Here is a 121,896-nt window from a genome sequence, read left to right on the forward strand (position 1 = left end):
AGGGAGGGGCAGAGAGGGGAAGAAGGCAGGATGGAGGGGAAATGGAGAGATGGTGGTGGAGAGAAAAGGGAGAGGGAATAGGAGGAGTAGGAGGGAAGGAGATGGAAGGAAGGAAGGAAGGAAGGAAGGAAGGAAGGGAGGGAGGGAGGGAGGGAGGAAGGAAGGAAGGAAGGAAGGGGAGAAGAGAACTGGAGGAGCAATGGGGAAGAGGACAGGGAGGGAAGGAGGGGGCATGGAGAGGAGAAAAGAAAGACAGGAAGAAAGGCGGAAAGAGGGGACACAGATTAGGGAGGAAGGAGGGCTTGGTGTGGAGCAGAGACAGGGGACAGGGACATGGCCCACAGCTCACGATGGTCAGCTGTTTAACTCAAGCAAGTTTATTAACTTCTCTGCATCTCCCTTCCCAAGGGGAACCTGGGGAGCACCCAGGTGGATGTGATCCACAGCCTTGACACAGAGCTGCGGTAACTCCACCGGGCACGAAGAAAAGGCTTGCTGTTGGACCCCATGCAAGTGTTTCTTGAGGAAAAGAAAGGTGACCCAGGATGTAGAGTTTCTCCTGAGCCCCTTGATGAGCCCAGCCTCTAATGAACCCAGCGCAGAAGCCTGAATGATCTACCCATGTGTCTGTCCATTCATGCCTGCTCAGCTAAGCAGACATAGTCTGCCCACTTCCTTGTCCATGATTATTTCAAGCAATAAGCACGTAAACTCTCAGGTTGCCTTTTATAGGTCCAGGAGCAAGCACATAGCCTGGATTAGTCAATCAGAAACAGAAGAAACAGGAGGACTCTCTGTCTCTGTCTGTGTCTGTGTCTGTCTCTCTGTCTTTCTCTGTCTCTCTGTCTTTCTCTGTCTCTCTGTCTCTCTCTGTCTCTCTGTCTCTCTGTCTCTCTGTCTCTCTGTCTCTCTCTCTCTCTCTCCCTCTCTCTCTCTCTCTCTCTCTCTCTCTCTCTCTCGCTCGCTCGCTCGCTTGCTCTTTCTCTTTCTCACTGTGGGTGATCTCAGCCAGAAGGTGGCAGGCTAGAGCCCTGGTTACAAGTACCCACAGCCCACCCTGGCTCAGAACCCATGCCTGAACAGGTGTGTCAGGTGCCATGCCCAACTTGTCCTTGTTGTTCCAAGTCTCAGATTCTTCATTCATTCTCCTTGGACCATGCCTTCCACTCTTCTTAGTGCAAGGAATAAAAAGCCAAGTAAAAATCTTTGCCCTGTGGGTTGAGAGCCTCAGGAGAGGCGGCAGACAAATTAGCCAACACCCACAACTGGGGAGATCAGAGGATGAAAGGTGTCAGGCAGGGTGCTGATGAAAGAGCCCAGAAGTTCTCAGAGGAGGCGTATCTGGCTCTGTGACTAGGTTACTTCCCCATTGTCATGTGAGCAAAGGGTTCTCATGACATAATTAGAGCGCTGGAGATCCCATGTAGTGAAAGGCTCAAAAAGGCAGAGGTGCCAATTGAAGGAGGGAGCAACCTTCCTAAAATTTACTCTTATCCTTCATTGTGTCTGTAGATAGGTGTATGCATGGGATAGTTGCTCTCAGAGGCCAGGAAGGGGCATCATATCTCAAAAAGCCAGAGTCATAGACAGCTCTGAGGGCCCCGTGTGGGTGCTGGAAACTGTACCTGGGTCCTCTGCAAGAGCAGTACATGTGTTTCACTTCTTCAGCCCCCTGAGGACGGTCTTTACAACCCCCACTCACTGTCCTTCCACCGTTTCCTCTTTGGCTGTGTAATCAAGCGAGTTCAATCTAATCTTGTCTTTCATTCTGCACCGGACACGTTTTACCTCAGGCACTTGCTCCTCTCTCTGCTTTACATCCTGCTGACTTTAAACCTTCTCAGACTCACACGACCTTTCAGAACAACTTAGCTGTGAGTGATTTCCTACTCTAAGCTTCTAGTTGCGCGCGCGCATGTGTGTGTGTGTGTGTGTGTGTGTGTGTGTGTGTGTGTGTGTATGTGTGGTGTTAGCAGCCTTCAGGTGGGGAAACAGACTGGTAGACATCAGTAGGGGTCTAGTGTCTGTTCATTTGTAGCCAGACTGAAGCTGGACCCCGGCACCTTTCCAGTGTCATTTCTAACAAGAGGAACCAGGCAACCCTCAATGTCCCCAAATATAAAGTGAAAGGACAAAGGAACCCTCCGATGCGGATGGATGTCCTTGGGCCATATGTATCCACACTTAAAAACATCCAAGCCAGAGGATAAGCCACACAAAGTAAGGGAGAAAAATCATGAGACAATTAAGGTGGAGACCAAAAGTTTATGCAAAGCTTCCTAGGAACTATCACAGAATGCTCCCAAAGTTGACCCGCACATAGCCCTGGTCACCCTGGACCCACACATAGCCCTGGCCACTCGGAAGGCTTGGCACAAAGCCTCGGACGCTCTGTGGTCTGCAGCCAGCATCCAGAGAAACTGGATAGCAGTGTGGCCCGGGTACTGGCTACTTAGGAGCTGAGGAGTCTGGGCAAGAGCCAGTTGCTTCATGTGAAGGAAGGCGTGACAGTGATACCTACCTTGTCAGATCACTGGGAAGATATGACAGGTAAGGAAAACGAAGTTCTCAGCAGCCTGACTGGCAGAGTGAGTGTTCATGCCATTTTCTCAGCGATCGGGGCACGGGTGTGTCTCACCACATGCAGTTACAGAGATTGGATGTCCCCTTCCAGTGGAAACAAGGAAGCAACAATCATGGGTGTCAAGCCGTGCCAGACAGGCCACCAAGGCAGAGATTCCTCAGTGATGGCAAACAGAGGGAAGCCCCAAGGTCAGCATAGCATCAGGGAGGCGACAGAGCTCCACAGACCCCTGAGTGGAAGAGACAGAGCTGAGCATCTGGGGAGTTCAAGAGAGCTAAAAGTCTACAAGAGGGTACAGCAGAGAGGAGTCAACTGCACAGAGTACTCTTGAGGCTCTAGAGCTGTCCAGAAAGACAGCTGTCCAGCAAGGCAACAGCCAGTGCGTGTCAGAAAGAACCAAGTGTTGAGAGGGATGGTCAAAGAAATGCCCTGAGCCTTCCCTCCAGGGTGTGAGAGTATTAGTGTTCCCCCAGGGCAGCCTGAAAATTCCTGGGGCATTGCAAAGAGGCTCACCTCACCATTAAGACTGATTATTCCTGGTTGGACACTAGTTTATTCCCACCTAACTAGGCCTAAAGGCAAAATCTGACAGGATAAAATGTGTTCAAAAAATATTTAACTACATCCCAAGATAAAACTTAAGAATTGAGGGGTTTGTTGTTGCTGTTGTAACTTATCAGCAGGCAAAAATAACCCTAGCTGGAAGGCAAAATCTGATACCCAGTGACAATTTCTAGCCGTGCAAAGAAACCTGAGGGTCTGGGGAGATGGCTCTGTGGGTAAAGCACTCACCACAAAACTGTGAGGTGTGAGTTCAAATCCCTAGGACCCATGCAAAGGCCAGAGGCAGAACTTGAGTGTCTGTAATTTCAGACCTTCTGCAGAAGGAGGAGAGACAGACTCTTGGAGACTCTGAAGCCCACGAGCTTGTCACATGAGAGGAAAACAGTGGCCAGACTCTGTCTCAAACGAGGTGGGAGGCAGGTCCACCCACACTGATAGGCACCCTGAGGCAGAGGCGGGTTCTAGAGTCTTGGCGGTCAGCTGTGAGTTTGCAGGTCTCCCTAAAGCATCATCTATCTAATCCAAACATGGTGCAGCCCAAATCCAAATGTGGCAGCAAGGAGAAAGCTGTGGATAAGATGCTCTGATTCCGGCCAGCCGTGAATCAGATGAGATCTCAGGAAACTCAGAGAAAACGCAACAGACCACGTCCGGTCCGCAGACCATGCCCTGCCCTTCTCTCCTCTGCGCAGGCTTCAGCCTCCTAGCCAACCTGTTGCATTTGGGGTAAAGACCCTGTCAGTACATGAGAGTGGACCTTCTTTATCTCTTTGGATCTAAGTGTGTGTCTTCATGTTTCTCTGTGTGTATCTATGCCTCTGTGTGTGGTTGTGTCCGTGATTGTGTGTGTCCGTATCTGTATGAATGTTTTTGAGTGTGTGTGTATGTGTGTGTGTCTGTGTGTGTGTGTGTGTCTGTGTCTGTGTGTCTGTCTGTCTGTGTGCCTCTGTGTGTGTGGCTGTGAATGGGTATCTGTGATTGTGAGTACACGTGTGTGTGTGTGTGTGTGTGTGTGTGTGTGTGTGTATACAACTGAAGGCTTACTCTAGTAACCTCATGTTAACTGACAACCACTGCAAGGACGTTATTTCCAAATCATGTCTTCTTTGGTACTGGGGAATGGGCCTTTGGCTTGGGGTATGGGGACCACCACACTGCATAATTTATCTCTCCCTTTGTGTTAAGAGGTGAAAAGGCCATTTCCAGCGACAGCTGTGTGGATGTCTCCTGTGTCACAAGGTGGGAAGAGACCTCACTGGCCAAATCTGGGCTACTGGGGTCCTACACCCCCTCACATATCCTTGTGTGCACCCCTGAAAGTGAGTCCTTTCTGGCTTTTAGGCTAGAGAAGGTGAAGCAGAGAAGAAGCACAGAGCCACAGTGACTGTCCTGTGTCCGTGGAGGGTGTTCAGTCACACCACAATGAGACTTTGTTGCCAATGCACCACCTGGCAGACATCACCCACCCCCACCCAACCTCCACACTAGCCGCCAGAGGAATGGGGCAACAGTGAGCTCCCAAATTGTCATAGTTTTCATAAGAAAGCCACTCACCTGTTTGTTGGCAGATGCCTCGCTCACTGCGAGTCTCTGATAACCTCCCCACCTTACCAGTTACTACCTTGACCGAAGATGACCTGCAGCTGGGCCCAAGTATGACCCAGTGGGCACATCAGTGGAGCTAAAGATGGACTTCCTCTGAGTCCCAGCTGGGGCAAGCAGCAGCTTTCACGGTGTTGGTAGGTACTTGTAAGCTGCCACGTGAAATATTTATCCACGTATGCCAGCTTAAGTCATTTAAGTTTGGTGGAAATCAGCATCATGCTTTCATTTTTAATGAGCCTCTGCGTACAGCAGCCACTTCTGTCCCAGGCAGGTGCTGGGGGCAGGAGCATTCACAGACAGATGCAATTTTAATCTCCTCCACAAACAGTGCTGGATAATGTGTCGAGTTTGTGAAAACTGCCCGGGGCTGTGGGGCAAGGGGGAGCCCCTCGGCCCAGACAAGTCTTTCCTTTGCTGCAGTTCCTGACTCTTCATGTACTTCTGAATGCTGACAGATACCCCTTAAACAGAGCTCCCAAGGCTGTGTCAGATTTATTGGCCCCTTTCCCCAAACATGTTCCTGTTTCAGTCACTAGAATCTGTGGCAAGGGGGACCTGGTAGATACGGTAAATCCCTTAAGGTGATTGGTGTGATTATTAGTTTTTATGCTTCTGTTTGACTGTTTGCATTCTGTCAAGAGATGCCCTGAAATCTTGGAAAACTGTGGGCATGTCTGTGGAGATGTTCCCAGGAGAGACATCATTTGAATGGGGAGAAAGGTGGAGACCACCCAATGAGACGGGGTCTAATCCGACCACAGTAGCCACCCCAAGGAGAACAGAGGGCAGAGGGAGGACACTGGAGCTCACTTCCCTGACCCATGCGAGGCCTTCACCCTGAACTACACATGGGCTCTTCTGGGTCTTCGAACTGCAGGCAACAGGTCATAGGACTTCATGCCTACATAGTCATGAAAGCCGACTCTCAGAATAAATCTCAGGTAGACAAGTGGATAGGCAGATAGATAAGACAGATAGATAGATGATAGATAGATAGATATTACATACATACATGATAGATAATGATTGATGAACAGATAGTAGACAAATGAGATCAATGATGGTTAGATAATAGATGGATAGATATTGATAAATAAATAAATGAGTAGATAAATAAGTTAGATGATATAACTATATACATACACACAAACATATCTACATACATATATACATACTTATGTATATCTATATATACATATATGCATACATACATTTATACATACATATATACATACATGCACATACATACACATATTCATACATACATTCATACATACATACATTCATACATACACACATATATACACATGAATATATGCATACACATATACATACATATGTTCATACATTCATACACACATACATACATAGAGTAGTGGTTTGAATAAAAATGTCCCCTATAAGTTCATATATTTGAATGCTTGGTCCCCAGTTAGTGGAACTCTTTGGGAAGGGTTAGGAGGTGTGCTTTTGTTGGAGAAGGTTTTTCACTGGGATGGGCCTTCAGGTTTCAAAAACCCACACCAGGTGTGTTCTCTCTCTCTCTCTCTCTCTCTCTCTCTCTCTCTCTCTCTCTCTCTTTCTCCCTACTATCGAGCACCATGCCTGCCAGCATGCTGCCATACTCCCATGATGATAATGGACTGACCCACTGAAGCTGTAAGCCAGCCCTCAATTAAATGTTTTATTCTGTACATTGCACCAGTCATATTGTCTCTTCACAGCAACAGAACAGTTACTAAGACACATATATAGGAGATGTCTGATAGATAAGAGATATAGATGATTGATGGATGGATGAGTAGGCAGACAGACAGACAGACAGACAGACAGACAGGTAGATAGGTAGATAGGTAGATAGAGGCTGAAAGATAGCTCAGTGGATAAAAGCTCTTCCCACACAAGCCTGGAAACCTGAGTTTTATCCCAGGTGCCCAGAGTAAAAGAACTGACTCCAAAATGTTATCCTCTGACCTCTACAGGGGTGCATGGCCACACTTACACATATTATACACACACAATAACAATAATAAATGTATTTTCAAAAAAGAGTTAGATGTGACGGTAGGTTGATACTGATATAAATTTGCAATTTGACCTTCAGATCCACGAATTTGCATCAAGTCTTCAAACTGCCTCAGATTTCAAAACAAAACAAACAAAAGAGAATAAGGCTAGAGAAATCTCTCAGCAGCTAAGAGCATTTGTTGCTCTTGGAGAGGACTGAGGTTCAATTCCTTGCACCCACCTGGCAGCTCACAATCATCTGTAACTCTAGTTCCAGGGGATCTGACATCCCTCCATGGACAAAAAGCATGCACATGGTTATACATGTATGTGTGTATGCATATACATGCATGCCCTGCATAGGCATATATGCTAAAAACATTCATACACATGAAATAAAATAAATTCTAAAAAATTTAGCTGGGCGGTGGTGGCGCTTGCCTTTAATCCCAGCACTTGGGAGGCAAAAGCAGGCCAATTTCTGAGTTCGAGGCCAGCCTGGCTTACGAAGTGAGTTCCAGGACAGCCAGGGCTATACAGAGAAACCCTGTCTCGAAAACAAACAAACAAACAAAATTAAACTACAGAAAAACTGCATCTACTTGTGAGCATAGTCTAAAACAATTGCTCACATGGAAACTGAGAAAATAGTGGTGACCAGAGAATAAAGAGAGTTGAGGAGGGGAGGGGAGATAGAGGAGGGGGGGGAGGACAGAGGTGGGAAGCTTGCATTGCTGGTGTTTGATATGGGACTATGTACAGGCATTTGACAGCAGAGCCAGGGCGAATGTGATTAACAGGAGTGTGTTGTATATCTCCGAATAGTTAAAAGAGATGAATTTGAATCCGCTCGCCATAAAGAAATGATAAATGTTTAGGCGATAGATATGCTAATTACCAGAGTGGATCGGTACCCAGTGTAGCTGTGAATCAAAACATCTCATCGTACTTCATGAATATGTACAAACGCCCTGCATCAATCAAAAAAAATTAAAAAGAAGAAAATTCACATCTATACGGGGACTTTTTCTCTTGTCATTATTCCCTAAACAATACAGGATAACGACTATTTACAGAGACTCTACATTGGATTACATAGCATTTACATTGGATTTACATGTTATTTACATGCTATTTACATAATATTTGCATTAGATTTGCATGGCATTTACACTAGATCACTTATTGAAAGTAATGTAGAGATGAATGAAGATATTCAGACATGGCCTGTCCTAATGACTAGACCCTGTGAAATGGCAGAGGAGACTTGGTAGACGTGATAAATCTATGGAAGAGCTCAGAATACGGCTTCATGGAAAAGCTCTTGCCTAGCATGCTCGAGGCTTGGTGTTTGATCCCTGGCACTAATAAACAAACAAAACTAAGTGTTCATTAGTCATGTGTCCTTGCAGCAGCAGGAAAGTACGGATGGAGTAGTGGGTGGTCTCTTCCCAGCCCTCCATTAGCTAACCAAGTATTCCACAAGACTTCATGAGTTCTCAATGAGTCCCAGCTTCCAGCCCCCTCCACTGCTTCCTGGCTTCCGGCTCTCTGGCCTCAAGCACGTGATTTGTCCACGCTGCCTACCCATGAGTCTCCTGACTTAACCGGGTCTACAGCTGGTCTTGGGGTGGAGCCACGGAAGTGGGGCTTCCGGCTGCCACATGACCTTCTCAGAGCTGTGGGAGCAGGAGGCTCTGAGTGTCGGCCATCAGAAGCGCCACAAGGAGGAAACATCCTCCACCTCAAAGTCACACAGAGACAGGTAAGGATGAAGATGATGGGCCTGTGCTGACGGGAGGAGGTTTGAACGATGTCAATCAGACTTAACAATGAAGAAACAGGAAGTGGAGATTCCTTCCCCATCCTAATGCCCTCCTTAGGGAGAAAGAACTGAACTCCCAGAACACACCATTTCATCTCATCCTTCTGTGCAACCTGAGCAGCAGCGAACATGAATAATGAGTCTCTGCTCTGGGGAAGCCCAAGGTCTGGATGAAGGGAGGGACCCCACCGGGACTCTGCAGTGGCCCATGGGGCAGGTGCTTTGGAGGCAGCCCCCAGCCTGGAGGGAGGATACTCTACACACATTAAGCACCTGCTGGGTACACAAACTGCCGGGGCTTAAGAGAACACTCCAGATGGTCTCAGCCAAGCAAGACATCTGTCATCTGTCTGTAGAGAGGCATGTGCCACCAGGGCAGGAAAGCTGGCAGAGAGATACAGACTCAGTTCCCTTTCTGAAGGGGCCAAGAGGGACAGTGACTTGCAGGCGCTCTTGCTGGACATGTGAAATGCCAGAACATCCTCAAACAGGTGGGACACAGTCCAGGTGAAGCCTGGGGAAAGCAGCCATGAACTTGGCTTAGGGCTGTGAACCCTAAGGGCCAGGCACAGGTTCAGTAGGGAGGTGTGGGAAAACTCAGTGGGGGGAGGGAGGTCACATGGAAGACTACTAAGCCAACAACTGTCACACCCCCTGGGGTCCATGAGCTTCCAAACACACAAGAGCCACACCTCAGAACCTGTGGTGACTGAGCACCTACAAACACATTCCTTCCTCCCTGGCTTAAAATCAAATCCTCCTGTCCATTCCTGTTTTTCTTCCCCCAGGTATCTGTCATCTTCACCAACACTGTCAGGGCAGTGTTAGGCACAGAGACACTGCTAAGGAAAGAATTTGAGGGGCTCCCTAGCAGGTCTGGGTGCAGACAAACTAAGACTGTCACTGTTGAGAAAGGCAGAGCCCCCAGGGGAGAAGAGAGGTGAGCCCCCCTGAGGCATTCCTCCCCAGCTATCCCATTGAAGTTGTCCTGAGGTCATTCTCTGTGGAAGAGCCCCCCACAAAGGCCTCAGGGAAAGGTCATCTGAGCTCAGCACAGTTGTCAGGGTATCCAATAACTTCAAACTTGCTCTTAATCTCTCTGACTGTTCAGTGTGTTACATGAGCGTTGTGTCCATCATCAGGGGAGCTTGGCATTCACTGAGCAAGGATGTCCCCAAATGATCCAGGCCATGTGCTTCATGAGATGAAGATTTTTCCCTTCTAACCAACCGTCTTCTCTGCCCCTTGTCTCTCCAAGACTCTTCCTCAACCAGCCGCTGTAAGTTCCCAGTCCCAGGGCCTTCTATTGTGTGACTGGGTTTCTAGACACTACCTGGAGCCAAAATGTGGCTAAACTGCTTTCTCTCTAGTGCCCAACACTATTAGTTGCTCTCTGGGACAAGCTAGGCCTAGTATATCCTTGCCTCAATCTTAACTCCAGGTCTGGACAAGCCTATCATTCAGTGGTTTGCTCACTGACCCATAACACATGCTATCCAGGAATGTAGTGGGTCTCTATGTGTCCAGAAGAAGCCACCTAGCATGAGTCTGGGTCCTTACCTGTCCCCCAGGGTGTGGTCCTGAGAAAGGGCAGGAGGAAGATGTCAATGAGAGCCTGGGCAGGACTGGGCCTGTTGCTGACTGACCAACTTTGGGCCAGTTTCCGTCATGGGCTTCATGGGTATTCCCTGATTCTCACCTCAGTGGGCCTCAGGGAGGTGAGTGGTACCATCACCTGATCCTATTGACAAAAAAAAAATATTTTTTTGAGCCATGTACAGAGTGGAAATTGAGCTGCAAAGAAAAAGTGGCTTTGGGTTGTCACACTGGACTTGGTGCATTGCCTCTCAGAATGCTCAGGGCTCTGTCAGGATTCAGGGTTGAGTGTGTGAAGATGTTCCTATCAAACTTAGCCACGTGGAGGAAATGGGAGGAGTCCTAGTTCAACACAATGCCTGCAGCTGGATAGAGGGATGGAAGTCATAGGAAGTGAAAATGACGCAGTCAACACTGTTTCAGAGCAACAATGTCACGGTCAATGCTGTTCCATCGTCACGGGGGGATGCTCTGTCTCTGGATCTTTGACCAGCTTTCTTATAATAACCCTCATCATTGGATTGGGATCCACCCTGATCAGCTGTGTCTCCAGCTTTCCGTCTTCACATCCATGTTGTTCCTGTCTTCAATGAGGCCACAGACACAGGTACCAGGGCCCCCGATTTGAATATGCCTTTATAGGGAATACAGTTCTAACCACTACAGCTGCTAACATCTGCCAAAAATGACATTCACTCCTGATGCAAGAAGCCTGATGCCACCTTCCAGATTCTCAAAGAACGGTCAGGAGTTCACGGAACCTCTGTTTCGGGTACCCCTTGCCAGGAATCCTGAGGACAGAGGAACACCATCTAGGGCACTGATGTGTTTCTGTTGTGGGTTGCCCTGGTGCTGTTTGTATTTTGATGTTAATTCTGCTTCCTCAAGAGGGGCTGCCCCTACGAGGAGTGGATCATGTACTCAGGTGATTCCATATGAACCTCCTCCCCATTTTAACTGTTCAGTAAAGACGGCAGAAGCCAATCGATGAGCAAAGGATAAGATGGAATTTCCAGGTCCCGGGAGGAAGAGGAGGAAAGAGAGAGCCGGGGAGGGCATTCAGACCAGGCTGTGCAGAGGATAGGAAGTGGCAAACATGTAACTCTTGGGGACTGATAGTTTGTAGCCTCCTCAGGCAGCTGCAGAGGCTAAGGAGGATTGGACAAGAAATTCTTTGCCCAGCAGTTGTGTTATCTGGCTGGTTTTAAAATATTAAGGCTGTCTGGTGGTTTCCATCCACGGAGACTCAGGTGGGCAGAAGAAAGGGCACAGCCATGGGGCAGTCATTAGAGGTTTGGCGAGGCTAACCGTGGGAGCTGGGTGAGACGGCCATTACAGCACAGGGCAAGGAAAAAGCGTGCCTTTTAAAATTACAGGTGACATTTTTCTGTGGCTGTGATAAAAGATCTGGCAAAGATCCCATGAAGGTGGAAAGAGTTTATTTTAGTTTGAAGGACTCTCCATCACAGTGGGGAAGGTACAGCAGGCACTTCAGGCAGCCGGTCACATTGCACCTGCAATCAGTCCAGAAGCAGAGTGAGATAGATGCTTGTACTGCGTTCGCTTAGCTAAGTGTTTGCTATGGTTGTCGGTGTGCGGTTTTTGTAATGATGTCAAATTGCTAAAAGAATTGTCGTCATTGCCGTGACTTGACTGTGCCTCCAACGTTTATATATTGAAAGCGTAGTCCCCACATTCTAATGTTGATGATATCTGGAGGTCATGAGTTCTAGAGAAGGCCAGGAGACTGGATCGTGGTTCATGATAGGACCAGTGGTTAACAGTAGAGGAAAGGATGACACACTCTGCCAGCCCTGTGACCTCCTCCATCTCACTGAGAGACAGTGAAGCAGAAAGAAACCTCTGGGGCAGCCACCTATCTGGCTTGCTTCCTGTTACTGTGATGAACACTGTGACCAAAGCAACCTTGGAGGAAACTTTTAGCTTTTACTTCTAGGTCATAGTTTATCACAGAGGGAATCCAAGACAGGAATTCAGGAACCTGGAGTCAAGAACTGAAGTAGAGGTCATGGAGGGGTGCTGCTTATTGGCTTGCTCAGTGGGTCCTAAGCAGGACCCCAGGACCACCTACCCAGGGGTGGCAGTGGTCACTGCCTATAGTGACCTGAGCCCTCCCATATCAATCGTTAACGAAGCAAATGCCCTAGAGGCTTGTCCATAGGCCAATCCAATGGAGGATGTCCCCAGCTGAAGTTCTCTCCTCCCAGGTGACCCTGACTTGTGTCAAGTTGACAAAAACTAAATGAAACTAAACTAACCAGCACACCCAGCATGCAGCACATGCCTGTTGTCCCAGCAATCGGGAGACTGAGGGGGAAGGATCCTAAGTTTGAGGTCAGCAAGAGCTACCTAGCAAGACCCTGCCTCAAACAAAGAACAACAAAGTCCTTCAGCCTTGGCCCTAGCAACCTCCAGAACTGTCAGAAGCATTTCATTTCATTAAACTACCAGTCCACGGCATCGCTATAGCAACTCGAGGTTGATTACAAGGAACCTCGCTGTCCTCCATACGTCATTCCACAAATATTTATAGACATCCGTGTGTCCGTGATGAGAGACACAGACTTGCTCCCAGCCACTGTCAACCTTCCCACCTGGTACCCGGGAGTGGTGGATGGGATATGGTCCGTCTACACTGTGACCACCCAAGCAACTGTATTTCTCAGCATGGGATGCAAAGGTAGGAAGGATACTAGGGGGCTAGGGAAATGGCTCAGTGAGTAAGACATAGTGCAACTGTGATGACCTGAGTTCAAATTCCCCAGAACCCACATAAGCAATGTCCATCTCATTTAAATCTTCGGGCCATTCCCACTCCATTAAAAAAAAAAAAGGATCCATTTGTGGGAGTTGTGGAACATTTAACATTTTAAAGGATTTGGAAAGTGAATGTACCCATATGGTCAAGACCCAGAGGAATTGATGAGACAGGACTTATTATTGCCCATCAGAAGTTGCAGGACTCCACTCCAGACAGAGGCCATGGCTAATATGCTGATGTACTCGGTCAATGAAAGGTTTTAGTGATTTTGTTTTTATATGTATGTGTATGTGTGAAGATATGTGTGTGAGAGACTGTGTGTGTGTCTCCGTGTGACTGTATGTGTGTAACTGTGTGTGTGTGTGTGTGTGTGTGTGTGTATACATATAGAGGCCAAAGGTCAACCTTAGGCAGTGATCTTCGGATGATACCCACATTGTTTCCTAAGACAGGTTTCACACTGATCTGTAGAAGTGGGAACTTAAGGGTTCTTTGGAAAGCCGGTTGGATGGTGTTTTGCTGGGGAAACACATAGAAGAAACATTTTGTTAAAGTGGACACGGGTGTGAAAGGCTAAGGTAGACTCGTGAAGGAACATTTTGCTGAAGCAGACACAGGAGAGAGGATGTTCTGCTAAGGCAAGCATGTGAAAGAACACGTGATGAAGGATTCTTTGCTAACAACACATATGTATTGGTCTGCCTTACATTGAGTAGTTGAGCTGCATTTTTCAGGACTCTGTGGACTCAGGCTGATTGGATGCACGTGCTGAGGCAAGGCACATGGAGGAAGAGCCTTCATTAAAAATAAGGTTTAAAATAAATTAAAGTTACAATCTGTCACTTGCCAAGTAGGCTAGACTGGCTTGCCAGCAAGTCTCAGACATCCTCTTGTCTCCTCCCCAGCTCTGGGCTTAAAGACACACATCCTGGCTGTTTTTTCTCATGGGTCTCTAGGATTCAAACCTGGGTCCTTAAATTTTCAGAACAAGTACCTCATGGTTGCACTGTCTCCCAAACCCTCAACACAGCTTTGAGACACCTTCCTGCCATGATCTGGCCTGTAGCCTTCCCAAAAGAAGAGGCAGGGCTGGGTACCCTCTTTAAGGCCGTTGGAACATTGTGGCACAGTGTCACCCCCAAACCTTCACTGCTGAGCCAGTCAGTGCGAACCAGTAAGCACCTGGCAGGTGGGGCACAGGTGATAACCTTACAACTTGCCTCTGTCACCAGATAAACTAAAAAAAAAAGAGTGTGTCTCTCGAGGTAAACCCAACCGCCATTTCCCTTGTTCTTCCTGCTCGCATAGAATGGCTTCCTGGGGCATGGAAGAGCATCGGCTGCCCTGCACCACAGCTCAGAAGGAATGGTAGCAGCAAGAGACATGGATGGCTTTGAGGCCCTATTTGGAAAGGAAAGAAATTGTCCCTGCAAAGGCAGCTGATGCTGTGGGTTAGGATTAAATGGCAGGAGGGGCCGGCCTCCTCTGCTGGCCTGCCTGGTACACAAAGGCTTTCTCCGTACCAAGTAAGAGACCCACGTGAGCCATGAAAGCCACAAATAGCACTGTAGAAGCTGAGCCCTTTGTAGCTGGTGAATGTCTGGATAGGGGTCCAGAGGTGGGCGGGAAACAGCAGAGAACCTTGCTGGGCAGATAAGGAACGCTCCGCACCGAGTTCTCCAATCCCACTCAGAAAAGCTTCTGCCTCCTTAGTGAGCTGGGTGTGCTGATCCCTCATCCCACCAGCAGCCCGTTTCCAAGCTCTTCCTCTCAGCTCTCTTGCCACCACACTTTAGATGTTTGTAGCAAAGGTTTTAAAGAGAATTCCGCCCGGAAGCAGCTCAAGCGGTCCATAAGAAACGTGCTCCGTGGGTCTTCGCAAGCACCTCCAAGTGTTGATTTCCATTCCACACGAGTGCTTATCCCAGAAAAGGAAGTTGAGTGCCAACTCCCCACCCACAACGACAGCAGTGACGCCATCCAGATGTTTCCTCTATGACCTTCTCATGAGAGTTGTGCACGATCTGCCTAGGAGGAAAAATCCGAACCCTTCTTTCTGAGAACAGGTTCTGTTACTTGTAGGAGCCCCCTTCTGAATGCCCACACCACTCCTCACCTCACCTCCATACCTCCGCATCCTGTGTGACCTGCCCTGGTTAGTCCCAAAGAGCAGATAGCCCCCAATGTGAGGAAAGAAAGACCGAGTCTATGGAACCCCACTATGTGGCCACCCCTGTTACCAGCACGCACAGACAGCTCTATAAGGTAGCAGGTATGGTGGTCTGAGAGGCTGAGTTTAGGCATCCCAGGGAGCACCCACTTCCTGTGGGCAGTGGTGATTTCATGAGGGTGGAACTGATTCTGCCCTCAGCTCCTTGGCAGATCTAACCAATCAGGTTCCAGCTATTTCCTGGCAATGAGGATTGGCTCGTAGCAGGGCCTGGTACCCAATCAGAGCACAAGAATATGGCAAACCAGCCCAGAGAGGTTGGGATCTGGCAGCCAGACCTGAGATCCTGAAACACCACTGAAGCCTAGCTACATGAGGTAGCTAGGCTTCGATCCTTTCCTTAGCTTGAGCCAGTTTGAGTTGTTTCGCGTTTTCACCCGGAATTCAAAGAGCACTGTTCTCATCTCACCCCACGGTCGATATGGAAATTGACGCTCAAAGGGATTAAGTAATGCGGTCAAGCTCAGCCGGTTGTTGAGCTGCAGAGCTGAACTTAAATTTTTAAGTCAGATCTGGGTCTGGAGCGAGCACTACATTCCATCCAATCATGCGATGGGCCGCCGAAGGGAAAAACAAAAGCAAAAACAGAGTGTATTAAACCCTCACATATCGCTTTTAGATTCCTTGTTGGGAACACTTAAATTTTACTGGGAGACTTTATTATCTCTTCTTTGTACATACACAGAAAAGGCAAACAGACCAAAATGATTGATCTGCTGTCTCTAAACGTCCTCACTGCCAGAGCTGAGCTCTCCTGAGCCACCTTCTGGCTCAGCACGGATGTCTGTGGTTTTCCACAAATCGTGGTCCCTGGGGTGTGGCTCCAGGGTGACGGAACAATGATTAAACCTGTTGCTGCACCTGGAACATTTTCCAAGCCGCTGCTGCTCCTTTTGAGCATGGGTGTCTGTCCCTCTAAAGAAGTCAGAAAAGGCTTGTTGACCATGAAGGACCCAAGTTCATTCCTGGCCTGGTCTTTTGTTGGTGTGTGGGCAGGAGTTTCAGGTCTTGACCATGTGGCACCTGCTGCCTGGGCACATACAACACAGAGATAGTGGGATGAGAAAGGGGGACTTTGGTTGGATGGTGCAGATCAGCAGGCAGGATGCCCATGTTGGCAGAGCACCGGCATGTTCAGTGCACCCCATCTGATTCATAAGACAGTGGTGTGTAGCACAGTTCCCTGCTTCACTGTAGGGGCATCAGATTGGGGAAGGCACAGGTGCCCAAGCTGTACAGCAGGAAGGAGGCAGCCCTCAGACTCAAACTCGGGCTTGCTACTGCCAAAGCCAACATCTCATTTACAATGACTGAGACACCAAGGCAGGAGGGAACACTGATCCTTTAAAATGCTGTCTCTAAGCCTGGCTTCTGTCCAGACCTTGGATGAGCCTGTAATGGCTATTCCTGGTTATCACTGAGACTGTATCTGGAATGAATTACAGTCCAGAATTGGAGGACTCACCTGTAATCCAGATCTTGAGGCTGAAAGGACACAGGTTCCTGACCTGGATCTTGACATGGAGATCTTGAGGCATAGTGGCCATGAAACGCTTAGGCCCAGGCAAGGTAATACCTACCTTTAATCCCAGGAGACCAAGGCAAGCAGATCTCTGAGTTCAAGGTTAGCCCGGGACAAAGTAAGTTCCAGATCCAGGCATGGTGGTACACACCTTTAATCTGGGCCACACCTTCTGCTGGAGACCTACGTAAGGACACTGGAAGAAGGAAGACTCATCTTCACCTGCTTGCACTTACTTGCCAGCACATCTGTTGGAATCGACTTCTACAGAAGACCGGCTGAAGCAACTAGCCACCTGGACTGAGCAATGACTAGATTCTTGGACCTCCATTCACAGCTGCCCACTGTTGGGTTAGTTGGACTACAGCCTGTAAGTCATCACAATAAATTCCCTTGGGCTGGAGAGATGGCTCGGTGGTTAAGAACACTGACTACTCTTCATAGAGGTCCTGAGTTCAATTCCCAGCAACCACATGGTGGCTCACAACCATCTGTAATGGGATCTGATGCCCTCTTCTGGTGTGTCTGAAGACAGCGACAGTGTACTCACATAAGAAAATAAATAAATCTTTTATAAAAAAAAATAAATTCCCTTAATATATAGAGTTACTCCCTAAGTTCTATGACTCCTGAGGGCCCTGACTAATACAGAGACCCAAATAACACTACCTTTCTTCCAACCCAAGCTATGAACCAGGTAAAGAATGAGCCATGTGAGCCGACAGGCCATTGCAATGACTGACGTGATTGCTGTATGCACGGCTTTGGGAGAGATCCAAACAGGCGTTCAGCCCCAGAGCAGACCTTGTGTAACCCTCCTAGCAAGAGGCTCCATTGCTGGGGCGACTGGATGGCTCACTGCTTCATCCAGATCTGGTTCAGAGGGAGCAGGGAGAGAAGTCCAGTCCTATCACCTCATGTATTCTTAAATTCTGTCTCTATCTGATGAGGAAAATACACCATGGGCTTAAGTCTACACGGACAAGAGGCCATGTTACATGAAGGGGCCACTTCCACCTCGAAGAAAACATCAGAAGTGGGCATAAGACACCCGCAGCACCCAGCTAGGACCTCCTTCCTCTCAGGAGAACTGTACCTCACGACTGTACACCAAGGACACTGCAGTGATAACACTGAGATTCGGGGTGGTGGAGGGAGGGCAAGCTTTTCTGCATCTGGCACATCTTTTTTATGAGCAGCAGTTACCCCTGCCTAGAGCTCTGTCCCCATGCCAGTGGGTAGCGGTTCCGACAGAGATCTGAGAAATGCAGTCCCTGTGTGGATTTGAGGGAAGGGGGTTCCATGTAGAAATCAGAAAGGTGAGGGATCAGAAGGCTTAGAAAGGGGATAGGAGAGATAGTGGCCCTGTAGCCTAAAGGTCAGAAGCAGATGGAAACTCAGAGGGAGTCCTAGGAGCTGAAAATGGATGTCTATTCCCAAAGCAGTCCCCTTGGTGTGAACACCGAGGAGGGACTGATGAATCTATTGAGTCTGATGTCACCACAGCTGACCCTTGACCCAGTGGGAACCAATTCCACCCTGAAGCTTTCATACCTGTCTCACCAGAACCCCCAGATACCCCAAGAAACAGGTTCCCAGTCTGGCTGAGACAGTGTTGGCCAGGTGAGGAGTGCTCCCCAGCCCTCTGGCTTATGAGAGGCCATGGTGTGTGGTTAATTTGAGAGTGTTTGTCTGACATAGGGCAGGGCAGAGGCAGGTTTTTCAACCATGGTCTGAGTCCGACCCAGGCATGCTGAATAAGAGTTGGAAGGACAGAACTCTCAGAACATGGTGGTCAAGATTTCTATCTATATATTATTTCCCTTCTTGGAGGTATTATTGATCCAAGGAAGACTTGCTTTAATCTCCGGGCAAAGTAGGGCCTTGGGGAAGCCATGGGGAGCAAGCTGGCAAGAGGTGCTCAGGTGCCCAGCGGAGGAGCTAAAGAGTCAGAGCCAGGATCAAAGTGTGCTGGGGAACCTGTTAGCCTGGGATCTTCTCGTGCTAGGGGTGAGGTGGGAAGTATACCTCCAGAGGGATCCATAAGTCTCTAGAGGGGAATCAAGCATAGCCCTGGGGTCCCTGAGGACAGGATGTCACTATGCATGATGGCCATCAAAGAAACTTTTCCTGAGGGTGCTTGAGAACCCTGTGTCACTGTGCATGACAGGTATCAGAGGAAGTTCCTGAGGGCAATAAGGTTAAGGTGACTCAGTTGCCTATGATGTGGTCTGATGACCAGAGCCAACTCTGCCTAAGAGCCTAAGGATCAGATATCAGCAACCGGTCTCCAAAGAGTGTAGCTGGGAGCCACACAAAAGACAGTACCAAATTTCAGACATAGGGGTGGCCCCTTATGGTCCCCCGGGTCTCCCCCAACCCCCTACCATCAAAGTAGATCCCACTGAAGTCACTCAAGCGTCACGTGGAAATGTGAGCAACCAGCTTTAGGGCACTAGAGACACACTCCTGTTCAGTTCCAGTGAGGTGCAGGGACAACCTGAGGCCAGAAGAGAAACTCAACCTCAGGCTGCTCAGAACAGAGAATAGGAACTGGAGAGGCCAACATGGAAACCTCACATCCACAGGAAACCCACATCCACAAGAGAATCCCACATCTGTGCAGACACCAGATGTCCACATCCTAGAGCAAGGGAGCCTTGTTCCTTTTAAACTGCGCCTGCAGAGCTCTGAGAGGAGATGACCCAGAGAGCAGACAGCCTGGTGACAAGGGCATCATGAACCCTCCATAGGTGGCAGTATTCCTGCAGATCACCTGAAATCCAAGGAGGTTATGGTTGTCAAGTTAACAAAATGTTCCCCTAGTGTAAAGTGTGTGGGCTTTTTTTTTTATTATTTTGTTTTTTCTTTTAAACATTTTTTATGTCTCCTTTTCTTGCAAACAGTAACCAGTTCTTTTAACTCCTTGCCAGCCCTCCTCCAGATTTCAGCCCAGCTCCTTCAAACGTTCCTCCCAACTGTTCCTCCCTCAGTCCTCCAACAGTCTGCTTCAACAGTCCTCCCAGTTTTCCCAAAACCAGCCACTCCAAACTATAGCGACTGCTATGGTCTATCTGTTCAGCTCAACTTTCCCTGGCTCAACTGTCGCCAACTGTCCTCTCTATCTGCTAGCCCAATCTACTTTCCACTGCCTCCTAACAGTATCATCCCTGGCTCAGCTCAGCTTCTCCCGGCTCAGCTCAGCTTCTCCCGGCTCAGCTCAGCTTCTCCCGGCTCAGCTCAGCTTCTCCCGGCTCAGCTCAGCTTCTCCCGGCTCAGCTCAGCTTCTCCCGGCTCAGCTCAGCTTCTCTTGGCTCAGCTCAGCTTCTCTTGGCTCAGCTCAGCTTCTCCAGGCTCAGCTCAACTTCTCCAGGCTCAGCTCAGCTTCTCCAGGCTCAGTTCAGCTTCTCCTGGCTCAACAGTCTCCTATGCCCACTCTGCTCAATCTCTCTTTTGCTCAGACCATCTTCTCTCCTCTAGCTCCACCCAATCTTCCTTCTTCCTGCATCAACCGTCTTCTCTAACCCTCTTCTCTGACTTCATTCTTTTGCCATCTGGATCCTAGCCTTCCTCTCTCAGCCTCTGCTGGTTTTTCACATCCTCTCCTGTTCCCAGTAGTCCAAGAGGCAACAGACACTGAAGGTCATAGGGTCAAGCATTCTTTTAAAGGACCAGCTGACTAAGAACTGGAGATCCTTTAAAGGGCCAGACACTCAAAATAAATCACACTACACCCTGTATATATGTATGTGTGAACCAGCACTCTGCATGGGGCTGGGGAGATGAAGCTGTAGACATGTGCCCTGGCCTAAGTGACTTAAGTGCCAACCAGCATGATGGCTTAGGTTTGTTTCACACCTACACCTCCATTCTTATGGACTGGGTTCTCCCAGAAGTCTCTGGTAACATATGTTCTATTAGGCATAGGACAGCCATGTCACATCATGTTTGCACTGGCAGTTGGGCCCCAGCCAGCTGCCCTGACTCATAGGCAGCAGCCAGCCTGGGCAAGGGCAGGATCAAAGATGCTCTCCCGTTCTGTTCTCTGCTTTGGTTCTGCTCACAGTCTCATGGCTGACTCTTCTGCAACACCCCCTTCCCTACCCAGCATGGACTCATCGTAGGAGAAGCGAGCCTATGCCAGCTTACCCTTCTCCTATAAACTGGTGCCCATTATGCCCATACTACTGGCTGTATCCCACAGTCAACCCGTATGTCACACTCCACCTGTTTCTGTACCTGGTTAAGGGAAGACCTGAGACAAAGGTACTGAGGTGTGTACCAAAGCACACCTGGATACAATGCACGTGTGCCAGAGCACAAGTGTGCAGTAACGATCTATACCACGTAAGTGTGGGTCTCTCTAGACAGCGCACCAGAGGCTCTGAAAAAAAAAAACGAAAGCTCATTCCAGGCTCCTTAAACAGGTGGCAAGGTCCAGGCTGATAAAAAGGAGTCCTCTGGCAGGCTTGGGTGGGACATGGATTACTTCTGATAAGAGGCATGGCCAAGAGGCAGAGGGGAAGAAGGCTGGAGACCAGAGGAGGAAGAGAAGATTTTGAAGAGAACAGTTTTTAGGAAGATAGGAAGGACTACCCCAACAGAAGGCACATGCAGACATGTGCCTCCACACTCCCAGGGCTCAGCCAAGGCTTGTGTGACTCTAAGCCTCGGTTTCCTCATGTAGACCAGCGCACCCTTGAGCGCTTCCCCAATATTTAACGGATCTCAAGAGATAAAAGGTGTATCCTAGAAAGTACGTGGGAATGGGGGCTCCAGAGAAGCGGATGCCAGAGGACCCAGCTGGGATCCTGAATCTTTGTGGTCTCCTAGGGACCGGGGCCCAATGTGATACAGATGAGCGTGTTGCCTAGAGGGCTCAGTGAAGGGGCTGGGCTTCTTCTGTGTGCAGGACAGTGCTGCTACCAGAGAAGGGGAAGGCTTAGTCAAGAGACATGAGAATAGGCCACCCAGGGATGAGCGGCACCGGAAGGTAGTTCCCCAGCAAAACCATGGCGCCAGAAGCCCAAGGCACACCAGCCTGACATGTGCCCTGAGAGCACAACTGAAGATGGTTTCTGGAACAGTAGGCAGCAGTCTGGCCCTGGGCTTTGTGGGCGTAGCTTGTGAACGCGGGGGGGGGGGGGGGGCTTATGGGCGGGCCTTGTGAGCCGGGTACCCGTCCTGCAGGCTTCTGCATTGCCTCTTCATGCTAATACAGGTTTGATGTTCCCTCTCTCTGGATCTTTCAGGAACCCCAACGTGCGAGACTCATTTTCTATAGGTGTTTCTACTCCTATCTCAATCCTTCTCAGAAGATTCTGGAAGCCATTGGGAAGGCAACTGCTTTCTCTGTGCTTCACCTGATGCCCGTGCCACTTCCTCGTGGGCATCCTGAGAAGCTGGGTCTCAGAGGTTGTCACTAGAGTGGATGGGAGGTGGAAGATCTGCAGCAGCCTGCCTGTTCTCCTGTCTCATCCTGCCCCCTGGTGTTGGTGACCAGAGACACAGGCTTCAGTGGGTCCAAAGCACTTTGTGACCTATTTGCAGGTGATCTTGGGTGAGGTCCCCTCTTCCATGTGCTTCATGGTGTCACAAAAGATAGACTGCACGTACCATAGGACACTGTCATGGTGATATACAGAACAAGCTCTGACCTATGCCATACGAAATCCAAACACATAGACATATCCCTGTCCCTATCGAGATAGAACCAAGTCATGGGATGGCCACAACCTCATTGGGCATCTGCTTCTTTAAACTGCAGCTGCTGCTGTCCCAGACCTCCCAGGCACTGTGCTCAGAAGTCTAATGGCTGTCTGAGCCTGCAAGGTGGGGGCATCATGCAACTTCTAAGACAGCCTGCCCTGCTTTCCTGCTCTCTCAGGAGACCCTGGTACCTAGTAGTTTATCCTCTACTCTGTATCTCCAGCTGCAGCCTGCAAGTGTGATAACATGGGCGGGGGGGTGCACACACGATGACATGGGGAGGGGAGAGAGAGAGAGAGAGATCACTAAGGATAAAGACCCAGGTGGAACAGCTGGGTATTCTGGGCCTGGACCAGGGGAGCTTGGTATGGACCCTGCAGTCTCTGTGTCAGGAGTCCCTCCTGCTGAGACAGTTGCTGCGAAGTCTAAAGCAGCATTTGCTAGAACATCCCTCCCAACCACCTTGCAAGAGTTCAAGCAAAAAACAGCTTCTGCTGTGGTGCCCAGCCTGTGGGTACCCACAGAGACCACAGGCACGAGGGCTGCTGTGTGCAGAAGAGCAACAACACCCCCCACCCCTGGAGAGAACTCCCCTGACATGCCTCGAGTTGGAACACACGATGCTCACAGAAGCCACAGCTGGGTGGGTTCATCGCTTAACAGGGAAGGTTGGTCATCCGCTCACCCCGAGGTCATGCCAGGGCTGTGGGAGAGAAGCACAACTGGGGTTCCAGTGATCATAGAGAGGGAGAGGCTGGCTTTCCATCTCTGAGAGAGGGCAGAGTCCATTAGCAAGTGTGGTGCCCCCTGGGGCCTGATTTAGGCTCTGTGCCAACATTCAAAGGACATTATCTGTGTGTCGCTCTGTTGGAAGGTTGCTTCCCCTTAGCAAAAGAGTCAAAAGATTTTTTAGAGAATTTAAAAAGTATCCAGAAGAACATTTCTCTCTCACTGAGAGAAAGGCAGGGTGCCTGTTTCCCTCAGAGGAAAATGTTCTAAAAAAAAAATAAAAAAATAAATTAAAAAAAATAACTTTGTCATCAGGGTCATGCAGGGGGTGTTAGTTCCAGAGAATTTCAACAGAGGTTGCAAAAAAGGAGAGAGAAGAAAGTGCCAGGCAGCATCTGAGAGGGGGAATTAGAGACTCAGCAGGCTGTGTTCTCATCTCTTTCCCCTCCCCCTCCCCTCAGTGTGTGCTGTGCTCTAGAGGACTGGGTAAGGTGAAGAACTCCACCGTTATCCCAGATGATACCCTGCATTTGTCCTCGGCCTCCACAGAGTATCACCCCCTGAGATGCTCCAACAGGATCCACACTCTTTGTCTGGGATGTTGGGTCACCCTGGATAGACTGATGTTATTCGTTAGGGTGGCAAGAGCCACACCAGATGCAGAATTGGCCAGCTCAGGAGGGCACTTTGGGCCATGAATACCAATAAAATGGGGAGGCTGTGACAGCCGCTTGTAACCACCAATCAGATCTTCCCATGTAACTTAATAAGAACTCCAGACATGAGTCTGACCCCTAGCTGTCGTGTCACACCTCTGTCAGGAGAATGACCCCTGGGAGACAGCCCAGAACGTTCTGCTCTGGGTCTTTTCCTGAAGCCCACCCTCACTCCTATCCCCACCCCAACATGGTCTTACCCTATGTCCTTTCCTTCCTAAGAAACCATCTGAGACCGTAAAACTGTCAGGTTTTGACAAGTCTCTCTGCGAACGTGGAACCCGGGGGTGATCTTGGGGACGCTGCATGTTGACTGGTTTCAAAAGTCCTGTGTGCAGTCTAGGCTGTGGCTTTATCTTTGCAGAGAGCCTGAACCTTTGTATGAGAGGGACAGAGATCGAGAAAGACTCCATTTCTTCAACATCTGAGTCGGGTCCCATCCTACCTTTTGGGATACTTAATGGTATAATCCCCCAAATGAAAAATCAATAGATGGAAATCCCCCCCCCCGTTTTTTTTTTTTTTTTTTTTTTTTTTTTGCTTCTAAATTCAGGCCAGCTGAATTAGTCTGAGAATGTCCAAGAATTCCAGATGGCTGCCATAAAATCCCAGACATGACACAAACCTTGTTAGCTGCAACCTACACACAGGCCTGACACCCCGAGCCAAGGAATGCCATGGAGACCAGATAAAGAAGAGGACCATGCCGCCTACTTTATGCCAGGACTCTGCAAAGAAGGAGCCTGTGAGGCAGAAGGGAAGCTTACAGTCCAACAGAAAAGGTGAAATTGCTTCGTGAGACAGCTGGGCGGCAGCCAGAGACCCAATAACTTTGGCAAGACCAGACCTGAGAGGCAAGGTTATGTCTGCGACATTATTTCACACCTGTTAGCCACTGTGAACCAGCAGCAGGTAGCCCTGGCTCTGCTGGCCATATGAACACATTGTGTCACTTATCCAGCATTTAGCTGCCCAAGGCGCACTGACCTGGATCTGCTTTGGCTTATAAGAGGTAGCAGGATAGACTGCTGCCACAGGAACCTCGGCGAGTAAATCCCCTTCAAGGAGATGGAGTTTGCTCTTTGCAGAGGAGCTGCAGTGAACAGAGAGATAGCAACCACATCAACAGGGAGAAGCAGCAACCCCTGTGGCCTTATCAAGGACCCTAGTTTACTTGGAGGTTCCTCCTGCTGACATCTGGGCCCCATGGCTGTGCTTTTGCCGGGGAACCTCTGGACACCTTCACAGAGGGCAAACTATAGATTCTTCCCTGAGCTTCCTTGTTCCTGTAGATGGTGATGCTGTTCAAAACCCATCCAGTCCCCAAAAGCAAAATTATTTGAGTGGGAAGATGGCCTCCCGGCTCTACCCACTCTCTGGAGATGGCGCTCAGCCCTTTTGCACACATCCTTCATTGCACCCTCCCTGCCATCTCAGAAGCCACCATCCCTCTGTGGACAGATGTGATTGGGTATCAGCACTTAGGTCTCAGTGACCTAGAAGAAACCACCGTGACTTAACAGCTGAAATCAGTCATCACCATGAGAAGAACAAACGGCTTCACCAGGAGCCTCTCCAGGTGCCTTTCCCTGCAGCAGAACCTGAGGTTTTGTTGTTGTGTTTGCTTGTTTGTTTGTTTGTTTGTTTGTTTTGAGACAGGATCTCTTGCTTTCTTCTAGGGATTCGTGTGTATGTTCCTTCCTTCGTGTGTGGTGTGTGCGTGTGTGTGCGCGCATGTGTGTATGCTTATGCCACTGGGTGTCCAAGGCCAGAAGAAGGTGTCAGATCTAGAACTGGCAATAAAGCTGGTACTGGGCCCTAAGAACTGACCTCCTATCCTTCGCAAGAGCAGTTAGTTCTCTTAACCTTGAAGCCATCTCACCACCCCTCCATGTTCTTACCCAGTAGCCCTAGCTGTCCAGGATCTCCTTGTGCAGCCCAGGTTGTTTCCAAGGCAATCCTCTTCCCTCAGCTTCCCTGGGCACTGGGATTATTGGAGAACAACCACACACAGCTCATAACCCTGTGTTGATGAAGGAGATGCCTGTAGCACTGACAAATACCCTGGAACCTGTTTTTCCCGTGTACAGCAATGTCATTACCCAGCCACAGAGGAAAAGAAAACAACTGGCTAATGATCATCACATCTACAGCAAAATCCTCTTCTCTGACAGCTGTCCCTACTGAGTCGCTGATGCTCAGCCAAATGAGCCAAAAGGGCAAGACGAGGCAGGAGCCTCTGAGTGGGAGGCAGGGGTAGCTGCTTCTAGGCTGACTCACCCACACTGCTTCATGGTCTGAGCCCCAGTTCCCATTTAATAAGATAATGGGGGTGCTGCAGCATGGTGTGTGCCCCCCCCAAAGGCAAGGGACTCTCAAAATAGGGCTTTGCACCTGTGTTTCTTCCTGTCTGCCCAAAGTTTCTCAAAAAGGGGGGGGGGCGGTATTTGTTCTTATTGAGCTGGAAACAGCCATTTTGAAGTTCTTCAAACCCAAAGCCTTTTATTCAAGGGACAAGTTGGCTGTGCTGTGGCTGCAGAGCTGGCTGAGGGCTTCGAGAGTCTCGGCTTTTGCATCCAGAGGATGTAGGAGCTCATGATGTGAACATTCTATGGGATGAAGGATGCCCTTGGCATTGCTGGGGGAGAACGTGGCAGCTGCTGAAGCCACAGCCCCATGACATATGCTTGATGTGCTGCCCAGATGTGAATGCCAGGACTTTCCAAGTAGACAGCAGTCCTGAGCATGCCCATTCCCAGGAGCCCTGTGCATGATCCATTCTGTGTTGTCTATGACATTACTCCTCATGCCCAAACTCACTGTAGGGCTTCATGGCGTTTCACTAGATGGACCACTCAGATGCCAACGGCAGTTTGGGAGTGTGGGAAGCCACTGAGGAGGGGAGTGTTCCTGGTTGACCTGGCTGGTTCCATGAGGAACTTGCCCTTTCGAAGGTGATGAGTGACTACCATCACCTAGAGATTCCATCAACTCTGAAAACACAATTAGAGTTTCGAACACACACTGTTGATTGATAGAGATAAAAATCCCTGAGAAGGAGGAGACAGAAGGCCAGGGATCAGTGGAATTGCCACTGTGAGAGAAATGAACATGGAATCTCTGGTTCCGTGCAAGCGGAGGGGAGATGGGAAGATCAACTGGGACTGGAGGCTTTGGGAGTGGTCAGCAAGCAGGCTGTGCAAACATCGACTCAGGCACCTGATATTAACCCTCGTCATAGGTCATGAACTTTTGCTGCAAGAACCAGTGTGAGACCCACGGCTGGATCCTGATCCCGACGAGTCACAGGCCATCCGAAGCAGAAAATGTCTTATTGTACTCAAACATTTTAATGTCACAGGCTATTGATTAGTCTACAAAGCAAAGCTGCCTAAATGCCACAAGCACTTACCCCAGCCAGCTCTGCAAGGAGCAGGCAAAGGACTTCCACCCAAGCCCAAGCCCAGCCCTCCTTTCTCTACCTCCTCCATCTCCTGTGACATTTCCTGCTGCCCAAAGCCCAAGAAGTCTGTCCTGACCGGGCTGGCTCCACATCTGTGCTTCCTCTTTGCCAGTGAAGTCCTTGGTCATGATCACCCTCCTTCCACCTCAGAACCTCAGCAAACGTGTGGGATCCGTGCACGCTGGATCCAGTGTAGATGGGAATCCTGCTGTAGCTCACGGCTTCTGGTGAAGCCAGGAGATAGGCAGCCTACCAGGAAAACAATATCAGAACAAGAAGGAAAATGCTTTTTAAATGGGTTGTTAGCTTCTACTGGTGTTCTTTCTGGGACTTTTCTGTCTTTGTTACATTTTCCCCCAACTTTTACTTCATTTAATGTGTATTCATATGTGTGTATGCATGTGCACAGTGTGTGTGTGTGTGTGTGTGTGTGTGAGAGAGAGAGAGAGAGAGAGAGAGAGAATGTGTGTATACATGTCTGCACATGGAGAGGCCACAGGACAACTTGCAAGACTTAGTTATCTCCTTCCATCATGTTGGTTCTGGGATTGAACTCAGGTCTTCAGCAACTGCCTTTACCCTCTGAGCCATCTCACCAGCCGTTACAACATACAACAAGTCAGAGAGCAAGAGACACTCATCATCTCAGAGGACTCCATTTTTTTCAGCATAAATGAAATGTGTTCTGGCCTGGGTGCCCCAGTGAATGAGGCTACTGACAAGTTACTAATCAGTTCAAAATTCTCCTCAGGCCTTCAGTATTTGTCAAAGGCAAACACTGAGCAGCTGGACACACAGTGTTTAACCAGTGAACGTGTGCCGTGTACAAGCATACAAAGTTTCCTTAGAACCTGAGACCCTCCATCATTTTGTATGTCACCACCGTCAGCCCCACAAGTATTATTTTGCCAACACTTAAGAGGCTGGTGTGTGAGGACCACAAGCGTGAAGCTACACTCCCTGGAGCAGGGAGAGGAGGAAAGGACCTGGGGATGTGGCTCCACGGCTGAGCCCTTGCCTAGATGAGGCTGTGGTACTGAGGCTCAGCCAGCATTCCCCAGCCACTATGCTGGATCCAACATGTTCTCAACAGACTCCTGGTCAGTGTGGGAGAGAGACCACAAACAAGCACAAACATCATGTCCTTCCACTAAGATGGTGCCCCCCCCCCCAATCCTCTGCTCCCTCATCCTGGGTGGTCAGGGGATATAGCTGATCTCAACTAAAGAAATGAAGTGGAAAAGAGGGTCTTGGGGATTTGGGGAGCAACTGGACCTGTTTCTGTATGGATTTGCATCCCAACACACCAGCATAGGAATCAGAGAAGAGGCCGAAGAAGAAATCTAGAACAATTTCTCCACCCACTGCAGCACCTGTCACTCATGGAGAGAGTCAAATGAGCTACCAGACCTCAGCTGTTCTGAAGAATCCCCTGGTGAGCCAGAAAGAGGTGACCAAAGATCACCAAGGGGCCTCACCTGACCCGGGGAGGTCTGACACCCACCATGTCATGTCTCCACATTCTGCTATGGTTCTTGTTATGGTGAAAATGTTATATAACGCTTCAGTAGCACCTTTATCTCCCACTGTCCCAAAGGCTGTAAAGAGGCACGAGAGACTCAGTTAGCAACAATGTAATTAGCAACAATGTAACATCTTCCCAGTCCCAGACCCACAGGAAGAGCTTGGTAAGGTAGGGTAACGTAGGGAAATGAATGAAGGAGCCACGCTCTGGGACAGAAAGAAGAGAGAAGAATTCGACCTGTCAGCACCTCTTGTGGATGGACACAGATCTCCAAGCTGTGACCCACAACATCCTCAGTCTTTTGGGGACATCTGTTACCTGGGGTCGCTGTCTGGACCGGGTATTTCCAGGTTCTGGCTTCATAATCAAAGACTTGCAGTGCAGAATCTCTTATAAGGGTTACCTGTCAATAAAAAATCCTATGTCCAATGAGCTGAGGCAGGAAATAGGAGGTGGGACACTGGCAGGAAGAAGAGGGGAATTCTGGGAAATAGTAAGAGGTGAGACAGATTCATGAACAAGGATTGAAGGAGAGGTAAATAACCAGCAGATAGATAAATTCAGGTTAGACTAAAGAGAGATTTACCAGGGAACATTGAGGGGACAGACTTTAAACCAGCAGGGAGCTGAACTCAGCATAGAAGAAAGAATTCACCCCAGACTTGGACACATGAAAGCCGAATACAGGTAACTAACCATATGGTAGACATAGACTAGTTTGAATGGGTTGAATTTAAGTTATAGACTAGTAAGGGAATGAACCAATGCTTATGGCCTAGGCATTTATTAATAAATAGTCTCAGAGTAGTTATTGTTGGGAACTAAGTAGCCAGGAGGAAAGACAATGCATTGTTCACATTGCAGAAGAGAACACAGATTGCAAAGTTGTTACAAACTTTACTCAAGAGCAAAATCAGGGTTGTGACTTGTAAAAGCCTAGGAGAGCCCTACCCATCACTCACTAGCTGCTCACTAGCAGAGCTACTATCTCTAATATGATGAGCTGAGCGCTCTCAACGCTGGGTGGCTCACTCATGGGTCAAGAAACTTAGACTGCAGATCTGTTCTTCCTGTCACATTGCCATAGCTGAGGCAGATGTGCAGCGTGAGTGTCATAGCAGGACAAACACTGAGATGACTTCTTCCACAGTCTGACAGAATACTGGCTTAAGAGGTGTAGCTGCAACTAACCAACCAGACAGCATTATGCCTCCAGAAAAACTTCAAAGAAACGTTCTCCAGGCAACAGCACAGTAGCTGTGGGATGAGATGCTAAAGAAAGAACAGAGATGCCCAGCCAAATAGCGTGAAAGGTGGAGACAAAGTTCTTCCCAGTGCATGGAGGTACCAACATGTTCTTGGATAACAAGAGTTATATCTCATTTGGAGCTGGTGATATTCTTGGGCATGAAGCTGCCCTTTTCACTGAAGTTCTGACGTATTTCATCATGTAAATCATTTCCATGTCTCCCTTTCATAATAAATTGATGATATGCAAACTAATAATAATAATAATAAAGAGCAGCAGTGTAGGTCAGATGCATTACAAAGAGAGCTGCAAGCTCCTCCAGTGATTGTCCCAGGGCTTCTTTTACGAGGTCTGAACGAAGGTTTGTTGCTAAGGGGGATACTAATACTGTTTTGATTGACAGGCTTGGATTGTGCAAGCCAGGGCTTACTACAAATGCCCCTTCCCATGACGCATCTGGTCTTTTTATTTATTACTCCCTCACACAATACATCCCCTCCCTCCACTCTTCCCAGTTCCATCCCCCACCCCACATCCTCTGTCCCAGATCCACTGCTCCTCTTTTTCCCTTCAGAAAACAGCAGGCCTCCCAGTGATGTCAGTGGAACGCAGCATAAGAAGAGGCACATCTGGTTTTAATTATATGCAGGCCTAATTATGGATCGGCACATATGGTAAATAGGGGTTATTCCCTAAATACTCATTCAAGGGACATAATCTAGCTCTCAAAGTCAGTGTTGGCCCCCTCACCCTGTACCCAGCTATATTCCAGGATGTCTGAACAGAAACGGACGACACAAGGAGAGTTACTGGTAGTGCTAGGCGGGAAGACTCTTACTAGTGATGTCACTATGTAGCTCAGGCTGGCCCGGAGCGCACCATACAGACCAGGCTGCCTCAGACTCCCACAGATGCATATGCTCTGCCCCCAAGTGCTGGAATCAAAGGTGTGTGCCACCACACCTAGCCCAGGGAGAGCATCTTATTCTTTTGTTCAGGGTATGGTCTGTGGGCAGTGAGTGCAGTTCTAAGCAAACGTGTATTATCAAGTTGAGCAGAGCCATGGCAGGGACCCCAACCTCTGTCAGGCCCGTGGGAATAGCAAAGCCTTACTAAGCTGTAGGTGGGAGTTCCCAGTGGGGAAGGGGCGGGGGAGGTTCTGGGAAATAGGCTCAGGAGATTTGCCTTGAACTCTGAGGAAGAGACAGGCACATGAAACTGAGAAGAACATAGCCAGCCATGTGACATGTTTAGAATAAACTGGATTATTGAAATAAGAGCTAGTCAGGGAACAGAGCCAAGGTAATTGGTCTAGGTATTTATTCATATAAAAGAAGTCTCAACGTTGCTATTTCGGAAAACAAAGAGGTTGGGAGGAAAGCCTTAAGGCTATGGAAACCCCACAGTCACCCTGACTAGAATGAACCAAACAGAACTGCGGGGTATTTCGCACCTTATTCCAGTTAATCTCCAAACCCAATGAGCCTGTGCAAAAAAAACCACACAACTCAGTTACTATTTTATAAGCTTTCTGCCTAGATGGGGCAGATCTACCACTACACTACTCTATTCCCCAGCTATGAGATCCCTTGCTACTTATGGTGTCTCCAGGCCATGTGGTTCTGCTCCATCTTCCTTCTACCTTTTCTTCCTCTGTCCTCTCTTCTGTCATCCCTTACCCTTCCTACACTCTCTAAAACCTCCAGCCCTACCTTTCCCTTCCATTGCCCAACCACAGGCTCCAGCCTTTCTTTGACAAGTTAGAATGGGGAGACGGTTCACATGGCGTCTCCTGAGTATGTGTGATTCACTCCTCTTGAGGAAGCAGAATTAACATCATAGTGTACAAACCACACTAGGGCGACCCACAACACAACCTGTCTACTTTGTTCTCTGAAATAACAGCTCTGGGGCTTAATATTTCATGAAGCTCAGGCCACAAGCTTCAGCTTGTTCTCAGACTCATCTCATCACTTCTCTAACCTATTAAAACTATTCTTCCACGTGGTTAGTTATCTCTTCTTAGGTTTATGCATCTTATCTCCTCCAGCAACTGTGGCAAATCTCCCACATCTGGCTCTTTCCCAGAATTCCCTTCTCTTTCTGCCAAACTCTCACCTCCTATTTCCTGCCTCAGTTCATTGAACATAGGCTTTTTGATTGACAAGTTAGTGCTCTTACACAGTGCACAAGAAATTCTCTCTACAATGCAGGTTATGAAAGGAGAGTACTAACAATTTGAAGCTGGTGGAGGATCTTCAGCAGCTAAGTACGTTGTTAGAAGATGGGTGTACAAGCACAGTATATGGAGGTAGGGAATCTTAGGTTGCCAGGGTGTGTGTATAGCCCAAGCCAGGTGGAGTCCCAGGCTGCTAAGCTATTCCCTATGCTTGTCTACCCCCCTTGACTAAGGCAAAACTTATCTTTGACTTTGAAGCAGAAAAATATTTCACAGCAAGCCAGTATGAATCAGAATTGATATGTATTAAAAAAGACATTTTAGATATAGATTTTAAGTTCAAAAGTGGAGAGAAAGAACCAGGATTAGAGAGAGAATCGGGCAAACTTCTCTGAGAGTCTCATTATCTTTTAATAATTATATACAGGCCTGGCATGATAGGGTTTGTAGCTATTGTCTTTAAGGAGTTCCTAGGGAACTGAAGTAAGATTAGAGGTGGTTCCCGAGGGGCCTCTGATGAGACTTATTAATACGGTAAAACTCTAGGTCAGAGATAAGCAGAGTAGTAGACTGTCTTTACTGTAAACAAATTAAATTGACTTCATAGACTCTACCAAATCAAAAACAAACAAACAAACAAACAAACAAGCCAGGCAGTGGTGGTACACGCCTTTAATCCCAGCACTTGGGAGGCAGAGGCAGGCAGATTTCTGAGTTCAAGACCAGCCTGGTCTACAGAGTGAGTTCCAGGACAACCAGGGCTACACAGAGAAACCCTGTCTCGAAAAACAAACAAACAGCAAACATACAAAAACAGGAAAAGGAATAAAACCCTTCCTAAGGTCATGCAAACCCAGGCCTTCAGCTTGATTTATTGATAATTTAACACAAGGTATCATATACGAAGGGAACATTAAATCTGTGTGTCTTAGTTAGGGTTTTACTGCTGTGAAAACACACCATGACCAAGGTAACTCTTATAAGGACAACATTTAATTGGGGCTGGCTTACAGGTCAGAGGTTCAGTCCATTATCATCCAGGGAGGAGCATGGCAGTGTCCAGGCAGGCAGGGTGCAGGAGGAGCTAAGAGTTCCACCTCTTGTTCCTAAAGCAGCTATCAGTATGCTGTCTTCCAGGCAGCTAAGATGAAGGTCTCAAAGCCCACTCTCACAGTGACACACCTACTCCAACAGGACCACACCTCCTAATAGTGCCACTCTCTGGGCTGAGCATATACAAACCATTACACTGTCACCAGCTATCACAGGAAATGTGTGCAGTACTGGGTTCCCTTTCTCGCTGTCAAGAGGCTTCAGACTCCAAGGGGCTCCTCTTCCTTCTAATGTCCCCGTACTCCCCTCTGCCTTTGCATCCTGCCTTAAGAAGACATGGCAGGCAGCAAGGGAGAGTCCCTCGTAGAGTCAGCAAGGCCCCACCCAGGGCCTACTGTGGGTGCCTGACAGGACCTCAAAGGCCTCATCCTTAATATTGGTCTTGATTCTGGAAGCAATGAGGGAATCAGAAGAGCTCCAGCCAGCTCCTGGGCAGAGATCCATCCTGGCATACATCTTCAGTGACCAGGCCAGAGGGAAGGTGGTCCAGATGAGCTCTCCAGTCCAGAGTGCTGGCTAGATGTGCCTGATAGGAGTACAAAGTCAGGATCACCCAGGGAAGCAACTGAGGAACATCATTCTCATCCTATCTGCGAGCGAGGAAACAAGACAGTATAGCCATGTTCAGTGGGAGAACTTGTTCCTACTCGTTTCTATTGCAGAGAACATGGATTCGGTTCCCAGCACCCACATGTGGCTAGCACACATCCATAACTCCAATCCCAGGGAACCCAGAGCCATCTTATGACCTCCAAGAACTTCAGGCACAAACGTGGTGCAAACACAGATGCAGGCAAAACACACTTAACAGTAAAGTAAAATAAGGTAAATTTTAAATAGAATCAAAGCAAACCAAGGCCATGAGGCTTTGGGGGTGTTAGCCGTGAAGCAGTACGTCTCCTGACAGACACCAACCCCAAAACCCGATAGAAGCAGGAACTGGCTGCTCCTGAGCACACTGAACAACAGAGAGAAATCACTGTCCTTGCTTAGAATTAACCACAGTGACGACCTGGCAGGTTCCTTGTGTCACGGCGCATGCTGGTTTTTAATGGCTGGCTGCGATTATATTAATTTCCTTTCCAATGGATTTCCTGCCAGTCACACATCTGCCAGTCCCCTTCCAAGTGTCGTGAGAAGTAACGGTAAAGATGCATGAGGCTGAGGAGGAGGGAACACCAACCAGGAAGGTGAGCAGAGGGCACCAGCATGCTGAAGCGGCAAGGTGCTTGGCTCCCTGCCCAAAGCCTAATCTCCCAGCAGCCTGATCCATCCATCTGTAATACTTAGAGGGGCTTTTCTAAAGACAGAGGAGCCTGTGCAGCTCTGCAGTGCAGACGGTATCTTTACATGCTTGTCTCCTTTTTATTGCACTGAAGAGAGGAGTGGGCTTGGAGAGAGGAGCAGGCTTGGAGAGAGAGAGGAGTGGGCTTGGAGAGAGCTGGTCAGGCAGAGCAGAGGACAAGGACTTCCAGGATGTAAGGGAAACCAAACCCTAGAGCAGTTTACTCTCTGGTCTCACCCTTAAGATGTCAAAACAGTGATGTCTGTCTGGTTCATTTTGTGAGTTCTGCGACCAGGGTTACCTGTCCAGGCTGTCCAGCAGGACCAGAGGCTGAGGCCAAAGGTTTCATGTGTATTTGAAGCTAATTATAATATTTATCATCATTATTATTGATGTGTTTATAAAAAGATAAAGACAGAAAGAATATGTCCTATAGGGGTGTGGTGAGGTTTAGAGGAAGGGAATGTCTCAGCGGGCCCATGCTGAGGCATCCCTTCCTCCTGAGGGAGCAGCCACACGATGGTATAGTATAGAATAGAGTTTATTCAAGGTAGACAGGAGTTAAGAGGGTAATTGAGGCAGAGAAAGGCAGAGAGAGGGAGAGAGTAGAGAAGTAGAGGCCAGCCATGGCTATGAGCACTTGGAGAGAGTGGAAAGGGAAGGGAATGGGGAAGGGGAGAGCAAGAGCAAGGAAGAGAAGCAAGAGGGAAGCAAGACTAAGAGAGGGAGGAGGGGACAAGCAGCCCCTATAAAAGTGGGTCAGGCCAGTTAACTGTGGGGAGGAGCATATTGTGGGTGGAGTTTAGACAGAATGCTAACAATTTGTTATTATATTTATTGAGATGGGGAGTAACTCGGGAGTGTCAGTAATTGTCAGAGGATACGTAGCAAGAGTCTCCTCTCTCTTCCCACCATAGAGTTCACACGTGGACTGTGAGGTGCCGGCAGATGGCAGAGCTAGGCCGGTCTAACGCCTCCCTCGGGGTGAAGGGGAACCCGAGCTGAAGGTGGCCTGAGACCCGAGAGCACAGGCCTGCAGCAAGGCAGCCGCCCTTCTCAAACATGGCGGCGACGGGGGTCCCAGGGATGTGCCCTTCCCAAACATGGCGGCCAAAACGGGCGGGCCTCCGCGCGAAGGAGACGTCCCTTTCCCAGCGTGGCGGGAACCTTGCCCAGCTTCCGGCGCTCCGCCCGCGGCTCGCCGTCCGTCGGGGAGGCGCGCGCTGCCCGCTCTGCACGCGGAGAGCACGTGACCTGGAGACGCCGGCCCCTGATTGGTGACGTGGCGATGACATCAGACGCCGCGCGCGCGCTCAGAGCCGCGCGATTGAGACTTGGCGGAGGAGCGTTAGGCCGGGGCGCTCACTCATGAGGAGCAGGAAGGTGAGGGGCCCCCGCAGGCGGGGTGCGCGCCGCCGAGCCGCACTCTCCCAGGGGAGCCGGCGGGGGGCGGGCGCCTCGAGCCCCGCCCCTGGGAGGGGAACCCGCACTCCAGGCACCTCCACCCGCCCCAGGCGCGGGGCTCCAGGCTCGCTCCCCGGGGTGAGGGCCACCGGGACCCGAGCTTTGCCCTCGGCCGTGCGGGCTACTGCCCGGGCTTCCTGGCCTCTCGCACTGCCCACAGATGGGCGTGCTGCAGCCGAGCGAGCTCAGCCAAGCCCCTGTGTCGTGTGTAACCTGGGCTGAGGGCGGGCAGTGGGACGGGAGCTAGGGTGACTGGGACCTAAACCCCGGCTGCAAAGGGTCTCTGGCCGAACGAGCATGGCAGGGACAGTGAGTCCCTTAGCCTGAAGTGTGTCTGCCCTGCACCGCTAGCCAAAGTCCAGGCTGACGTCCCTGCCTCTTGCGTTGCGCAGACGTTTGTGTGTAGCGAGGCTGACAATAACTGTTCCCCGTGTCAGTGGTCATGGTTGCTGCCCCTCCCTTGCATAAGGAGACTTTATTAAGGTTTAATAGTTCCCCGCTGTGTTTTTTACTTCTTTGCGCGCCTCGGTTCCAGTGAGACACAGAAGGGTCTAACTCTTGTGAGGTTCTCTCCCACTTTCCGTTAGCTGTCTGTTGACAGTGCAGCCTTGCAATCCTTACTTTACCCTTTGCAGCCACTTCCTCAGGCCAGCAAGGGCCCCTCGGACCCTCCCCCTTTGTTTGTTCCTGCCTGTTGCTAGCACGTGCCTCTTTTGCCTGTTCAGAGAAGTATGTTTAAGATAATTTTATGTTAGGGACTTTCCTTGGGGGTCGAGGGTGCCCTTTGTACCTGGATTACTGATTGGGTCCTTAGCTTCAGCTAGAACTCCCGGTGGTTCTAAAGCAACACCCCCTCCCCCCTCCACACACACACCCATTTGCATCTGGAAATTCCTTTATTCTCACCTTCATCTTAGAGGACAGGTTTTCTGGGTATGGATTTTCTTAGCTGGCATTTTGTTTCGTGCAGGTAGTGATCTCACCGTGGTTCACATACTGTTTCTGCAGAATAAGCAGTTGTTTTTTACTGGTACCTCCAGGATGAGAACTGCCCCGGGAGGTGGCCTGGCCATGTGTTTATTATCCTCTCCCTCCTGTGTCACAAACTTCCCAGTCACAGGTTATTGTTTTCAACGAACAGGAGGCTTTCAACCATTCTGTCTTCAAATACTTTTTTCTGCTTTTTCTACTTTCTGGTTGTCCCTTACATGTATGTGTGCTGGTGTGTGAGTTAAGGCCAGCCTAGGCTACCTAGGAAGTTCTAGGTCAGCTGGGGCAATAAGATATGTGACACAGTTGTGTGTGATGGCAACAGGCTGTGACCCCAGCACTCGGGAGGCTAAGACAGATGTATTTTATATTCAAGACCTAGCAGAGTAACTTAATGAAATTGACAAAAAAGAAAAAGACAGGCAGGCAGGCAGAGGTGGGGCTGGGAGTGCATGAAACTCCCGAGCAGAGCAGCGTAAGCCAGGTGTGAAGCTCACATTTGTAATCCCAGCACTTGGGAAACACGGGCAGTTTCAGGAGGGCAAGGTTCTCATTAGCTTCACAGCAAGATAAGAGGCCAGCCTGGGACACATAAGACCCCATACTAAAAATAAAACGTAAATAAAGGTGGGCGAGGCCCTTAGCACAGCAGTAGAGTCTGCCTAGCACATAGTAGGTTATCCCAGAACAGCAACAACATCATCATCATGTAAGACCTGGGACTAGGGTAGGGTAGAGATATGAGTGCAGGAGCTGGTGTTTGTGTTTGTGTTACTATTGTCATGGGCTTTGACACCAGATAATTTGAGAGCCGTCAGGCAGTGGTGGCACATGCCTTTAATCCCAGCACTTGGGAGGCGGAGACAGGAAGATTTCTGAATTTGAGGCCAGCCTGGTCTACAGAGTGAGTGCCAGGGCTATACAGAGAAACCCTGTCCCAAAAAACCAAAACAAAACAGAGTTTGAGAGCCTTCCAAGAAAGAATGTGTACCCTTATTTGGAACACATTGGTATGAGTTTGTGTGTCCACTCAGTTCTGCTGGGTCTTGGAAACATACGTACCACAGCACACATGGAGGTCAGAGGACAGCTTACAGTTCTTTCCTTGCACTGTTTGGGTCCTAGCAGCTGAGCACACCCTTTCAGTCCTTGTGACCAGCTCCCTTTTCCACTGAGTCGTCTGATGCTCAACCCTGTGCCTAAGTGGACAGTTGGGTCAAACCAGCTTGGGGCATAGCCGTCTTTGCTTGTAGGTGAAGGACCATGGGTAGCTCAGGCACCAAGTGGAGGACCCACAACAGCTCTGGGCTGGCATTCCGCCATAAGCATGCTCTCTGAGCTTTACTCTTGTCTAGCTTACAGGTGGAGTGCGGTCCTCAGCACGCCTTCGGGCCCGGAGTTACTCTTCAGCCAGCTTGGCCTCTGCCAGGGACGTTACCAGCTCCACATCTGCTAAAACAACATGTCTGGTGAGCCTCATTACCAAGAACACCAAGGCTAAAGTTGTCACTCTAAGATGTGTTGTATGAAATAGAAGCTGCTGCTATGTATAGCTTGGGAGACGTTCCAGAGGCTGTGGCAGTGCTGTCACTGTTGTCACAGAGGCGTGTGCTTTGCCATACAGCTGATCTTCTGACCTTTGTGCACCATACGTGTGTGTGTGTGTAAGTGTGCTAGTGACCCAGGCACTAAGGCACGGCTTTGCCCAGCTGTGTGAGTCTTTTACCCGCTTCACTCCTGAAGCAGAGGGAATAGTCAGGCACAAGGCACGGACTCATGGTCTGCTGCACGTCCCACTGCAGCTGCCTAGTCGGGGAACCTCATCCCTATGTTGGTGCTTATGAGTTTGGCGGCAGGCACCTTCATGCTCTAAGCTTTCTTGCTTGTTCCTATGATGATTTTAAAGTAAGCAACCATGCACTTTAGGAAAGCAAGGCCTGGGAAAGCAGCTTGCTGGAGCGGTGCTCTGGAGTCCTCCTTGGCCTCTGATCTGCTCTGCCCCTTAGCAGCAGAACAGACTGGGACCAGTGGCTTAGGCACGGGTGTCTCTGGCGGAGGAATGGGAGCCTCTGGGACTGTGAGCCCTGTGCCTCTGCTAATGGGTCTGATTTTCTCTTACATTTTTCTTTCTTGGCAGGCTTCCTCATCACACAAAGCTACGGACAGACGAACTTCCAAAAAGTTCAAGTATGACAAAGGTCACCTTGTGAAGGCAGAATTACAAAAACTTGACCCTAAGAGTGACATTTCTTCTTTGCCAAAAGTGGCCCCCGTGGCTCCTTGTGAAAATAAGTTTGCGGAGGACAGTGCTGAGGCTGCTGTCTCTGTACCAGAGAGCAGAGAGCCGCCTCAGGGCTGCTCCACGCCTGCGAGTGAGGAACCCTCAGTAAAGGCTGAGAATGGCCTGTCCACAGAACCCAGCAGTGCCGCTGCAGCCCAGGAGCCCGATGACAGCTCTGCCGGACAGGCAGAGCCTGTGCCCAGGACAGAGGAGGTGCGGGCATCCGTGCTTCAGATGGACAGCAGCATCTTTCTAGATGATGACAGCAACCAGCCCATGCCTGTGAGTCGCTTCTTCGGGAATGTCGAGCTTATGCAGGTGAGTGTTGCCTCCTCCTGCCTCTCCTGCAGTGCCTGGGCACCAGACTGCAGCTCCCTGCTCCCACTCTATTGTGTACCCATGGTACACGAAACCAAGGTGAACATAATTGATCATGTTAATGCAAGGGGAAAAAATGAACTATGGTGTGTAACCCACATACACACATACACACACACACAGGCTCACAAGCTGGGAAGCAGCTCAGATGGAAAGGCTGAGAAGGTAGCGTCCCTGGCTTCAGCCCCCCCTCTGTGTCTTGGACCTCACACAAGGTTAGGAATTCAGATCTATGATTTCATGAACATGTGACCATGTCTGTTGTCATCTCTTGTTTGGAGTATAGCATCTTTCTTACCAAGGGACCTGTGCCTAGACAGATTTCCTGGGTCTGTAACAGGCCTGCTTTGCAGAGCCGGAGCGGACTGGCCAAGTATGAATGTGGATGCCCTGGCAATCTCACTTAAGACTGAAGTCATGCTTTCTTCCCCTCTAAGGATCTGCCACCAGCCTCTTCATCTTATCCTTCCATGAGCAGAAGAGAATTCAGAAAAATGCACTTCAGAGCCAAAGATGACGAGGATGACGCTGAGGGGTAGAGCTGCGGGCGCCTTGCAGCCGGTGTCAAGATTCTGTATGGCATCTTTCAGAGAACACGCTCTGAGAACAAGGTGGACATCAGTGTCACTGGCTGGCACAGACGCCCAGGCGCACCATGCTGGCACAGGGGGCTGGGCAGTGGAAAACAAGGAAAACTCCTGAGAGCTTTGGCTGTGGTAACAGGCTTACTTTCCATGCCAGACTGATCACCGGGGATGAATTCTGCTGGAAGGACTCCTGTTTCTGAGTGGCGCTAACCATTTGACCTGGTAGTTTTTGCAAAGTATATATGAGAAAGAAATAAAATATATTTTGAAAATACTTTTAAAGAAATACTGTGTTCACAAAAGTGTCATTTCAAATATTTGTGAATCAAGGGAGGAAGTGAACTGTGTCCTGGGCTAGGAGCACTCTTGAGGCCCATTAGCAAGCAGGAAAGGCAAGGCCCTTGGTACAGGGCTTGACTGGAGTTGGGGTGACAGCCCCTCCACTGGGATAGAGGCTACCCACAAGGGTACTGGGAATTGAACTTGGCTCCTAAGCAAGAGCAACAAGTGGTCCAAGCCTATGAGGAGTTTACAGTTCTGCTCCTGTTCAGACAGGCCTGCCCACCCCACCCCCATCAGATCGCACACCCACACATGGGCGCGCGCACACACACACACACACACACACACACAGTCACCTCAGCTTCCACTGAGATCCTTTCTCATTAGGATCTTCACCTGCTCAGGTCACCTGTGACCTATTGGCTGATGAACCACTATTTAAAGCTGTTGCTTGCAGTCATTGTTCAATAGCCGTGGGCAGCACTGCATGGCCTTAGATGCCAGCCCCTGGGAAAGAGACAGCTGTGTGGTTGCCATAGGACTTGAAGGTCAGCACACCCTTGATCCCGGTATACCTACCAAGGAGACAGATGTGCCGTGGCCACCTTGCTTCCTTCCTGGGGTACGCATTTCCTTGCTTACAGCCCACTCTGCTGATGGGCACAGTGTGGGAAGATGCCTGCAGCAGGCCTCAGCAGTAGCACTGTTGCCATCTTAACTGGTCTTATGATGTGAATGCAGTCAGCTCCGTTTCAGCAGTTGCCCACCCAAGGAAGCTACCAGAACCCTTTGAGGATTTGGGAGGGTCTGTTGAGATGGAGGCAGTCACAGACCCGAGTCCCTGGCCTGTCATGAAGGGAGAGTTACAAGTACACAGGCATCCTCTGAAAGTCCAGACGGTGGTGGGTAGATGTGGGATCGGGCCCAAAGGATACTGGGAGAGGTTCCAGTGTGTGCTTACAGTCCACAGCAGCAAACAACACAAGAACAGAAAAAAACCAAAGCAAGTCCACCAAGCTGGCTTAGCATGTCAGGGCGCTTGCTGCCAAGCTTGATACAAGTTCAACGCCTAGACCCCACATGGTAGAAAGAATCGCCCTCCACAGGTTGTCCCCGTGCCTCTGCAGTTGAGCACCTGCAGGTGGGTCCAGTCGTGGGCACCTGTGAGACAAGCACCAAGATGCAGAGAGCCGTGAACATAGCAGGCCACCAACAGACAGTAGCGGATGGGGGAGGTGGGAGTGGGGGCCTCAGCGCAGGGTCCAGAGGAAACAAGTCTGGTTTCCAGGTTCCCCAGACAATGGGAGACAGCCCAGTCAGGCCCTGGATAGTTTTGAAGGTCAGTCACCTGGTACCTTGCTGAAGACCTGTTGTTCCCACTCCAGTCTTCCCAAAGATCAAATGGGCCCAGGCCTGGGGCAGACAGAGTTCCCCATGGCACAGGGGACAAGCTCTTGAGAGCCTCCTGGGAACAGTTCCTTCTCTGGACTCAGCTTAAGCCAGAAGCATTCCTAGATGCCTTTGGTGGCCCTGCCTCGCTCAGGAATGAAAGCCCACTCCTCATCCCAAGTAGCTGGCAGCAGCTCACAGCACTCTGGCTTCTAAACCTTTTGCTCGCTGCCCTTCAGCTTGTGCAGTTGATACCTGCTATGCTCTCATGAGTCCCAGGCTTTTCTGCCATCTCTCACTGTGTGACAAAGTCATGGGGCAGACAGCTCATCTGAGTCACTACATATGTTTTGGTTCACTTTTTCTGGGGCTCACTGCCTACATTATCCTGGGAGTCAGGAGGGGTTTGGATGACAGCTCCTATCTGCGATACTTCTCATCAGCAACCAGTTGAGGGCCCAGAAGCAGGAAAACATGTCCCACCTAGGACAACCTTCTGCCTTTCACTCAAGGCTCATTTTTCATTCCAGCTGCAATGAGTGTTCTGCATCCCACTGGAGAGACAGAACCTCCGGTCAAAAGGGGTGCAGAGCACACCAGCACACCGGCAGGGGCATGGCTGACAGAGGCCACAAATGGCAAACCTGAGGTTGAAGAGAAGGCTCAGCTTCTACTTGCTGCTCCACAGAGGACCCAGACTGGGTTCCAACTCCAACATAATGGCTCACAGCCCCCTGCAGTTCTAGTTCCAAGGTACCCGATCGTACCGACCTGGCACCTGCATTCACGAGGTGCACTAGCATACACTCAGACACACACACACGCACACACAGACACACACATCAAACTTCAGAAAGCCCAGTCCTGGCAACAATTCTGTAGGGGGCAGTGATTGTGCACGTCCTGGGGTGTTTGAGAAGGACAGAAAAGCAGAATAAGACACATTGTGAACAGTGTGCATCCATGACTAAGACAAGCAGCTGGGTCCTCAGAGAGCCCCACCTGGCTGGCTGCCTCGGGCACTGCCCTGCCACCTCTGTGAAGATGAACTCACCTAGATAAATGTTCAATTTCTGCCTGCCAGTATCTCACCCTTAGCCCCATCTTCCTCAATATGTTCAAAAAATTTTGACATGTCTATTTTAGAAACACTTTATTGTTTTTCTGATTACATGGCAAATATAAAAATCCAAACATTACAAAATATATAAAATGCCCATTTCAAAAATAAACTCAGGTTGGGCGTGGTGGCACACACCTTTAATCCCAGCACTCGGGAGGCAGAGGTTGGCTGGTCTATATAGTGAACTCCAGTCCAGCCAGAGCTACATAGTGAGACCCGGTCTCAGAGAAAAAGCAGAATGAAGTATTATAAAATACATGATGTAGGAGATTGTACTTGGTGATCAATCTCAGCCCTGCTGAATCCCCCAGGGTTACAGAGTGTCATTTCCTCAGACCATGCACAAGCTGACACACATTTACAAAACCAAATGCCAGGTGTGGTGGTGCACACCTGTGGTCCCAGCTCTAGGGATGAGGCAGGAAGATCATGAGTTCAAGGTCATTCCCTGCACAGATAAAGCCATCTATGCCTTTAACAGTTCCCTATTTCTCCACATGAAAGTTTAAACCTGCTCCAATCGTGCGTACATACATATATCAGTGTTGAGTCATGAAATTCATGACAGCCATTATTTAACCCATTAAAAACATCAGTTTCACATGGCTCAAAATAATGCCACAGTTGGCTGTTCACACCAGGAGACATCTGGATGGCTTCCCACCTTCTGCCATTTTAAACAATGCAGCAGAGGATGTCCTGCATGTTCGTTATAAAATGCAAACATTTATCCCAGAAGCACCGTTTCTTTCAGAGGCGTATAGTCAGAGCTGCCATTTGCAGTAGAAATAGAAGCCATAAAAGCTCAGCACAAACTAGCACCCCACACACATCACAGTGGCCAAGTTCAGCCCTGGGGCGGTGAGCGTGAAGACCCTGCCACAGGAACACGATGAGCACCGGCACTGACCGTCCTCTGCACACTGGGCTGTGTCACTAGCGCTTCCGAGCAGGGCGCTTCTTCCGAGCAGGCTGCTTCCTCCTGGATCCTGTCTGAGGCCGATAGATCCTACTGCGGTCGCACTCCAGCTTGTGTGTGGTCTTCTTGTGGCAGGCGATGTGCACCAGCTTCAGGTTCTCGGCAGTGAAGAGCAGGCTGTAGAAGTACTCCCAGTTCACCTCCCTCCCATCCTGGATGGCTTCAGCCAGCGTGGGTACCACGGTGCGCTTCTTCTCTATTCTACCAAGTCAGGGGGAGACAACCATTCTACTGTGAGTGCCACACACTACGGGCTGCTGTGCACGCTCCCGTGAGCCACAGACACTCGCTGTCTGTGGATGCAGTGTCTACCACGGCAGGCAACCTCCTGCAGTCCCGACTGTTCTTTTGTTTTTTTGGTTTTTTTTTTTGTTTTTGTCAATATGACAAGCTAGGGTCATCTAGGAAGAGGGCACCTCAACTGAGAAAATGACAGGACTTAGGGATGAGTCACCAGAGGAGTCCAGCACCGTGTTCCGTGGGCTGCTGACACTGGCCCATCCCTGACATGGGCCATGGGTGGCCACGGTGTACAGACTCCAGCGCAAGCAATGCTGCTTGTCTTACTTTGCAAACCTGAGTAGTGGGCGCAGCTTACCATACTGAAAGGAGTGTGGGGAAAGCTGAGAGGGGTCCCTCGCATGCCATTCAACGGAGCCAAGCCTCATGTGTGAGCGAGCACTTGTCAGTCCCTGCTGACTCCTGCTTGTTCCTGTACCCATGTCACACAGCTGCCCATAGACCCCAGGCCTGTGTCTCCCACAGGCACATGAGCCAAGTAGGTATGGCCAATGTGACAGAAGTGGCAAGCAAAGACAATGTCATGTTGCTTCAGAGCCACTGAAACTGGGGCAATCCACAGGTGGGACAATGCTGAGAAAAGAGCCCTGGAAGAGAGGGGTGACAGATCCACTCTGTGCCCCAGAGACACTGACAGCCAGAAGAGAAGACTGGTCACGAGAGAGAACTTCAGGTCCAAACACAGTCGCAAGAACAGATGAGTGGAGGGCAAACCACCTCCCCCGTGTTTAACTCCATGTTTAACAGCTCTGGATTTTTCTGCTTGCTATGACCTCACTTCACCTTAGCTGTCTCTCAAAGGACCCATCTCCAGATACGGTCTCACTAGGTGACAGTTACAATGTGTGTGGGGGGTGGGAGGAACCACAATTGAATCCACAGCAGGAAGTTACCCCAAAACAGCAGCACTGAGCCAGAGTGTGCAAGCAGAGCCAGCATAAAGACAGTGGGTGGCAAGAAGGTCCCAGAATGCCCACGGGAATCCAGGACACTGCAGAGGAGAATCAGAACTCTCCAGCATGGAAGACAAGCCACGGCAGAGCCAAAAGGAAAGGTTTGTCTGTACTGTACACTGCTCTCAGTTAAGGGACTCAAGCCAATCTCCACCAGAGGCAGAATGCTGACTGACAGCAGGTCCACAGCAGATGCCAGGAAACAGTGATGAGTCTCCCTCACGGAGTGCACAGGACACCTAGATGCCAGTGACACCACACTCAGTGTGAGACAGCCCCTCTCCAGTACTCAGGGTAGAAGTGGCAAGAGAGAGTTCACCCTCAGGCCCTCCTTACCGAAGCGCTAGGACCAATCATTAGCAACTCAGAGCAGACCAGGGAGAGGCAGGAGGCAGTGAGCAGAGGAGTGGGAGATGTAAGTAGGTACTGACCATGATGATATGACCACCGTGTAAGCTCAAGGTCAGGTGGGACAATGCTGAGAAAAGAGCCCTGGAAGAGAGGGGTGACAGGCGGGCTCAGGACATACAGTGAGACCAGGCACACAGGAGGTACAGCAAATGGCTAATGAGATTAATTCAAACCCACTTATTCACGCAATGAAATACTGAATAGATGCTAAACAGCCACTATGTGTAGACAACTGGAACAAGGGACCAGAGTAGGAGAGTCTCAGTTAGACAAGACAAAAGGTGGTGTGCTGTTGCTACTAATGTGCTAACAAGAGACGCCTGCTGTGAAGGTAACAAAAACCTAGCCCAGGGAAGGTGAGACAGAAAGCAGGGTGGACATGCAGAGTCCCAGCCTCTTACAGGTACCAGAGCCCAGAAAGGATGAGCAGAGCAGCATAAAATGACAGACAGACAGACAGGCCAAAGACACACCAGAAAAGGCAGCCACCTTAATCTCAAAATAGCAACCTCAGAACAGCTGGACAACATGTTGCCTTGAGCAGACGTGAAAACACAAGAGGCAAATCTAGGAAACAGAGAGAAAGCCCAAAGGAGCAGAAACTAGAAGTGAAAATAAAAGCAGACAACCCCTGCAGCTAAGCGCAGGGCAGGGCAGAGGCAGCTGCAGACAACAGGGGCAAGCAGATGCCCCTGCATCTGCAGGAGGAATTGCAGGATCTGTGCACACTGGGGCCTGGCCTTCTAGGGCTTACCACAGCCACCCCATCTGGTTATGATACAAGATATCAAAAATGTGCCAAAAATACAGCAACAACATCTGTCACACAGACAGTCAGGAGGGAACTAGTGCCCAGGACAAAAGTAAAGAACAGAGAAAGCAAGCAGCCTGAGAGCTGTGCTGGGGAGAGAGAGCTGTGCTGGGGAGAGAGAGCTGTGCTGGGGAGAGAGAGCTGTGCTGGGGAGAGAGAGCTGTGCTGGGGAGAGAGAGCTGTGCTGGGGAGAGAGAGCTGTGCTGGGGAGAGAGAGCTGTGCTGGGGAGAGAGAGCTGTGCTGGGGAGAATGAGCTGTGCTGGTGGAGAGCTACAGAGGCCTGGGCCTCCCCAGGACCAGGAATCAAACAAAAGCAGCCAAGTGGGTACCTACCTCAGGCAGGAGAATACAGAGGCACAGTGACACCAAGTGGTGGTGAGGACAGGAAGGGACTTACAGTGTACTGAACACCCAGAAAAGGCTGGAAGTACTCCGAGGGGGACCACGGACATTAACTCCCCCCAAAGAGACTGGAGGTCAGAGCCAGGGATGTCTCTCATCTGGAGCACAGAGGAATGAAGGGGTCCTCAGCTACACCCACTTTTTATATGCTTTTAATTATTCTGATACCAAGAGTAGCCATTTGGGGGTACTTGGAACACTTTGCCTTCATAAGGCAAGGTCAAGGTAGTTACAGTCAAGAGAGAGCCACGGCTGCAGAAACAAGGTACTCCCCTACCGGGTTCAGCAGAAGAGACTGCAGCTTGCCCAGCTGTGAAGCCATCCTGCTGGCCCTGTCCTCCCACACCACAGCCCTGGAGCTGGCCCTGTCCTCCCACACCACAGCCCTGGAGCTGGCCCTGTCCTCCCACACCACAGCCCCGGAGCTGGCCCTGTCCTCCCACACCACAGCCCCGGAGCTGGCCCTGTCCTCCCACACCACAGCCCCGGAGCTGGCTCCTCTGGTTCAAACACACAGCAACAGCCCCTTAGTGGCCAAAATGGGGCCATGAAGAGCCAGGCCGCCACATCCACCCACACAGGGAGGCTAGAGGGCAGAGGGACAGCTGAGCATCAGGCACGGACAGCTGGTAGGACAGAAGCATCTCTCCAGAACCTTTCCATAAAGCTTGTGGGGTCTGTCTCTGGGCCTGAACCACACAGGTACAACACACCAAACCTGAGATGCCTGAGCAGGGACTGGGCCCCAAGATGCTGTGTTAGTTCTGATTAGTGAACTTGAACCGTGGTGACATACACTTACATATGATCCAGGTTCCAGGTACTGAAGAGGATCCGGCTCTCTCTGTTGCCATAGGGGTTGATGGAGTGCTTGGAAAGACAGCTCTCCAGGTCAAAGGGGCCCTGGAGTGAGCAAGGACAGGCGTTGGAAAGGCAGGAGTGAGGACACTACTGCTCTCCTCCCACCCATCAAGCTTGCAGGAACTGACTGGCCCCACGAGTCGTTTAGTTCACGAACAGCCAGTGTCAACACCTGTATCCCCAGCCCTGGGAGGCAAAGGCAGGAGGAGTCACACTCAGGCCAGGGAGGTGGCTCAGGAGGAAAAAGTGCCTGCCACATAAGCCTGAGAATCAGGTATGATCCCTGCAGCCCATGTAAAATCCAGGTGTGGTTTATCCTCTGACCACACTATAACTTCAGTTCACACCACAACCACCTATAACTTCAGTTCCAGGGGATCCGACACCCTCTCTGGCCTCCAGAAGGCATCAGGAACATGTGTGCACAGACATACACACAGGCAAAACACTCAAACACATAAACATCTTTTTACTCTGTCCTTGGAATTCTACCTGCCCCCTGCTATTTTATTATCCCTCATCTTATCCTGAGCTTCCAAAAGATAAAGGCATTTCCATCCCTGTTACTAGAGACATTATCCATTTCTAGGAACCTCTACAGGTCCACATAGGAGCAGACAGACCTGCTATTCCCGGCATGCTCCTGTGCTCCTATGGTACGGTACACTGCCACCCCAACGATTATACGCTACCATCCATCCCCTCTTGGGTCATCGGCTGCCTCCTCCCCAGGGAGGGCTATGCTCAGCAGTACTCTTAGTGGCCCCAGAACAAAAGGCAGAGGCTTACCTGGCAGGAGAACCATCCTTCTGGAGTACAGAGGCGGCTGCTGGCCTCTGCACCTCTGTCGAAATAGCTGCCATTGTACTGCACCGATTTGAGCTTCTGGCACATGGAGCCAAGGACTCGCAGGTACTCTTCTTGAGCTGCTTCATCCACCATAGAGGTGTAAGCGCTCACCTGTGAGACAGCCAGAGGCATCACCGAGCTTGAGACATGCCCTGCCCATGCCCTAACACCTGCATTCGGTTACCAACCCACGCCAAGCACTGGTGGCCAGGAACCTGCCCCAGCCCAGTTCTACAGTGAGAGCGTCTGACCGCTGCACAACTGTCACTGCCTAGGAAAAGCATTCTGGCCTCACGAGATGGACCAACACAATGATGCAATCCATCAGGCTGGGGGCATGAAACAGGATCAGGCCTGCTAGTCAGGCAGGTTCTCCACACCCATAGGAAATGGAGAAAGCTTCAATACATCAGGGGGCTCTGTGAACACATGCACATGTCAGGTTTCCCCACAGACACTAACACTTAGTTCAAGCTCAGAAGACTTGGTGGGGCGTGATCATGAAGGAAGGACGCGGCCGAAGGGTCTGCTTTCAGCAGAAGCTCGCTTAAGCATGGCATAGTGTACAAGACAGACAGATGGGCACGCCCTAAGCCTGTGACACTGCCCAACTACTATGCAGCTACCCAAGCTCCTGTTGATAAATTTGCCTACAAGAAGAGCAGGGAAAAAAGGTCCCCAAGAGCTGAGCTGCTTCCCCAAACCATCCAGACTGCTCATCCTATCCAGATGAAGGGAGTCATGTGGAGCCCAGTGCAGAAAGGCCTAAAAGCTCACCTGGTGAACCACTGCCCAGTGATGGGTGCCTCATACCCCCAGAATGGGCAGGTTCCACGCACTATAGATTGGCTCCTAACACTCTGTACCTCACTAACATCCATGTCTTCACTAAAAGGAAGCCAGGCAGAGTATCAGGGCATCAGGACAGCCTCCTCCTGGAGCTCAGGGCACCAGGACAGCGTCCTCCTGGAGTTCAGGCATAACTGTGCTGGAGCCACTGGCTATATCTATTCAAGAGCTGAGACCTTGCTACCTAGTCCCAGTGACTCAGAGCCAATCTACAAAACACCCCAAACAGCAAGTATCTTCAGTCCTGTGTCCCACTTTTACAAGGTCAGAGGACTGCAATGTTCCCAGAGAAAAAGAAGGAGAGTACTGGGGGGAAACTACCGCCCAATTATGGCAATGTCATCGGGACAATGGAGGAGACACAGGAAAAATCCGTAATAGAATTAAGTTCACATCACAACTCAGTTGCCATTAAGTTCTGCATAAGACTCAAGCTGATGTTACTCTAAAACAACAGGATCTCTGTCAAACAGAAGAGCTAAGGCTGAGGCCTCTGACCCTAACCAAAGGACACAGCCCAGAAAGGTTTTAATGCCTGCTGGACAAGGGGTCAGAGACTAAAGTGCAGAAGAGACCAGACGCACGGGACAGGAAGGTCCTGCCTCTCTAAGGTGCCTTCTGCTGACTTAGTAGCAACCTTACAGATATGCATCAGCAGAGGGGTGACAACCCCACCAACGGGTCCCCATCTTGTGCTGAGCACTCACGGCATGACCTGAATGTGGCCTTACCTCTCTTAGGTAACCCCGGATCCGACTCTCACAGCTGTATCTCAGATAGCCCGACTTATTCCTGAATCTCGACTCCAAACCTGCAAGAAGGAGGACGCCCTGAAATCCACAGGCAGACTACGGCCACTTTCATGGTTTGCATCGTACCCATGCATGCACATGCAGAGGGCAGAGGTCACCACTGGGTGTCTTTCTCTATGACTCCCCACTAAGCCTGGAGCTCACTGTTTGCGCTCTCCTGGCCAACCAGGAAACCCCAGGTATCTGCCTGGCTCTGTCCCCCAATACTGAGGTTAGACAAGTACCACCACTCCTGGATTTCACATGGGGGCTCAGGATCGAAACTCGGATCATCGTTCTTAAGCAGCAAGCACTGCCGCTGAGCCATCTCCTTAGGCAGTTGTTTCTCGCCATTATTCCGTAGAGACCAGCCAACTACTACTTTCCCAGGATTACATTGCATCAGGTACCTTAAATCACCTAGGGATGATATGAAGTATATGGGAGAGATCCCAGAAGTTTGCTGGCCAGTCAGTCTAGCCTATTCAATAGGCTCTAGCCAATGAGATTCTTTTTTTTTTTTTAAGATTTATTTATTTATTATATGTAAATACACTGTAGCTGTCTTCTGACACACCAGAACAGGGCATCCGATTTCGTTACGGATGGTTGTGAGCCACCATGTGGTTGCTGGGATTTGAACTCAGGACCTCTTAACCACTGAGCCATCTCTCCAGCCCCAAGATTCTGTCTAAAGGACATGAATGGTATTCCTGAGAATGCTACTCAGTTAATCTCTCTCTCTCTCTCTCCCTCCCTCCCTCTCTCCCTCCCTCCCTTTCTCTCTCTCCTCTTTCCCTCTCCTTCTCTCTCTCCTCTCTCCCTCCTCTCCCTCCTCCTCTCTCTCTCTGTCCTTTTCCCCAACTCTCTCTCCTCTCTCTCAAATGGTAAGGTGGTAAATTCTAAGTTCCATGCATTTCCAGGCTGCCCAGGACACTGCCTCAAGCCAGGAGTCCTGGCTGGATACCTTCCCATGGACACCTTTTGTTATCCCTCACTCCAGAGGCCAGTCCACCCTTGGTTGAGAAGTATTGGGATCTGAAATAGACAGAGATCTCCCTGAGCCTCTCTGCTCCAAAGAGGCTCTTCTCTGTTTGCTCCAGACACCCTGGCCACCATGGTCATCCCAGGCCACATACCTTCAAACCAGGATGGGTCCTGCTCCCGGGTCTCTGCAGTAATATTCTGGCTCACGTGATGCAGAAGATCGGCCAGCAGCTTTTGCCTCAGTGGGGCCTGCTCATCTGACAGCAGTTGCCGTGCAGCCTGGATGACGCCGGCATGTGGCTCATTAAACACACTGAGGAAACGTGTGATGTCACTCACATCTGTCACCACCAGGAGACAAACAGAAACACATTCATGCTGTTCTGGCTCCAAGAATTCAACCCAAAGACTGCCAGACATCAGGACTCTGGGGTCACCAACCCTTTCCCTGACCTGACACCCCCCACTGCAGTGATACTACAATTCCTCTGGCCACCTTCTGTCAGGCGAGGGTTGTAGTATCCTAGAAAAGCAGCACACTTGGTCTTTTGTCCTTCTCTCCTCCATACCAAGTCACCTCCTTTGGCCATCTCCTTAGGACCCCATTTTCAGACCTCCCAAGCCCTCTCCTTGGAGTCTTTGCACAAGTGCCTATGGTGAGCTTTCCCATCAAACTAAACACCAAGTGCATTCTACAGAGGGTCTTAACCAAACAGGAGCAAACAGAATTCAGTAACACTTAAAAAGCACAGGCCACAGCCAAATGAGGTTGCAAGTCTGGTTTGTACTCAGAACTCAGTGAGATCCACTGTGTTATTAACAAGCTGAAGAAGTAAGTTCTTGTGATACCAAAGGATGCAGAAATTGCAGGAAGAAACCTCAGACAGCCAGAACTTGACAAGAGGTTCCTGGAGCAAATGCACCATGAAGTGATCATCTGGATCTATCAAGGTCAGAACTCTGGAAGCTGGTTTTGGGGGCACGAGCTTGGAATGTGAGCAGTTGGGAAGTAGAGGCAGGAGAATCACAAGTTTTAGACCAGCCTCGGCCACATGTAGCCTTGTCCTCCCCATTTCCCTTGCAAATCTGAACCTTTTGCTCTAGTACAGAGCATGGAAAGAGCAAGGCCGGTTAGCTATGTGGTTGGAGCTCAGTTTCAATAAAGACAGTGAAAAGCTACACAGCGGGAGATATTTGAAAACCACACTATCTTACATCGAAGTCATAACCAAGATATTCTGGAGGGGGGGGGGGCTAAATATTTAAACAGCTTTATAAATCCGACTAAGAAACACAAAAAACGCGAAGAATCGCTTCTCTGAAGAGTGCCTTCAAGTGGTAAATAGGAAGATAATACCCAATCCCATTAGCCACCAGGGAAATTCGGATTAAGACTACAATGATCTGTCATCACACCTACCTAGAATAGCCTGAATGAAAACCATGATACCTGAGAGCATTTCAGCACACTGGTCGAAGTACAGCCCGGAGCAACAGTGAATGGAACCAAGACCTGCCCTGCCCTGCCCTGCCCTGCCCTGCCCTGCCCTGCCCTGCCCTGCCCTGCCCTGCCCAGCCCAGCCCAGCCCAACCCAGCACAGCACAGCACAGCACAGCACACCACAGCACAGCACAGCACAGCACACCACAGCACAGCACAGCACACCACAGCACAGCACAGCACAGCACAGCACAGCACAGCACAGCACACCACAGCACAGCACAGCACACCACAGCACAGCACAGCACAGCACAGCAGCACCGACCCCAGTCTCAATCCTTCCCTTGCCCTTGGCAGTTTCAAAATTAAAATCAAAGTTCTTCAGCAAAAGCTTTTGGCATTCAGAGCCTTTAACCAGATCTTCTGGGTTCCTGCCCGGGCCCCTCGACGAGGCTTTAAACCGTGTAGGTCCCTCCCATCTCCAAAGTGTTCCTACTCACAGCCATGCCAGGTCTCGCCAGCGGTGAGCAATAGGAGCTCAGCGTCGTTGGGAAGGCCCGGGAAGCAGTCGTCCGTCACCTCCGTGCCATCTTCGTACAGGCACAGCCGGGAACCGGGCATCGGGAGCTGGAGGACAAGAAGATCAGCTTGTCCCACAACAGTCTTGGCTTCCAGACAGCCAGCTCTGCGTACTGTAGAAGCCTAGCGCCTGTCCAAGCCCACCCAAGAGGATGGAAATCGTAGGGGTGGAAGCCAAGGTGCCCGCCGCGCAGTGCTTGCCCGGAATGCAAGACCCACCTGGAAGCGGACGCAGCCCTTACGCAGCAGCTCCTGGCAGCTCCGGGCCGCCACGCCGAACTTGCAGGCGCTATGTAGGGCTCGCAACTTGACGCATTTGGGTTGGCGGAGCACCGCGCACATTGCAGGGCTGCGGTACCGTAGCGACACTGGACTTGTAACGTTCCTGCCCGGAACTGTGGTGCGTAGACGCGGCCCGGAACTCTTTTCTCTACGTAGGTAGGTGCAACCGGAAACGTCCGACTGCAGGACCTGTCCCCAGCCAGAATCCTCGAGGCCTGGATGCGCACGCAGGCGCCGGCGGGCGGACGCGCAGGCGTACCGCGCGGGCCGGCCTGGTTGCTATGGGAGCGCAGCTGCGGCCCGGGCCCTGGGCAGAGGCAGCCCGGGCTGCTCCTCTGCTGCCCTCCTCAGAGGCCCGGGGTGGGGGCGGCTGGACCGAGACCCCTCCGAAGATAGCGGAGGCCGACATCGCAGCGGCCCCGCCTGGTCGTTTCCGCGGCGCTCTGTGACCCTGCGTGGCCTCGGTCTTCGGCAGGCACCCGGGGCGGAGGCTCCCTGACACCTGGCCTTGGAGGGACTGCGCGGCCAGTGCCTGTTCCAGGCCTCCCTGCAGCGCATCTCAGCCTTCGTGTCCGGAATCGGATTCGAGCCCCGCCTTGTCCTCGTCTGCATGCGTTACTGAACAGGAGCAGTTGCCACGAGACTAAAGACTGTAGCTCTGGCTCCGGGTAGGCTACACTTCGATCCGTGTCGTTTGGGGGTTTTGTTTGTTCGCTGGGTTTGGTTTGTTGTGCTTTTTAAGCGTTAAGATTCTCTAAAGCACTCTCAGTCCTTAAAATTACTTGGCCCCAGATCATTACTTAATATTGTAACATTTACGTTTTCTTGAAAAGAAAACTGGAAACACTTTTCATATCCTTGTAACAAAATGTTTGGAAGTTGCTACATTGAGTTCGGGTTTCTGGTTGGAAAGATGACAGGGTAAGTTCATAACCAAAAATAGAAGAGTTGGGGCTTAGTTTATAAGCAATGCTAGGGTAAATGTCAATTGACACTGCTGGCTGTGGCTGCCCTAGTGGCAGCTGGAACACCAGCCGCCTGTGGTAACCAGCTAGTAACACAGCATTGCACAGATCCAGATCTGTGGTGGGCTTTGTGAGGCGGGAAGGAACAGGAGGTGGAAGGGCTCCAGTGAGTGCATCGGCTGAAAATGTACATTTTGTAGATGTCCTTATTGAGGCCCCAGTGTTTTGGCCACGCTGCCCCCACAGCCCTCCTGCAGGGATCTTCAGTACCCGTACTTTGTTTTAGTTTTATTGGGCATACACTTGTATCTGCTGTTAACATTCTGTTCTATGCACCACAGAGACGAGGTAGACAGACCTGATTTTTGTTTGTTTGTTTGTTTGCTTGCTTGTTTTTTGGTTTTTGTTTTTTTTTTTTTTTTTTTGAGACTGTCTCACTGTGTAGCCCTAGAACTACTACATATAGACCATACTGACCTCAAACTCCGAGATCCTCCAAGTTCTGGGATCAAAGGCATGCACTACCACACCTGACACGGGCTCTTGAAGACACAGGGTCTGGTCAAGGCACTGGAGAAGTTCGTTAGATTTGACTATTCTCTAGAATTCAAGTCATAACCGGGCATAGTGTCACATACCTTTAATCCTAGTACTTGGGATGCAGAGGCAGGAGAATCTCTGTGAGTTTGAGGCCAGTCTAGACTACATAACAAGTTCTAGGCCAGTCAGGCCTAAATAAGAGACTCTGTCCCAAAAATAAAAACAAACAAAAAAAAAATCCAAGACAAGAATGGAGACTGGGGAAACAAGGTGTCCGGTCATAATTAGCACTTCTACTCCTACAATGGGGCTGCCTAGGGTTTTAAAATTAAGACCTGGAGAGGGGTGATCAAAGTTGGATTTAAAGAATGTTTGTCTTGACAGGAGCATAGGTTGAACGGGCAGTTGTACCCATCTGGAATAGAGATAAGGAAGAAGGGTGGAATCCAGTAATCCTTCATACCGTGCTGCCCTCTTGTGCTAAAGGGGAGGATGGTGGTTGAGGGAGATCAGCTCGGGGTTCAGAACCTGTGTGAACTAGGAGTGTAGCCTCACAGATTAAAGGAGAAGCATGCCAAGTCACCCAGCTATGCTTATCACTGCTCTCCGCTATTTTCTGGGTCAGTCTCCTCTACTCTGCTGCCGTTACAGCCACAGGGAACTCATGTAGCATCTTTAACAGTGACTTGCCATTCTAACTCTTAATAATTTAATACATACATACCCCAAAACACCAGCAAATGCCAGACAGGCATTGATTCTTGGGATGGTCCTTTTCAAATCCAGTGGAAGAGAAAGATCTAGATTACACATCAAGTGTGTTCACATGAGCCGGATTTCCTGTGGGATAGTTTGGATGTCAGAGTCTATAGAGTATTTCAATGTTGTATCTTATTCCAAGAAACTTCCAATGGACTTCTTTGTTCCGTGTTAGGAGCAGTGGTTTTTCTTCTGATGGTTTACTTCAGCATCTTGCTTAGCAAGTGTTTGATTGGCTTGGTAACTAAGAAGTAACCAAGGGGCCATAAGCACTTTGGGCTCTCAGTATGATCACATCTGAGGACCTGTGTGTTGCTGCTCTCTGTCAGTGCTGCCGCCCAAAGTTAGCTCCACTTGGGCAGGCCCTCCACTGCTGTTGGCCTCGGCAGCTCTGGATTCCAGTGCTAGGAGCCTCTGTGGGGAGAAATCTCCTTTGCTGTGGTCTCTAGATAGTCCTGAGGTTGAGTTTCTTCTGGGCAACACATACGTATGTTCCCATTCATAAACCTCACTGTGTAGGGGTATGGGATTCATGGACTGTCCAAGCCTAGGAAAGCTTGCCCCAGCAGGCCCCAGCCAGGGTTGGAGGGAAGTACAGAGTTGCCATAGCCAAGCTCACTCTATTGTTTTTCAACATGGAGAGCAGGGGGCAGTAAAGCAGACATCACAGCACCACAACCTCCAGATGAGAGGGGTGAGCTAGGATCACAGCATCACATCCTCCAGATGACAAGGGTGAGAGGTAGGATACAGGGCCATTCCCTGAAAAGTCACAGTGAAAGAATTTTTCAGCCGGTTGTTCTTCCTCAAGCTCCCTCAAGCTTGGCCATATCTCTCCTCAGCTTGGCAACTTAGCTTGCAGCAGTCTCTGCGTTAGAATAAGCAGTGTTTGCCTTCCCTCACTAGGACTGGGGGGGGGGGGGAGGAGAGGCTGTCCCTGCTGCCTGCCCCATGCCCCCACTAAGGGCCAGAGCCCATCCTTGCCCAGCTTGATTTTCCAGATCCAGGGGGGAAATGACAACTACTTGTGCCATTCTGGAAGGGGAGGGGAGGTGACCCAGCAAGATGCTCTATTGGGCTTCTCTGGGTGGTTTTCCACATACTGTAGGGATCTGGGAGCCTGCAAATGATCCTGGTCCAGCTAGTTCTTGAATTAAATTTGGAAATGTCCAGAGTCAGGCTCTCGGCCCAGCTGTGCTCCCTTCTGCCCTGGTGCGTCTGTATACATACACTGTCTTCCCTAGGGCTGCAGGTCGGCACGACCGCTAAGGCTCCTCCCTGTGCATCACTAGGTGTTATTGGGGGGTTGTTTGGTGTGTGTGCAAGTGTGTGCGTGTATGTGCACATGAGTGTTTCTGGAGTGTATGTGTGCGTACATGTGTCTTCTGTACAATAGGCAAGCACTATTCCTCAGTGATACCCATCCCCAGATCCTTCTCCTTTCTTAAAAGTACAGCAGCCACATTGTATCCCCCGATAGTGTATGCAGGGACTCCCATTAGGGCATAATCACGTGCAGCAAAGGCAGGGTCGTCAGTAAGGATGTGATTCAGCTCGCAGCACAGGTCAGACTTTCAGGGAAATCACAGTAGCTTCAGTGGTGCATTTAGTTGAATGAGAACATCCATTTCAAAGGTTCTGTAGACACACCAGCCCTTTCCGAGGGCTGGGCGATTCTGAGGACTTTGTGGCTTACCTTGTATGACATGAACTAACACTACTTCTAACCCTGGGTTGGATTCGTTCACAGAGCTCTTCCCTGCTCTTCTGGACAGCCAGTGTGTGCAGAATGCCCCACAAGATTGGATTTGTAGTGGTCAGCTCCTCTGGACATGAAGATGGCTTCAGTGCCCGAGAACTAATGATCCACGCACCAACCGTCAGTGGGTGGAGATCACCAAAGTAAGGCTGGGCTGAGGGGTGGGCATGAGAGCGCATCTCTGAGTGAATACATGGTGGGCTTTACACCTCCTGGTCCAAAAACATGAAATGCATGTCTAGACAGCTATATGGTATATTTCAGTGAAAACTAAATTAAATCATTAAAATTAAAGTACATTTTTTCTCTTGGAGTTTCTGAGAGGACCCAGTAAGCAGCACCCCTCCCTCTGTGCCTGAGCTGAGGGACGGGAGACGTAAAGCAGATCTGTTAGAAGGGCATCGCTGGGGCTGTGGGCGCTGAGCTTCTTGGCACTCTGCCCTGGCACGCTGTCCTCTACACCTACCAACACAGGTGCCACCCGGCAAGCTAGGCCAGGCCTGTGCCCCCAGCCACACCCACTTCCTCCCAAGCTCCCCGGTTCAGTGGTCCCCTGCTTCCCTTAAGCTTCGAAAGGTGGAGCTTCCACTCTATCTTTTGCATTTCCCTCCGCAGAAATCTCCAACGTTGGCTATGTCTGCCCTAGGATTTCATGAAGGTTCTTTAAGAGACACACAGGGCTTCCTGTGTAGTGGTATTTATGCCAATCACACTAGCATGGTACTTTCACCATTGGCATATTTCTTTAAGGTCATAACTATATTCATTTTAGTAACGTGCTTCTAGGGGATACCAGAGGAAAGGGTATGTCTCCTTAAATGAACTGTCACCAATATGGACAAGGTGCTGTCAGCATAAGCTACAGAAAGCATGCTCAGGGTCCGGGCACAGGGATGGGCACAGGTGGCACTTAGAGGATGAGGTAAGTTCCTGGCATGTGTTTCTAAGAGCCTTTGGATCCAGAGTTAGTCTCCAGAGTATGAGACTCCAATAGAGCATGGTGTGTGCTGGTGGTGAGCGCCTGCATACCAGTCTCAGTTTCCAGGTGATTTTGTACATTTATTGTGTGTCTGTCCATGCATGTGTCAACTGCATGTGTGTCATGTGTGTGGAGCTCCGAAGCCAACTTGTGGGACTCAGTTCTTATCACCCTGTGGATCCCAGGGATCAAACTGTGGTTGGCAGCAGGCACCTTCCCCCACCGAGATTTTCACAGGCAGTCTGTCAGTGTATCTGATGACGATGGCAGGCTTGGGATGTAGCTCGATGGGAGAGCATTGCCCTGAGCTGTAGAAGTCAGAGAACTGGGAAGTGAGCACAGGGCTAGCGAAGCCCTGGCGGTGCTGTGGTGGTGTCCAGGCAACTGTGCTCCCCAAGGTGGGGGAAGTGGCTCCACTCTCGAAGAGACCCTTAGGAGCCTCGCGAGTTACGGGTTTTCTGAGTGGGATGGGGGAAAGAAAGGCCTGGCCAACAAAGGTAAAACACACACGTGCTTGCACACACCCGCACGCGTGCACACACACACACACACACACACACACACGCACGCACGCACGCACACACGCACACACGCACACACGCAGAGGTCACCAGGCACAGGGATGTTGATACTTGTGGAGGGAAGGCCCTCCCTGACTGCCCCATCCTTCAGAGCTCCCTTTGTTCCACACGCCCACAGTGTCTGCCAGCTAATGTATGTCAGTACTGTCCTTTCAGCACACTGTACTGCTGAGTCACGGCCATGCCTTCTGTGTGGGCTCCTTGCTGACAGAGGTGGTGCTCTTGCAGTGGGTAGGTCCTGAGTAAGTTAGAAGCTTCAGCTCAGCTGCCCCTAAAGCACCGAGCACACCCAGAAGTCGCCTGCTGCAGATTGACAGCCTGGTATCCTACAAGCAGGGCTTCCCTAAGTCCTCAGGCTTCTGTGGGAAGCCTCTGGCTCTGCCTGGCCTGCTTGTGTGGCCCCATAGGAATGGTTGTGTGTCTCCTCAGCTTAAAGTTCCACCTCAGCCATCAGTATTAGCAGCCTGAGGTTAGGTCTGCAGGTGGCCAGCAGGGTCGACCAGCCTTAGGTCCAGCTTTAGAAGGACGGGAGTCTTCCGTTCAGGTACGGGCTCCCCCACATCGGCCATGCTGGGCCTCACGCTCCCCTGCCGGAAAAACAGGCAGACAGGAAGGCTGCAGGCATTCCTCGGAAATCCAAACCCATGTTTGCTTTCAGATTCTGCCAGTTTCCACAAGAAATCGTTCTCCAGATGGTGGAGAGGTGTCGAGTAAGAAAGCTGCAGTTACTTGCTCACCAGTACATGATCTCTAGCAAAGTCGAGTTCTACATCAGTGAAAGCCTGCCTGAGTACTTGGTGCCATACCAAGCAGAGAGGTTCCGCAGACTGGGGTAAGAAGGACACTCTGGGTGTATGGCGGTGGCACTGAGTGTGATGGCCCTGTGGATTGTGCCTCTTGCCCTCTGTGACCTTCCTACACACGCCTGAGATTTCATTTGCTTAAGAGGCACATTCCACATCTGTGGGGTTCAGCGGCAGCTGCGTCTAGGGTGGGAAGCTTTTCTCAAGCATGTTAATTGGCGCATGCAAGGTCCCTAGGTTTTGTTTCAGGCCTTGTGGGGTTCGGTGGGAATGGGGATGGCTTTCTCAACTGTACTTGAGCAGTAGCTTTCCTTTCAGCTATGTCTCCCTCTGTGATAATGAGAAGACAGGCTGCAAAGCCCGGGAGCTCAAGTCTGTTTATGTGGATGCTGTGGGGCAGTTTCTTAAACTGATTTTTCACCAAAACCATGCCAACAAATACAACATATATAATCAGGTGAGATTTGTGTGTGTGCTTGAGGCTCTGTCCTGATAGCACAGCCCACACCCTGCCCTCTACACCCCTTACCCCACAGCTCTGTAAGAGGACTGGTCAGGTGTACTCGTCCATGCGCAGTCGGGTGCTCTCACAGGAGTGGATGCAGGGGTGGCTGTTGCTCTCTGCACCTAGGCTCTCCATATGGCAATGCTGGGCACATGGTTACAGGGCATGCAAGAGCCTCTGTGACTGAACCAGACTCAGATAAAAAAGAGCACAAAGGCTCCCGGAGTTTTTATGTCATCTGTGTGCAGTAGCTTGACTGTCATTTGCTGAGAGCATAAGTGACTGACTGGCAGCATGACAGCTGAGGCCTCAGAGCTGCCCGAGACCAGCGCCTGTGGGAGTCAGCCGGCCAGTGCTTGGTCCAGCAGCACCACACGCACTACCTGCTTAAGCCGCGCTGCTGCCCGAGACCAGCGCCTGTGGGAGTCAGCCGGCCAGTGCTTGGTCCAGCAGCACCACACGCACTACCTGCTTAAGCCGCGCTGCTGCCTTTTCTTCCTTTTGATGAATGAATTGGAAATGGGGAAGGCTGGCTGTATCTCTGTGGTATAGTGCTGGTGCCAGCATGCTCAGGCCCTGAGTTCAATCCCTAGGACCCCATACCACCCAAAAAAGGAATTCAAGTTTGTCCAAAACAACCTTGTGAGCACACACACGTTTATACCACTCGCTGCCCCTCCAAGGAGAGCAGGAGCAAGCCAACAGGTCACACTGTCTTAGCAGGCAAATGAGCTGTGAGACATGGCTGCATCACAAGATCCACTGTAGCATGGCCTCATGGGGAAACTGCAGCAACCATTTCTAATGTTTTTTCTTCTTCCACCTCATCTGCACGTTTCCACCTGTAGGACTAGGAGCTTGGGCCACAGTGATGGGTGGGAAAGAGAAGCAACTTCTCCACTAAGGGCAAGAGGTGAGAGCCAGCACCTGGGTAAAGTGGGCTGTGTTAAGTTAGTGGGTATGGACTGCACACTCACCTCGGAGTGCTGGCTGCCCTGAAGACTCAGGTAAAACTCTAGGCTAGCAATGCTTGTTTAGAGACCTACAAACTGTAGTCACTTGGTGGAGCATTAGAACATCAGGGCTCTCCTGTGCGCCTCAGTTCTCTACAGTAGTGTGGACCTGCCAGTGCACTTGGGGGTGCACCATCCTACCTTACAGCACCACAGGCAAGAGTTAGCAAAAGGGCTAAGGCGCTTCAAACATTGCACGTTTAACTTCTAATGATGTAACTGTTTCTTAGGTGGCTTTGGTTGCAATAAATATCATTGGAGACCCTGCAGATCTGGGTGATGAAAGCAATATTGTAAGTATGAAAGATTCATTTCTTAAGATTTATTTATTTATTAATTATATGTAAATACACTGTAGCTGTCTTCAGACACTCCAGAAGAGGGCATCAGATCTCGTTACAGATGGTTGTGAGCCACCATGTGGTTGCTGGAATTTGAACTCTGGACCTTCAGAAGAGCAGTCGGGTGCTCTTACACACTGAGCCATCTCACCAGCCCCGAAAGATTCATTTCTTTAAAAAAAAAAAAAAGAAATACATTTCTCGTCACAAAATGTATCAATTCAGAAGCTGTCATACAACTATGATTGACTGTCAGAGAAGTTAGCAGCCATTTTCCTTAAGAATTCTAACTGCTCGTGCAGAAGACCAGGACCACTGAGCCCTGCTCACACCTCTCTGTTAAGAAGTTGTAAAATTAAGACTTGTCGTGTCCATTGTTTGCTGAGAGTCTAAGAGACTATTTTGTTTCCAAAGACCTCTAGGGAGAAGCTGATCGACCACTACCTGGGCCACAGTCCCCACAATCCTGAGGACCCAGCCCTAGATGGAACTTTCTCTGGGTAAGACCCCTCCCTCATCCCTCCTCAGTATAGCTCACAGCTCCTGGGTCAGGTCAGGGGAGAACAGGAGCCGCTGGTCAGGTTGCCCTGCGTCCGTGCAGAGGTTAAGGTGAATGTGCCTCCTGCACACCTGCACTGCTGCTGTGCAGACACGCTTCAGTTCTGTGTGTCCAGAGTTAGCAAAGGTCCCTGAGAGCAGGGATACCTTGTCCACCATGCCTTAGCTCTCAGGCATGTGGAGAGCCAATGTACCCTCACCTCTCACCACTGCTCAGCTCGGTCAGCTCCTTCCTGGTGGCCACGCCTTGCTTTCTGCCCTCTCTGAAGCCTGAGCTTACAAAGCAGCCACAGCACACCGTGGCATGCTTTGACAGAGCTCCCATCTTTAGTGGTGTCTGGTCTGGCCTGCCTGGCCCCCAGGATTCTGTGAAGGCAGAGGGCTGTGAGAAGCCTGCCTGAATGTTAGTGTTGAGATTCATGGGGTGAGAGCCTGGCTTCGCCCTGGGGTGTTGCATAAGAGTGGGTATGTTTTTGACTATGGCATCATGGGACTTTTTTTTTTTTTGTTCGGTGAGAATTTTTAAAATAAAACCTTTGTATTGGTTTCTGGGACATGGCAGAGTGGTGTAGGCTTGCAAGCATGGTGTTGACAGTTAGTGTGAGCTGTGTCGACCCTTACGTTACTGATGGAAGGGATGTTCATTGCAGTATTAGTCACTGGGCTGCCAGGCAAAGGGCCTGATTAGAGATGGGGACAGCAGAAGGGGGCCTGGGGATTTTTAAATAAAGCATGTGTCCCAGGCCCGTTTGACCTGATTAAAGTTTTCCAGCTAAACTCCTTGTGACAGATACTATTTATATAAACTTAACCTATATGTAACTACCCAGGTCATAGCTTGCATTTGGGTCACTCAGAACAAAGGTACTTCCTGCTGTGCTCACAACAGGTCACGGGTGCTGAGTGTCTGCGGCCTGCCTGACACGCAGCCCAGTGAAGCACAGGTTGCAGGAGCCCCTGTCGCTCATGGCTGCGGCCTGAACGGCCTCTCTGAGTCACAGGGAGCAGGAGCCCCTGTCGCTCATGGCTGCAGCCTGAACGGCCTCTCTGAGTCAGGCCTCGAGAGGGGGCCCTGTGAACACCCCTGAACCTTTTCTAACCTTCTCACCTGTGTGCAGCATGAGCTCTTGGCTCTCCTGACCGAAGGGGTCGTCTTCTCTCCTTAGGCGATCTGACTACATCTCTCCACTTGATGACTTGGCTTTTGACATGTACCAAGACCCTGAAGTTGCCCAGATCATCCGCAGGCTGGATGAAAGGAAACGGGAAGCTGTCAAGAAGGAGCGCTATGACCATGCAAAGAAACTGAAGCAAGCGATCGCTGACTTGCAGAAGGTACAGCTTCTGAGCACATACCCTCACCTGCCCAGGCTGGATCTCCTCTGCACCACCCCTGAAGGTTCCTGAAGGCTGAGGAGCAGAGATGCAGTTAGAGTCCCAGGCAGGTAGCGTTGGGGATCAGTGAGCCAGAGGCTTTGGCCGTGTGGGACTCCTGAGTGCCAGGTATTGAGACAGCATACAGCACAGACCCTCCCACCCACGCATGTCCTATGAGAGTAGATGCCCACGTTGTGTGCTGCAGGTCGGTGAGCGCCTAGGGCGCTATGAAGTGGAGAAGCGCTGTGCGGTGGAGAAGGAAGACTACGATCTGGCCAAGGAGAAGAAACAGCAGATGGCTCGCTACCGTGCCCAGGTGTACGAACAGCTGGAACTACATGGCCTTCTGCAGGGCGAGCCAGAGGTCAGAGCTGGCCTCAGGGTGGGGGCACGTGGGGATTGTGCTCAGGCTCCCTGAGGACCCTGGCAGGTACTCCATGTCTTGAACAATCAGCAGGTCTCTGCTGTGATGCAATCTTCTAGGGTTCACAGAGGCTAGAGTCAGGAAGATCGGCCTTGGCATCCCTCCAGACTGGTCTCCATATTGTGTGGGTTGTAGTACCTGTAGCTGTGTATGTGAAACCCATTGGAATAGTCTGATTGGGTGGAGACAGACTTAGCAAGACACTATCCCTAATCTTATAGTTCATGCAGGCAGATGATGACTACATGGCAGGTGAGGGAGAGGGTGCTCAGTGCTGAGTACAGGTGAGGGAGAGGGTGCTCGGTGCTGAGTACAGGTGAGGGAGAGGGTGCTCAGTGCTGAGTACAGGTGAGGAAGAGGGTGCTCGGTGCTGAGTACAGGTGAGGGAGAGGGTGCTCAGTGCTGAGTACAGGTGAGGAAGAGGGTGCTCGGTGCTGAGTACAGGTGAGGGAGAAGGTGCCCTATCCTGAGTACAGGTGAGGGAGAGGGTGCTCGGTGCTGAGTACAGGTAAGGGAGAGGGTGCCCAGTCCTGAGTACAGGTGAAGGAGAGGGTGCTCGGTGCTGAGTACAGGTAAGGGAGAGGGTGCCCGATCATGAGTACAGGTGAGGGAGAAGGTGCCCTATCCTGAGTACAGGTGAGGGAGAGGGTGCTCGGTGCTGAGTACAGGTGAGGGAGAGGGTGCTTGGTGCTGATTACAAGTGAGGGAGAGGGTGCTCAGTGCTGAGTATAGGTGAGGGAGAGGGTGCTTGGTGCTGAGTACAGGTGAGGGAGGGGGTGCTCAGTGCTGAGTGCAGGCTGCTAGTTCTTACCAGTCCCACTCTCTAGGCTGCCAGCCTCAGGCTGGTGTGGATGGGCTGCATGTCTCTGCCTTCCTTCTAGATAGAAACATAGAGCAGTGTGAACCCCAGGGTGCTACCTGGGTCAGAGCCTGGCTCTGAACCCAGGGCCTTGCCCGTTGTGCTTCTAGGACATGTGTTGCTAAACCCTGCACAAGCACCCATGGCCATGCTAAGTCAGGATGTGACTCTGCTCTGTAGTCTGCTCTGTAACTGTGGCAGACACAGCTGAGCAGATGCCATGGCCCTAGGCCTTAGCTGAGGCCTAGGACCATTATGTGCTCGTGAACTGTCCTTACTTTCTGGCATGCCAGGTGTCTCTCAGCACAGTCTTCCTGCAGTCAGATGATGAGCAGCACTCATGCCTTTGTCCCATTTTCCCTCCAGATGCAGAGGCCATTCGCCTTGCCCCTCCAGCCCCTTGCATCTCCCAGCAGTCCCCAGCACTGGAAGGCCGTGTCCTCACTCCCTCGCACAGAAAAGCTGGTAGCTGAAGACTCGTTTGCTGGCCCTGTCCTCCAGGAGAAGCCCTCAGCATCTTCTCCTCAGCATTCAGCAGTGGACCCGTCCCCACCTGCTGCAGGCCACGCCCCAAGGAGCCATGTAAGTTACTCTCCTCCATCGTGACAGTCAGCAGCATGGGTTGTCACGGGTGCTAATCTCAGAACAGGTCCATGCCTCCTGCAGGGCCAGCCCTCCCTGCATCCAGGAGGGCGCTGGGACACAGGCTAGAGCAGAGCTAGAGGGAGCAAATTCCCATTGGCCACTCCTTGACAGCCACATCTGTAGTTCTTCATCTGTGGCCTCAGTCTATCTTTTGAGCCCCTGGTTTTTCTGAAAGAAAATATCTGCCTCAAGCATTGCTTGGAGATGTAAAAGAGCATGTGTGAGGCACGAGCGCCTGGAGCTCTCCAGGAGCCGGGGCAGGACTGCTGCCAGCTCAGCTTATACTACATAGCAAGTACCAGGGTGTCCAAGGCCATGGAGTGATCCTATCTCAGAATAAATGGGTGAATTCTGCTGGGCATACTTTTCACATAGCACCACGTGCCCATGGTCACCGTGCCTTTACAACAGCATGGTGACAGAAAACCTGAGAACACTGGACTCTGTACTGACTGCTCTGACAAAGAGCACAACAGGTCCTGTGGTTCCAGGATTGGTTTGACTCAGGAGCCCAAGTCTCATCAGAAGCCTGGTTTCTTTCTATCACTTGAGTCTGCAGCTCCTGTCTTCCTTGGCTACCCACTGGCACAGGAGAACATTTTGCCAAGGGGTCCCCACTTCAGTCCAGCTGGATCACCCTCAGTCCCATGCCAGCCTCGGAAGCAGCAGCCAGAACAGAGAGGCCTATGCTGGCTGCCCCACCAGGCCTTCCAGAGCATGTATTGCAAAGCAGAGGGGCTTCGTGTTCATGGGTCAGCTTAGGGTAGCAATGCCTCTGCGGCCTAGTTGAGATATCCGTGTTGACTCAGGGTTGGCGTTTGTGATTTCGGACTTTGAGAAAAGTATCCTTACAGGTGTGTACTCACCTACTGTCTCAGGAAGAGTCAGGGACTTGTCACCGGGTGTCAGGACCCAGTCAGGAATGCTCTCTCTGCTCTCACCACTGTATGCTTGCCTTTTTAATTCCGTGCCTTTGTCTAAGACGGGACACGGCTGTGAGGCCAGAAGGTCCGTCCTCACTGCTGTGTGGACAGCAAGAAAGGTGCCTGGTGAGTTAGGTGCCGGAAGACTGAAGCCTGGGACGGCAGCTGCTCCCCAAGGAGCACCAGAGGACTCGGTACAGACTGTCTCACTAGGAGGCTGTGCCGGCTCTGAGGCCTCCCATAGCGAGCGTGTGCATTGCTCTGTGTCGTACAGTAAAAGAATGTCCTCACACTAGTCTGAGAGGAAATGGATGACCTTTCTCCTGCGCCGTACGTCGGCTGAACCAGAAGGGTTCCACCAGGCTGTGGAGGAGGCATCCCGGGCAGAGCCCCCACCCAGAGCATCAGCTCCACAGCACTTGGCTCACCTCTGCTTACCTTACAGACGGAAGTCCTGCCCTATGATGAACGGCCTCTTCCTGTTACTCGGAAGCAGTTGGGGGAAGCATCTGCAGAGGCAGAAGTGAAAGAGGCAGACAGTGATGTCCGGAGGCGGGGTGTCGCAGGGGAGCCAGAGCCCTTGACAGAGAAGGCCTTGAGAGAAGCCAGTGCTGCCATCGACACCTTAGGCGAAGCCTTGGTAAAAAAGGAAAACCAAGTTATGCACACAATCACAATGGCATGCACATGTGCACAGGCACACAGAGCACACAGAGAGAAAGAAGAGAAGACAGCTGCATTTGCATTTTTTTTACTTTGTTTAACATGTGCATATGTGTGTCAGTCTGTATATCTGTGTGTGTGTGTGTGTGTGTATCAAGTCTGTGTTTGCATCTATCTGTGAGTCAGTCTGTATGTCTGTGTCTGTGTGTCTGTCTATCTGTTTCAGTCTGTATGTCTATATGCCTGTACCTGGAAAGAGGGGAGGTGTATGGAGTGCACATCCTGCCAATCACATGTGGAGGTTAGTGTCCTTGCAGGAGTCAGTGTCCACAGTGTGCAGGTTCTCAGGTCTTCATTTCCCATTAACACAGCTCCACCTACAGACCAGCTCCCTACTAGAAAAGAGCCTTAAAGTGCAAGATGGCAGGCAGCCTAGGGTGTCTGTGTGGTGCTGGACAGGCTACCTCCTGGAGTAAAGCAGACCTGCTGTTTTCTGACAGGTGGCTGGGGCCTATTCTAAGATGTGGTCCTGCCGAGAAGATGCACTACTGGCGTTGTACAAGAAGCTGATGGAGATGCCTGTTGGAACCCAGAAGGAAGATTTGAAAAACATGCTCCGAGCATCTGTCTTTCTCATCCGAAGAGCCATAAAGGACATTGTGGCCTCAGTAAGTCCCTCAACCTGCTGTCCCCAGGTCACTGATATAACTGTGACTCAGCTTCCAGTGAGACCAGGAATGAGGGTCCCCAGCAAGAGGCTGGGTAAATGACAGATGGGAGGGGCTGTCCTTACCTGGACACTTGCTCAGCTTTGCACAGCCTCTGTTTTTCCGTCATCCTCAGCAGAGAGGCAGAGCCCCACAGATAGCACTCAGCTCTCCTGGGTTCTCCTGAGGGGCCACGAGTTGCCCTTGCTTCTGCAGCTCTGAGCAGGCTTTCGAATGAACACTCCGGACAAGACAGGTTGAGGACTAGGGTTAGTTCAGGATGGGTAGCTGTTGTCACATGGTCAGCATCGTCAAGTGGTGAGGGAACAGGATGGGTGCAGGGCTCTGGCGTGGGGTGCTATATGTGGAAGCAGTTCATCGTCTAATGTTCACATTAGTTGAACTCCCCCCACACAGCTGATCTGTCTACCTCATTTTCTGTAGGTCTTTCAGGCTTCATTGAAATTGCTGAAAATGATAATTACACAGTATATTCCCAAGCACAAGCTGGGCAAACTTGACACAACGCACTGTGTGGAGAGAGCTTTCCCCCTTCTACTCGCCAGAGCTGGAGACTCCTCTGCCCGCCTCCGTGTCATGGCCTTGAATTTCATCCAGGTTGGGACCTCCCTGTCACCGTCTTACTGCTGTCTGACTCTGCCTTGCAGGGTTCTCTGTGCTGCAAAGCCTCCGACAGTTGCTCTCATGCTCCCCTAGTGCTCGAGAGACAAGTTCTGTGTAGACCTAAGCTTTTGTTGTTGTTTTGAGACAGATTCTCGTTCTGTAATGCTGGCTGGACTCTAGCTGACTGTAGAGCCCAGGCTGGCTTCTTCAGACTCAGTGACCTCTGCCTTAGCTTTCCAAGTACTCAGAGTGCAGGCTTAATACCACACCCAGCTTATTGGAGATGGAAATAAGGAATGTATAAAACTAAGCAGACGGCTCAGCAGTTAAAGCCGTTGCAAACTCACAGTTAAGATCCCTAGAGCCCAGGCTGGAGAGATGGCTCAGCGGTTAAGAGCACTGACTGCTCTTCCAGAGGTCCTGAGTTCAATTCCCAGGAACCACATGATGGCTCACGACTATCTGTAATGGAATCCAACACTCTCGTCTGATGTGTCTGAAGACAGCAACAGTGTACTCATATACATAAAATCTTTAAAAAAAAAAATTCCATATAAGTACCAGGTAGGCATGGTGGCTTGCCTCAGTCACAGACCTGGAAGGTGCAGATCGTATCCATGGATCAAGCTTCCTAGCAAATCTAGCCAAATCAGCAGTCACTGGGACTGATTACAAGACCCTGCCTCAAAATAAAGTGGAAGAGATATGTAGGAAGACCCCTGAAATTCAACCTTGGACCTCAACATGCATACACACACATGCCAACGTGCATAGACACCCACATGCCAATAGGCAATGTACACACATGATGACATGCATGCACACACATGCACACGTGCCAACATGCATAGACACACATGCCAATAGGCATGTACACACATGCCAATATGCATGCACACCTGCCAACATGAATGCACACACATGCCAACATGAATGCACACACATGTCAACATGTACCAACACATGTAGGCACACCATTCACAGGAACAAAAGAAAGGGTTATGAGATGGCTCAGTGGGTGAAAAGTGCCTGCCACCAAGCCTGACAGCCTAAGTTCAATCCCTAAGGTGGACCCACAGGGTTGAAAGAAACCTCTGCCCTCCACTCTCACCCACACATGCACAGAATAAGTACAGCGGAGTCACCCAGAGGACTGTTAACAAAAAGGAAGAGGAGAACGAGAATGGACACACTGCTGTTCAGCCGTTTTCATTCTCTCACCAAGCACACTTACTGTGGGCTGTGTGTGTGAAATATTCACATAAACAGGCAGGAGGGTTGACACACAGTTTATCAAGTACTACAAAAATATATTTGGCTTTATTTAAATTTGCTCGTGAGCCATCTAGTTCAGGAAGGTTGTTTTGGTTTCTTTCTCAGTGTGAGGCAGGGTTTCCTGCATCCTGCCTTGGCCTCCCAAGCACAGGGTCACAGGGTGACCTGCCTAGCAGACTTAGGGAGCCTCTAGTTACGCTCCATATCTAGACTTGAGAAAATCTAAGAATTCCTTAAAGTTTGATGCAGAGTTTTGTGAGTGCATACATCCATATTGGAATGTTTTCCATTTCTCAAAATGTGAAGAATCTAAGACCTGGCTTTATTAAGAAATTTAATGTTCAGGGAAAACAATAGGAAGAAATGAGGCAAGCCAGCGGGACAGAAGCGCTGCAGTGTGCATGTAGCACAAGGCTTGCACGGGGTCACTGCTAAAGATGCATCTGCCTCTGAAAGACAGGGGCAGGAAGGTGTTAGTGAGCTAGTTGGTTTGGTTTTTGTTTTTCCTTAAGAGATGGGTGTCACCCAGGCCACCCTCCTCTGCCCTCCCTCCACAGCCCTCCCTCCTCTGCCCTCCCTCCACAGCCCTCCACAGCCAGAACTGCAGGAGTGCATCACCACACTCAGCCGTGTTAAATGTTTTACCATATAGCCATGCTACCCTTAACTCACAGCTCCCCTGTCTGAGCCTCCCGTGCTAGGGCTCCAGGAACATGACTTGCCCTGTTAGATTCTGGGTAGTCGAAAGCCTCCTGCATCTGACATTACCTTGTGCCGAGTGTTCCCAGGTTGGGCTACAAAGCCAGCAGCAGTGGTGAAGGGGCTGGGCTCCAGCACCCAGGTGTGACTTCTCACATCCACCCTCCTGTGAGTCAGCTCCACAGGGCATACACAGACACAGAGCACAAGTGCACATAGACACACTCACACATAAAAAATAAATAAACTTTCAAAGTCATCAGGTTAATTGGCCCTGAGCCTCCACCCTCAGGCCCACTTGTTTCAGGAACCGGCTGTCCTGACCCCCCAGAGGTCATATTCACTGTGCCTGTGTCCTTTGTACCTGAGCCATCACTCATGGCCTAAGTACAAAGATAGATTGTTTCCACATGTCACCACATGTGGTAAGTTCAAGGAGGTCTAGGCTACATAGTGAGAACCTGTGTAGTGCCAACAAGGAAAGCAGTGCAATGGGGCTTGTGCTCCTTCACGAGTGAGCACACAGGCCAAAGCACCGTTAACACTCGTGCTGAGGTCCAGCTCTAGGCCTAATCTCTTCCCAAATCTTAAACGCAGAACACGTTTGCATTGTGGTTGAGTAACACCAAGAATGGAAGGCTGGGGCTCTGACTGTTTTCTGTAAGGTTTTCCTGACTCTCCTGTTGATCTCTACCTCGGGTCTGTGGTTTTGCCCCCTCTCTGATTCTTTCCCAGAATCCCTAGCTCCCATTCACAGCTGGCCGTGGCTTGCTCTGTCCCTCACTTCCCTGTTGTCTCTCTTCGGGGTTCAGTGTGATGTCATGCTAAGTCGTACTAAGTAACCTCCAGCTTTTGCCTAGCAGTTAACACACTGTGCTGTATCCTGTAGGAAATGGCCTTGTTTAAGGAGGTGAAGTCTCTCCAGCTCATTCCGTCCTACTTGGTGCAGCCGCTGAAGGCCAATGCTTCCGTTCATCTGGCCATGAGCCAGGTGGACCTGCTGGCCCGGCTGCTGAGAGACCTGGGCACCGAGAGCTCAGGCTTCACGGTGGACAATGTGATGAAGGTGAGCCAGCCTCGTGCAGCATGACCCTGGCCCCAGCTCCGTCTAATGAGAGCATGTGGGAGTAGCTAGGATCTTCTTGCTGTTTCTACACCAACTGGTGAGAGGGTAGAGTGCACAGGTCGCCATCAGCAGTGGGGAGCCGACCAAGTCCTCACCTGACAAGCATGAAAACCCACGAACCACACCACCACACACAACTGGCCGTGCACGTCTGTAATCTCAATTAATCCAGGCACGGCATCCCCGCCACATGGAAAAGGCAAAGCACTCACTGGACATGAGTGTTCTGTGTGCCCGGGCAGTGGAGAGCTGTGGGTGGCTCCCTCTGTGTGTCCGCACAGTGGAGTGCTTGTCTCCTCTTGGCCTCGTATTTATTTTCCAAGTCTTTGCAGTATGCTCAGGTCGCTTTGTGCTGGGAGAAGTTAACTTGGTCATTCAGAAATCAGTAGCAGAGCTAAGCCTGCTTTCCTTGCAGTTTGCAGTGAGTGCCCTGGAGCACAGGGTGTATGAGGTGCGAGAGACAGCGGTCAGGATCATCCTGGACATGTACAGACAGCACCCAGCCCTCACCCTGGAGCACCTCCCTCCAGACGACAGCGCCACACGCAGGAACCTTCTCTACAAAGCCATCTTTGAGGGGTTTGCTAAGATAGATGGCTCTGTCTTACCAACGGAGGCTGAGGTGAGGGTGAGTAGGCCTTCATGGACTGATGACACTGCGGGTTGTGTTTAGGAAGTGACCTGGAACATAAACCAATCGTGCTGACTCATCCTGTGATCTCAGCAACAGGAGGCTGAGCTAAGAGCATTGCTGAGAACACTGGCCAAGCTGGGCTAGAGGGAGGGAGGGAGGGAGGGAGGGAGGGAGGGAGGGAGGGAGGGAGGGAGGGAGGGAACAATGCTACCTGAGGCAGGAACAAACGGCTAGGTTCTTTCTTGAGCCCCATGTGGCAGAGCACAATCTGTGTAAGAAGCTGGTCCCCGAGCAAGGCTCTGCCCTGTCCATGTCCTGCATGTGAGTTGTGCACCAGCGTTGCCCTATCTGGGAAGAGCAGGATTAGCAATGCACAAACTTTGAGTAAATTACTAGAGAATTTACTTTTAATATAAGTTATATTCTCTTTTTTAAATTATTTATTTTATGTATATGTGTACACTATAGCTGCCTTCAGACACACCAGAAGAGGGCATCAGATCCCATTATAGATGGTTGTGAACCACCGTGTGGTTGCTGGGAATTGAACTCAGGACCTCTGGAAGAGCAGCCAGTGATCTTAACCACTGAGCCATCTCTCCAGCCCCTATAAGTTATATTCTTATCACAAAATTTAGATGCTGTAAATTGTCTCCCAGTGTCTGAAGCTACCCCAAAACCTCTTTTAATGTGGGGGAATTTTTTTTTTTAACCAGGCCCAGAAAAGAGTAGCCACCAAAGAAGCAGAAAAGCAAAAGAAAGAAGAGATGAAGGCTCTGCAGGGCCAGTCAGGAGAACTGAGAGAGACCCAGGCTGGAGTCCAGGTGAGGTCACCTGAGTGTGCGGGGGTGGGGGGGTGGGGGGGACAGTGAAGATGACAGTGAGTGTGCGGGGGTGGGGGGGACAGTGAAGATGACAGTGAGTGTGCGGGGTGGGGGGGGACAGTGAAGATGACAACCTGACTTTCTTTTGGGCTGGTTATAAGATGAATAAAAGCAGCCTGACTGGGCCCTGGGTGTCCCATGTCAATTACTAGCCTGCTCTGCCGCTGCTGTCGGGCTTGAAGGGACAGTCTCTTGCCTACCCTGGAAGTGGCCTGCAGCTGAAGGTGTGATTTCAGTCATGCAGGGAAATCTACCAGGCACTGGACTTGAGGTCTCTCTGAGGGCTGTTGGGGCATGCGGTAGGAGCAGGCTCTGTGTAGAGTAGAAACTTTGCTGTGCATCATACTTCTAGGTTGGAGTTGGTTTCTGACCATTAATTATGCAGTTAAGTTCCTGAAGTTAAAAGCAAAGTAGGCAGGCAGGCAAGATGGTACAGGGTCTTCACTGCCAGACTTCATGACCTTAGTTCAGTCCCTGGAACCACATGATAAATGGAGAACCGACTCCCCGAAGAGGTCCTCTGAGCTCTGTGCTTGCACCAAGGCTCACACTGCCACTGCTTATACCGGTAACCACAGTTGCTGCACACTCCAAGGATGCTGGGAGATGTGCAGAGGGCTCACGTGCTGCTCTCTACATAAATGGGAAAAAAACATGAAGTGGGAAAGCAGCAAACATGTCTAAATATATCTGCCTAAGGAGGGCTAAAGGTCCCCAGAGCTTCCCACCAAAGGCCAGTGTGAGAGGAGAGTATAGAAAACAGAGAGAGAGAGTGGAGCTGCTGCTTCCTGTCCCTGTGGGCTGCACACGCCACACACACACGCCACAGCTCACTCCTGATCTTCTTCTCTTTGTGTCGTAGGAGAAGGAGAGTGAGGCTGTGAAGCTCAGGAATCAAGGTGAGCAAGCCCTGGAAGCACGCCTTTGCCGAGCAGGGTGCACGCACCTCTAATCCCAGCTTCAGAGGCTGGACGTCCTCTTGTGAGCTTGGGGCCAGCCTGGGCTACATAGCAAGTTTCAAGTGTCACTTTAGCAGCCCTGGTGCCACACGCGTGAGCCTGGGGAGTGGCAGGTGAGGTGGGGGTGGCATGTGTCTTAGTTACGCTTCGATGCTGTGATGTCATAACCTAGGCAACCTACAGAAGAAAAAGGTTATCTGGGGCTTGTGGTTTCAGAAGGTATATCATGGCAGGAGCATGGCCGCAGGCAGGCATGGTGCTGAAACAGCTGAGAGCTCACATCTGATCCACGGGCACAGGCAGACAGACAGACTGGCAAGCCCAACCCCAGTGACGTGCTTCTCCCAACAGAGCAGCATGTCCTAATCCTTCCTGCACAGTTCTACCCGCTGGGAAAGGAGCATTCAGACACGTGAGCCTGTGGGGACTGGTGTCACTCAAAGCACCGCAGCAAGTTTGACACAGCTGTGAACTACATAGCAAGGCTCTCAAACCAGGGGCTGCATGTGCATTCGTGGCAGTGCAAGGGGTGGGCAAGGCCCCAGATTTGACCCCTAGCATTGAGGAAAAAGGAAAAAAAAAATTCTCTTGGCTCTGCAGCCCCAATTGAATATGAACATTGTATTGGATGCTTTACTATTGGATTGTAAAATGACATTTTTAAAAATGACTATTTTTTACTGAGACTTTAAACATTTCAACCAACTGTTACCTAAATTGTGCTCTTTTAATCTCCTCAGACCCTCAAGGAAGGAAAGCTGTCCTACCCGACACTCCAGAAATCCCAGCTAACCACTTTTTGGATAAGTAAGTGATGCTGCTTGGATCTGTTGCATGGGAGGCTTGGAGAGGCTCTGGGCGGGACTCCCTGGCTCTCCCTGATCCCAAAGCCTGGAAATTGCCCTAAGCTGTTGCACATTGGCAAGGGCCAGGCTCAGCCACAGTCCCTTCTTTACCCCACAACCGTCGCCCTGGGCATCCTGCTGCAAATAATGACCTGCAGTATCCAGGGGCAGGTCCATTCTTTGAGGGCCTGAGCTGTCCTCCAGCCCTTCTGTGACGTATGCCACCTGCAGTAGGACTGTGCCAGCAAGGCCACACCAGAGGGACCTTAAGCTCTTTATCCTGCTTGGTGAGGACCTTTCTCCTGGCATTGTGTGAGAACCCTGAGCCGTGCTGTCCTTCCCAGGAGGTGCAGCCTGCCCTCAGAGCACTGAGCATTTCAGGACAGGTGGTGTCCAGAGAATCCTCAGTCCAGTGCAGTCATGGTTGTGTGGTCACAGTAGCCAGAGCCTGGCCTTCACTTCCATCTTTTCTGTTTCATTGTAGTCTGTGTATCTTTTGTGGGGAGAGGAATGAGTCCTTCACAGAAGAGGGCCTGGACCTCCACTACTGGAAACACTGCCTCATGCTGACCAGATGCGACCACTGCAGGCAGGTCAGGAGCTGGGCATGGGCCATGGCTGCTCACAAGTCAGGTGCTAAGCCAAGGGCACAGTTAGCACACCAAGGTTTAGAGAAAAAGACCAAAAGCAAAGTAGCCCAGATCTTAGAAGCTCCAAAAGAAAAGTCAAGTGAACAGAGAAGTTTGTGCTGTGACTCAAAGTGACTGGCGTGTCAGCCACCGTCTCCCTGGCCACAACTAAGGCGGCCCAGTCCCACTCTGATGGCGCTCACAGCATTTGTTGCTGGAGCTCTGTGCAAGTGCAGTCCTGCGTGTGGCCTGTGTTCTCATGCTGGCTCGCCTACTGCCATGCCCATGCTTGCATAGACCATAACTGATGATGGCATGACTGTCTGAGTTCAGGGCTGCTGGGAACAGCCTTGTTGCTGGCCATTTCATATGCATTACTCCTGGGAAACAAAGAGCTATCCACTGTCCCCACTGTCCCCACTGTCCCCACTGTCCCCCGCTGGGGGTCTGACTTAGCAGTGTACTTTTTAGTTACTCATGGCTGACCCTTCAGCACTCGTATCGTGTTCCCACTCCCCTTACACCAGAGTCAAACCTCACTCACCACTACTGCAGCACAGCACATGTACAGAGGACCAGGAATGGAGGGTAGAGCTCGGGGAATGCTAACAGCTCTATGACTGTCACACAGACCTCTCAATCCCGAGGGTCATAACTGTGGGACCAAGATTGGATCACCACAATCTCTGCCCCTGGAGACCAATAGTTACAATAAGCCCAGAGGAAATAGCTACCCTGCATCTCCCTCCAAGGCTCACCTTCTTCCTGCCCTCTTCTGCTATGTTCCCAGAGCCTTGTAGAGTGGTATAAATTATTCCCTTCAGGCATATTAAGATTGCCCCTTCAGACTCCAGCTTTATTCAGCTCAGCCTCAGTTGCAGATGGCTCTGATTACCCACAGCAGGCAATGCAGCTGCTTCTCCAAGACACTCTTCTGAGTCTATGTGTCTGAGGTCAGGTTCTGATTTGCTGTGTGGATTTTCCTGGGGGATATACAGAAACATCTGTTCACTCCTCATAGGACACCAACAAAACACAGCTCCATCTAGCATGGTGAGCCGGTGAGGCTCCTGAAGCTACTCACACCAGCTCAGGGAGAGCTCACAATAGCTGTGCCAGTGTGCCGGGAGCCTGCTCGGCCTGGAATGGGCTCGAAGTGGGACATAGTGTTGGATGTGGCTTTAAAGACAGATGGTCTCTCACTTCTAGCTCTCTAACTACACTGAATGCTTGCTGATAACTTCTAAAAGAGTCTAAAAACTTTCTTGCTTATTCTATTGTTTTAACATCGCTGGCTTCTTTTCTCTCTAACTCTGTGCTTTATTTAACTCTTTATGCTTAAATAAGCACTAGAGAAACTTAACTCAAAACTCTCTTACTTGTGCTTTAATAAACACTGATACCTGGCAGCTAACACGTGCTGTTCAGCAGCAGGGAACTGAGTGAAAGGATTTGCTGCTGGGGCTCCTTTCTCTGGTGGATCAGCCAGAAGCCTCTTAGGCTAAGTTGTGAACCAGAGAAGAAGGAAAAGAAAGAATTAAGATGCTGTCTACAGGCAGATAATGCACAGACACATATACATTCAAACATTCATATGCCCACTCTGTGGCTGGGCCTGACTGTCTGTTATGATCAACCTCACAAGTATTCATGCATGCTTACATATATACACATATACCTACATACGTACATATAGAAAAAAAGACATACACATTGGGATAGATGGATGGATGGATGGGGCAGAATTCCCCAAGCCAAACCGTTCAACAAACAACTTTGTTACTTTATTTCTTTTCTCTTGTCTTTTTATACCTTCTTAGACAAAACGTTCTTTAGAGAGATAAAATGTTACATAGAATGGGTATTACAGAAAGATGTTGATATTAAATTCAAAGCAGTGTTTCACTGTAATATGCTCATTATAAGTTCAAAGCAATAGTTTTTACATGGCCTTGCCTTATCATAGTGTACACCAGTGACTTTATACTTGGACCTAAATGGTTTTCCCTGAACACAAATTGCCCCAAGTCAATTTCTCCTTCTAAGGTAATTATGAAAGCTCATTGTATTTCTTCTTATGCAGTCATTGCTTACTATTTTGAGGAGTGGGCACATTGTATTCTTGATTCCATCTTTATTCCAGCTTTCTAGCAACTAAGACGTCTCTAAAAACTTTCTCCCTAGCCAGGCGTGGTGGCGCATGCCTTTAATCCCAGCACTTAGGAGGCAGAGGCAGGCGGATTTCTGAGTTCAAGGCCAGCCTGGTCCATAGAGTGAGTTCCAGGACAGCCAGAGCTATACAGAGAAACCCTGTCTTGAAAAACAAAAAAAAAAAACAACAAAAAAAAACTTTCTCCCTAAAATTAGTTGAATCAAATCAGGAATTCTATAGAATCATCATTATCTATTTGTCTATATTGCATCACTAGAAGATAGTACATCTTCAAAGGCCTGTAGAAATCTGCTCAAAAGGATGAGTCAATACCTAGCAGTTGTCATATATTTAATAATAACATATTAATAGCAAGAATCTCTACTCAGATTTAATCTTCTTGACCCTGCCTAGAGAAGCAAATCTATTTGTAGATCTTAGTCCACGGCAGAACCATCTCAGGAAGATCATCTGCTAGATTTTAGCTTATCTTAGACGGCTCTTGGAACCAGTGGAGTGTCACCTTCACTTAGCCTTCCAGTTCCTATGTGCTACTCCGGAGCTTCCCCGGGATGGCAGTGCAGCTCAGGAGCAGGAGCAGGAATGGTGGGGGGAAGCTCCGGTGAAGGCTGCAGCGCCATTCATTACCATATACCAGGCTGCCAGTGTATTGTTTTTTCATGACTTTGTTGCCATGACAACAGGTTCATGATGAGCACATCCATCTCTATACTACAGTGGCCATGGTCATGGCCACAGCACCACACTGGGCTGCACATCTAGCCTGGTCCTAGGCTTTTGCTACTGAGCCAGTACCTGGAAACCCTGCAGAGACCTGGCTACCTTACAGCTCACAACAATGAGAGAGAGAGCACCTCTGTTCTCACCGTGCTACATGTACTCGCTGCCCGTGATTGGGGTGGGCATCCTCGTCCACTGGGCACTGGCCATCTTTGCTAGGCACCTGACCTGTCTTCCCTCATTGCCTGCCATCTCTGTCTTTTCATTCCCTGCTATCTTATGAATGGTCCCCTACCAGTTTTCCTAGGCTTCACGCCCTGCCTGCTTCTCTCCTGCCCTGGGCCTCCCTCTTCCAAGGAGGAAGACAAGATGGGGAGTATTCTGTTTCCTCTGCCACAGGGAAGAGTGTGAGAGGGCGGGGCCTCCCCTGTGCACACAAGGAAGAGTGTGAGAGGGCGGGCCTCCCCTGTGCACACAGGGAAGAGTGTGAGAGGGCGGGGCCTCCCCTATGCACACAAGGAAGAGTGTGAGAGGGCGGGGCCTCCCCTATGCACACAGGGAAGAGTGTGAGAGGGCGGGGCCTCCCCTGTGCACACAGGGAAGAGTGTGAGAGGGCGGGGCCTCCCCTATGCACACAGGGAAGAGTGTGAGAGGGCGGGGCCTCCCCTATGCACACAGGGAAGAGTGTGAGAGGGCGGGGCCTCCCCTGTGCACACAGGGAAGAGTGTGAGAGGGCGGGCCTCCCCTATGCACACAGGGAAGAGTGTGAGAGGGCGGGGCCTCCCCTATGCACACAGGGAAGAGTGTGAGAGGGCGGGGCCTCCCCTATGCACACAGGGAAGAGTGTGAGAGGGCGGGGCCTCCCCTATGCACACAGGGAAGAGTGTGAGAGGGCGGGGCCTCCCCTGTGCACACAAGGAAGAGTGTGAGAGGGCGGGGCCTCCCCTGTGCACACAGGGAAGAGTGTGAGAGGGCGGGGCCTCCCCTGTGCACACAAGGAAGAGTGTGAGAGGACGGGGCCTCCCCTGTGCACACAGGGAAGAGTGTGAGAGGACAGGGCCTCCCCTGTGCACACAGGGAAGAGTGTGAGAGGACGGGGCCTCCCCTGTGCACACAGGGAAGAGTGTGAGAGGACGGGGCCTCCCCTGTGCACACAGGGAAGAGTGTGAGAGGACGGGGCCTCCCCTGTGCACACAGGGAAGAGTGTGAGAGGACGGGGCCTCCCCTGTGCACACAGGGAAGAGTGTGAGAGGACGGGGCCTCCCCTGTGCACACAGGGAAGAGTGTGAGAGGGCGGGGCCTCCCCTGTGCACACAGGGAAGAGTGTGAGAGGGCGGGGCCTCCCCTGTGCACACAGGGAAGAGTGTGAGAGGACGGGGCCTCCCCTGTGCACACAGGGAAGAGTGTGAGAGGGCGGGGCCTCCCCTGTGCACACAGGGAAGAGTGTGAGAGGGCGGGGCCTCCCCTGTGCACACAGGGAAGAGTGTGAGAGGACGGGGCCTCCCCTGTGCACACAGGGAAGAGTGTGAGAGGGCGGGGCCTCCCCTGTGCACACAGGGAAGAGTGTGAGAGGGCGGGGCCTCCCCTGTGCACACAGGGAAGAGTGTGAGAGGACGGGGCCTCCCCTGTGCACACAGGGAAGAGTGTGAGAGGGCGGGGCCTCCCCTGTGCACACAGGGAAGAGTGTGAGAGGACGGGGCCTCCCCTGTGCACACAGGGAAGAGTGTGAGAGGACGGGGCCTCCCCTGTGCACACAGGGAAGAGTGTGAGAGGACGGGGCCTCCCCTGTGCACACAGGGAAGAGTGTGAGAGGACGGGGCCTCCCCTGTGCACACAGGGAAGAGTGTGAGAGGACGGGGCCTCCCCTGTGCACACAGGGAAGAGTGTGAGAGGGCGGGGCCTCCCCTGTGCACACAGGGAAGAGTGTGAGAGGGCGGGGCCTCCCCTGTGCACACAGGGAAGAGTGTGAGAGGGCGGGGCCTCCCCTGTGCACACTCAATCCTCCACCCGGCAGCACAGATTCTGAAAGCCCTAGGTGGACAGCTGGCCTCTACAGCAGTGTGTGGTGCCATGGCTGTGTGGAAGGTGTTCTTACTGAGTGTTAGGTGGGACAATCCTATTTATGTGCACATTGTAAAAAGTCCTTGGAGCCAGAGCCACAGCGGACAGTCTAATCAACTGCAGTCCCGCCCTGCCATGGCCTTTTCATGGCACTATGGTGATGCGGACAGAAGGACACGAGGTCTCTACAATGTGTGTGAACACAGCCCTGAGGGTTAAAGACCAGAAGGACCCAGAAGAGCTGCCCTGGTCTGTGGTCCTGCACTGCCCTATGGCAGTCACTCTGCCTTCTCTCTTGGGTACAGGTGGTTGAGATATCCAGCCTTACAGAACACCTGCTGACAGAATGTGACAGAAGGGACGGATTCGGGAAGTGCCCCCGCTGCAGCGAGGCCATCCCCAAGGAGGAACTTCCTGGGCACATCAAAACTAAGGAGTGCAGCCGTGAGTGCCACCCGAGTCCTCCCGGGCACGGTCAGGCATGGGCTTCGTGGGAAGAGTTGCACCCTTCCTCCCCTGCAGTGGGCTCGTCCAAGTAACCAAGTTCTTTTTACTGAAATTGTTGCAGCTGCCAAGCCAGAGAAGGTGGCGAACCACTGTCCCCTGTGTCATGAGAACTTTGCTCCTGGAGAAGAGGTAAGAGGGCCTGAGCTGCGATGACGGGATCAACAGGGGTGCTGGACAGACAGACAAGACGCTTAAGATGGTGGCTCTATGACGTGACCCTCCTGGTCATGGCCTTCATGTGTGGAGCAGGCTCCCCAGCATCATCGCCAGAGTCTGTAGCCTGTTAGCCATTTGGGTTTACAGAATGTTCCCCATGGTGGTAAAGAGCCCTCTTCCTACAATTCTGTGCTCTCCCTGTCCTGTGTAAGGAACTCTTATCCCACAATTCTGTGCCTCCCCCTATCCTGTGTAAGGAGCTCTCTTCCCACAATTCTGTGCCTCCCCCTGTCCTGTGTAAGGAACTCTCTACCCACAATTCTGTGCCTCCCCCTGTCCTGTGTAAGGAACTCTCTTCCCACAATTCTGTGCCTCCCCCTGTCCTGTGTAAGGAGCTCTCTTCCCACAATTCTGTGCTCTCCCCGTCCTGTGTAAATAGCTCTCTTCCCACAATTCTGTGCTCTCCCCCGTCCTGTGTAAATAGCTCTCTTTCCACACAATTTTCTGCACTCCCCCTGTCCTGTGTAAGGAGCATGGTCACACAGACGAGGTTTGGCATATTCTTTGCCTCTGGTGTTGGGTCTGCACGCAGGGCCTGAGGTAACCATGGATCTACCCCCTCCTCCTGCCCAGCACAGTGGCAGAGCCTGTGGGGAACCTCAGAGTGGGCACAGGACTCCCAAGACCATGCTCTCAGCACAAAAATGTATTCATCCCAATGGGACAGAGATTAGGAATGAGGGACAAAAAAACGGGAGATGAAGGGAAAGAGAGAAGGGAAGGGAACTAATTGGAGGTGGGGGGGGGGTGAGGGAAGAGGGGACTAAGAACTGTCTCTAGATAGAGAGGAGACAGATGTGGCCCATAGGCAAATGGCAGTTTATAAATGTAAAAGGGAAAGCTCTGTGTTAGGATGAAGTGTTTAAGTTTTAATTAGGCCTGTGAATTAGGTGAGACATGGGGCTTTTGATTGCTGGACATCAATGCTTTGATAGTTGGACCTTGGTAGTCAACCTCAGGAGGAGGGAGTGGCCAAATAAGGGGCTAAAACGTGGTGTCTAGCTTTAGGAATGTAATCTTATGGTTGGTTTTGGTTTTGGTTCCTTGGCTGTCCTGGAACTCACTCTGTAGACCAGGCTGACCTCAAACTCACAAAAGTCCATCTGCCCCTGACTCCTGAGTGCTGGGATTAAAGGTGTGCACCACTACTGCCCCAATAATCTAATGGTTTTTAGCAAGACAGAGGGAATGGGGGAGAAAGGCAAGACGTGCCAGAGCCATGTTTGCCATGCTCAGACTGTCTAAGTCCCTTCAGTGGCTCCATGCCAGGCAGCTCCAGAGGCCTTTCTTGGCTCGACCTCTGCTCCAGGAGATGCTATGGAGTCCAACATTCTTTCCTGTCACCCTTTCTTCATCACAAGTGTTGTGTGATGGAGACTTTTTCTGGGAAGACACAACACACATCTATTTTTTTTACTACAGGTAGGGAATCCCACAACAGTGCAGGTGCCACCAGAGTCCAACTTGGTGAACCATGATTTGTTTTGGATAACTTAAAAGGATTATAACTCCTATAGGTAGGGAGTTACTTACAGAAGAAATATGACTCAGCTAAGCCCACTCCAGCATGGGTGACAGGTCACAGAAGCTGGGGACCTGGAGCATGCTGCAGAGCCTGCAAGCAGCTCAAAAAGCTGGAGAGTGATGTCCAAGTGATTAGGCTAGTCAAAACCTCTTCCAAGCAGTCTGACTGGTTTCTGCTTCTTTCAGCAGCTGGACTGATCTCAGAGTCTTCTTTGCAGTTTGGCTTGGCTACCCTGGGAGGGAGGGGCCTAGTGAATCTGATCAGTTTCAGGGACTTCCTTTCGAATTATCTCCCCTCCTGCTTATGGAGCTTCCCTCCATGCAGGATAGAAGGGAACTGATACACACACTGGCAGCTTTAAGAATGGCAGGTCTGCTCACCAGATTATCTGCTTTAGCATCTTGCTAAATTCATGGATCAGAGGAGGTATGGAGCCATGGCCAGCCCTGCCCTTATGGATGATGGCTTCTGGACACCAAGGGTCCCTTCGCCTGGGCTCCTGAAGCTCTGGAGCTGACTCATAGCCTCAGGTGGTGTCCTCCTGTCTGGAACATTCCACCCAGACCAGGAATCAGCTGTCCTGCTAAGGGGTGTGGTAGTCTCTGCAGACCTTTGTGTTCAGCACAGGGAAGGCCACTGCTGCTCAGCCACACTGGGCAGAACTGGGACATTTACATGTGACACCCATCAGTGCACACTGCTGCATCCCGTCCACACCCAGCCAGTGCATCCTTCTCAACTTGTCTTCCTGGCATCCCAGCATGTTCCTTCCCCCAATTCTGTGGCCTCACCAACCTCAAAAACCCTAAGGACACAAAATTCTTGTGTCCACCCTAGGCTAGGCTGAACAATGCTGGAGTTGGTGAGTCCAGCTCCTTCTGCCATTATCTGGTACCTAGGGGTGACCAGAGTCAACATTAGAGCCCAAGGCAGGGGATGAGTGAGCAAAGCCAGGCTCTGTTCTGGAGCCCAGGATGTAACTGTCCATCTGAACACGCTTGGATGACGTCACTGTCCATCTGAACACGCTTGGATGACGTAACTGTCCTGAACACGCTTGGATGACGTAACTGTCCATCTGAACACGCTTGGATGACATAACTGTCCATCTGAACATGCTTGGATGACGTCACTGTCCTTCTGAACACGCTTGGATGACGTAACTGTTCTTCTGAACACACGTGGATGTGTCGTTTTCATTCCATAGGTCTTGGGGCCTGGGTTCTGCAGATGGTTTCCTCAAGCCTGTAGAAAGGCTGCTCTGAGAACTGCATCGAGGCATGAGGCTGCCAGCGCATTTGTGCTGAGAGGACCTCTTTACTGACCCACTCCCGACTGCCCACCGCTTTTCTCATTTCCCTGGGCCTTGCTGGTCTGGTCTCCATGTGGAACATCACTGCACCAGCCAACAGCTGCCTCCTTTGTCCCCTCCCTGCCTGCCATCTGCCATGGACTAACACCCTCTCTCCGTCTGCAGCTGTTGCTTGCTGTCCCTGTTGTGACTGTCTGTGCTGTGCAGCACACACCCCATTTAGCTGTGTGTGACAAGGCCCATTTACCACCACATGGTTTCCTGTCTCAGGGCGTGGGCAGACTGGACCTCCCTGGCTTCTCATTCATGGGCTCCTGGGCTGCCATGGAGCCATTGGCCAACCTATGTGTTCACCAGAGCTCAAGAAGGGAGGGCCCACTGCCTAGTGTGTCCTAGCAGCTGGCAGAATAAGTCTTCCTGGTCACAGGACTCAGGTTCTGGTCATCAAGGCTGGATTGTGACATGCAGACTCACCAGACTGTAAGACTCAGGTTCTAAGGACAAAGACGGGCAGGAACCATGCTTCCAAGCTTCTTGCTGGCTTAGAGCCTCACTCTCATCGGGACCAGTGAGTGGTCTATTCTGGCACTACCGCAGGTCCCTTGGAGGCACCAGACTAATGTATCATGCCTCCTCTTTGTTGCAGGCGTGGAAGGTTCATCTGATGGGCCCTGCTGGCTGCACAATGAACCTGCGCAAGACACATGTTCTCTACAAGGCTACAGCCCCGCAGCAAGGTGAGGCATAGCCACATATAGGGTTCTCATATTGTGCTCCAGCTCATGTGAAATGTATTGCGAATTTGTACAAGTGCAACTGACCTAGTAGCCCCATTCTCCAAGTTTAGCAGGGTGTGGCTGCTCCCCACAAATGCCTCCTGAGGCTCACCGGGGCTGGTGACAGTCCCCACAGCTGCTCACCAGGGCTAGTGATGTCCCCACAGCTGCTCACCGGGGCTGTAGCAGTCTCCACAGCTGCTCACTGGGGCTGGTGACTGTCACCAGAGCTGGTGACGGTCCCTACAGCTGCCACGCCTTTGTCCTTTGTCTTCTCTATATCCCAGGGTGGGTACTCCCGGAAGTCACACTGTCACTGTGGGTCTGCAGCCTACCTGTAGATGAGTCCCCTTCTCATGTGCTTCTGTGTCCTGTGCATCTGTCTCCACTGCAGGGAAAGGCCCAGCAGCAGCAAAGTCAAGCACCTCAGCACCCAAGGTTGGAAGCAAGATCCCCACCCCAAAGGGAGGCCTTAGTAAGAGCTCCAGCAGGACATACATGCGACGGTGACAGAGTTTCCAGTTCTGTCTCTGACAGGCTGTGCAAGGTTCCCCGCTCTAAGCCATGTGTGTTGGCATGGTGATGCAGGGCTCCATGCCCACTGTCCCTTGGCCTCTGGTGTCCCAGTGTCTACTCTCACAGGAACAGTACATGTTATGACCAAAGAGCCCTTTCCAGTGTGGCCCCAGTCCTGGGCCTGTGTCAGTGCTCAGGCCACCACAAGCACAGCACGCACTTCCCCGCTGCTGAGAAGATACACCCCAAACTTGGAGTGCACTGGTGTCTTGCACACATCAGGCTTTGCACAGAGCTCAGCTTTGGTGGCCATAGAAGACCCACGAGCCTGCTGTGCCGCCTCTCATGGTCCTGTCTGCCAGGTTGTCACACCATATATAGCAACAAGCAATAAAGGAAATCGAGCAAAAGACAGCTATTCTAAGAGCAGGTCCCTCCCACACACACTGCCCGGTGCTCCCTGTGTGCGCCTGTCCCTGTGGTCCCACTGACAGCCCTGCCTCGATGCCTTCGCTCGGGTGCAGACCCTGCTGCAGAGTCCTGAATGAATGGATTCTGGCTGATGTTCCCTGGTTATCCTATGCACGCCTGACCACAGCCCACCTGCAAGCCTCAGTTTTCTTTATGACAAAATGAACACCTTCCACATCTGCCTAGCCCACAAAGACAAGTCGTACACACCTTGCTGGCCCAGAGCCTCCGAATCAGTTCTGTCACGTCCTGTGACATAACTGAACCCATATTCCCAAGTCCTTCATAGTGCCCACTCACAAGTGCTTCACTGAACAGTGACAGACCTCAGGACACAGCTGTCAGCAGCTCACCCGCCTGGAAACACCCATGTCCTCGTTCCTCCTGTCACTGAAGGATGGGCCCACTCAGGGCCTGCACTGTTCCTACTTCCTGAGGTTTTCCTGCTGTCCCTTTGACATGTGTAGGATTGAGAAAATAAGTATTATAAAATTAGGGCATATTTCTTTAAAATTCCCAACCATGTGAAACAGAATCCATAAAAGTGTCCATGTGCCCGAGCAGCAAGCACCCTGAGTATCAACCCCAGGGACTCAGCCCTGCTTTTGGTAAACAGCTTCTACTGTGCTTGACTTAGAGTCAAGTGGAACAGGATCTGTGGGGAGGAGGAGCCGGTCAGAGAGTGGGCATGACTAAGAGCAAAGCACGGGCAGGGCGCCAAGGGATAATAAGGTGGTCCTTCAGGCCAGAGGTGCTGCCATTGTCTTCTGCCTGCCTTAAGTACAGACAATAATGCAAAGCAAACCTCAGAACCAGAACAGAGGGTGATGCCTGGAAAGGCTTCTGTGTGTTGTAACCTTGAGATACTGTAAAGCCCTTCATTTTTAGCCTGACCTGGTGGCTCACACCTGTACTCCGAGCACTTGGGAGGCTGAAGTTAGAAGCTCACCAGAGGTTCAAAGGAAGCCTGGGCTACAGAGTGAGACTCTGGCTCAAAATTAAAACAGTACAAAAAAGAATCCTTCGTTTTTAGCTCTCGTGTTTTGCCTATTACAGAATCATGAGTTTCTGCAGAGGTGACTGGCAGTACTGGCAGCCACCAAGCTCCACCTCACTGCTTGATTCAGGGAAGGAGCTGCGCACCCCCAGCCACTCACAATATCTAAGTGGAACACTCCTCAGAGCTTCACGTATGCTACAGTGTGGATATTTAATATTTATTTATATTATTTTCATAAAAGATTCTATTTAATTTAAAAGAATTGTGTCATATCTAATACTAGAATACAGATGTAAATACCTTTAATGAAAATTTGCAACTTTTTAATGTTTTAACATAGTTTTCTATTTGTCTTTATTTCAGGTATAGAATAATATATTTTTATTGTTGCTGTTTGAGGGTTTATGTGCTAATTTGCCTTGAGTACACTAATACAGTAAAGAGCGTTCAGTGTCATGTCACTTTTATTACCCATCTTTAGCCTGGCTTTGCTACGTTGTGGGCTTGTCCTCTTTTCGCCCTTTATCCCCCCAGTCTCGTTTCCTTCACTAGATAGGAGAGAGTGGATAGAAGGATGTGTGTGTTTGAGAGAGAGAGAGAGAGAGGAGAGAGAGAGAGAGAGCCCTGAGTCTAATCTCTTTCTTGTTTCTTCTTTGAGCATGACTCCTAACAAACTGCAGCCAGCCCCCTTGAATGACCAGCAACCACTCACCCCATTTTCTCCAGGCCCCTAGCATTTATACACCCTCTGAAAAGTCCCCAGAATTCCAAATGTCACACAATCGCAGAAACTATCTGCAGCTGGCAAAACCACACCTCTGCTAGATCACGAGGCAAATGATAGTCAGCTGCTGCAGACAATCTGAAGCAGCCCCATGTCCCCACACCTGGGACTGGAACAAAACCATATTCTTAATACTATTTCTCTATGTGTGTGTGTGTGTGTTTTTTTTTAAGAAACCAAAATTTCAGAGTTGCCACCACAGTTTCTACATACACTTTTTTTTTATTATATTCTTTATATGTGTGCTTTGCACCACATGTGTGCCTGGTGCCCCTGGAGGTCAGAAGAGGGCATCAGATCCTCTGGGACTGGAGTTATAGGTGGTTAGGAGGTACCATGTAAGCACTGGGAGTTGAACCCAGGTCCACCGCAAGAGCAACAAGCGCTCTTCTTAACCACTAAGCCGTCTCTCCAGCCCTGCAGATCTAACTATGCAGCCCTGGCTGTCGTGGAGCTCATGGTGTAAACCACACTGGCCCTGAACTCAGAGATCCACCCACCTCTGCCGCCCAGTGCTGGAATTAAAGGCAAGCACCCCTATGCGCAACTCACAGTTGTAATTAAAAAGCAATTATAGGGCTGGAGATGGGGCTCAACTGGCAGCTTGCCTTCCCGGTGTGCACAAAACCCTAGGATTGATGATCTCCCAGCATGTTAGGGATCTCAGGGTCCAAGGCATCATTTGGCGATAAGTGAATTACAGGCTAGCTTGGGCTACATGCAGCCCTACCTGGAAAGGGGGTGGTCATTGGTAAGAGTAGTTCTGCCCTTGCTTTTGCTGAGGAGAGAGAAAGGCTTGGGAGAGCAGGTCTCTAAAATAGTGTTTAAAATGAGCTTATTATCCATGAGCAGAACGGAGAATTCACTCAGTAAGATAACTGAATCCTGGGTTTCTCCAGCTGCTGGGCAAGGGCCGCATTTCACAGTTCTGCCAGAATAAGTTGTTTACTGCCAAGAAGCTGAAAGATGCTTAGGTATGTACAGAACACCGAATTCATCCCGGAGAATGAATTCACACAACACCTTGTGTCTTCTCAAGCTACAAGTACTGGAAGAGCTCTGACCAAAGATCACATAGAGGGCTCTGACCAAAAAGGGGTGGGGGGAGACTTTCAAGGTAAAGTCAACAAAGACGTCGTGTCTTCCAGAGACCTCTTACACTCAGTTCACTTCAGGAACAGTTAGTAAAAGAGCAAACACCACACCTTCAGCCCAGTCTAAAACCCAAGATGGGGAGAGTATAATTGCTTCTGAATATACAACAGCACTTCCCAATGCTGCCTTGGCAAGTTAGTTCCCACTGGCTTCCCACACCACAAAGGCTTCACCTTACAGTCCTGTTGCGCCGAGGTCTGGTACAGGTCTTCGTAGGCTAAGACACGCATGAGGTCCATTCCTTCCTGGCGGAGAATCCATTTGCTTGTCTTTTCCAAATCTCTGTGGCTGTCTCTGTAGCAACTCCAGTCTGAAGCTGTCACTGTTCATCTTTCTGCTCCCTTCTCTCCTGCTTCTCTTTTAAAGACCCGTGATGGTGTGTGGGGCCTTCCTATTTGCATGGGTTATGCTCTACATAACTGCAGCCATCCTGAGCCATAAGCACCACAAGTGTCTCCTGCCCCCAGTCACCCTGGCTGGGTTTTCCTGCATAGTTCCTAGCAAGCCACAAATAAGATTATTAATCATAATCCAGGCTCCACAGATGTGCCTGCCTTCTATACTATCTTAATGCCAAGTGCATTCCAGTTGCAATGCAGTGAGTTTGTCCTGGCCCATTACTTCTAACCACAGGGCCTCATCCTGGAGCATTAATTAGTACCTATGGAAACGTGTTAGCTCTGTCTTCTAAGGAAGACCGAAGATAAAACAACTTCAACCTCTGCGACTACCTTACAAAACCAAAACATAAGGTGGTTGGATCACACCCTGGCCCGGGACTGCTCCAACCCCCAGTACTGGGGATTGAGCCTTAGGCTGACATGTTTCTACCAACTGGACTACCTCTTGTTGCCTGTCCCAAGGCTTATGTACCTTGAAGACAAACCTGGGGACGGGGGCGCTCTGGAGCCCTTTATCTTTTTTTCCCCCTTGTTCCAGTATACCATATTAATTAAATCTTTCTTGTTGCCTGTTTTATTATTTTTTAAATATGGTCTCAGTCGCCCAGGTTGACCTCAAACTTGCTATAAAGTCAAGCTCCTTTGTTTGTGTTTTGTTTTGTTTTGTTTTTCGAGACAGGGCTTCTCAGTATAGCCCTGGCTGTCCTGGAACTCACTCTGTAGACCAGGCTGGCCTCAGAAATCCACTTGCCTCTGCCTCCCAAGTGCTGGGATTAAAGGCACCACTGCCCGGCTAGTGAATTCCTTCCTTAACCTTAACCCTCGACCAGCTGAGCGCTTGGGATGACAGGTGTGTGCACCACCATGCCCCATTTACACTGTGCTGGGAATCAAACAGAGCTTCATGTATGCCAAACAAGCGCTCTACTAACTAAGCTACAACCCCAGAATAATCGTGTCTTTAGTTGGTATCTGGGGGGTGGGAAAGGTGACCACCTAACCTGTGGGACTCCACGCAGCCACACTACACAGCCAGTGTGAAGCTGAGGCTAAAAACAGAGCCGCCCCACACACCCGTCCCACAAACCCCTTGCGTCCAGACTCTCTGGCGAGCGCGTGTTCTCTCTATGGTCATTTCCGGCTCCCGCCGGAAGTGTGGCGCCGCACTCCGGAAGCGGCGCACGGGCGGCGCGATGGCGGCGGCGGCGATGGCCGTGTCCGAGGCCTGGCCGGAGCTGGAGCTGGCCGAGCGCGAGCGGCGGCGCGAGCTGCTGCTGACCGGGCCCGGGCTGGAGGAGCGGGTGAAGGCGGCGGGCGGGCGGCTTCCGCCGCGGCTCTTCACGCTGCCGCTGCTGCACTACCTGGAGGTGAGCGGCTGCGGCAGCCTGCGCGCGCCGGGGCCCGGCCTCGCGCAGGGCCTCCCGCAGCTGCACAGCCTGGTGCTGCGGCGCAACGCGCTGGGGCCGGGCCTGAGCCCCGAGCTGGGGCCGCTGCCCGCGCTGCGCGTCCTCGACCTGTCCGGCAACGCGTTGGAGACGCTGCCGCCCGGCGAGGGCCTGGGCCCCGCCGAGCCCCCCGGACTACCGCAGCTGCAGAGCCTCAACCTCAGCGGCAACCGCCTGCGCGAGCTGCCCGCCGACCTGGCGCGCTGCGCCCCTCGCCTGCAGAGCCTCAATCTCACCGGCAACCGCCTGGACGCCTTTCCCCCCGAGCTCTTCCGGCCAGGAGCTCTGCCCCTGCTCAGTGAGCTGGCAGCTGCCGACAACTGCCTGCGGGAGCTCAGCCCAGACATCGCGCATCTTGCCTCGCTCAAGGTCAGTGGGACCCGAGGGGAGGGAGACGCGCGCCCTGCTGTCCCTCCTTGGAGGATGTCTTTGCCCCCGCAACCGGTCCGTCTCCTCTCAGTTCTCAGACCTGCGAGCTCAGAGGTCTCTGGACGTGTGGCAGTTTAAAAGTTGCTATCAATGTTAGACTTCTCATGTGGGAAGAAATTCAAGAGCAGAGAGCCAGGTGTGGCGCGCGTGTGTGCGTGTGCGTAACTGATTGGGTTTCCAAATGGCGGAGCGTCCAGACAAGGCACAAAATCACGCATAACAACAGCCTTCAGTGGGCGGGATCATGGCTTCCGTTTTATAGAGAGCCGAAGTGCTTACCCAAAGCCAACAGCACACCTAGAGTTTTCTTCGGGGCTGCCTTGTGTAAGAGATTGGCTTCTTTGTGGTCCCAGGCTCCCGTTGTGCCTGACGCCCACCAGGTGCTCATTGTGTGTTGAGTGAGGGGTGAGAAGGCAGAAGATGCAAAGCCACAACCTGACCTGACTCCACTCTAGGATCTCCACAGTCCAGTCCTGTCATCTGGCCATGTCAGTTCCCCTACCACACCCCCTCCATCACACCCCCTACCCTTTGTATTCTTGGTAGCGCCAGCCTGTGTGTCTTCTCATCCTTGAGTTTATGCAGCCCTTTCCTAATGATGGATTGGCAAGGAAATTTGCTCTTGAGAGATCAGAGCTCACCTTGCTAGTATTCGTGTGTGTGTGTGTGTGTGTGTGTGTGTGTGTGTGTTTAATTAAGACACCTGTCCCTCCCTCCTCGCTCTCGCTCTTGCTTTCTCGGGGTGGGGGTGTGGAGAGATAGGCCAGCGAGTCTACAAGATGATACTCCCTGAGGTACCTTGGCCCTCTATGTTACAGGTGTCCCCATGGCTTGGGTATGACACAGGCTGTACACTGTTCTGCCTTCCTATGTAGTAGATATATTGGTTTGCCAGAAGGCTGATGACTGTTCAATATGGTGCATGTCTTTGTATCAGCCATTGACGTGCTGTGGTTTCTGAGACTGAAGCCCCTTGCATGTGTCTCACTTGGCCCTCACCACCATGCTGTGATCCCTTTCCCAGCAGAGGCAGCCCTGGTTGTCACTGTACTGGCTGGGGTTTGTGTTCTCCTGGAAGTTCTGATGTAAGGTGTTGAGCGTATATACCCTGCAAGGCATACAGCCGGCCAAGCACAGCAGTCCCGTGGGCACTGGGAGGAGGCTGGCACATCCGCCCTGCTTCACCTTTTGGTGGTATTGCCTCTCCCCCCCTCCCCCCGGAGGGCCCAAAAGGCTTCACGTCTGTGCTTGCCCATCACACCTTGGACCCTGGCCCCACTCCCATGACAAGGTTGCCGCTCTAGGCACTGAGGGCTGGGTAAACATGGGCAAGCATCACCTTTCTCACCAGGACGCTTCACCCTGTGTCTCTGTGTGGCAAGACCCACCTGCCTCTCTTCGACTCACTCTTCACCTTTGCTGCTGTCCTCACAGGGCCCCAGGGAGATGCTCAACTGGCATTGGGATTGTTGCTTCCTGCTCTGACCCGCCCTTGTCAGATGGTATCCCTGGAAGATCCCCTCCCTAAGGGCTCTTTCTGAGGCTCAGCCCCACCGCTGCCCCCTTCTGCGTATTTCTCCCCCAGGTCTTCAGTAGATTGCATCTTAACAGTGGGAGCAGAAGCATGTCATTCAACCCAGTGTTTGACAAGTGTGTTTTGATCCCACTGTAGTCAAGGGAGGGCATTTTCACAGAAGTCCTTCAAGGGAGTACAGAAGCTCAGAATCCACAGAATTACAGACAGGCTGTTGCAGACCTACTGTCAAATAAGGCCCATGTCATCGGTCATGCTTTTGGAGAGCTAGGTCCTCTGGGCTGGTGACCTCACAGGGTTGGGAAGAAAGTTTGCTAGTCTGGCTCAGACACCGCCCCCCCTTACTTGGTTCCTGATAATGTCACAGTGGTCCTCAGAGTAGTTACTTGGGAACCAGATAGGTCCTGAAAGGGTAGGCTCTGCCTCCAGTGGAAGTGGATCTGTGAAGACCTGGTGTTGGGCGTGGCATGGGGTACAGATCTGAGACCCAGACTCATCTGAGGCTGATGACTGCACCATAGAAAATGCCAGTCCAACTTTATGTGGCAGGTCGCAGTGAGAGTCAGCACACCGAGACACCTGATGAGCTTGCTCCTGGTGACTCCCCTGCAGGGTAACCTGCCTTGCATTCACCTATCAGGCATTGCTGTTATCTGGCCTCTTCCCCACAAGGGCCGGGTCCCTCCTTTTCATGCTTTTCTCCTTTAGCTTTTATAGTTGTCCTCTGCCTCCTGAATTCCTGCTATACCTTGGTGGTATGGACAGAGCCCCTGTGTCCTGTGTCTTCTCCACACCAAGTAGCCTGATGGCTTGATTCCTTCTCACTTGCTTCAGAGGTAGAGGCTGAGCAGCTGCACCATCCAGAGAGACGTGTGTCATAGCAGTCAGGCCTGTACGGCCATCCTCGTTCCACACCCAGGTTCCTAGGACTCAACTGCCACAGATTGTGTCTGAGAGCAGAGGTGTCACCTGTGGTCGCTGTAGACCTCTCCCTGGTTCCTCCAGAGCGGTGCTCGATATAAGAGCAAAAAATAAAGCAGACCAGAGTCCCCACCACCTGAGAAAGGGATGTTTATGGTTATAGGGCTGCACACCCTTCCACTGCGTTGAAAGCAGCACATTTGTCTAGCGGCAGGGAGCTCTTTCCCACAGACCCCTGGGCATTGTGTGTGTGGTATGAACACTACTACCTCTTTCCAGTCCACCCTCATCTTATGAAAGACAGCAATGGGGCCATGTACCCCTGGTGATGTCATGCTTGGTGTGGGGACAGGGTTTGTTGGTATCGCTCTTTTTTGTCATTACATTGAAGCGATAGCTGGACACCATTTGGGGAGCCTGTTTGAGACTGGAAGGGGTCCTGGTCTGTTCCCTAGCCTGCTGATAGGTCTGAATGTTTGGTATTGTAATTGTAGGCCTGACGTGTTGAATTGGCTGCCTCTGTGAACCAAGGAGGGGGAGGGGCATGGCAGCAGGCAGCTGTGGCCATGCAAGTAACCAGTGGGCAGGCCTGGCTGTCCCGACTCTTCTCAGTGTTGTCACCTGTCCGGGCCTGGCTGTCCTGACTCTTCTCAGTGTTGTCACCTGTCCAGGCCTGGCTGTCCTGACTCTCCTTCTCACTGCAGACATTGGACCTCTCCAACAACCAACTAACAGAGATCCCTGCTGAGCTGGCAGACTGCCCCAAGCTCAAAGAGATCAACTTTCGAGGAAACAGGCTTCGAGACAAGCGCCTGGAGAAGATGGTGGGTGGCTGCCAGACCAAGTCCATCCTAGAGTACCTTCGTGCTGGTGGCCGCGGCGGCCGGAGCAAGGGCCGGCAAGAGGCCTCTGAGAAGGAGGACAGAAAGAAGAGACGGGAGCGGAAGCAGCATCGGGAAAGCGGGGAGGGCGAGGAGGAGGTAGCAGACTCAGCCAGGCTGATGCTCAAGGTCTTGCATGTCTCTGAGAACCCCACACCCCTGACAGTCAGGGTGAGCCCGGAGGTCAAGGATGTGCGCCCATACATCGTCGGGGCCATTGTGAGAGGCATGGACCTGCAGCCAGGAAATGCACTCCGTCGCTTTCTCAACTCCCAGGTGGGCATTCGGCAGGCACACTTGGTAGGCTGCATGCTGGCGGTGGATACATGGCAGACAGACTTGGGTGCATGCTAGGGTGGGCATGCATTCAGCAGGCTGACTTGGTGGATGCTGCATGCTGGGGTGGGCATGCATGCAAGAGACAGATTGGGGGAGTCTGCATGTTGGGTATACCATTGGGGCAGGGACAGGAGGCAAAGTTGGTTTGGTTTCTGTATCTGTTTCCCTAGTTCAGGGTGAAGAGGGTCCTTTGCCTATCCCCGTAGATGCTTGGTACCCAGAGCATACCCTTGTCAAGTGTCTGCTGGGCCATGGTTCCTCCACACACTTCCACATGTTGCCATAGTTAAGACATAAATTTATTGACGATGTTTGATATTAGGGGACATTGCTAATTTCTGCAGACCATGTTAAAATTGTCTCCTTTTTCCAAGCATGGTAGTACACACCTTTAATCCAGCAGAGACAAAGAGATCTCTGGGAGTTTGAGGCCAGCCTAGTCTGCATAGCAAGTTCTAGGCCAACCAAGGCTGCATAGAGAGAGTTTATCTCCAAAATAATAATAGCTAGGCAATGGTGGCAGATACCTTTGATCCCAGCACTTGGGAGGCAGGGACAGGAGGATCGCTCTTAATTCAAGGCCAGCTTGATCTACAGAGGTAGTTTCAGGACACAGAAACCCTGTCTTGAAAAATCAACAACAACTGAAAAAGGAAGGAAGGATGATGGTGAGGATGAGCAGTCACCTCGTGTCACAGCACACTCATGCGAGCTCTCGGGTCACCTCGTGTCACAGCACACTCATGCGAGCTCTCGGGTCACCTTGTGTCACAGCACACTCATGCGAGCTCTCGGTCAGGCTGGCTGGACCACTCCCTAAGGCGCCTCGGCATCTGCCTCCCCTGAGGAATAAGAAGCACCTCTGTGCATTTGTGCCTAGGAGAGACAGGTACAGCCTGTGCCAGCAAGACCAGTTGCTGTGTGAGACTTCCCTCAGCAGCTCAGGGAGGAAGCCAGTGGTGCCCTGCCCCCAAGACATGCCCAGCTTAGCTACAAACCTGCAGTCTGTCTTGTAGATGAAGTAAGAGGTTGAAATGAAAGTCCTCTAAAGTGTAAGTGCCGTGTTCTAGTACTAAAGAGAAGAGAAAAGCTGCCGGGGACCAGAAAAGAGTATGGTTGGGAGACAGAGGTGTCGGGCGGTGCCACTTTGCTGTGGTGAGCTTGCAGACTGGAGCCCATGGCTTCCATGAAGGTCCCTCCCTGGACAGCAGGGACCCTGAAGCCCCTGCTGTGCTCTCCTCTGTAGACGAAGCTCCACGACGACCTCTGCGAGAAGAGGACAGCAGCGACCATCGCGACCCATGACCTCCAGGCTGTGCGTGGACCCCTGCTGTATGCAGCCCGGCCGCCCGAGGACCTCAAGGTGCCAACTGACTGCCCCTTCAGTCTGCACTTGCACTTGGCTTTAGCAGACTCTCAGGATGGACTTGGGCCTGGGAAGCTTAACCTGATATTTTACAGCAAGTGCATATGGGACATAGTTTCTGCCTTCTTTCTGGGGCCCAGTGCATAGCTATGCCAATGCCCATTGTCAGGGATGGGTTTGGAAGGTGCTTCCCTTACGCCTCAACTTCTGTGAGATGAGACCTCACTCTGTAGTCCTGACTATACTGGACTTGAACTCAGATCTTTTTTTCTGCCCCCTCCACCCCCCCACCCCCCACCCCCCCCACCCCCCGCACGCACTCACCAAGTGCTGAGATTAAGGGCATGTGCCACCATGCCTAGCCAGCTCATCAACTTTTAGCCAATGATTTTGGTTTATGTCCCGCTTACAGAACACCTGTAGTGTGAGCTGACTCATGAGGGTGCTGCTGCAGGCTGTTGGCTTAGGGGTCCAGGGTAAAGGAACTCAGGTGTCAGCTGCATGCCTGAATCAACCGGCTCATGCAGCTAAATCCTATCTCTCCATCAGCCGTCTCAGCAAATGCAGGTTCTTAGAAATAGTTGTTTTTGGGCTAGGTTTAAAGTGAATCTCAGCTAGGCACTGAGTGTTAAGCACCCCGTCTCCAGAGGAGTCTCTGGAAGTGAAGCCAGCCAGTGTGCTCCATGTGATGGGCCTCAGCCTCTTGCTTCCCGATCTGGAGAGTTGGTGACCCATTCCCAGCTAGAGACTAAGGTAGAGAGAGGTGCACAGCATCCCTCGTGCTCAAAGGTGGCCTCGGCCGCAGGATGAGCTGTGGCTTCTGCTCCTACAGATTGTGCCTTTGGGACGGAAAGAGGCCAAGGCCAAGGAGCTCGTGCGGCAGCTGCAGCTGGAGGCCGAGGAACAGAGAAAGCAGAAGAAGAGGCAGAGCGTCTCAGGGCTGCACAGGTCAGTGTCGGCACAGGGGTCAGCATGCTGCCACCATGTCAGCTGTACCTCAGCCAGCCCTACAGCCGCCAGAAGCTCAAAAACAGCCAGATGGGGAGGGAGTCTCCCAAGACTTCCTTCTAAGAGAGGCCGACTCTCCGTCCTGAAAGTACCAGGCTCCAGTGGTGGTGGGGAGGGTAGGCAGCGTCCTGTTCCAGGGTGGAGGAGGTCTTTTGCTCCTGGCAACCATCAGGCTCTCCATGGTAGGGTCAGGGTTGTCAGACCTAAGGCCTCTGTCCAGTGTCACCTCCAGGGTCTATGGCCCGGTGAGGATGCTGGGCTAAGGCAGCTCTGGTATCACATGGCTCTACACTTGGCCTTTAATGTTGCACCTAGTCCATCTGCAGTTTTGCCTCCACTCATCTTACCCACTGGCTCACACCTGCCTGGTTCCCTCCCACGCAGGTACCTTCACCTCCTGGATGGGAAGGAGAACTACCCCTGTCTTGTGGATGCCGAGGGAGACGTGATTTCTTTCCCTCCTATAACAAACAGTGAGAAGACAAAGGTAGGCAGGTGGGGTCTGAAGTTTGCTCATGTCCTCTAAGCCCATCACACGGTAGCCTGCTTACGATAGAAGTGCAGAGAGGAGGCCTGGGGCCCTTTGCTACATGCTCTTGGTTCTGAGACAGGTTTTTATAAGCTAAGAGTTACCGTGAGCTTCTGACCGTCGTGTCTCCATTTCACTAAAGCTGGGATAATAGGCAGGCACACACCCTGCCTGGTGTGTGCAGTGCTGGGATTTAATCCAAGGCAGGCATGCTGCACCTCCAGCCTTCTGTAGCTTTGCTTATAGATTCTTCTGAACACGGTGCGCGGCTGGCAGCCCAACACCAATAACTCTTCTTTTCTGAAATCCAATTCTTAAGATTAAGAAAACCACCTGCAACTTGTTCTTGGAAGTAACGAGTGCCACTAGCCTGCAGCTCTGTAAGGACATCATGGACAGCCTTATCCTGGTGAGTGAGGGCCAGCCCTAGACCCCGGCCCTGAGGGCAGCTTGGCATTCCCATCCCTTACACAGCTGCTGTCTGCTTGCTCTGTGGGTTACCACAGCCGACTTCCTGGGCCACTTCTCTCTGTTAAAAAGGTATTTTCATTTTCAGAGAATGGCAGAACTGAGCAAAAGCACTTCAGAAAATAAAGAGGAAGACATGCTCTCAGGGACGGAAGCTGATGCCGGCTGTGGGCTTTCTGATCCCAACTTGACTCTGAGCTCTGGGAAGGATGGACAGTGCCCTCTGGTGGTGGAGCAGGTCCGAGTGGTGGACCTGGAAGGGAGCTTGAAGGTGGTGTACCCATCCAAGACGGACCTGATCACCCTCCCTCCCCACGTGACTGTGGTCCGCTGACAGGCTCCTGTAGGTGTGGGTGTGCTGTAGGTGTCTGTGTGGGTGTGGGTGTGCTGTAGGTGTCTGTGTGGGTGTGGGTGTGCTATAGGTATCTGTGGGTGTGCTGTAGGTGTCTGTGTGGGTGTGCTGTAGGTGTCTGTGTAGGTGTGGGTGTGCTGTAGGTGTCTGTGTGGGTGTGCTAGGTGTCTGTATAGGTGTGGGTGTGCTGTAGATGTCTGTGTAGGTATGGGTGTGCTGTAGATCTTTGTAGGTGTAGGTATGCTGTAGGTATCTGGGTGTGGGTATGCTGTAGATGTCTGTGTAGGTGTGGATATGCTGTAGGTATCTGGGTGTGCTGTAGGTGTCTGTGTGGGTGTGGGTGTGCTGTGGGTGTCTGTGTGGGTGTGCTGTAGGTGTCTGTAGGTGTGGGTATGCTGCAGGTGTGGGTGTGCTGTAGATCTCTATAGGTGTGGGTGTGCTGTAGGGGTCTGTGTGGGTATAGGTGTGGGTGTGCTGTAGATTCTGTGTAACTGGTTCTTTGCTGTTTCTCTGGGTGTTTTAAGGTGTCTGCTTTTGTCCAGGTGACTGTGGTAATGTGAGTTTGCATCATCATCATAGCTCCAATGTGACTCTCCTGTCTCCTGTCCTCATGGATCACTCAGTAACTGCTGGGGATGTTCTGAATCATGTGGCCTGTGGCCGTGCTGGAGAGTCAGGTTGAACGCAGGCATTCTATTGAACAGTATTTATTTTTCTACAACATGTTAATAGAATTTTTTTTTAAATCAGCTGTGCATAGACAGTTGAGAACATCATGTTGTGAGTGTAATCTTCTTAGAGCTTGTTTCCAGGCACCGTGCTGCCGCCATGCTCCCAGGGCAGCATCTGCCTTCCACGGCTGTGCTTGGAACTGTAGTGCTGGTCGTTGTTGGCACATCTGCGCCTTGGCCAAGGAAGTTATCTATGTCCGTGTAGTCCTTTGTAGTCAGACAGATGCTTCGTGGACTGTGCCTCACACATGGCCCTGCAGGCTCCATGTCAGCGTGTCCCACTATTCATGTCCCATCTCTGTGCATCCTGACTGCGCACATCCCATCTCCGCATGTGTACGCATCTGTACCAGCACACAGCTGCCATCCCTCGAGCCACAGTGCCTGGTCCTAAGGACCCAGCAGCTGCACAGAGGACTTGGTGGCCCCGTGCCTTGCCATCTGGCTGAGAAGAGAACCAGACCCTCAGCCTTCCCCCTCGACACCTTCTCGTTGGTGACCTCTGACCTTAAAGGACCATTTCTACCTTCTGTAAAAGAACACCTGTTTGGGGTTGCGTGCGGCTTTCATCCTAAGGCCGTGCGAGAGCCGTTAGCTGTCAGAACTAGTGAAGCTCCAGGCTCCTCGTGGCAGACCCTGGACAACGCTGGTAGCTGTTCTCCATGAGACACGGCTGCTCACAGGTCCCTTTGAGTGGCTGTGGCAAGTACTCACCTACTAAGTGTTTAGGGTGGAGCTATCCTGTGCTCACCCTGTCTCCCCCCAGTTCCTGCTGTTCCCTCCAGCCCAGCCCAGCCCAGGTGTGAGATTCATTGAGATTTTTGAAACTGTTTTTACAGATTCAAGCAGAACGCCTCTTTGTTCTAATAAAAACCCTTGGTAACGACATCTCTGCATCAGCAGCCTTAGCACATGCGTCTCCCAGGACAGTGTTGCAGTTCACCAGTCCTCAGGTGTAGCAGACATCATACATGGGAGAGCAGCCCGAACCCCCACCAGGGTAGGGTGTCCATGACCATGGGGCTCACTGAGCAGCTCCGCAAGATTACTGGGCAGCTGCCAGGAGTGGGCTGGGAGCACCTGACCCAGTGTGGAGTGCAGAATGTGGCTGGAAGCCCGCCTCACTGTCAGCCCGGGACTACAGGAGACGCCTGAGGACAGTGCTCCCGTTCCTTTCCTTCCACATGGTGCCTCCTGCATCAAATACTACTCCTTCCTGTCACCTCTCTACTGCACCCATGTCCCTGGCTCAGCCATGTCTGCCCTGTCTTGCTACACACCTGCTCCAAAGATGACCTCTTGACAAGAGCTCCACTAGGCCTTAGGGGGTCCTTCACTGGGACTTCCTCCCGATGCCCGCCTTGCGATGCCCGCCTTGCGGCAGCTCAGGACTGGGGGGTGCGGGTGAGGTGGAGAACACACCACCGTCTTACCTCATTTGGAGCCTGTGAGTGGAGGGGTGGGGGTGGAGTTGTCTGTTAGACTTGGGGTCTAGACTTGTACTACAGAGGTCCAGGTCAGTTGGAGTAGCTCTACTGCAATCTCCCACACAAGGACCACTGAAGCTTAGGTCGGGCCTAACCAGGAGCCTCTTAGGATGAGGAGGCCAGCCATACCAGCCTCGCTGGCCAGGGAGAAGCAGGGGTTGGCTTCTGGCCTCCTTCCTTTGGCCACTGATAGCAGCAGCCCCTGTGCCTGCCACCCTCTCAGGTCAGTGTGCAGACCTCACAGTTTTCTAGCCACAGCCCGCCAGCCTTGCGCCAATTCACAGCATACTGGGAACAAGGTGTGGTCCAGAGAAGTTCTACATGGGCCACTGGAGAGGGGACCAAAGTCCCCATCGAGTCACAGTGCCCTTGTTCAGCGTCATGTCCTCACATGGTCCAGTAAGGAGGGAACAGGTCCAGCCACATCCTGACCCTTGGGTCTCTGTGTTCTTGGGAGAAGGCCCAGTCAGGAGGGGCACATTCCAAGACAGAGCCAAACAGGAGGAGCTGTGGAGGAGGGTCAGGCCTGGAACAAGTCATGCCTGGCTGGGCAGTGCTAGTGGAGAGAGTCTGTCACCCACTGTTCCTTCAGCAGTGATTTGTCTACAGTCTCTAAGGAGTGGGGGCTGGTGGGGAGGCAGCCGGTAGGGCACACAGCTTCTCTCCGGGCCATCCCTGAGGTGGTAAGCCCCTGTGCCCTGCACAGAAAGATTTGAGGCCCTGTCTGTGTGCCCTGGAAAAAATAGGAGCCACAGTCGTTATTCAGGGCCCATCCTGCACAACCAGGAATCTGGAAGGCCAAAAGACCAGGAGCCCTGCCCACAGGGAGAAGCTCACCCCTGAGGGCTGCCAAGCACCCCCCTGCACAGACCATCACTCATTCCAACCTCAGCTAGGGACGGGCCTAGGCTGGGGAAGATGGAGCACTGGCCAAAGGAATCGGGGCACAAAGCCCAACCTGGGGGTGGGGGGTGGGGGTGGTTCCCTGCTGCTCAGCTGGAGCTTAGCCTAGTCTCCAGCCTGTGTGACTCTCGCTGGTGGCTGCCTGGGCTGGGGTTTCAGTCTTGGGTCTACCCTGTGTACTGGAGATGGGGAGCCATGTTGACAGTGCACACTGGCATCTTCATATGCCCTGGGGTCTGTATGGAGGAGTGTCTGCACAAATGGCCTGTGTACATGGGAGGGAATCCCCAGGGCTGGGAGTGGGGCAGCATTTATTTGCACTTGTGCACGTAGTAGCCAGTGATGTAACCCAGGATGAAGATGATCCAGAAGAGGGCCACTCCACCCAGCACCTTCATGGCTATCCCCAGCTTGCCAGAGCACAGCTTCTGGGAGATCCTAGAATAAGAACAGCCAGTGAGCCCACACCAACGATACGGGGAGGTTCCCGAGTGGGCATGGGTGGGGAAGCGGCGGGCTAGATCGGGAAAAGATGGGCAGAGGTTAGACCTGAGTGCTATGCTATAGGTGGGAGTTACCTATCTGCTCAAAGGTGCCGTGGGCACCTGGACGGGCTGGGCTTGAACAAAGCTGGTCAGGTCAGTGGGAGCTGCTGGCCTGTTGGAACTGTACCTCCTATAGCATGAGGCTTCTTCCGAGCTGGACATGGCGGTCATGCTGACTTCATCCCGGCTGCTGCTGTCCCACCTGCTGTAGTGAACACCACTCTCCTGGGACTGCATGCTGTAGGCCTGGGGTGGAGCTACCACATTCAGGGAGGAGATAAGGCAGGTATCAGGCCAGACTCACAGAAGCTGCTGGTTGGGGAGGGTCTGCCTGGAAGGAGGGGAAGGGATTTGCCAATGATAACCAGAAACTAGCTCAGGGTCACATCAGAAGAACCTGATAAGGAATTCCAGCCCAGGGAGGCAGGGTGGTGGCCAGCCCTGACCCTCGGGAATGTAAGTAAGCCTCTGCATTTACAACTGGGGCCTCTGAGGGGCTCTCCTACCTCCTATTTATCAGGGGAGACAGCCAGTGCAGCCTTCAGAGACCAGGAAAGTGTAGCTGCCAACAACCTGATAACCGTCTTCCTCCCCAGCCCTACAGATAAGGCCTGGAGCTGCTCTCCAGAGAGGCTGGCAAGGGGAGGGATGAGCAGTGGCTGGTGTCTGGTACGGCCAGCCCAGCCAGCCAGGGAGGAGGCCCCGCAGCAGCTGTCCTCAGCCCCTCCTCCACCTGCTGCTTCTGAGAGGAGTCAGGCAGGGCTTCTGTGGGTGCGGGGGCTCCAGAGGGCTGTAGATGGGCAGGAAATAAAGACACACGAGTGCCCAGAACAGAAAGGTTCCTAGCACCAAACCATCCCTGACTCCCCCAGGGCCAGCCACCCCAGGAAAAGGACAGACACAGTGACATCACTGCCATGCATGGTTGCTCCGACCTACTGCCAACAGGCTTATAGTGGACACTAGCATGTCATTTACCCTCTGACCTCTCCTGTTACCTCGTGTTTACCTAAAGGGAGCAGGGCACATACTAGAAGTACAGGCCGTGAGATACGGATAAAGTTAGGTACTGGGTACCCAATGTTCCCTTGTGGCACCCAGCTCCAGGACCCGGACCCTGTCTCCCAGCAGCGGGGGCACTGGGGATACAGCCCGTCCTACATAACCCTGTGTACCTGAAGGTACAGCAGGCCACTGGGCTGCAGGAAATGGGCTGAGGTTCTGGGCTCCAGAACCTCAGGACGCTCGGCTGAATGGGAAGAGGAAGGGCACCATCTTAACAGCCGCGCGTGTCTTCTGGTGGAGCCTCTGACTGACAGCCTGAGGTGACAGAGTGTTGCTGGAGTGTGGGCGGGCTGTTGTTTCAGAAAGAATCTGCCAGCTGCTTGCACAGGGCTGTCCCTTCCTCCTGTGGCAGCCACATTAGGCTGAGACAGGTTAAAGATCCCAATCCCCCCTTTACCGTGTCACCAGTTGTGGGCAAAGTGCTCTCTACAGTGGAATGTGGGGAGAGGGGACTTTTGCTTTCCCCAAATTAAGAGTAGCCACCTCTTTCCTGCCTGTGTGATGGCTGGAGCTGCTACACCCACATATGCAGTCTAGATATCCATGCAACACTCGCCTCAATAGGGCTATCTAAATCTACAGCAAAACCTGCCCACTTGTAGACTTTGGGGTGTGAAGAGAGTCTCCCCAGTTTGTTCAAGCCTGAGGTGGTAGGATCCTGTTATTTGCAGACTATCTTTGGCTGGACAGGCCGCCAGATAGCAGTGAGCTCTTTGGGCCAGGCTAGTCTAGGCTTCCTTCGTGGTAATCTGTCATAGACGCAGTCGGAAGGGCCTACAAGGCCCTTTCAAACACAGAGTGTCCCCTGGAGGGAATCCAACATGCAGCTGCTCATTAAACCGGTTTGCCCACGGAGCACCTCTGAGACCCCAACTTACAAAGGCGCGTCGGAAGCCTCCGGTGCTCAGGAAGGCTGTCAGGGTCTGTTCAATGGATCCCACCTTTCCCCAGCAGGGCAAACCAATTATGCTGAGAGGTAAGGTTGGTGCTTCGAGCCTTAAATAAAGAAAACAGTGGCGAGGAGAGGAGCAGTCAGCTAGAGGAAAGGAAGAAACTGGCCCCAAGGGTGATCCCTCCACCCCACCCCCACCCCAGGAGCTGAGCCGGCAGTTCCAGGCCTGACAGCCTTGGGTGGTTAGGCCTCCCTAACCCTTCCCAGTCCGGAATTCTCCGGCCAGGGAAGCTCTGGCCCCGGAGGACAGGGAATGGTGGGGCGTGCTGCCAGGCCCACCTCCTTGGGCTGTGCGGGAGGGAAGCCGCGGTCTCTACCGAGTGCGACTCACCTGTGCCTCTTGCAAGGGCCGCCCGCACGCCAGGGAGGCTTCTCCAGCCCCCTGGGGTGACGGGGGCGGGGCCGAGGCCGGGGAGAGGGCAGGGTCTGAAGGGCGGGGCCAAGGGAGAGAGGCCAGCCTGGGAAGCCTGCAGTCACAGTCGCCAAGGAAGTCTAGTCTAGATGAGGAGGGGCGGACCCCCCTCGGACTTTTCCCAGCCTGCTGCAGAACCGTACAAGCCATCCCAGACGCCTGCAGAGGGCGCCAGGTCCTTCCCAGCCTCGCAGAGTCGGACTGGAGCTCAGGCTCAGTTCCGTGCTCCCAGGTAGAGCCTGGGCACTCTCCAGATGGAAGACAGAGATGGCCCCTTTGAACTGGTGGCACCCAGTGCAGGGGAGCTGCAGTAGCAGAAGAGCGGGTGCGCAAGATGTGGATGAAGAGCCAGCAGGTGAGTGAGCGCTCTACTGAGCAGAACACGTGGTACAGACTTCATGACCCACAGACCGCAGGAGCCCAAGGATTGGGAAGATGTCCTCTGTAGCTCTACTGCCTCCTGCCTCCCACCCTTTCTCCATCTTCCAAAGGGGCCCCGGTAGCAAGAGCATGCCCCAGCAGAAGTTTGGATCAGAAGGAGCATGGGGGCACCCAGCCTCTGACCCAGAGGAGGGTGCAGTGGGAGGGGACATGACCTGGGTGGTTCAGGTGCAGAGAATGAGGTCCTGTAGGTACCAGAGAGATGAGACGGTGGCCAACTCTAAGGTTTAATTATCTATCACAGAACTAGCCACATAGACTGGCTTTGCCAGCAGGGTCCTGGTCTCAGCTGGGCATGCTGTATCACTTGGATGCCATCTTCTTGATCTTGCTAGGCAGGGAGACATCTGACTGCTGTAGTGGGGGCACCTTCACGCCCTTTTGCTTCAGCTGACTGTAGAAGTCACTCCTCTCCGAGATGATCCTCTGAACAAGAAACATAGTCAGTGGGTGCTTTCTCAGCTCTGCAAGGAGGTCTCCCACCCCCACCCCAGGACTTGCTGCAGCAGGCAAGAGCAAACCCATATCAAAACAAAGGCAGAGATCTCTGCCTCTGAAGTGTGTGTCCCTGCCGGAGCTGTGATGCCACAGGAGGCAGGGTGGAAAGTGACAATGTGCTTGTCCCAGGAGTAGGCTTGTGTCTAACCTTCACTATAAACCCACCCCTTTGGTCAACACGGCACTGAAGGGAATATGCCTTAGATGCCTACAGACCAGAAAGCTGTCTGATCTCGTGCAGAAGGGCCATCTGGTCCCTCCCCAGCTCTGTCCTCACTCCTAGCAGAAAGAGTTATGGGACCTCAGGCATCTACTCTGCCCTGTCCCACTTCCCTCCCCACCAGCAGACACAGGCCATAGTCCTGTCCCCAGGGTCCTACTCCTCAGAGGTAGCAGTGACTCAGGCTCACTCCCCATGAGCTACAGGGAAATGCCAGAATGTTGGGCTCACAGGGCAATATAACAGAAGGCCTAGACCTTGGGAACAGATTGGCTGCTAGTGAGATGCGACCCTATGTCACATGTGGCCGCAACCAGAGCAGCCTGGTACCTCAGTGATCCCCAGGACTCTGGTGCCCAATACCTTCAGAGTAGGCATGCCTATCCCTTTAAAAAAAAAAACCCTACAGTGTAGAGAAATGCACAGCCCTAGGATTAGCCCCAAGGGCTGGTGGACAGTGCTGCAGCCCCAGACCTGTCTAAAGTTTCTGCCTTGGGGGTCCATAGGAGTTGGCAAGGCTGAGGCCAAGAGGGAGGAGTCTGTGCCAGGACTCTGGCCCAGCAGCTTCTATAGAGAAGGCTCCACCAAGGAAGCTGAGCTGGCCAGACAACTTCCAGAATACAGGCAGCCAGTCCCTCTCCCTGTGCAGGGATGAGGGTTAGGGTAGCTGAGTGCCCCTCCTCCATGAGGCTGTATCTCAGGTTCTACAACTCCATGCTACAGCTATCCCCAGGGATAGCCTGGTCTCAAGGACTGTCCTGGGGTTACAGTGCATGGAAGGCATAGGCAGAATGAGAGCTGGGTTTCCATGAGTCCAAGCCTCTCCTCTTCCCTCAGCCTCAGGTGGCGAACACAGCTTGACTCCCCTCACCTGCAGGGATTCCAGGATGTAGCTATCAGAGAGTTCCATGGACAAGTTCTTGTTCCCACTGACACTGAAGACAGCCTGGATGATCTTATTCCTTAGCTTCTCATACTGTGAACAAAGGTGAAAGGCACCCCGCTGCTACCGAGAACGATGCCTGGCCCTGCTACAGTAAGCCTGCAGGCCAGGAAAGTATTTCTTGCTTCTGCGTGTCATGGCTGGAAGTGGTACTTGCCCAAGAGTTAGAATATTCTGGATCGAAGCCCAGTTCCTTGGGTGGCCCCACACCGAAGCACAAAAGCTTTAGCATACCAACTTGCTTATTTTTATGTTCTTAAACTAAAAAAGTGTGTTTACATGCGCCACACACACACACACACACACACACACACACACACACACAGAGTGGAAATGAGGGCCTCTTACATGCTAATGAGGGAAGCTCTCCACCACTGAGATATATTCCCAGCCCTGTACATGGCTGTAAAATATCACCACAGCTAGAGCAATGGCTCCATGACTAAGAGCACATGCTGCTCTTGCAGAGGACTTGAGTTCTGTCCCCAGCACCTAACAGGAATCACTGCTGCCAGTATCTCCAACTCCAGGAGACCTGATGCTCTCTTCTGGCTTTTGAAGGCATATACACACAGACTCAAAATACTGTAAAAAAAAAATAATAAAAGTGGTATACACTTCAGTTTCTAGATGCCACTGAAGACCTCAGCCTCTTTTTGTTTGTTTGTTTGTTTGTTTTGCTTAGTTTTATATGTATGGGAGTTTTGCCTGAGTGCTGTCTGTACACCAAATGCATGCAATGCTCATAGAGGCCAGAAGAGGGCATCAGATCCCATGGGACTGAAGTTATTTGGTAATTGTGAAGTAACTGCCTGTGTGGGTGCTGGGAATTGAACCCATGTACTCTGGAAGAGCAGCCAGTGCTCTTAATGGCTGAGCTAACACTCCAGCCCCATCTCAGCCTCTTTAACAATTTGCCCCATCCCTTCTCTAGAAACTATCAATTGTTTAGACAAATCTCTTTCATCTATTACACACCTACACACACACACACACATGCACGCACACACACACCATCCATTAAACCTTGACAGTAAAAAAGTAGCCAGTGAGATAGCGCATCAGGTAAAGGTACTTGCTATTGTGACTGATGGATGACCTGAGTTCAATATTTGAGACCTACATAGTGGAAGGAGGAAACCAACTCCTAAAAATTAGCCTCTGACCTACACACATCCACGTGCTCAAGTGTGCGTATACACAAGAGAAAGGAGGAGACAGACAGAGATTAAGGAAACATGTGATACAAATTTTAAAATATAATAAGGACTGGATTCCAAGCCCGGCGTGGTAGCGCATGCCTTTGATCCCAACACTTGGGAGGCAGAGACAGGCGGATTTCTGAGTTCAAAGCCAGCCTGGTCTACAAAGTGAGTTCCAGGATAGCCAGGGCTATACAGAGAAACCCTGTCTCGAAAAACCAAAAACCAAACAACAAAACTGGATTCCATTCTGGTAAAGTACTTGCTTAGCGTGCACAACACCCCAGGTCTCACCTATGACAAAAGAAAATTAGAAACCAAATCTAATAAAAATGATACAGGGTGTACAGGACCCCTAAAGCCTGCTTTCTCCTCCCCACTCAGCACCTTCCCCCGGCCCACCAGGACACTCTCCAGGAAGCCGGGAGGTGGTTCTGAGTGCTCTGATCCTGACTGTGGGCATATGACCCTTCTTCCTTCCCTCCTGGGACGAGGCCCCCATGCTATGAACCAGCTCCCAGGAGTCACTCTAGGGGTCACCCTGCGCATGTTTTAGGCTTTGGTGCTTGTCAATATCCTTGAGCTTAGGTCTGGTCATCCGGCCAGCATCCAAGGGCAAGCCAATCACATGCTCAGGGGTAAAATCTTCTAACCTGTACCCCAGTATTCCTCAGACGGAGACCATCCCAGCCATGGATACAAGACCATCCCTCTCACACTGTATCTGACACCCCCCCCCCAGTAATACAGAAACACTCAAGGGGAGCCAGAGAGCGCTTACATTGCCTAGAGCTCCGTACATGGCTACTTCCTAGGCCACCTCCTCAGCAGGGCCAACTGAAAAGGGTCTTCCTTCTAATGTTGCCGTTGATAACAGGGTCTTTTTTTTTTTTTTGAAAGATTTGCCTGTTTTTATTGCATGTCCGTTGAGAGTGTTGCCACTCTGTCTGTGTGCCACAAGCTAGTGCCGTCTGAGGCCAGAAGAGGGTGTTGGGCCCCCTGGAATTGGAGTGAAGGATGCTTGTGCACCACTGTGTGGGTGCTAAGAAGAACTGAACTGGGGGTCACCTGAAAGAGCTGACAACCACTGAGCCATCTCTGCAGCCTCCGGAGACAGGGTCTGATGTAGCCCAGGCTGATCCACAACTCCCTGGGTAGCTGAGGCTAACCTGGAACTCTGGATTGTTCGCCTCCGCTGTCCTGCCAGGTTTTCTTGGGTGCCCACCCGTCAAACACCGGGTAAGGTTCCCAAGGAACCCAGAGCACTGCAGGCTCAGACTTTGTTGCAGAGTTGTTGCCTCTGGTCAGGAGGTAGCAGTGGCCTGGGGTATCCAGCCTCAGTTTCCCCCCCCCCTCCCAGAGCCTCACCTATCAGCACTATGTCCTGCAGACCACTGACTCAGAATTTTGTCAACCCAACATTCCAGTCTCTACCAAGTCCACACACACTGGCAAATGATACAAGATACATCTTCTCTTGGCTAGTGCTGTCCCTAGGACCACAATGGGACCAGAAACAGTTTCCTAACAGGCACCAGCTGGCCAGGAAGGATGACCGGAGCAGAATAGAGGACAGCGCTGGGTCAAGCTACCTACCCTGGTACCCTGGTGGATGAGAGGGAGAGATCTGTCTAAAGCCTGTACCTGCACGCACGCAACCTTCCGCTTTGCTTCATTCTGGAATGAGATCAGCTCTGAACTGAGTTTCTCATCCAGCCCGAGTCCCTCATAAACACCTCTCTATGCTGGGCTTAGGGCACTGCAGCAGCTTAAAATAGCAAGATCTGGGCCCAGTTCACCTGCAAGCAGGTCTGAATTGTCTGACCTGTCCCCTCCAACTCCTCCCTCTAGTGGGGAAAGTAGTATCTCCGCCACCCTCAAGGTTCGGGGAACAATCAAGGAGGAAGGGTGGAAGGGATGTGGGAGTCAGAGGATGGGGAAGAGAGCTGGGAAGCATTCCCCTAGACGTGAACGGAATTACTTACATGAACACGTGGCAGCCGTGGACACGTGCACAAGGTCAAGCCAGCCAAACACTCTACCATAGACTATGACAGGCGAGGTGGCTCAGCAGTTAAGAGCCTGTCATACTCCTGCAGAGGGCCCGAGTTCAAGTCTGTCTAGTTACTTTTGCTATTGTGGCAATAAGACTATGACCAAGGCAAGGTATAAAAGAAAGTGCTCATTTGACCGTGGGGTTTACAGAGCTGACGACGTCCATGGTGGTGAGGCATACATACAGAAGATCTTACATCTTGACCCATCGTGTAGGAGGCAGAGCAGGAGACACTAGAGATGGTATGAGTCTTTTGAAACCTCAAAACCCATCATCTTCCAACAAGGCCACACTCCCTGACCCTTCCTAAACAAGTTCCATCAACTGGGGACCAGGTATATAAACATGAACTCATGTGGGCCGATCTTATTCAGACTACCACAGATTACAAGATCTCAGCACCCATGTGGGTGGGGCACTTTATATCCAGCTCCACAGGAATCTGAAGCATCTAGCCTCTGCAGGCATCTGCACTCACATGTACCGATGCACACACACACACACACACACACACATATACACTTACACAGACATACACAGACACACACACACAGACAGACATATACACAGACACACACACACATATCACACACACACATACACACATACACACACACATATACATACACATACACACACAGACATACACATGCACAGACATACACAGACATACACACATACATACACACACAGACACACACATACACATGCACATACATGCATATACACACATACATACACATACACACAGACACACACAGATACACACAGACATACATACACACACATATACACATACAGACACATACATATGCACACATGCATACATACATACATACATACACACACATACCCATACACACACATACATACACACACATACATACATACATACATACACATACATACACAGACAGACACACACTCACTCACACACATACATACACACACAGACACACACTCATACACACACAGAGAATTTCCTTTTTAATTCCAGTGTGGAGCAGGATGGGCTCCGGAGCTCCCCCCTGACTCCAGCCCAGGAGCTATTGGCAGTTAGCGACAGGTTGTTCATGCCCTGGTGTGTGAACCCGCAGCCATTCACATATGGCAGTACCAAATTAACTCAGTAGGTTATAAAAATCTATTTAGAAAAGAGAAAAGCAGGAAGGAAGGATATACTTAGGGGCAGGAGGGAGGTGGCAGGATGGGGGCCAGACATGGACACAATCACGCTTCCAACCGCCTCTTTCTCTAGCTGACCTCAAGGCCTGCTTTCTCCATAAACAGCGCTGGCCCTTGCCCTCTGTGTTTCCATAATGTTCCCTGAGCCTTCACTCCCTCCCCCAGCACTTGCCAAACAACTCTACACTGCAGCTGTGATCGGAAGCATGATGAGCCAGAGCCCTTGTCTGCTGGGCACGTGGTCTGTGAGGGTGGGCATTACCCTGGCCTGGGTGGCCTCCAGGACCACACGAGTCTGTTGCTCTGTCTGTTGGATGATCTCGTTACGTGTCTGTAGGTCGTCATGCAAATCCTTCCACCGCCTCAGGTGGTCCTTGTCGGTGTTAACCTGATCTTCCAGCTCTTTGGTTTGGGTGTTCAGCTCTTTAATAGTCCGCTCACTGCTGATGAGATCCATCTTCAAGTCTGCAACTTGCTGGAGAGAGCCCGGAGAGGCAGAGCATTAGTGGTCCTTACCACTTCTTCCCAAAAGGTGGAGGCAATGGACCTCGGGTTCCTGCAACCCAGCCCAACTGCTGCCAGACCCCCACAGTGGGTCTGTTGAGTGAGGCGCAGCCTGGATGAAGCGGCCCAACTCAACTGTGCAGACGTTCCAGCCTTATCTTGTCCATCATGGTAGCCCAGCCCACAAGAACAGTAGCCCTGCCCAGCCTTCAGCGACGCCCAACAGCCATCACCTGTCGGAGGACCAGGTTTTCCTTCTCAATGAGTCCCATTATCTCCTGATGCTTCTTTTCCTCCCGGAGGTTGGAGAACTGCAGGGCAGACAGAGGAGTCAGCCTGGGTCCCAGGCCCGGGGCAGATAAAGCACAGGCACCCGACCTGCCTCCCTGGCCCTCCCAGGAATGAACACTGTGGGGTTCTGCCAGAGAAATGTGGAAGAGGAGAGAGGGCCCAGGGACACAGGAAGCAGAGCATTGGATGGCGCCCTACGTCACAGAGCCAAGAAAGCCAGACTATTCACAGGGAAGCCAAAGACAGAACTGGTCACACTCGGTGTCCTGTAAATGTCAGAGAGGAACGGTGGTCAGCGGCCAGCTGTTACAGGAAGTTAAGAGCCTTGTGTGCTGAGTTGTGGACACTCTCAGCCTCCTGCCTGCGGGCCCAGAACCCAAGCAAGAATCCTTTACTCGTAACTAAGACACTCTTGCAGGTCCCTAGCTTTCAAGGAACCTTCATTACCACAAAGACTAGATGAGATTCTACGGAAGGAAACTCCAGGCAACCACTCTGCCAGGACCACAACATAGTCACCTGCACAGTCCCAGGTAGCAGGCAGCCTGGGGCAGCAAGTTTAACAGAAATAGAGACCATGTTGGTCTGTGGGTGTGGCTGTAGGGAGATTGTCTTGATGATTAATTTATTTGGGAAGGGCCACGCCTGAAAATAGATGGCTCCCTTCCCTGGCTGGGGCTCTGGACTGTGCAAGAACAAACACTGTTCTCTGAGCACCAAGCATGCTAGCACTCATCCTCTCTGCTCTTGACTGTGGGTTTTAGCTGCTTCTGGCTCCAGCCTTGACTTCGCTGCCACGAGGGGCTGTGAACTGGATTCGCTCATCTGTTGAGGGAAAACGAACCGTTGGTCCCCAAGCTGCTTTCTGTCAGGAGGTTGTGTCAGAGCAACAGAAAAGAGACTAGAACAAAGACGTGCACAGCAAATGCAAACAAAGACTCTAGAACACAGGCCACGAGTCCTGAAGGCCACGGAGTGCCTCTCCGGTGTGTGATGACAGCAGGCTAACGAGGGACAAGTCAATGGGAGAAAAAGGACTCTGTTCTATCTAAGGAACCATGCTCCAGTGAGGTCACAAGGCAAGCAGATATGGAAAGACTGGGAAGGAATTGGAATTGGGACGCACGAGATGAAACTTGCAATGTTAGGGAAAAAATAGGGGCTGGAGAGATGGCTCAATGGTTAAGGGCTCTGGCTGCTCTTCCAGACGACTGGGGTTCAATCCCCAGCAGCCACATGGCAATTTACAACTATCCGTATTCCAATTCCAGGGGATCTGACACCTTGGCACAGACAAACATACAGGCAAAACACGAGTCAATACTCCAATAATAATAATAGTAATAAAAGGAACAACTTTCTACAGTTTCAGGACATCCTGGACAGAGACAGAATCTCACAGCTTTCCAACAGACAACCTTCAAGAAAGAGGATTTTTGACCTTGGGCTTCTCACCAGCAGGTCTGTAAGTTACAAGAGCAATTCCCTCACCTTCAGAGCAGGGTGGGATAAGGGTCTCCTACCTGGGCTCTACCTGACGCTTATCAGTGTGCAGAATCAAGGCATTTTCAGGTAGCGAGTATTCCCGAAGCTTTAAAGACATACTTCCTTCCAAAAGAGAAGAAAATCTAACTTCCTCTAAATATTCTATGCAGAAACATCAGGCTATCACCGAGAAAGAGAAGACCCTGGGTACAGAAGCTCAGTATCAGGACACGGGCCTCACAGATACACGAGTGTTTGTTTAGTGAAACTCATGCGCATCCCAAGGATGTGCACACACAAGGCCCTCGCCCAAGTTGGGATAAGATGATGTGAGGAAGGCAAAGGGTGAGGAGAGGGACGCCTGCCCGTGCAAGGCGGGTGAGGAACCAGGGAAAGAGGCAGGCATTCGCTGATGCCTCAGTGACGATGACTCTTTGAGGAGCATTATCTGATGCCTCAGTGGAGTTTCCTGAAGAACTGACTAGAAAACTCAGAAGCCGTTGTTGTGGGAGGGGGTATATGAGAGGGAGGCATTTGTGGAGTAGCTTGGTGGGTAAGAAACACCTATCAATTCATCACGTGTTTTACGTTGGCTATTGATAACAGAAGCGTGAGTGAGCCCCATAGCTAAGCATCCTCTAAAAGTGGCTAGTTAGCCCCGACATTCAGGGACCAGCAAATGTCTAGTAAGTGACCACCGGGGTTACCATGGCACAGGACAAAGGGACACATTCTAGACCAAAGAACAGCGGGGCCGTGGTTGTCCATAAACTCAGGTAGGAATCTTGGCTCTGCTGTCACCAGCTGGTGCCCTGAGCGTGGAATCTTTGTTCCTAAGGAAAGCCATGCTCCCCGAACTGCTGGGCCTACTGGGTTCTGCTGGCTGTGCTCACTGAGACAGGCCAGTATGGCTGCTGAGCACATGCGCACACCACCTTGTCTGTCATGTCTTGTATCTGCTGCTTCCGTTCCCGGAGCTCCTTCTCCAGCAGCTCGTTCTCCGTGGTGACCTTCCGCAGCTGAGACTCTTGGAAGTCAGTTTGCCGCTGCAAAGATGTGATGGTCCCTAAGAGAAGAGAGCAGACAGGCAGGGCCAGAGAGGGAGGACCTGGCTCTGAGTGGCTTGTCTGAATGACTGGTCGCCCTTCTTGATGCAGCTCCTGGTGGAGAGGAAGCTGCATCCCCTGCTTCTCTTGAGAAGTTGGCAGACCTGACCACCCACACCCCACCACACCAGGCCCCTTGTCCCCTACCTGTGGCCAGGGAATATCTGGACCTAGTGAATTCCAGCTCTCTCTGGAAGTCCATCAACATCCGTTCATACTCCTCCAGCTGAGCCATCAGCTCCTCCTCAAAGGACTCCGTCATGGAGTAGGACCTCTTGGGGTGACATTCCTCGTCCTCCCGAAGCTCCCACGATGCCTCTTCCTCATTCACCAATATCTCTCCCTCCTCAGTTCCTTTTGCTTCATCACCCTCCACCTCCTCCTCTTCCTCCTCCTCCTCCTCCTCGGGGCCCACCTCCAGCAGCGTCTCAGTCTTGCTCTGGCTGGGCCTGCTCAGTTTGGCAGCTGCAGCCTCCTCGGGTGGCCCCTCAGAGCTCTTTTCCTCTATGGCGCTTCCTGGTTCCACGTGCAGCTCCTTGCTACTCTCCGCCATGCTATATTCCTCCTGCATCTGGAGGGGGGAGGGGCAGAGAGAAAAGGGCGGTGGATGCGGATGCCCTCGGGTACAGGGGATGGGGGGGGGGGGAGGTACCAACTCTAGGAAGCAACCCAGTTCGTTTATCTCCTCCTATCAGGACATAACCGACCAGTGCTCTTGGTGGGGAGGGGCATTGAGCTCATCCACTGCCCTCATCTGCACTTGGGGTGGGGGGCCACCACAGACCGGGATGGGGCCACCTAGCAGGATCGGAGAGTGAAAGCCTGGAGCTTCGGCTGGCTCCACACCTGCATCCAGTGCTGTAGCTCATCCTCTTCTTTGTAGATGGTCTTCAGCACACTCATCCTCCCCAGCTTCAGGGGCGTCTCAAAGGACCGGTCCTATCAGATGCAGCTGTGAACCTCAGACTCTCCAGGTGAGCTCCCCCCTCGTCCCATCCTCTCAGAGGGGAACATCTGTCTCTCTAACTACAGAGGGGCCACCTGAGGAGGCTGTACCTGCCGAACTCGGGCCCAGCCAGAGCAAGACTGGGACTCTGGTGGAGGTGGGTCCTGAGAAGGAAGAAAAGGAGGAGGAGGAGGAGGAAGAAGGAAGAGAAGGAGGAGGAGGAGGAGGAGGAGAAGGAGGAAGGAACAAAAGGAACTGAGGAGGAAGAGCTATTGGTAGATGAGGAAGAGGAATCATGGTTGCTGAGGAAGGAGGGAGGATGAAGAAGTGGTACTCTCCAGAAAAGCAAGGCAAAGGTCTGTGGAGGAGCAGCCCTGGGGGCACAGCAGGGCTCTGGGTCCCACCAGATCAGTTTTCAGCATGCACTTGACACCATGATCATTTGTGGCTCGCCTGGCTGCCCTGTCCTCTCATGCCTGCATTAGAGCCCTTGTGGGGGTGGGGAAGCAGTCCTGTTTGTTCTGCCTTGGGTATTTGCGTGAGCAGTTTCTCCCGAGGTTCCCAGGCACTATCCAGGAGCTCCAGTCTCCTGCCTGCCCCCACTTCATGCCTGCTCCCACCTAAGTGCAGTCATTAGGTATGAACAATATCAAGTCTCAGACCCATCAAGAGTCCATTCCTGACCATCTGGACCTGCCTCACCCAGCCCTCGGCCGAGACCTGAACGGACAGAGGCAGCAGAGCCCTCTGCTCTTGGGGACACCTCAGTGCTTCTCCAGGCCACGTGCCAGAAGGCTCACCATCTTGATGGAAGCTGAAGAGGTTTCTGTGCCTTTGCCTCTGAGCAGGTTCTTCAGCTGCTTCTTCAGGGCCTCCTTCTCCTTCTGGAGTGTCAGGATCTCCTGATCTTTCTTCTGCATCTGGCTCTCCATCTCGGAGAAACGCTGGAGCTCTTCTCCCATCAGGAGCAGAGAGTGATCCTGAACGGAAAGGGATCAGCTCGGGGTGTCCAAGACCAAGTTCTCAGCACAGAGGAGATTTATCTGTCCCTAGAAGGGAGGGGGGGAGGGAGGGAGGAAGGAAGGAAGGAAGGAAAGAAGGAAAGAAGGAAAGAAGGAAAGAAGGAAAGAAGGGAAGAAGGAAAGGGGAAGGGAAGAAGGACGGATAGGAGCTGAGGAGATGCTCAGCCAGCAAAGTACTTGAGTTTGGTTTCTGGAACCCACCTACAGTAGGGGTTGGAGTTAGGGAGATGTCTTGGTGGTTAAGAACACTGAGCTCTTTCCCAGAGGACTAGGGTTTTATTCCCAGCCCCACCCCACACAATGGCTCATAACCATCTGTAACATCAGTCCCAGGGCATCTGGCACCTCTACACTCTGGCACTGTATACAGAAAGCAGACACACATGCAAGCAAAACACTTGTATGCCAGAAAATAATTCATTAAAAAGAATAAAAGTGAAAACCTGTCTCATTTTAGTAAAGCCAATAATTTAAAGTTAACTCAACATTAAAGAAAAAGCCAGGGTGTGGGGCGGGGAGCACACTTATATCCTAGCACCTGGATGACAGACATGGGCAGATCTTTAGGGCCAGCCTATTGTACTCAGTGAGAGACCCTGTCTCGAAAACCAAGGCAGACAGCACCCTCAGAGCAACACCCAAGGTCCTTTACACACACACACACACATACACACCTGCACACGTGCACGAACGCACAAATCCGTGATACAGATACAGTAAGCAATACATTTGAGAAAATCGACACAACCTGGAGTTAAGAGAAGGCCTACCACAGAGAAAGCAGCTGATCAGAGAGAGACACGACTGGACTCAGGGATGCCAGGAGTGAGGAAGCTGCCCCTGCAGGAGCCACAGAAGAAGACAAGGGAAAACACCCATCTTGTAAAGAAATGGGGCCTGTGCTTTTTAAAACTTGTCTGTGGAGATGCCGTGGAATCTCAACTCACTCGAGAGGCTGAGACAGGAGGATGGAGAATTCAAGGTCTGCCTGTGCTATAAAGTAAGTTCAAAGCCAGCCTGAGCATGCGGGCCTCAAAACAAGAGAGTGACAGAAGGCATTGGGGTTGTAAGCACACGCGCAAGACTCAGACTTTGAGCTCCAGGATGCAAAATGATAGGACAGATGGATTAGTGATAACCTAGAACCTTCCAGAGCCTGGACTAAGTGCTTCTAGTTTTGTGCATCGGTTTATTTTAAAAACAATGCTAGAGAGGCCCAGAAGTCAAATTTCAACCACTGGAGTCTCAGATAAGTAAACTATGGGCTCATCCCTCAGGAGAGGTCCCACCAGCCTGTGCTGGCTTGTGCACAACCCCCTGGGCCTCTGTCACTCACATTGTTAGGACTCATGGTCACAGAGACTTCTGGGCTGAAGGTGTACAGAATGGTTGATGGCTACACACATTAACAAGTCCCGTGCCAGGTTAAAGTACCCTGGGACAAGGAAGGAGAAACGGTGCATGTCCCTGAGCACGCACAGTGGGGGCAGGGGGAGGGTGGCTGACGATCACTGGATTCCTAGAAGGAGATGTAGTGTCTGGGAGTCGTTTTAAGCCACAGCTATCTAGACACCCATGGGTGAGCAGGACAAGGGGACAGCCTGGGACCCTACCTTCTCATGGATGACTGAGATATACCAGGGCGTTCTGGTCCTCTGGGACTTCTTGACCACAGTGGGGCTGCCGGTGGGACTCGGGTCTGAAGGCTCACTCCTCTTCCGTGGGTAGTTGAGCTCACAAGCACTCTTGCTGAATGGAAAGACCCTCCCTGTGGAGGAAGAAGAGGCCAGAGAGGGTTGGATTCTTCCCTGTGGATCTGCTGTGGAATCTTCCATGGTAGTATCCACCCCTCCCAACCCTCCATCAGAAGCCAGTATCTGTCCAATGAGCTATCTGTCTCCCACTGTCAAATTAAAATTCTATCCCCACCTAACATATACTCAGATCCCACCCCCACCTAGCATATACTCAGATCCCACCCCCACCTAGCATATACTCAGATCCATGCCCACCTAGCATATACTCAGATCCCACTCCCACCTAGCATATACTCAGATCCCACTCCCACCTAACATATACTCAGATCCCACCCCCACCTAGCATATACTCAGATCCATGCCCACCTAGCATATACTCAGATCCCACTCCCACCTAGCATATACTCAGATCCCACTCCCACCTAGCATATACTCAGATCCCACTCCCACCTAACATATACTCAGATCCCACCCCCACCTAGCATATACTCAGATCCATGCCCACCTAGCATATACTCAGATCCCACTCCCACCTAGCATATACTCAGATCCCACTCCCACCTAACATATACTCAGATCCCACCCCCACCTAGCATATACTCAGATCCATGCCCACCTAGCATATACTCAGATCCCACTCTCACTTAGCATATACTCAGATCCCACTCCCACCTAGCATATACTCAGATCCCACTCCCACCTAACATATACTCAGATCCCACCCCCACCTAGCATATACTCAGATCCATGCCCACCAAGCATATACTCAGATCCCACTCCCACCTAGCATATACTCAGATCCCACGGCTACCTACCCACCCCTACCTAGCACATACCCGAGAGTCTGGCAATCAGGACAGAAAACCATCTGCTCCTGCCCTTGCTTACACCATGACCCAGCCCTCTTGAACCCCACAGTTCTGCTTTAGACTATGGGATTCTTCACCTTCTTAAGCTTGGAAAGAGTGGCTCACTACAGGTCATTGCCTGAAATTACCATGTTCATCTCACCTTCTGGCTAATGAAAGCCTATTTCTCTATTCAAGGAGGCTGTGCCTTGGGGCCTGGAAGCTAGTGGTACATGGAAGGTAGAGAATGCAGCCTTCACTGCAGTTCAGCCAAAGACAAGGAGCAGTGCTAGTGTCTCCCCTAGAGAGAGTGGAGTCCTACAGGCCTGGATCTAGGTGGCCTGTGTCTCAGAGCATTTGAGGGACAGGCAGTCCTGGGAAGAGTTCCATAAGGGCACAGCAGATGTACCTGGGAGTGGCTTTATTGCCCAGGGCCCCAGAAGATGCAGGCAGAGACCTCCAGGATCCTCTTACCATCCACACTGCTGGCAGAGCCCAGCCTGCCTAGGGGATGGTCCTCAGTCAACTTCCAAACTCCAGAGCAGGTCCTTGGAAGATCAACCATAATGGCAGAACCTGGAATGGGCAAGGCGTCAAGAAGTGACAAGAAATCCTCCCTGTCCTAGGATCTCTAGGGCCCGGGCTGATCATGTGATCTTTAAACAAGTCAGTCCTCCCTCCTATGGAGGTGTGAGCCTGAATCATGGACTCCATCAAAACACGGGCTCTATCTTCTTACCCATCTGGTCACAATGTTCCCTCTGAGCAGACCAAACGTGGTGCCCAGTGACAGGATGTAGATACACACCCTGCAGCCTGGACCCTGTGGCCCCTCGGCTTACCCCCCCCCCCAACAATCACATAGTTCCCTTTGCTGGGGACCAGAGCATGTGCCTGGCTACTACTGAGCTTCATGGGCAAGTCTTCAAGCTGGTATTGGGACACAGAGCAAAAGCAGGCCAGGAAGCCAAGAGGTTAGGGTGTAGCCTTGACTCTGACTGAGCTCCTAACAACAAAACAGGTATAATCGTGAATGGGATAAAACTGACCTCTCCTTCAGGTTGGTTATCCCCCAGTCTCGGCACAGGCCTCCCAAAGTCTGTGCTCCCATGGGAGATCTCAGGACCGTGACCTCCTTACAGCTCCTTACAGGCTGAAGAGTTTCAGGAGGCAGCAAGTTTCTCCAGTCACTCTTGGTGGTACGGGGCAGGGAGGACTTACCCACATGAGACATGGATGTTGTCCTGGTACTAAACTGGGGACACCCAGGCCGCATGAGGAAGGCTTTTCTCATATCTTCCATTTCAGACAAAAAGCCGTTGTGTTTGCTGAGTTTCCTGATCTGGTCCTGGCAGGAAAAGAAAGAAGAGCAAATACTTGGGTGTGCCTTCGGTATGGCTGCAGGGCCCCTGTCTGTGCTGTGGCTTGTGGCAATGGTCCGACCCTTTCCTGGCTGGCTGGGAAGCACACACGCATTAAAGACAACCCTTAGATGGGTTCTCAGCACCCAACTGGGAAGTCACGGAGCCCGCCAACTTCACCGTTCCTGGCTCCCCTGGTGAACGGTGGGCTCAGGTGACTCTTGCCTCTTCTCACCCTTTCCTCTCTGACCTTCAGGACAGATTCGGTCTCCTTGCTTGGGTTGACTTCCTCCTTTAGGCTTGGCTGTCCAGACTAAGGTCTGCAGAGGAGGAAGCCAGCTACTCCCTACAGCTAACCTCCCTGACGAGTCCTTCAGGGCACTGGGCAAGGACAGCCAGGGCTCTGCCCTACCAGAGGCTGCAGTCCTCAGGCCCCCTGGGCTCTGTGTGACAGCTTGCCACCAAGCCTTCACCAAGCTCTGCTGGCTGACAGCTCCAGTGACCCTTTAGCAAGAAGAGTGGCCGTAGCCAGGTTAGAAGCACTCCACCCAACCCCTTACCTCCTTGTCATAGAAGTATCCGGCAGCCGCCTGGCTTGACTTTTTGAGGCTTTGCTGGGTACTTTGCGGTTTCTTCTCTGAGTCCTGTGTGTCGCAGCCCCGGCTGGCTATGCTCTGAAGCACCATCAGGCCCTTGCTGATCTTGGGGGATGTGGAGCAGCATTCCTGAGTCAAGTTCTCCTGCTTCATAGAGGAGTCAGAACCAGAGTCCCCGAATAACCTGTGCGTGGCTTCGCTTACGGAAGGGAAGACAGTCTTAGCTTGACTCTTCAGAGCAGTCCAAGCAAGAAAAGACAGGCTTCCAAGGCTCCCGGGAGCAGTGTGTGGCATCACAGATGTCTCCATAGAAACAGGGCAGCGTCATAGTCTTCTCCATTTCCTCCAATTTAGGGAAAGGGTCTGGAAGTAGATGCAAACACTATTCCCACCAAATCTCAGAATGTCACAAGAGTAAGAGAGGCGGTCTGACCCCAGGGCCGGGAATCCCCCTCTTGCAGTTGTCGAGGGTGCAGGAGTAGTCATTTTCTTTTCTTTTATTGGTGTTTATCCACTGGACACATGGACAGGATGTCTCATTCCAGGGTATCGAATGCTTCGACTGGGCCGTGAGGGAAGATGATCTGCACTTCACAGTGAGAGCTCTGGAGACGCTGAGGAGGGAAATCTACGCTGCTTGTTTTATTCTGCAAAGACGAGAGTCAGCCTAGACTGACATGATACTTCTCGAGTCATGGAGGG

General features: G+C 51.4%; 6 protein-coding genes and 2 long non-coding RNA genes across 22 annotated transcripts; 3 read left to right on the forward strand and 5 right to left on the reverse strand.

The window, feature by feature from the left end:
- Positions 1 to 27,198: 27,198 nt before the first annotated feature.
- BC039966 (cDNA sequence BC039966) lies at positions 27,199 to 29,220 on the reverse strand. The gene is made up of 3 exons (NR_040670.1): positions 29,176 to 29,220; positions 28,837 to 28,930; positions 27,199 to 27,581 (listed from the first exon to the last, which is right to left on the reverse strand). It is a non-coding gene; the product is annotated as a cDNA sequence BC039966 (long non-coding RNA).
- A 6,760-nt stretch (positions 29,221 to 35,980) lies between these two features.
- On the forward strand, positions 35,981 to 40,669 carry A430005L14Rik (RIKEN cDNA A430005L14 gene). Of its 2 annotated transcripts, NM_175287.4 has the most exons (4): positions 35,981 to 36,066; positions 38,493 to 38,606; positions 39,275 to 39,736; positions 40,234 to 40,669. In NM_175287.4, exons 1-4 carry the CDS (start codon positions 36,052 to 36,054, stop codon positions 40,333 to 40,335), a joined length of 693 nt encoding a protein of 230 aa, NP_780496.2. In that variant the 5' UTR covers positions 35,981 to 36,051; the 3' UTR covers positions 40,336 to 40,669. The 2 variants fall into 2 exon arrangements, with proteins under 2 accessions (NP_780496.2, NP_001156491.1); NM_001163019.1 differs by lacking the exon at positions 38,493 to 38,606.
- A 2,521-nt stretch (positions 40,670 to 43,190) lies between these two features.
- On the reverse strand, positions 43,191 to 53,865 carry Dffb (DNA fragmentation factor, beta subunit). 5 transcript variants are annotated; one of them, XM_011250184.2, is made up of 9 exons: positions 53,611 to 53,822; positions 53,313 to 53,439; positions 51,524 to 51,684; positions 51,352 to 51,422; positions 50,630 to 50,804; positions 50,325 to 50,404; positions 48,685 to 48,855; positions 47,837 to 47,937; positions 43,191 to 44,357 (listed from the first exon to the last, which is right to left on the reverse strand). In XM_011250184.2, exons 5-9 carry the CDS (start codon positions 50,736 to 50,738, stop codon positions 44,114 to 44,116), a joined length of 705 nt encoding a protein of 234 aa, XP_011248486.1. In that variant the 5' UTR covers positions 50,739 to 50,804; positions 51,352 to 51,422; positions 51,524 to 51,684; positions 53,313 to 53,439; positions 53,611 to 53,822; the 3' UTR covers positions 43,191 to 44,113. The 5 variants fall into 5 exon arrangements, with proteins under 5 accessions (XP_011248486.1, XP_011248485.1, XP_030109043.1 ...); XM_011250183.3 differs by having other exon boundaries at positions 51,524 to 51,712; XM_030253183.1 differs by lacking the exon at positions 51,352 to 51,422 and having other exon boundaries at positions 51,524 to 51,712.
- A 4-nt stretch (positions 53,866 to 53,869) lies between these two features.
- Cep104 (centrosomal protein 104) lies at positions 53,870 to 87,476 on the forward strand. Of its 2 annotated transcripts, none has more exons than XM_006538825.2 (22): positions 53,870 to 54,341; positions 57,688 to 57,839; positions 59,915 to 60,088; positions 60,378 to 60,516; positions 61,808 to 61,870; positions 62,333 to 62,418; positions 63,643 to 63,811; positions 64,059 to 64,217; positions 65,503 to 65,718; positions 67,150 to 67,344; positions 67,868 to 68,035; positions 68,519 to 68,692; positions 71,562 to 71,738; positions 72,214 to 72,420; positions 73,149 to 73,256; positions 74,179 to 74,215; positions 75,016 to 75,082; positions 75,605 to 75,713; positions 81,009 to 81,147; positions 81,272 to 81,339; positions 84,910 to 85,000; positions 85,434 to 87,476. In XM_006538825.2, exons 2-22 carry the CDS (start codon positions 57,727 to 57,729, stop codon positions 85,547 to 85,549), a joined length of 2,775 nt encoding a protein of 924 aa, XP_006538888.1. In that variant the 5' UTR covers positions 53,870 to 54,341; positions 57,688 to 57,726; the 3' UTR covers positions 85,550 to 87,476. The 2 variants fall into 2 exon arrangements, with proteins under 2 accessions (XP_006538888.1, NP_808341.1); NM_177673.2 differs by having other exon boundaries at positions 54,305 to 54,341; positions 72,214 to 72,426; positions 85,434 to 85,969.
- On the reverse strand, positions 62,051 to 90,005 carry Gm31566. Of its 4 annotated transcripts, XR_391010.4 has the most exons (8): positions 89,139 to 90,005; positions 74,263 to 76,732; positions 73,517 to 73,949; positions 72,644 to 72,780; positions 67,143 to 72,479; positions 65,089 to 65,154; positions 63,585 to 64,421; positions 62,051 to 62,089 (listed from the first exon to the last, which is right to left on the reverse strand). It is a non-coding gene; the product is annotated as a predicted gene, 31566 (long non-coding RNA). The 4 variants fall into 4 exon arrangements; XR_001784512.2 differs by having other exon boundaries at positions 72,644 to 72,776; positions 73,517 to 76,732; XR_001784511.2 differs by having other exon boundaries at positions 73,517 to 76,732.
- Positions 90,006 to 90,546: 541 nt separating this feature from the next.
- Lrrc47 (leucine rich repeat containing 47) lies at positions 90,547 to 100,256 on the forward strand. Its single transcript, NM_201226.1, has 7 exons — positions 90,547 to 91,180; positions 94,400 to 94,852; positions 96,162 to 96,278; positions 97,114 to 97,229; positions 97,674 to 97,776; positions 98,138 to 98,227; positions 98,375 to 100,256. The coding sequence occupies exons 1-7, from the start codon at positions 90,560 to 90,562 to the stop codon at positions 98,618 to 98,620; spliced, it is 1,746 nt and encodes a 581-aa protein (NP_957678.1). The 5' UTR covers positions 90,547 to 90,559; the 3' UTR covers positions 98,621 to 100,256.
- Smim1 (small integral membrane protein 1) lies at positions 99,214 to 104,829 on the reverse strand. 5 transcript variants are annotated; one of them, XM_006539148.4, is made up of 5 exons: positions 104,653 to 104,829; positions 104,248 to 104,365; positions 102,811 to 103,094; positions 102,432 to 102,561; positions 102,030 to 102,197 (listed from the first exon to the last, which is right to left on the reverse strand). In XM_006539148.4, exons 4-5 carry the CDS (start codon positions 102,539 to 102,541, stop codon positions 102,071 to 102,073), a joined length of 237 nt encoding a protein of 78 aa, XP_006539211.1. In that variant the 5' UTR covers positions 102,542 to 102,561; positions 102,811 to 103,094; positions 104,248 to 104,365; positions 104,653 to 104,829; the 3' UTR covers positions 102,030 to 102,070. The 5 variants fall into 5 exon arrangements, with proteins under 5 accessions (NP_001157194.1, NP_001344177.1, NP_001157193.1 ...); XM_017320379.2 differs by having other exon boundaries at positions 102,432 to 102,635; positions 104,653 to 104,822; NM_001163722.1 differs by lacking the exon at positions 102,811 to 103,094 and having other exon boundaries at positions 99,214 to 102,197; positions 104,653 to 104,788.
- Positions 104,830 to 105,387: 558 nt separating this feature from the next.
- On the reverse strand, positions 105,388 to 121,489 carry Ccdc27 (coiled-coil domain containing 27). Of its 2 annotated transcripts, none has more exons than NM_001033455.2 (12): positions 121,159 to 121,421; positions 120,459 to 120,585; positions 119,712 to 119,813; positions 118,246 to 118,400; positions 116,411 to 116,590; positions 115,511 to 115,603; positions 114,812 to 115,235; positions 114,494 to 114,624; positions 112,016 to 112,093; positions 111,541 to 111,753; positions 106,764 to 106,868; positions 105,388 to 105,600 (listed from the first exon to the last, which is right to left on the reverse strand). In NM_001033455.2, exons 1-12 carry the CDS (start codon positions 121,345 to 121,347, stop codon positions 105,478 to 105,480), a joined length of 1,920 nt encoding a protein of 639 aa, NP_001028627.1. In that variant the 5' UTR covers positions 121,348 to 121,421; the 3' UTR covers positions 105,388 to 105,477. The 2 variants fall into 2 exon arrangements, with proteins under 2 accessions (NP_001028627.1, XP_030109499.1); XM_030253639.1 differs by having other exon boundaries at positions 105,478 to 105,600; positions 106,614 to 106,868; positions 121,159 to 121,489.
- Positions 121,490 to 121,896: the final 407 nt, after the last annotated feature.

Source organism: Mus musculus, chromosome 4, assembly GCF_000001635.26.
Source record: "Mus musculus strain C57BL/6J chromosome 4, GRCm38.p6 C57BL/6J".
In the NCBI taxonomy this organism is placed as follows: Eukaryota; Metazoa; Chordata; class Mammalia; order Rodentia; family Muridae; genus Mus; species Mus musculus.

Bases quoted from the DNA above. Each gene is read 5' to 3' on its own strand.
- A430005L14Rik (NM_175287.4), top strand. The intron at 38,607-39,274 runs GTGAGCCTCATT...CTTTCTTGGCAG, and splicing joins CTGCTAAAACAACATGTCTG to GCTTCCTCATCACACAAAGC. The intron at 39,737-40,233 runs GTGAGTGTTGCC...TTCCCCTCTAAG, and splicing joins GGAATGTCGAGCTTATGCAG to GATCTGCCACCAGCCTCTTC.
- Dffb (NM_007859.4), bottom strand. From the start codon at position 53,733: ATGTGCGCGGTGCTCCGCCAACCCAAATGCGTCAAGTTGCGAGCCCTA. The intron at 51,713-53,312 runs GTGAGTAGGAAC...TGGTGGTGACAG, and splicing joins TGGCGAGACCTGGCATGGCT to ATGTGAGTGACATCACACGT. The intron at 44,358-47,836 runs GTAAGTGTATGT...CTGACTTGGTAG, and splicing joins ACCTGGAACCTGGATCATAT to AATAGAGAAGAAGCGCACCG.
- Cep104 (NM_177673.2), top strand. From the start codon at position 57,727: ATGCCCCACAAGATTGGATTTGTAGTGGTCAGCTCCTCTGGACATGAA. The intron at 68,693-71,561 runs GTTGGGACCTCC...TGTATCCTGTAG, and splicing joins TGGCCTTGAATTTCATCCAG to GAAATGGCCTTGTTTAAGGA. The intron at 75,083-75,604 runs GTAAGTGATGCT...GTTTCATTGTAG, and splicing joins GCTAACCACTTTTTGGATAA to TCTGTGTATCTTTTGTGGGG.
- Lrrc47 (NM_201226.1), top strand. From the start codon at position 90,560: ATGGCGGCGGCGGCGATGGCCGTGTCCGAGGCCTGGCCGGAGCTGGAG. The intron at 96,279-97,113 runs GTGCCAACTGAC...CTGCTCCTACAG, and splicing joins GGCCGCCCGAGGACCTCAAG to ATTGTGCCTTTGGGACGGAA. The intron at 98,228-98,374 runs GTGAGTGAGGGC...TTTCATTTTCAG, and splicing joins TCATGGACAGCCTTATCCTG to AGAATGGCAGAACTGAGCAA.
- Smim1 (NM_001163722.1), bottom strand. From the start codon at position 102,541: ATGCAGTCCCAGGAGAGTGGTGTTCACTACAGCAGGTGGGACAGCAGC. The intron at 102,198-102,431 runs GTACAGTTCCAA...TTCTTATTCTAG, and splicing joins GAAGCCTCATGCTATAGGAG to GATCTCCCAGAAGCTGTGCT.
- Ccdc27 (XM_030253639.1), bottom strand. From the start codon at position 121,488: ATGCCACACACTGCTCCCGGGAGCCTTGGAAGCCTGTCTTTTCTTGCT. The intron at 115,236-115,510 runs GTGTGGAGCCAG...TCCCCCCTCCAG, and splicing joins AGCTACAGCACTGGATGCAG to ATGCAGGAGGAATATAGCAT. The intron at 106,869-111,540 runs GTAATGCCCACC...CTTTGTTCACAG, and splicing joins TGGAGGCCACCCAGGCCAGG to TATGAGAAGCTAAGGAATAA.